Source organism: Trachypithecus francoisi, unplaced genomic scaffold (genome assembly GCF_009764315.1).
Source record: "Trachypithecus francoisi isolate TF-2019V2 unplaced genomic scaffold, Tfra_2.0 Lachesis_group5, whole genome shotgun sequence".
Classification (NCBI taxonomy): Eukaryota; Metazoa; Chordata; class Mammalia; order Primates; family Cercopithecidae; genus Trachypithecus; species Trachypithecus francoisi.
The window spans coordinates 18,690,564-18,834,742 of record NW_022681470.1 but is presented as its reverse complement, the minus strand read 5'-3'; positions in this window follow the sequence as shown (position 1 = coordinate 18,834,742).

Below are 144,179 nucleotides of genomic sequence, written 5' to 3'. Positions count from 1 at the left end.
GGTCTCAAATTCCTGACCTTAAGCAATTCTTCCACCTTGGCCTCCCAAAGTGCTGAGATTATAGGCGTGAGCCACTGTGCCTGGCCAAATAATGTTTTTTGTTTGTTTTTTGAGATGGAGTCTCACTCTTCACCCAGGGTGGAGTGCAGTGGTGCAATCTTGGCTCACTGCAACCTCCACCTACTGGGTTCAAGGGATTCTCGTGTCTCAGCCTCCCAAGTAGCTGGAATTACAGACGTGTGCCACCTAGATGCTTGTAGGCACACACTATGCTCTCTTATCTGGTCGTCTATTTCCTTAGACGCCTCAGGAGTTGGATCCTGATAGGGACCTGACACCTCCAGAATTCTCTCTCCAACAAAAGATTACTTTGAGGCCGGAACCCACTCCTGGCTGAAGACTGACTACAAGATTGAGTGTGATTAATTTATAACCTGGCAGGATCTGCAGTGGCACCAGCTCCTTCACCAAATGGAACAGTGACTCAAGATGAGCCACTGGAGCAAGTCACGCCACCTGGCATCTCCTCATACCACTCTTCCCTCTTCTACATTCTAAACCCCTCTTTAACAACCCCTATGTTCCCTCCACAAATGGATGAGTGAAATTGCTTTCTACTCTTCCCCTTCCTAGCATGGAAAATATAAAAATCTCACTCTCTTTGATCATAATGCATTATTCTTTTGACTTCTTTCCACAAGTGGAAAGCAGCCAGACCCTTTTGTTGGTTACAGGAACCCTCTCTAAACTCTGCTCTGGTCAGAAAGCTGACAGGTGGTAAGGTGGTGAGGTAATTATCCACCTGCACTCTGGGCTACTTAAAGGGCCAGCAGCTGTAGGGCAGAAGCCACAGCGCCCTCCAGTTCTGCCTTTAGGTCAAGGCCAGCAGGCTGCTGAGAGTCCCCACCTGAATCCCTCTCTGAGAATTTGGTTGAAGGAAGTGCCGAGGTATCAGGCTATGTCCCTTCTTTGGGGGCAGCCTCATTCAATGACTGGCCTGTGCTTGGTACAAAGACCCAGCCCCGGCCTAATTCTAGGACAACTTTGTGGGCTATCCCAGTTGCAGAGCCACTGTGAGGTTGAATGAGGCATTTGTTGCAACTGCATCACAGCTCAGTTTCCCCTTCTGTTCCCTCTCTTTCTTCCTTCTAGGTGCTATTCTTCAGAGCAACCTCCTGCAGACAATCTCCATCGCAGAGGCTGTCTCTCAGCAAAAAACCTAAGGGTCTACCCACCAGCACCCACATACAGGCCTGCCTCAAGCAAGGCTCGGTTCAGATGCATTACAGCGACAACACTGGCACTTCCTCCCACACCCTTCCATGAGGGGATGACTATCCACTTTCCTGACTTCTGTGTGTGTGTGTGTGTGTGTGTGTGTGTGTGTGTTTTAATTCATTCCGGAAGAACTGAGAACACAATGGGTGATGTCCTATATGTAGCTATGAGATTAGGTCAGGTTGGCTAATTAAGACTCATTCCGTTCCATCTCCTGAGATGAAAGCTATTGTGAGGCTGACATAGAAACAATTAACCCTACTAGAGTTCAAAAGCTTATGTGAGCTGAGAGCCCATTCCCCACTCTGGAGCCATTCATTAATTATTCTATCCTTTTTCCCCATCCTTTACTCCCATCCTAACTTCCTTTACTGGTGGCATCAATTGTCATTCTGTGCAATTCCCTGACTGACAGCACAAATGCAAATTTAGAGAGCATATCACAGGGAGAGGGCACGTTGTGCCTGGGGAGGCTAACATCTGTTTCTGCAGAGATGGTCCTTTTGCTTGGAAGCATATCACAGCCTAGCTAATGTGAGGAGCAGTCTTGAGAGATGCCAGCAAGAAACCCAGAGGCACGGAAAATCCTCACTAATATAAATGAGTGTGGTTTACATTTGGCAGGGTGAGGCGATGCATGTTTAAATGAGAAAACCTGCAGCATTGTAGGTGAAATGAGACGCCTCCCCTTGCAGGAGTGCATGTGTATCTCAGATCCAGGTGATGGATGGTCGAGGCTTGTAATTACCCGCATCAACAGCCCTTTTGATTGATCTGGTTATTTGCAAATAAGGTTGCTGACATTTTTATTTGCTCTGTTTCCAAAACAGCTGCACTACTTTCTCATAGTGCATTTTTTCCCCTTAATCTTTGTGGTTGCAATCTTGGATTTCTCTAATGTTACAACTGAGAGCAAAGAAATAAGTTGGTAGGCTAGTTCAGCTGAGTCATCCTAGGGATGATGCAGGATGATCCAAGACCAGCCTCTAGAGAGAGTAAATCACATTAACCAAGGCCCTGGAGACTGCAGTAGAACCCAGACCACTGATTTACACTAGGAAGTGAGGGATGATATGGGAGACAGAGAGCTAGGCATTTATATGGACAAAAACATTCTGATGCACTGTGCAAAACTTCCTAGCAAGTTATCTGAAAGAGTAATTGAGTGATTGAGCAGAGAATCAAAGCCAAGGGAGTTTTTTTGGGTAATTTCATCCAGTCTAGGGAAGACCATGGAAAGCTCTCTCAGTGCCAGTATAGATTTTGCTATTAAAGTAACTATAATTTCTTAACGCTTTTGAATTCAGAGTCTTCCCCTCCACTTTGGGAAGTGCTAGATAAACTGGGCAAACTGTTTGCTTCTGAACTCTCCCTTTTCCAGGTTCCCTGCAACAGTTGGCAGTTACCATAAAAATGTTGCAATTACCAAGATTACTACTTATCTGATAATAGTTAAAAAGCTGACTTTGAATGGTGACATTATCTGACCTTGATCTCTGATTTTAGGGATGCACTTATGTGGTGGTTCTCTATGCACTTGCTATACTCACGTTCTTTCCCTTCACTGTAACATGGAGACCCATATGGTAGCCTTTAGGATTCGAAAGTACTATTAAGACTTGAGTTGAGAACCTAAGACACAGAACGGGATGGCATAGTTAACAACAAGACAGAATAGGTGGAGGAAAGATGAATGAACAGATCAGTGAATTTGTTGTTGGGAAAATAAGCCAAGATTTACTCGCATGTACAAGGAATTTGAAAGACAGAATGTTCCATGAGTGACAAAATTCTTGGTGTATGGCAAAGGTATCCAAACTGCTAGTTGTGATTAGAAAGGCCAGGGTCCCAAACTCCAGAATGCTACCCACTATCTCAATAGATTCCTAAGGCTTTCTTTAAGAACAGTTCAGGCCAGGCACGGTGGCTCAAGCCTGTAATCCCAGCACTTTGGGAGGCCGAGACGGGCAGATCACGAGGTCAGGAGATCGAGACCATGCTGGTGAACACAGTAAAACCCCGTCTCTACTAAAAAAATACAAAAAACTAGCTTGGCGAGGTGGCGGGCGCCTGTAGTCCCAGCTACTTGGGAGGCTGAGACAGGAGAATGGCGTAAACCCGGCAGGCGGAGTTTGCAGTGAGCTGAGATCCGGCCACTGCACTCCAGCCTGGACGACAGAGCGAGACTCTGTCTCAAAAAAAAAAAAAAAAAAGAGAACAGTTCAGATCAGATCTACCTTTTAGTCCCAAATCCCTATCTTGTTTCCTGACTTACAGAACTGAGTTATGAAAACTCCTTCAATCCCTCTAGATTAAAGAACTAAATTTCTGGCTTTGAGTTTTTTTCTTTTATTTTCACATGGTTTTCTAAAGATGATGGGAAGAGAGGAAGAATTTCCTAAAGAGATCTCCCAAATTCTGCTTCTCCATAAAAGTAACTAGAATACCGACAAAATTTACCAAAATTGGTGTTTCAGAACTCTGGACATTAAAAGCTTTCAGAAATCCAAGAAATATTTATTTAAGAAAAACAGCTGAATATCAGTAAGAACAATACGTGTTACAGCATTTTAACTTGTCCTAATTTTATTCCCCTCCCCCCAGCTCCACAATAATCTTAAAAATAAGTAGCCTGCAACTACAATAGCAGCCCAACAGCCACTGGAGGGGGAAGAATGAGTTTGAAGCTCCCCAAAAGCCTTATCCCAAGATAATTGCCACTGTTTAAGTAGTCTGGAAGCTTATTAAGAAGCTCCATTCTCAGGACTTGTCTTTATTTAATTGGATTCAGATCTCACTCAGTGCAAGCAGCCCTATCTCCAAGACATTTGCCAAAAACTATGAGCAGCAATTGTTTAACGTTCCAGCTGCCTGAAGAAGCATTTCCAGTTGGGGATAACAAGAGGCTGATCAGAAAACTCAAAAGGAAAAACTTGGGAATGAGATATCTATAAGGGGATTTGAACATCTCTAACACAATCCTGGGAATCCAGAAGTCCACACATATGTGCAGGATGACATGCATTCCTAGAAAAGACGAGAGAAGGCCCTAATTTCTCCCATCTTGCTGGTCTTCAGGCTTTACCCAAGAAGTAATTGAAGACAAAGGGAGGTCATAAACTGCCTGCCAGTACCATTGATGGCATACCTCAACACTCACACAGAGTCACTTGACAAAGATTAGGAGATGTATTGGGTCAAGACATTTAAATAAATCTCTGTCCAGTCATTAGCTGACCACAACGTTAATCAAGCAGAGACCTCAATGACTGCATATAACAAAGAACATGGATCTTACAGGTTGAGTCCAGGCAGATCACTAAACAAACAGCAGGAACAACAACAGCAAAGATAAAACAACAAACCCTAGGGAGTTGGGGGAACCTGATTTCCACAGATTCTGCCAAAAAGAGTTGCCATATTATATTATTTTAAATGCTTAGTTTTCAATAAAAAATTACATGACATGCAAAGATACAAGAAAGTATAGCCATACATAAGAAAAATAAGCAGTCAATTTAAACTATCCCTGGGGAAGTCCAAATATTTGATTTACTAGAAAAAAGATCTTAAATGAGCTATTATGAATAAATATATTCAAAGAACTAAAGAAAATTATTTCTAAAATTTAAAAGAAATGATGAGAATGACGTTTCACCAGATACAGAATATCTGTAAAAACCTAGAATTGTTTTTTAAAAGAATCAAATAGAAATTCTTGAGTTGAAAAGTAAAAAGGTTGAGGCTGGGCATGGTGACTAACGCCTGTAATCCTAGCACTTTGGGAGGCTGAGGTGGGCAGATCACCTGAGGTCAGGAGTTCAAGACCAGCCTGGCAAACATGACACAACCCCATTCTACTAAAAAATATAAAAATTAGCCAGGCACAGTGGTGCGTGCATATCATCCTTGCTACTCAGGAGGCTGAGACAGAGAATCGCTTGAACCCAGGAGGTGGAGGTTGCAGTGAGCCAAGGTTGCACCACTGCACTCCAGCCTGGGCAACAGAGGGAGACTGTCTCAAAAATAAATAAATAAATAAATAAAATAAAACAAAAAAATAAAAAGGTTGAAATGAAAAACTCACTAAAGGGGCTCAATAGAAGATCTTAATTGGAAGAAGAACTAGCAAACTTGAAGACAGACCAATTGAAATCATCCTGTCTAAGGAACATAAAGAATCAAGGATGAAAAAAAATGAATAAGTACCTACGAGACACCATCAAACATGCTAACATACACATAATGAGAGAAAGAGGAAAAAGAATATTTGAAGAAATAATGGCCAAAGCCATCTCAAATTTGATGAAAAAATTTAATTGATCTGTACATCTAAGAAGTTCAATGAACTCCAAGTAGAGAAACTTAAGAGAGTCACATTTAGAGATATCATCATCAAAATGTTGAACGACAAAACAAAGAAAGAATTTTGAAAGGAGTAAAACAGAAGAAATTTATTCCATGCAAGCCATCCCTAATAAGATTAACATATGAATTCTTATTAGAAAACATGAGGCCAGAAGGTGGTAGTATGACATATTCAAAGTGCCTAAAGAAAAAGACTATCTCTCACCAAACTATCTACCAAGAATTCTAAAAGATTATCTCCCACCAAACTATCTACCAAGAATTCTATTTCCAACAAAACTATCCTTCAAAAAACAAAGGAGAAAGTAAGACATTTAAGAAACACTAAAGGGAGTCCTTTAGGCTGAAATGAAAGTACACTTGACAATAACTTGAATACACATGAAGAAATAAAGAAATAATAGTAGCTACATAGGTAAATAAGATAATTTGACTATCTTTTATTTGTAACTCTTTTCTCCTATCTGATTTAAAAGACAACAGCATAAAATAATAATTATAAAACTGTGTTGATGGGCTTATAATTACAAGGATATAAGTTGTATTACAATAATAGTACAAAGCACAGGGCACAAAGTTATATTGGAGGAAAATTCTTATATAATTAAATTAATTTTAAATTTGTATTAAAATTAATCTGTTTTTAATCTGAATTCTATTGTTTTGAGTTAAAATGTTAATTGTAATTCCCAGGAAAACTACTAAGAAAATAACTTAAAATATGGTTAAAGACACGCAAGGGAATTAGAATGATATGTTACAAAATATATAACTCAAAATAAATATATAACTCAAAATAAGGTAGTAATGGATAAATAGAAGAACAAAAATGATGTAAAATATGGTGTAAACAAATAGCAAAATTGTGGATGTAAGTTCTGCCTTATTAGCGCAAGTTGAGTATTTCTTATCTAAAATGCTTGGGACCAGAAATGTTCTGGATTTGGGATTTTTTCAGATTTTGGAAGAATATTTGCATTATACCTACTGGTCAAGCATCCCAAATCTGAAAGTCTGGAAGCTGAAATGCTCCAATGAGCATTTTCATTGAAGAGCCTCATGTTAGCAGTCAAAATGTTTTGGATTTTGGAGCATTTCAGACTTGGATTTTTGTATTTGGGATGCTCAACCTGTAACTACATTAAATGTAAATGGATGAAATATTCCAATCAAAAGACAGAGATTGCCAGCATGGATTAAAAAACCAAAAGTGACCAGGCATGGTGGCTCATGCCTGTAATCTCAACACTTCGGGAGGCCAAGATGGGATGATTACTTGAGCTCAGGAGTTTGAGACCAACCTGAGCAATATAGTGAGACTCCATCTCTACAAAAAAATTAGCTGAGCATGGTGCTTTAGCTTTGGAGGTCAAGGCTACAGTGAGCCACAATCGTGCCACTGCACTCCAGCTTGAGTGACAGAGTGAGATCCTGTCTTAATAAATAAAAATTTAAAAAGTGATCCTACTATAAGCTGTCTATTAGAGATACATTTTAGAGTCAATGACACAAGTAATAGATTGAAAGTAAAAGGATGAAAAAAGACATAACATAGAGATAATACCCAAAAGAGAGGTGGAGTAGCCATACTAATATCAGAGAAAATAGACTAGGTCAAAAATTGTTACTAAAGGCAAAGAAGGACATTTTATAATGATAAGAGGATCAATCCATAGGGAAGTTATGGCCATTACAGACATGTATGCATCTAATAAGAGAGCCTTGAAATACATGAAGAAAAATTGATCAAAATGAAAGGAGAAATAGACAATTTGACAATAATAGTTGAGACTTCACTATCCTACTTTCAATAATGGATAGAACAACCAGGCAGAAGATCAACAAAGAAAAAGAAAATGAGGAGATACTTCTTCCCTGGCAGGAAGACATTCTGGGCCTACTTTATGACCTATGTCCCATGAATGGGAAGAGAAAGCAGTCACCTAAAGCAGAAAAGCCATCTAGGATCACCAAAAAAATGGTATTCCCAAAAGAGTGCCCTTTTTTAAAGAAGCAAAATATTTACCCTTTTGTTTCTCCTGAGAAAGTCTGTCCACCCTTAGCAATTTACCCTGTTGCTGGCCCTTGCTCCATATCAGCACTTCTTGTTAGGAGAAGAGGTGAAATTAGGTGGAAGTGGAGTCTCTGACCTTCCCTTAGAAATTAAAGTGTGTTCCTGTCCCGACCTTTCTAAGCAAGATTGATTGCCTGTACTTTGGGAGAAATGGAGGCACAAGGGAGTGACATCAGCCTCCCAGCATTCCTGAAAATGTTATGGCAGGATAAGTTGTTCACCCGAGGAGGCAGGAAATATCAGGAAGTGGTTATCTGGCCACTTCTAGTTTAGAGCTTGTATTAGTCTGTTCTCACACTGCTAATAAAGACACACCCAAGACTAGGTAATTTATAAAGGAAGGAGGTTTAATTGACTCAAGTTCCACATGGCTCAGGAGGCCTCACAATCATGGCAGAAGGTGAAGGAGGAGCAAAGTCACATCTTACATGGCAGCAGGCAAAAAGAGTGTGTGCAGGGGAACCCCCCTTTATAAAACCATCAGATCTCATGAGACTTACTCATTATCATGAGAACAGCACAGGAAAAAGCTGCCTCCCTGATTTAGTTGCCTCCCACCAGGTCCCTCCCACTATGCATGGGACTTATGGGAGCTATAATTCAGGATGAGATTTGGGTGGGGACACAGCCAAAACATATCAGAGCTCTTGATATGATATATATGTTCAAACAAATGTGAAAAAGGGAGAGTATACCAAATTTAATCAAACATCAATAGAAGGAAAATCACTAAGGAATTTCTGCCTCATTGAGGAGGTCTATATTTTTTCCATACATAATTACCTGAGGAAAGTCTAGTGTTTTTTCTCCTCCAAAAGATTGCCAAACATTTTGCTGTGTCACTGGGCAAGCAAAGAGGGATCGATTTATGTTCAACACTCCATGGGGAATGCATTGCTGCGTACAGTAAAGTTGAGTTTCTGCTACCTTTGTATTTATTGACTAATTTCTTCGATCAAGTCCATTTAAGAGGTTTAGTAAGTTTCTAGTGTACTTTAATGACATTTTACTGATACCCCCCTAGAAGTACTTGTTAGCAGTCTTTAAACAACTTTATAAACTTTTATCAGTTAATTTTCACAATACTCCAATGAGGTTAGGTGAGAATTAATCCCATTTTTATGGAAAGCATAAAAATTCCATTTTTATGCAATTCTCATACATGAGTGGGCATCAAAATAATCTAGGTTACTTGTTAAAAGGGAAGATTCTTAGGTTCCGTCCTCTAGGAAGCTTTGATTCAATAGGTATAAATGAGACTTAAAACCCTGTACTTATTTATTTTTATCTTTAGAAACAAGGTGTCATTCTGTCACCCAAGCTGGAGTGCAGTGGTGTGGTCATAGTTCACTGCAGCCTTGAATTCCTGGACTCAAGCTATCCTACAAGTAGCTGGGACTACCTGTGTGTGCCACCATGTCCAGATAATTAAAAAAAAATTTTTTTTCTTTGGAGGTGAGATCTTGCTATGTTGCCTTTAGGCTAGTCTTGAACTCCTGTCCTCAAGCAATCCTCTCACTTCAGCCTCTCAAAAGCCCTGTACTTTAAATAATCATTCCTAGGCATGCTGACAGAGATAGTAGAGAACCACATTTTAAAAAACACTATAGTAATCCACGAATCTGTAGATAGAGAAATCTTTTGTTTTTAAAATATGGCAGACTATCTACCTTGACTTCAACTCTAAAAGATTACTTTTATGTTACATTGTAAAATATCTTCTGTGATGAATAAAACACAGCTTTTGAAATGTGCAATCAATATGGGGAGAAGGTAAGGGTGAGGGATGTCTAATAAAGTGTGAGCTAAGGAGGTAGATGAGGTGCTAGGCCAGCTTTCACCTTGAAAGCATTTGCTAGACAAGCGAATTTGAAAACTCTACTAAGATACCATTTCTCACCTATCAGATTAAAAAAAAAATCCTAAAAGCTTGAAAACATTGTATGTTTGGAAGTAGGCTCTCTCATGTATTACTGGCAGGAATGCAAAAAAGCACAATCCTTATAAGAGAAGTTGGCAACACTTAGCAAACATTACATAGACATTTTCCCTTTAATTCATTAATCCCAATTTTGGGAATTGGTTTCAAATATACAGTGACAAAAATACAAGAAGACACATGCAGAAGGTTATTCAACCAAGAAAAGGAGAATAAGAAAATACACATTTTCTTATATTTAAAAAAAGATGGAAGAATGGTTATCTATAAAAGAGGGGACTATGAGGTAGAGGAAACAGAAATTTGTCTATTTTGAATATATGCTATTTTGTATATTTAATTTTGTTATCATGTAAATATTATGAAAAATTCTAAAGTGAAGCTTTAAGTAAATGAAAAAAGCAATTATAGAAATGGAAAAGAAAGTGAAACAAATGAACCTGTTTTTAGATTGTACACAGTTTTCGAAAGCAAGTATTCCAAATGACTGTAAAACAGTAATTTGACTGTATATCCCTCATGAGGATATATGCAGAAGACACAAACAATACAAAAGCAAAAACAAATACAAAAAACTCACACCCAATTCTAAAATGTGAAACTCTCTTAGTAATCATATTGCTGATGGTAGCATTGATATTGTTATTTGGAAACTGTTGTGTTATAGTAAGAAAGGTAATTATATGGTGTTGATGAGAAATGAGATTTTTTGTATCCTTGAAAGGAAGGAAAAAATTCAGTGAGGTTCTACAAAAACTCTGTATTCCTGAATTTAAATAAGAAATCTCGACATGAACTCATGATACATTTTTTCTTCAACAAAACATATGTCTTAGCTTTGTCCACCAAAAATGCCCAGAAACAATGACCAACCCAATAGCAGTGAATAATCCTCTACCTTCTAGATTTTGTTCTCTAAATACTACTTATCACTAAAAGGGATCAGAGCTCTTTAGGGAAATGGTTGGTTCCACTTTTGGGGCACAAATGAGCATGGAAATTTTGTCAAACCAAAAAGGAAAGAAGCTATTAAATATTACTAGAATTATGTAAAAAGAATGGAAGAGCTAATCTGAGTAAATTCTCATTGACCAAAGATGAGACAATTTTAGCATCAATCAAGATAATAACATTTAAATCTGTAGGTTCATAATGATACAAAAAACCCCACCCACCTTGTTTAGTAATCTTGGAGGGTTTCAGAGAACCCCATCTCATTATTTTGAAAACAAGTAAAAGAAAAAGTCAGAAATCTATTTTGGTATTTTGGTTTTTCCATGTGATCTGTAATTTAGAGTAACCAAATAGTAGAAAAAAGAACATTTCTCTTTAAATACATTTAACTGATAAATGAAGACAAAATAGCAAACTTAGGATATCATTAAGCAATGACCCTCAATGACTGAGAATATCACAAGGAGAGAGACCATAAGATATCATGTACCACTTGATAAAGTCATCCTGCCAAAAAAGAAAACAATGAATCCAAATTTGATCAGATCTCTAGACATTACTGCTGACTTACAAGATACATAAGGGACAGAGAAACATTTTAAATAATACCACAGAGATATAATCAACAAAACCCAGACTGTGGAAGGCTTCAGTTTCCACAAATGTTTCAAACTTCACAGTTTCAAAGTTTCAAACTTCACAGTTTTAAAGTTCCAGACTTTACAGTTTCAAACAAATGAGACTGTTTCTTTAACAACAGCAACAAGAAATTTAACGGAAAAAAGAGAGATGGAACATAAACTGTAAGTTAAAAGCGATTTAGGAGGTATAATAAATAATTGAAATATGTGGATCTTATTTTGATTCTGATTTAAATAAGCTATAAACAAAATTATAATACAACCAGGGAAAAGTAAACACTAGATTTGATAATATTAGGGAATTATTAGCATTTTTAGATGTGATCATATTGTGATTGCGTATTTTTAAAAAATTCTCATCTTTTAGAGCAGAGGTTGGCAAACTATGGTCTGTGAGCCAAATCCAGCCCACAGCCTGTTATATGCAGTCCGACTGGAACAGCCCTCCCCATTTGTTGACGTGTTGTCTATAGCTGCTTTTGCACTACAACGGTAGATTTGAGTAGTTGCAACAGAGACCTTATCTGACTCTTTGCCACTCCCTTTTTTAGAGAAACTTAATGATATGTTTGCAGATGAAATGAGGTGATGCCTGGGTTTGCTTCCAAATATTCCAGAGGAGGAAAAATGAGTGACAATACAGATGAACCAGGATTGACCATGTATGTATTCATAGTTAACGAGATTTGAGTTCACAGTTTTAGTTCATTATACCATAATTCCTCTACTTCCATGTATTTTTGTAAAATTTCATGATACAATATGTATAAATAAGGTAAATGTGCATTTACTAACAAAATATTTTCATAATATAATTACTGATAAAAGAATAAAACAAGTTGTAAAGCAATATGGCCCAATCCCATTTGAGTAAAGAAGTATATTATACTATTTATGTGCACGGATAAAGTGTGTGAAACAACACAGACAAAACTGTTACGAGTAAAAGTGGCAATGGATGGGATGGAAATGGTGACTTTTTTTTCTTTTTTCTTTGTACAATTCTGTTCTGTTGATATTTTTCTTAAAAATTAATGTTTTCTTTCTTTTTTTTTTTTCAGAAAGCGGAAGTGGTCCTTCTGTTTAACTTTGATCTTAGTTTCATGGTTACACGTGCTATCTGTTATATAGGTAAATTGCCTGTCATAGGGGCTTGGTGTACAGATTATTTTGTTGCTCAGGTAATAAGCATAGTACCTGATAGGTAGTTTTTAGATTCTCACGCTCCTCCCACCCTCCACTTTCAAGCGGGCCACGGTATCTGTTGTTCCCTTTTTTGTGTCTGTGTATAGTCAATGTTTAGCTCCCAGCTATAAGTGTGAACCTGCTGTATTTGATTTTCTGTTCCTGCATTAGTTCACTTAGGACCTCCAGCTCTATCCATGTTGCTACAAAGGACATAATCTCATTCTTTTTTATGTCTGCATAGTATTCCATGTTGTATATGTGCCACATTTCTTTATCCAGTCTACCATTGACAGGCATTCAGGTTGATTCCATGTCTTTGCTATTGTGAATAGTGCTGTGATGAACATAGATGTGCATGTGTCTTTATGGTAGAATGATTTACATTCTTTTGGGTATATACCCCAAAATGAGATTGCTGGGTCAAATGGTATTTTCTGTTTTAAGTTCTTTGAGAAATCACCAAACTGCTTTCCAAAATGGCTGACCTAATTTACTTTCCCACCAACAGTGGAAAAGCATTCTCTTTTTCCTGAAATCTTGCCAGCATCTTTTATTTTTTGACTTCTTAATAATAGCTCGTCTGACTGGTGTGCAATGGTACCTTGTTCTGGCTTTGATTTACATTTCCCTAATGATTAGTGATGTTGAACATTTTTCATATGCTTGTTGGCTGTGTGCATGTTTCTTTTGAAAAGTGCCTGTTCATGTCTTTTGCTCACTTTTTAATGGGATTGTTTGTTTTTTACTTGTTAGTTTAAGTTCCTTGTAGATTCTGGATATTAGACCTTTGTTGGATGCATAGTTTGCAAATATTTTCTCCCATTCTGTAGGTTTTCTGTTTACTCTCTTGATAGTTTCTTTTGCTGTGCGGAAGCTCTTTAGTTTAATTAGGTCCCATCTGTCAATTTTTATTTTTGTTGCAATTGTTTTTGGTGTCTTCATCCTGAAATCTTTCCCAGGGCCTATGGCCAGATGGTATTTCCTAGGTTATCTTCCAGGGTTTCTATAGTTTTAGGTTTTACATTTAAATCTTTGATCTATCTTGAGTTGATTTTTGTATATGGTGTAAATAAGGTATATAGTTTCAATCTTCTGCATATGGCTAGTCAGTTATTCCTGCACCATCTATTGAATAGGAAATCCTTTCCCCATTGCTTGTTTTCATTGACTTATTAAAGATCCGGTGGTTGTAGGTCTAAGTTTATTTCTGGGCTCTCCATTCTGTTCCGTTGGTCTGTGTCTGTTTTTGTACCAATATCATCCCCTTTTTGTTACTGTAGCCTTTGTAGTATAGTTTGAAGTCAGGTGATGTGATGCCCCAGCTTTGTTCTTTTTGCTGAGGATTGCTTTGTCTATTTTGGCTCTTTTATGGTTCCATAGGAATGTTAAATACTTTTTCTAATTCTTTGGTAGTTTGATAGGAATAGCTTGAATCTGTGAATTGCTTTGGTCAGTATGGCCATTTTAACAGTATTTATCCTTGGTATCCATGAGCATAGAATATTTTTCCATTTGCTTGTGTCATCTGTAGTTTCTTTGAGCAGTGTTTTGTCATTTTCATTGTAGAGATCTTTTACTTCCCTGGTTAGCTGTATTCCTAGGTATTTTATTGTTTTTGTGGCTATTGTGAATAGGATTGCATTCTTTATTTGGCTTTCAGCTTGGATGTTGTTGATGTACAGGAATACTACTGATTTTTCTACATTGATTTTGTATCCTGAAACATTGCTGAATTTGTTTATCTGATCTAGGAGCTTTTGGGCAGAGACTATGGGGTTTTCTAGGTATAGAATCATATCATCTACAAACAGAGATAGTTAGACTTTCTCTATTCCTAGTTGGCTGCATTTTATTTCTTTCTCTTGCCTCATCACTCTGGCTAGGATTTCCAGCACTATGTTGAATAGGAATGGTGAGAGTGGGCATCCTTGTCTTATTTCAGTTCTCAAGGGGAATGTTTCCAGCTTTTGCCCACTTAGTAAGGTGTTGGCTATGGGTTTGTCGTAGATGGCTCTTATTATTTTGAGGTATGTTTTTTTCAATGCCTACTTCTCCCTTTTTTACATGAAGGGATGTTGAATTTTATTGAAATTTTTTCTGCATCTATTGAGATGATCATATGGTTTTTGTTTTTTGATTCTGTTAATGGGATGAATCACATGTATTGATTTGTATATGTTGAACCAACCTTGCATCCCAGGAGTAAAGCCTACTTAATCATGGTTGATTAGCTTTTTGATGTGCTGCTAGATTTGGTTTGCTAGTATTTTGTTGGAGATTTTTGCATTTATACTTATCAAGGATATTGGCCTGAAGTTTTCTTTTTGTGTGTGTGTGTGTCTCTACCAGGTTTTGGTATCAGAATGATGATGGCTTCATAGAATAAGTTATGGGGGAGTCTGTCCTCCTCAATTTTTTGAAATAGTTTCTATAGAAAAAAAAGCTCTTCTTTATATACCTGGAAGAATTTTGTTGTGAATCCATCTGGTCCTGGGATGGATGGTTAGTAGGATTTTTATTACTGATTCAATTTCAGAACTTGTTATTGGTCTGTTTAGAGTTTTAATTTCTTCCTGGTTCAATCTGAGAAGGTTGTATGTTTCTAGGAATTTATCCATTTCCTTTAGTTTTTCTAGTTTGTGTGCACAGAGGAGTTCATAATAGTCTCTGAAGGTTTTTGTATTGCTGTGTTTCATTTGTAATTTATGATTGTGTTTATTTGAATCTTTTCCTTTTTTTTCCCATTAGCTAGCAGTCTATCAATCTTATTTACTTTTCCAAAGAGCCAATTCCTGGATTTGTTGATATGGTTTTTCATGTCTCAACTTCATTCAGTTCAGCTCTGATTTTAGTTATTTCTTGTCTTTTGCTAGCTTTGGGGTTAGTTTCTTCTTGTTTTTCATTTTCTAGTTCCTGGAGGTATAATGTTAGGTTGCTAATTTGAGATCTTTCTAAATTTTTGATGTGGGCTTTAGCACTATAAACTTTTCTCTTAACACTGCTTTAGCTATTTCCCAGAGATTCTGGTATGTTGTATTTTTTTTTTTTTTTTTTGAGACAGAGTCTTGCTCTGTTGCCCAGGCTGGAGTATAGTGGCTGGATCTCAGCTCACTGCAAGCTGTGCCTCCTGGGTTTATGCCATTCTCCTGTCTCAGCCTCCCGAGTAGCTGGGACTATACGCACCCACCACCTTGCCCGGCTAGTTTTTTTTTTTTTTGTATTTTTTAGTAGAGACGGGGTTTCACCGTGTTCACCAGCATGGTCTCGATCTCCTGACCTCGTGATCCGCCTGTCTCGGCCTCCCAAAGTGCTGGGATTACAGGCTTGAGCCACCGCGCCCGACTATATTTTATCTTTGTTCTTACTAGTTTCAAATAATTTCCTGCTTTCTGCCTTAATTTCATCATTTGCTCAAAAGCCATTTAGGAGGAGGTTGTTTACTTGCCATGTGCTGTGGTCCAAGAGTGTGGTTGGTATGATTTTGGTGTTTTTGAATTTGCTGAGAATTGTCTTATGGCTAACTGTGTGGTCAGTTTTAGAGTATGTGATGTGCCATGTGCAGGTAAAAAGAATGTATATTCTGTTGTTTTGAGATGGAGAGTTCTGTAGATGTCTGTTAGGTCAATTTGCTCAAGTGTTCAGTTCAGGTCCTGACTACCTTTGTTAGTTTTCTGCCTCAGTTATCTGTCTAATAATGCCAGAGGGGTGCTGAATTCTCCCACTATTATTGTGGGGTTATCTAAGTCTCTTTGTAGGTCTCTAAGAATAATTTTATGAATCTGGGTTCTCCTGTGTTGGGTGTATATATATTTAAAAAATAATTAGGTTTTCTTGTTGAACTGAACGCTTTACTATTATATAATGCCCTTCTTTGTCTTTTTAAAATCATTGTTGGCTTAGGTTCTGTTTTTTTCCTGAAATTAGAATAGCAACCCTTGCTATTTTCTGTTTTTTATTTGTTTAGTAGATTTTTTTCCATCTATTTACTTTGAGCCTATGGGTGTCAATGAATGTGAGATGGGTCTCTTAAAGACAGCACACAATTGTGTCTTGCTTCTTTACCCAACTTGCCACTCTGTGCCTTTTAATTGGGGCATTTAGCCCACTAGCATTCAAGGTTAATATTGACATGTGCAGACTTGACCCTGCCATTGTGATGTTAGCTGGTTATTATGCAGACTTGATAGTGCTGCTTTATAGTTTCAATGGTCATTGTACATAAGTGTGTTTTTGTGGTGGCTAATAATGGTCTTTTCTTTCCATATTTAGCATGCCCTTAAGGACCTCTTGTAAGGCAAGTCTGGTGGCAACAAATTCCCTTAGCATTGACTTTTCTGAAAAGGATCTGATGTCTCCTTTGTTTATGAAGATTAGTTTAACTGGATATGAAATTCTTGGTTGGAATTTCTTTTCTTTAAGAATGTTGAATATAGGCCCTCAATCTTTTCTGGCTTGCAGGTTTTTTCCAAAAGCTCACTGTTAGCCTGATGGGATTCCCTTTGTAGGTGACCTACTCCTTCTCCCTAGCTGTCTTTTACATTTTTTTCCCTTCCATCTTGACCTTGAAGAATCTGATAAATATGTGTCTTGGGGATGGTCATCTTGTGTAGTATCTCACAGGGATTCTCTGTATTTCTTGCTTGAATGTGAATGTTGGCCTTCCTAAAATTTGGAGAAATTTTCATGGATGATATCCTTAAACATGTTTTCCAAGTTGCTTGATTTCTCTCCCTCTCTTTCAAAGACATCAATGTGTCATAAATTTGGTCTCTTTACATAAATCCATATTTATCAGAGGTTTTGTTCATTCTTTTTTGTTCTTTTTTCTTTACTTTTGTCTGACTGAGTTATTTTAGAGAACTGGTCTTTGAGCTCTGAGATTCTTTGCTCAGCTTGGTCTATTCTGTTGTAAATACTTGTGATAGTATTACAAAATTCTTAAAGTGAGTTTTTGAACTCTATCAGATCAGTTTGGTTCTTTCTTAAAATGGCCATTTCTTCTTTTAACTCTTGAATCATTTTATGGCATTCCATAGATTCCTTGTACTGGGTTTTGACTTTCTATTGAATCTTGATGATCTTTGTTCCTATCCATATTCTGAATTCTGTGTCCATTATTTCAGCCATTTCCCATTTCTGCATGGTTAAGAACCATTGCTGAGGAACTAGTGAAATCATTTGAAGGTAAGAAGACAGTCTGGCTTTGTGAGTTGCCAGCGTTCTTGCACTGATTCTTTCTCAACTGTGTGGGTTGATATTCCTTCAATCTTTGAGGTTACGGTTTTTTGTTTTTGTTTTGTTTTGTTTTGTTTTGTTTTCTTTTCTATGATTCTCTTGGGGATTTGACTGTGGATTCAGTGGACTGGCTTCATTTCTGAAGGATTTCAGGGGGCCAAGGCTCAGTTCAGCATTCGTGGGCTGTAGGATCTAACTCTTGGGGGCTAGTGCTGGGACCCTGGCTTTGTTCTCTGGCCCCTTGACATAAGAAACCTGCTGCACTGGAGGACAGAGGTGTTCTCAGTCCACTGGCCATAACCCTCCAATAGAGGGTGTCTGCCAAAGCACTGCCTTGGGGTGGTAGCAGCAGGATCCATGCTTACTTGCACATTCCAGCAGCTTCAGCAGTGAGGTGGGGTGCAGGACTGTCGGCTGGGGAGGGGCACTGGCTGGAACAGGGTGGTGGTGTTCCTTCATGTGCTTGCATGGAGGCAGCGGACTGTTTTCTTTTTATAGTAATTACTTTTTTAAAAAGTTAAAGTTTGAAATTACACCTTTATCTCACACCCTATATAAAAATCAACTCAAAATTAAAGGCTTAAATGTAAGACTTGAAAATATAAAACCACTAGAAGAAAACTTAAGGGAAAAACTTTACAACACTAGTCTGAGCAATGGTTTTTTTGGATATAACCCCCCCAAAATAGACAAATGAGATTATATAAAACTAAAAAGCTTTTGCCCAGCCAAAGAAACAACCAACAGAGTGAAGAAACAACCTACACAATGAAATAAATTTTCAAACTGTACATCTGGTAAGGGGTTAATATCCAAAATATGTAAGAAATTCATGTGGCTCAATAGTAAGAAAACACATAATCTTATGGAAAAAGAAGCAAAGGATCAGAATAAACATTTCTCAAAAGAAGGCATACTAATGACCACTAGAAACATATGAAAAAATGCTCAATATTGATAATCTTTAGAGAAAAGCAAATTAAAACCACAGTGAGGTATCATTTTGCACCTGTTAGAATGGCTATTATCAAAAAGATGAAAGATAGCAAGAATTGGTGAGGATGTGGAGAAAAGGAAATCCTTTCACTCTGTTCCTGGGAATTAATATAGCCATTATGGAAAACAGTACGGAGACACCTCAAAAACTTAAAAATGAGCCAGGCGCAGTGGCTTACACCTGTATTCCCAGCACTTTGGGAGGCTGAGGCGGACCTGAGGTCAGGAGTTTGAGACCAGCCTGGCCAACACGGTGAAACCCTGTTTCTACTAAAAATACAAAAATTATCTGGTGTAGTGGTGGGCACCTGTAATCCTAGCTACTCAGGAGGCTAAGGCAAGAGAATCGCTAGAACCCAGGAGGCAGAGGTTGCAGTAAGCCAAGACCGTGCCATTGCACTCCAGCCTGGGCGACAAGAGTGAAACTCTGTCTCAAAAAAAAAAAAGGCTCAAGCCTGTAATCCCAGCACTTTGGGAGGCCGAGACGGGCGGATCACGAGGTCAGGAGATCGAGACCATCCTGGCTAACATGGTGAAACCCCGTCTCTACTAAAAATACAAAAAAAAAAACTAGCCAGGCGACGTGGTGGGCGCCTGTAGTCCCAGCTACTCAGGAGGCTGAGGCAGGAGAATGGCGTGAACCCGGGAGGCGGAGCTTGCAGTGAGCTGAGATCTGGCCACTGCACTCCAGCCTGGGCGGCAGAGCGAGACTCCGTCTCAAAAAAAAAAAAAAAAAAATAGTGTTTTTTAACATTCCATAGGAATGTTAAATACTTTTTCTAATTCTTTGGTAGTTTGATAGGAATAGCTTGAATCTGTGAATTGCTTTGGTCAGTATGGCCATTTTAACAGTATTTATCCTTGGTATCCATGAGCATAGAATATTTTTCCATTTGCTTGTGTCATCTGTAGTTTCTTTGAGCAGAGTATTGACCTAAAATGTCCGGTAACTACTAATATGGACCCTGGCAGGGCAGACTCTTTGGTTGTCACAGGCATTGCTGAGAAAGCATGAATTTGGGCCCCCTGCGCAAAAGTTAACCGTGTGGCAAGACTCCTCAGCTCACCAGATTGTCTTTTTAAGTAGTTGAAGTTGTAGGCTTTAAGTCATTAGAAGACGATGCAAGTAAGTTATAGCATGGTAATTTAAATGCAGGCACAACTGTGATGTTTGAATTACAAAAAGTACGATTGCTTTATAGCAGGCGCTGCAATTTCCCAGCGGATGGGAGCGGCCTAGCTTGAGGCTGCCTGGCTGCCATTGATAAGAGCCAGCCATACCCAGATAGCAGGGAGAAGAGGCCTCTCTCCAGACAAGATATAGACCATGCCACTGTGCTGACAGAAGCTGGATCTGCTATTGGAGATGCTGACCCTCTCCTGACAAGATGGGGAGACCCTGCCAAGTGCCAGATCCGCACCAACCCCTGGTGCGGGTTGCCACCTGCAGAGGCTGTGCCCTACCTGGAGTGGCCCAATCTGTAACCTTTCATCTCCTCTGGCTAGAAATCAACTCTTTCCTCCCCACTGTGTCTAAGATGGCAGCAAAGGCCACTAAATTTGCTTTTATTTACTGGTGGGTCCATGTTCTCTCTACAAGGGCTCTCTCAACTAGAGGAAAATAACTCACTCTTAGTTTCACTTTCAGAAGACAGAAAATTTTGTCTTTGTCCTGACTGAGATGCTCATTATGTCTTCAGCACAAAGGGGAAGAGGAGCAGATATGATAGAGAAAGAGAGCCACCATAAAGCTGGGCATTTATTGAACGGTAACATGGTGCCAAGCACTGCAGTCAACATGTGAATTCAGGAAGGAATGAGACAGCTCCCTGAAGATTCTTATCATCCCGTGGTTTACTTCAGTTGAGAGATTAGGTGGATGTTTGTTCATGTCACACACACACAGATACACACACACATACACACACACACCCCAATGAATCATCACAGTGGAAGATATATAATAGTAGCACTGACCCTAGAGGTTGGAATGGGGAGATGCTGAGAGTTTCAGGAACAGTAGGATCCACAGAGACTGCTCTTACCTCACCAATTCTGCCATGGGCCGACAAACAGCAAAGATCTACCTTGAAGAGGGACAGTGACCTTGTGACCGGGAGGCAGCACTCTGGATTTTGCCAAAATGAATCATAAGTGACCCTTTGGCTTCTATTAATTGCATGATCTAGATTGGCTTTGTGGAGACCTGCACCCCACCTGCTAGGCTGGAGTTCTAAAGCCAGAATCTCCCTGAAGGGTTAGGGGGTCATTAGGTTCATCTACTTCTGACACTGGCATCCTCATTGTCACTTCTTGGCTAAATTGTTGACCTGGTTCTGGTCACTCAGGGCACAATGACAAGGCTTTGATTGTCAACCACTGTAGCTGGCTCCAGCTTTGCTTGGCTTTGACAGATGAAAAGACATTTTCCACATTGTAGGTCTGCTTCCTGTGGTTTCATCCAGTCCGGTGAGTATTCGACCCTGTGATTGACACAACCTCAGAATGTGTATGCACCCCCAGAAGACTGTCATCTGAAAGGAGGGGAATGTGAAATATCAACAGTTATAGAAACCAACAGGATGTAGACAGGCGTCTAAATAATTCTAATTTCTCATTTTTTGGAAGATGAGGTATTTCCCAGTGAGCAAACATCAGTAGGGAAAGGCAAACTCTCAGGGGCCTCAGAGGTAAGTTTCCCTCATACCAGCACTTGAGAGGACCTTGGAGGAAGTGTCCATATTTAGATTCAAGCAAAGAAAGTGATATTAAAGGTGGTCTTAGGAGCCAAAAGGTCATTACTAGTTAGTGAGTGATAGGAAAATGGAGTCATGGGGCTGGGAAAAAATTTAGCAGCTGTGTAACCCCAGGATCCTGACATTTCTGAACATCAGGGCTGCTACACATTATGTAGAAGTGTTGCTGACTGCTCAGGACAGTAGGAGTGGCCCTTGTCATGCTCCTGCTGATGCAAATTCTGGGTAGATAAGACCCCAGTCTGATTTGCTCTCCATTGCATTTCCAGAGCCAGGCCCGGTGCCTATCTCAGTGTCTGGCTGTCTTAGTTGAGGCTACTATAACAAAATACCACGGGCGGAGTGGCTTATCAACAGCAGAAATTTATTCCTCACAATTCTGGAGGCTGGAAGTTCAAGGTCAAGATGCCAGCACAGTCATGTTCTTGGGAGAGTGCTCTTCCAGGAGCAGACTGGCAACTTCTCATTCTATCCTTGAACGGCAGAAACAGAGCCAGTTGTAAGGGCACTCATCCGATTCATGATAGCTCCACCCTCATGACCTAACCACCTCCCGAAGTCCCCACCTCCTAATACTATCACGTTGGGGATTAGATTTTACATGTGAATTTGGGAGGAACATAGATATTCAATCCATAACACTGGCATAGAATGAGTCCCCAGCAAATATCTGTTGAATTAGTGAACGAATATTGGTTGAGGAAATAATATGATGCCAAGTGATCATAAATTCACTTAAAATTTTTAAAGGACTTGCATTGTAGTATATTACAATAGCATACATATTTAGATAAAATATTATTACATATATATGCTAAATAGATTACAGAGACTACTCTATTTACAAAAGGTTGGGTTCAGAAAAGCTATTTGCAGGACTTTTGTCCAAAAGGAGATTGTATAAACAATGTTAATGCCATCTAATAGTGGCAGTGGGGGTGATGTGTCTTCTGCTGTCCTTAAAGTGTATAAAGTCCTTAAAGCAACAACCTACTGAGTAAGATACTAATATAACTTTCATTTTATAGATGAGGAAACTGAAGGTCAGAGAAGTTAAGTGATGCGCCCTAGGTTACCTCAGTGCTGGTAAGTTGCAGGGTCAGAATTTGAATGGAGGCACGTTTACGTCAGTGTTTGGAGACACAACCACTACATTATGCTTTGATTGGAGGTATAAAGTTTCTAAATTGAAGTTGTAAGTAGAGTTTCTGTATTTATTTGGCTTATTAGCCGTGTTGGTGCTCATGTAATTAGCTTATCCTAGTTGAGGGCCCTGGCTGTAGGTACAGGTTAATTCTAGCTTAACCCCCAAATAAAGTTGAATTTCCGGGCCTCAGCTCCCTGAGGCTCTCTCAGCTTTCAATACTGGGCTCTGCCAAGTCCCTTGGTCACTGCTGACCAAGCAGCACCCGCGTCAGAGGGCTCAGACCCATCAGCAAATGTGGTCTGTAGTTAATTTTGCTGTTCAGTGAACATGGGGTGACTCATTGGACTGTAATCTCCCCAGCCTGGGTGAATGTCATGTCTGCGTGACAGGCTTTTGGGTCGAATTTCCTGATGAGTGCTAGTCCCTGCTGGGACTAGAACTCAGAACTGAAGTTACCATGACTGAGACCCAACATACCGTATCTTGTGCTTCTTAGTTTTTTCCCCTTTAGGTCTGTGATAGTCAGGGTAGACTAGATTTTTTAATAAATAGACTCCAAACGTGTAATTGTTCAAGCACATTAGAAGTTTACTTCTCCTTCATGTAAGTATACACCAGTGGCTGTCTCTGGTTGATAGGGAATTCTGCTCCATGCAGTGATTCAGGGATTCTGGCTCCTTTTAGCTTGTGGTTCCACTGTCACCTAGGCCTTCGTTGGTTTCTTTATCCAGCTGGAAGAAGGAGAGAAGGAGAAAGGAGGAGTCATTGTCACACCCTAAAAGCCACTCACATTCCCTGGCTAGAATTTTGTCACCCACGGCCATCTCAATTGCAAGGGAGGTAGGAAATGTAGGCTGGCTATATGTTCAGGTAAACAGGAAAAGCTTGGATTCTGGTGAACAGCTAGAATTCCAGGCAACTGGGACTGTATAAGCTAGGATTAGGCCAGGCTTCTTGTGGAAGAAGAACCCAGCTAATAGTAACTTGAGTAAGCTGGAGCTTCACTTTTCTTTCATATAAAAGAGGTGTGGATTTCAGCAGTCCAGGTCTGGTAAAGTGACTCCACAGCCTCCAGGGACCCAGACCCATACTGTGTGTGTCCTCTACTGTCTTTTCATCAATCTAGCATCTGTCCTCATGAGCCAAAGTGGCTGCTTGAACATCAGATGCCACCCTCCTATTCCAGTAGCTGGAAGAAGAAAAAGAGGAATATGAAGGGCACATCCCTTGTACCTTTTCTGGAGATTTTCTTGAAGCCCCTCACAGCACTTCTGTTTACATGTCATTGGCAAAGCTTAGTCAGAGGGCCATACTCCTTTATTCGGGGGCCAGTATGCTATACCAGCATTGGGATTTTACTGTGAAAATGGCATGGGAGATTGGGTATAGGAGGGCACCTGGTGCCTTTGGCGAACTGACTGCCTGAGGACCCTCCTTCCCCTGTGCTGTGTGCATGGGTTTCCTGGAGGAGCACTGTCCAATGGATGCATCCACCACCTCACTCTGAGGCTCGAATTGCTGCTCAGTCGAGATATTGCTCACAAAAAAAGATGAGTGTATGCCTTTGTCAAACCAGTAATGGTGGTTTGACTGTTTCCCTGGTGGTTTCCTGTTTCCTAACAGGAGAAACAAAAATCAAACGTGTAGTCAGCAGTGGGGAGAGTAGGAAACACACAGTGGTCTCAGCAGCTATCTTGCACTTGAGGTTCGTTGGCATTGTGCGGCCCTGCTGGATAGGATCCAGGGCCTCCTCTGTCGGCCTCTCCCACAGCCTACCTTCTGTTCTTAGGCACTGAATTTTGCCTTTTTGGGAGGTCTTCCTAGTCCTCTCTCTCCTGTGGCCCAAGGCTCTGCTTTGGGGTTTTAAACTGCACAGTCTGTTTCCAGTCAGGTTGGAATTTTTTTTTAGAATGACATTTCTCTGAAAAACTTGTAACCTTTTAGTTTATCTTCTTCCAGTCAGTTTCACATGCGAGAACGCAACCAAAGATCTTGTCTATGTAGTTTTCAGCCTTGCCTTTTACTTTTTGCTCTACCCTCCAACTTAATGTCTCTGTTTTGAGGCTGCCTGAAACAGAAGGCTTTGGCATGATGGTTAATGTTCTTGCCAGCAGGCTCATTACCTTTAAGTGGAATGCACCACCACAACTCCTCGAAAGGGCAGTTTTCTAGCTACCACCTATCATGCTTCCGTTGGGGGCACAGAAGCAGGGCTGCAGACTGACACCCCTTCCTCAGCATTGCTGTCTTCTTCCTCTCTCTGCTCCAGGCAGGATGGCTGTGGGCTGAGCTCAATCTCTCTCTCTCTCTTTTCCTCATAGGATTTTGTTAAAAGGTTAAAAGGGAAAGAAAACCATATCAGAGTTTAATCAGAGACACAGAAGCACTGGGCAGGACGAGCTATGTAATATGCTGGACCCAGGGAAAGTGAAAATGCAGAGCTCTCTGTTCCTATGCAACTGCATGGGTGGCATGCCTGGCAGAAGGAGGATCCAGTGGCAAGTGGAGCCATTTCCGACCCAGCTGCTGCTTCACTCCGAGGAGATGAGTCAGCTGATCCATGACGGTGATGAAGATGACGGTGATGAAGATGATGATGATGATGATGATGGTGTGTGTGTGTGAGCCACAAGCCAACTGCTGCTCTTGCTGCCTTGCAAATCTCCCAAGAATCTCTCTTGTGGCCCACCCCAATGGAAGCCTATTGGAAAGGACATTCTGGGGATAGACCTCTGGGTGGGCCAGTTGGTGTATTATGAAGCCACCACAGTCACCACCTGCCAACATTCTGACATCTTACCACCAATCCTTCTATGCCCAGATCTCAGCTTATGGTCTGTCTTCGAAGGAACAACAGGCAACAGTGTTGTCAATCTGTAATGCAGTTTGCTGCTGCATTACGAGGCCCTTATCCCCTTATCACCTGCCATCTGACCTCCTCCAATAATAGGCTCCGTGTCTTGCAGCATGACACTTCTGGGTACAAATTATTTATTTACTGGGTTGGATCAAACTGCATGTGACCTTGAACTCAGAATAACAGTGGTTTAAACAAGACTCAAGTTTTCTCTCACACCGAGAATCTAGAAATATGCAGTCTGGAGCTGAGAGGAGTCTCAAAGGTCTTCAGGGGACCCAGGCTCCCGCTATGTTGCTGTCTCCTGCTATCTTGGGTCTTCATGGTTAAGAACGACCAATGAACATTATACCTTGTCCCCTTTATGAAAGAAGTTTCCCAGAGTCCCAGACAGCACTTCTGCTCACATCTCTTTATCTAGAATTTGGTCACTTGGCTACATTTGGCTGCAAGGGGGCTGTGATAGATATTCCATCCTGTGCTGAGCTACATATGGGATTCTATTCCTGAAGAACAGACTAGATATTGAGAGGCAACTAGTGCTTAGTCTAGGGAGTAAGACCAGCCCCATATTCGATTCAACCCCTCTTCTCACAAGCACAGGTAGGGCCTCACCCTCAGCAGAAGGACCATCTAGGGCACAGGCTACTATGGACCTGGACCTGCATCTTGCCTGGGTCTGCAAACCCCTTCCACGGCTCTCCACTTCCTGGATCAAATCCCCCCTGGAAATCAACTTTGACTAAAGTCATATGAGGCTGCTGTCTGAAACAGTTGCTCTTAGAATAACAAATTGTTTGCTCTAGACAAATAGATGCTGCTGATGTGGACTGCAGCAAAGAGGTAGGCCAATGGTTTTCAAGCATTTTTAGCAGTGGGAGCATTTCCTTAATTGCATTCTGAACATGAAACCCAGTACAACGAAGGGTTGACATCGAACTGCCTCTGTGAAACATGGGGGTCAGGTGGGCCTGGAGCTCAGCCCTGCTCCCTCTCGTCTTCTGTGCAGGCTTCCACCTACCTCAGCAGAACTCCTTGGACTCTCTGGTGTCTCTTTTGAATGAGCGATTCTAGCCCAATTCCCTTGTTTTGCTGATAAGAATACGGAGGCTCAGGGAGGCATGATCTGGCCAGAGGCTGGAGGTGGGCCTGTTTCATCCTTGGCAGTGTGTATGGTGTTGAAGTTAATGGGGCTCACAGGGGCAGAGATCTGAGACGAGGGAGGCGCTAATGATCTGCTGACACAGCCTGTCAGTACATGGCCACACGCGACGGAGACCTTTCTGTGTATCACAGAAGGCCATCATTCTTTACTGATGGGGGCTGGGAGAGCTGAGATCACGCTGAATTGACCCTGACTATTTATTTAATTTTTTTTAAGTGAGAGGAGCAGATTTCTACTCCCTTCGAGAGTCTTGGAGATGTAGGGAAGGCTGTGCTTTAATTTGTAATAGGGTAGGAAAGAGGCATGTTAGCAGGAAGCATCAGAATCTGTCTTAGGGAGAGAGCCATGTTTAGGAAAAGGCGATGATAAGCCACTAGGGTGGAAGGTGAGCCAGAAGCTGGGGGTTGGCAACTGGGCTGCTCCCGGCTGCTCCAGAGCTTACCTGTGTCCCCTCTTCTTGGGGATCCAGGCACTCTCTTGGTACCTCTGCCTCTCTCTACCATCTGCTCCACTCTCCCCTCTCTGCATCCCTGCTTCCTCTGCTCAGTCTGAGTTTTATTCTTCTGTAACTCTGGCTCACTCGTGGCCCACTGTGACTGCCCACCCAAGCCTCTTTTGTGATTGTGACCTTCTGGTTTCTGTTCCCTCTGCCCTTTACTTCTCGTCCTAAGCATTTCTTAATTCAGATTTGATGGAATCAGTTTATCCTTTTTTTTTTTTCTCGTAGAATCTTGCTTTGTTACCCAGGCTGGAGTAGAGTAGTGTCATCATGGCCCATTGCAGCCTTGAACTCCTGGGCTCAAGTGATTCTCCCACCTCAGCCCTCTGAGTAGCTGGGACTATAGGCACACACCACTATGCCTGGCTCGCTTTAAAAAAACAAAACAAAACCCTTTTCTTTTGTAGAAATGAAGTCTCCCTATGTTGCCCAGACTGGTCTTGAACTCTTAGCCTCAAGCAATCTTCCTGCCTCAGCCACCTGAAGTGCCGGGATTACAAGCATGAGCCTTTATGCATGGCCCCAGCTTATTTTAAAAATCAGATCATGAGTAGATGGTTGGCCTAAAGAACTGCTGTCACTGGGGGGGTGCCCACTTGGTCTTTTCAGCAATGGTCCACAGAGTGAGAGGGAGCCGTGTAGGAAAACACAGTGACAGGCAGGACAAACATCCTGAAAGAGGATGAACGGTCCCCATGACTACTGTTTTTAGTATACGACCAAGCTGAAAGTAGTCTCCTATTGTCTTGGATTCAATTGTTTAAGAAATTGCTAGTTTGGCTGGGTGCAGTGGCTCATGCCTATAAATCCCAGTACTTTGGGAGGCCGAGGTGGGAAGATCACTTGAGCTCAGGAGTTCAAGACCAGCCTGGGCAACATGGCGAAACTCTGTCTCTGCAAAAAAATGCAAAAATTAGCCAGGCGTGGTAGCGTATGCCTGTGGTCCCAGCTACTCGGGAGGCTCAGGAGGATCGCCTGGGCCCGGGGAGGTGGAGGCTGCAGTGAGCAGTGATCACGCCACTGCATTTCAGCCTGGGCGATGGGGTGAGTCTCTGTCAAAAAAAAAAAAAATTGAGGAAAAGAAGGAAATTGCTAGTTTTCTTGTGTATAGCCGTATAGCAAGATCCTCCATGGCATTTTTTTCTGATATTGACTTCATCAGAAAATGCTTTCCAAGCACCTGCAAGTGGTGCTGGATAGTTGTTTTACAGAAAGAATTGAGGTCTTTCACTGTGTTTGAGTCCAGGCTGTTCTAAAAAGCGCTGATCAGAAGGGACTCCCTTCTCTTTGCCAGGCCCTAATTTCTTGGTCATTTTTAAAGCAGGGAGCCCAAAATTTAGAAATATATGAGAAGCATTAGGCAAACAAATTTTCCCAAGGTTCCTTTCATTTTCTGCTCAAGACAAGTTCGAGTAATAATCATACGTTAGCTATACTAGTTCCTTAGCTCTTTGCATGTGTTTTTTCTTTTTGACTGAAATGGCCAAATGGTGGAGACTCTCTTGTATGAAGGTGAACTCTCAATGACGTGGTCCAGGTTTCAGCTCTGTGTGCCTGCCATGACGGCTGCTTCGAGACCTGCTTCCTCCTTTACCACTGGGGTGGTTGTGCACCGTGACACATGGTGAACTATATTTCTGATCCCAACATTTCTCTGCCCCTTCCTGCAAGAGGTGCCTACATCCCTGTTTAGCAAACGAATTGTGAGCAGAGGCAACATGTGCCACTTTTGGGCACCACAGGGTTTGCCAAGTTCTCATTGTCTTGCCTTAGTGACTAGAAAGCACGTGTTGACTTAGTGACTAGAAAGCAGACACAGAGCCTCTGTCAGCCTCTGTTGCTGGGCTACTTCCAACAACATGACCTATTCTGTTATTTAAGCCACTGACATTTTTGTATGGTTTGTTACTGCAGCATAACCCAGCCTACCTTGACTAACACAATATCCAATTGCAATTTATCCTTTCTCACTGGGACGTTGAGAAGTGTCCAAACTATTTTCCCCTAGGTGCCTCATTTTGCATTCCCACTAGGAAAGCATGAGTGATCCCAGCTTCTCCACATCCTCACCAGCATTTGGTGTTATCACCATTTAAAAAAGCCATTCTAATAGGTATGGAGTGATAGTACACTGTGATTTAATTTGCATTTGCCATAGATGCTTATTTGCCATCTATCTGTCCTCTTTGGTGAAATATTTCTAGCTTTTTTTTTTGCCCATTTTCTTATTGATTTGTTTTTTCACTATTGAGTTTGAGAGTTTTAAAAAATATGGTCTAGACTCTAGTTATTCATCAGATGTGTGGTTTGCAAATTTTTCTTCCCCAGCCTATGGCTTGTCTTTTCATCCTCTTGACAGGGTCTTTCATAGAGCAGAAGATTTTTATTTTGATCAAGCCCAATTGATCAATTTTTCCTTTTATGGATCATGCTTTTGGTGTCGAACCAAAGAACATTTTGCCTAGCCCTAGATCCTAAAGGTTTTCTCCTATTTTTCTAAAAGTTTTATGTATTGAAGTCTGTGATTTATTTTGAGTTGACTTTGTATAAGATATGAGATTGAGATGGAGGTTCATGTTTTTAATTATGGATATCCATATGCTCCAGCACCATTTGCTGAAAAGGCTATCTTTCCTCGCTGAATTGCGTTTGCACCTTTGTCAAAATCATTGGACATACTTGTACAGGTCTATTTCTGGGTTCTGTGTTCTGCTCTGTTGATCTATAAGTCTACGCTTCTGCCAATACCACACAGTCTTGGTTACTGTAACTATAAGTGTGGAAATTGGGTAGGCTGATTCCTTCGCCTTTATTCTTCTTTTGCAAAATTGGGTTAGCTTTCCAAGTTTGTTTGCCTTTCTTATAAAGTTTAGAATACTGTTATCCATATTTACAAAAAATCTTGCAGAAATTTTAAAAGGAATTTTGACAAATCTGTGTATTTGAGGAGAACCGATGTCTTTACTACATTGATTCCTCCAAACTATGAACACAACAAATCTCTCCATTTTCTTAGATTTTAAAAATTTCTTTTCTCAGTCTTCTGTAGTTTTTAGCATATAAGTCCTGTAATATTTTGTTAGATATAGACCTGTTTCATTTAAAAAATTTTTTGGAAATTGTGATAAAATATACAAAACATAAAACATATCGTTTTAACCATTTTAAGTATGCAATTCATTGGCATAAAGTGCATTCACAACGTCGTGTAACTATTATCTTTACAAATTGCAAGAAGTTTTTCATCTTCCCAAACTGAGAATCTGTGCCAGTTAAACAGTAGTGCCCCATTTCCTCCTCTCTCCAGCCCTGGCAACCGCCATTGCACTTTCTGTCTTTATGAATTCTGTCTCTAGGTACCTCATATAAATGCAATCATATAATACTTGTACTTTTGTGACTGGCTTATTTAACTTAGCATAATGTCTTCTAAGTTTATCCATGTTGTGATATGTGTCAAAATTTCTTTCCTTCCTGGCCTGAATAATATTCCATTGTGTGTATATGTCACATTCGTTTACCTGTTTGTACATTGGTGAACACCTGGATTGCTTCCACCCTTTGGCTCTTTTGTATAATGCTGTTATGAACATAAGTGTGCAAATAACTGTTTGAGTCCCTGCTTTTACTTCTTTTGGGCATACACTCAGAGTGGAATTGCTGGATCAAACGGTAATTCTATGTTTAACTTTTTGAGAATCACCAAATTGTTTTCCATGGTGGCTGGACCATTTTACATTCCTATCAACAATGCACAAAAGTTCCAGTTTCTCCAGATCCTTGTCAACGCTTGTTATTTTATGATTTTTTTCTTAAATATTAGTAATTCTACTGGGAATGAAGTAGTATCTAATTGTGGTTTTGATTTTCATTTCCTTAATGATTAGTGGCATTGGGCATCTTCATGTGCCCAATGCTACTTCATATGCAATTATTTGCATATATTCTTTGAGGAAATGTCTATTCAAGACCTTTGCCCTTTTAAAAATCAGGTTGTTTGTTCTTTTGTTGTTGAGTTACAATAATTCTTTATATATCCTGGATATTTACTCCTTATGAAATATACAATTTGAAAGTATTTTGTCTCATTTATTGGATTGCCTTTTTGCTCTTTTGTGTTTTTTGAAGCACAAAAAAATTTTAATTTTGATGTAGTGCAATTTGTCTCCTTTTCCTTTGTTGACTTTTGGTATCATAACCAAGAAAAATCATTGCCAAAGCCAATGTCATAAAGCTTTTCCTCTATGTTTTCTTCTAAGAGTTTTATAGTTTTAGCTCTTTAGTTCAGACTTTTGGTTCATTTCATATTAATTTTTGTATATAGTGTAAGTGTGAGTATGACTTCATTCATTTGGACATGAATATTCAGTTTTCCCATATCACTTGTTGAAAAGGCTACCCTCCCTTTCCCCATTAAGTGGTCATAGATTATTTGACTATGTATGCAAGAATTTATTTCTGAGATCTCTGTTTCATTCCATTGTTCTATAAGTCAGTCTTTATGACATTACCACATTATTTTGATTACTGTAGCTTTGCTATAAGTCTTGAAATTAGGAAGTGTGAAACTTCCAACTCTGCTTTTCTTTTTCAACATTACTTTGGCTATTTGGGGTCCCTTAAGATTCCATATGAGTTTTAGGATGGATTTTTCTGTTTCTGCCAAAAAAGCTATTGGAATTTTGATAGGGATTGCATTTCATCTGTAGATTGCTTTGAGTAATATTGTCTTTCAATCCATGAACATTGAATATTTACATTTATTTGTATTTTCTTTAATTTATTGTAGCAACATTTTGTAGTTTCTAGTCTACAAGTCTTTTGCCTCCTTGGTTGAATTTCTATCTAAGTATTTTATTCTTTTTGATGCTATTGTAAATGGAATTGGTTTTTTTGCTATCCTGCTCAAATTGTTCATTGTTAGTGCATAGAAACAACGAATTTTGTGTGCTGATTTTGCATCTTGCTACTTTGTTTATTACTTCTAACAGTTTTTTTTTTTCTTTTGGAATCTTTAGGGTTGGCTACACATTAGATTATACCATCTGCAAGCAGAGATAATTTTACTTCTTTATTGCAAACTTAGATGCTTTTTATTTTTCTTGTCTAATTGCTCTGGAAGAAAATTATTTCCAGCTTATATAATATGTGGAGTGTCTTTCATGCTCTGCAGAAGTCTGTGGCTTCAAGATGCAACCTCTTGGGTTTTCACTGCCTCCCTCTTTCATGCCCAAGTACAGGGCTACATGGGCTCCTGCCAAATAGTGCTGCTGCTTTCAGAGTGATTCTCCTGAGACTTCCATCTCAGCCAGACATTAGGACCACAGCATGGGACTGACCCACTGCACAGTACGCAGCAAACTTTGTCTATCAAAGGCATTCATGTTGTAAAGAGGCATTCTGGTTGTATAATAGAAGTTCCTTTAACAGCTTTCCCTCATGTGTAAGGACAGTGTGTTACATCTCAGGCAGCATGGAAGCTTCCTGGTTCTCTGCCAGGTTGTTTGGTTTTAGTGTTCTCAGAAAATTGTTTTTCCTCAGCCTCTTGTCTCCTTAATCAGTTGGTTTCCAGGAATATTTCCTCAGGTGTATCTCCTGCAGATCCCCAAGACTGAAACTCACTTTACTCTTGCTTTGTTCTTTAATCTGGTCTTGGGATTGGGTGGAGAAATTCTCCCAGGGACCATCTTTCTCCGTATTTGTTTCCTATTTCAAGGTCCCGTCAGGGGAAAGCCTTCCTCAGCTCTGGCCCCAGGTTCATCATGCATGAGTCTCACTGAGGCTGGAGTTTGGGGAGAGGGGTCCCCTTGAATGAAAACTTGGGACTCCAGTAGGAGGATGGACCATACTAGACAGTCTCAACTGACCCCTTCCCCACCTTTAACTAAACTCCATGTATATGTTTGGCCTCTAGAATTTCTTGCTTAATTAACTTGGCTATTTGTTTACAATTTCAAAAAACTGAAGAAACCATTCATTATTATTAACTAAAATAAATATTAATATTGACCATTTATTAAATAGCTATTTGGACCAGACCCTGTGCTAAACACCTGATTTCTTTTTCATATTCACATATGTACTTCAGTTATTATTTCTACTATACTAATGAGAAAACAGGCTTATTCAAAGTTAAGTTTCTTATCTAAGGTGACAGTGCTGATTATAGATAAGATTCTCATTTGGCTGACTCCAAATTCCCAAGGATTCCCTTCAGTGCCTCTCCTCTATCTATTGCTCTGGTTTAACTTGGGGAGCAGGACGCAAGAGATACAACCAAGAGAATCCTGACTTGAGTAAGTCACACTTCCTCAGAACTCTAATGAAGTTCCCAATATTCCATTTTGGGGTGTGATGCAAAACATGCCTTTTTCATCCAGTCTGGTTGGCTGATTATGATATGTTACCCAAATATATTTTAAAACTTTTCCTCCTTTTTGAAATAAATACTTTTATATCTTACTTCACAGCATCGTTGTAATGATGAATTAAATTATGCTTGCTAAGAGCTTTGGATTTTTCAGTAGGGAAATCACTTTACAAATGCAAATTATTATGATTGTCATTCCCTCCTCTGCTCCTGACTATGACCTTGGCCAAGTCATGTCATATCTATTTGCTTCCAGTTCTTTATCTTGTAAAGTGGAGATAATAGAGACTGTTCATCCAGGTTGGGACTAAAATGAGAAGTAATAAATGGCTGTATGCACCTCAGAAGACCTAAATATTGTGATTTGACTACATCAGGATTAATATCAGTTATACACAATTTTAAGTTCCCTGTACACAAACCATGAACTTTATATCTTGGACAACTCTGGTTGTATTATTAGTACTTAGAAATATTGATAAGGCTAAAAAAGTACAGTTAAAACCTTGTATATACAGAGATCAAGAACAATATATTTATTTATTTATTCATTTTATTTTATTCTTTTTTAAAAATTTTACTCTAAGTTCTGGGATATATGTGCAGAATGTGTGGGTTTGTTACGTAGGTATACACGTGCCATGGTGGTTTGCTGCACCTATCAACCCATCATCTAGTTTTTAAGTCCTGCATGCATTAGGTATTTGTCCTAATGCTCTCCCTCCCCTTGCCCCTCACCATCCCCACCCAACAGGCCTCAGTGTGGGATAGAACAATATATTTAAAGGGTTAAGTTTAATTGTTTGAACTTTAATGAAGGCAAATACTAACAATAGATAGTATCTCTTATAATTACAGTCCACAGGGAAACACTGTAACCGTGCCCATTTTATAGAAGAAAACTCAGTCCCAGGGGACAGCAGCTACAGGAATCTTCCCAAGGCCATGAAACCTCTTTGGAAACATCTGCTGTTAATACTGCACAAGTGCTAGGAATATTATGTAAGGCAGAAAAAAAAGAGGACGTGATTTCTGTCTTCATGGAGTTCATGGTCTAGTAGGAAGAGGGACATTCATTAAAAATGTAGAACTACAACCAAGAATGGTTAACAATGGCAATTCAAGAAACTGGGAGAGCATAAAATGGGATAGTTGACCTTGAGCAAGAGATGAACAGTTGCCTTCCCCGAGGCAGTGGGGATTGACCTGAGCCCAGAGAAGAGTCACCTAGGCCAAGGGATGGCAGCTGGAGAAAGCCCTGTTCTAGGCAAGTGGGAAGGGCTGGGCCTGGTTAGAGACCAAAAGAAGCCCAGTTTGCTTGGAGTGCAGAGTGAGGGAGCATTGTGTGAAATGAGGACAGGTGGCAGGGCTGGGAGGTGGGGTGCTGTTCCCCTGAGGTCTGGGATCCCCAGGCCCAGTTAGGAATTTTCATCTTTATCCTAGGGGTATTAGGAAGCTATTGTTATTAGAATAAAGAAGGCTCTTAAGGGTGTGTATGCAAAATGTGATCAGACTTATGTTTTTAAAAGATGACTCTGGCTATGCGATCCACTGCAGAGAAGAGAGAAGCCCTGCTGGGTGCAGAAAGGCAAGTGAAGGACTCATTTATAACAGTCCAGGCAAGAAACCATTGCCACTTGGACCAAGGTGGTGACTGTGTGAGTGGAGAGAAGATGATTAAGTCAAGAGCTATTTATGTAACAAACTCAACAGGACTTGGTTATGGACTGAGCATGCTTTGCATTGAAAGAAAGGAAGGAGTCCAGGCCAAGTGTGGTGGATCACACCTGTAATCTCAGCACTTTGGGAAGCCGAGGTGGGCGGATCACTTGAGGTCAGGAGTTCGAGACCAGCCTGGCCAACATGGCGAAACCCTATCTCTATCAAAAATACAAAAATTAGCCAGGCGTGGTGGTGGGTGCCTGTAATCCCAGCTGCTCAAGATGCTGAGGCAGGAGAATCACTTGAACCCGGGAGGCGGAGGTTGCAGTGAGCCAAGACTGAGCCAATGTACTTCAGCCTGGGTGACAGAGTGAGAAAAAAGAAAAGAAAGGAAGGAAGGAAGGAAGGAAGGAAGGAAGGAAGGAAGGAAAGGAAGAAAAAGAAAGAAGGAAAGAAAGGAAGAAAATGAAAGAAAGAAAGAAAGAAAGAGGGCCGGGCGCGGTGGCTCAAGCCTGTAATCCCAGCACTCTGGGAGGCCGAGACGGGCGGATCACGAGATCAGGAGATCGAGACCATCCTGGCTAACACGGTGAAACCCCGTCTCTACTAAAAATACAAAAACTAGCCGGGCGAGGTGGCGGGCGCCTGTAGTCCCAGCTACTCGGGAGGCTGAGGCAGGAGAATGGCGTAAACCCAGGAGGCGGAGCTTGCAGTGAGCTGAGATCTGGCCACTGCACTCCAGTCCGGGCGATAGAGCGAGACTCCGCCTCAAACAAAAAAAAAAAAAAAAAAAGAAAGAAAGAAAGAAAGAGAGAGAGAGAAAGAAAGAAAGAAAATGCGGAGTCCAAAAGTACTTTCAGGTTCCTGGTCTGTACAGCAGGATGAATTGGGAATGGACACTGAGAAGGAGGATTGGGTTTTGGGTGAAAGAACATAATCATAACTCAAAGCACATTCACTTAGAGATCATGGCGGTGCCAAGCAGCAGCTGGAGAGACCGCTGTGAACTTAGAGGAGGGACCCGAGAGATAAACTCATAGAACTCCTGGTCAGTGGTGGTAACTGAAACCCTTAGTTGTGATATGGCTTTCAGCTAATTCTAGTGCTAGCTCCTGACTTTTGTGCATCTTTTTTGTTTATTTTTATTTTTAAAATAAAAAAATTATTTACTTATTTAAAAATTTTTGTTCAGGGGGTACATGTGCAGGTTTGTTACATGGATGTATTGCATAATCCTGGGGTTTGGGTTTCTATTCAACCCATCACCAAAGCAATGAATACTGTACCCAATAGGTAGTTTCTCAACCCTTGCCTCCCTCCCTCCATCTCCCCTTTGGAGACCCCAGTGCCTATTGTTACACATAACCATGTGTACCCATTATTTAGCTCTCACTTATAAGTGAGAACTTGAAGTATTTGATTTTCTGTTTCTGTGTTAATTGGCTTAGGATGATGGCCTCCAGCTGCACCCATGTTGCTGCAAAGGATGCGATTTCACTCTTTATGGATGCATAGTATTTCATGGTGTATATGGATTCTGTGGATTTTTTTCTTTTTGAAACAGGGTCTCACTGTGTCACTCAGGCTGGAGTGCAGTGGTACAATCACGGCTCACTGAAGACTTGAGCTCCTGGGCTTAAGTGATGCTCCTACCTCAGCCTCCTGAGTAGCTGGGACTACAGGTGCATGCCACCATGCCCAGCTAATTTTTGTATTTTTTTGTAGAGACGGGTTTCGCCATGTTGCCTAGGCTGCTGTTGAACTCTTGAGCTTAAGTGACCTGCCTGCCTTGGTTGCCCTAAGTGCTCGGATTATAGGCGTGAGCCACTGGCCCCAGCTGGATGATGATTTTTTTTTTTTTTAAGAGATAGGGTCTCCCTCTGTCACCCAGGCTGAAGTGCAGTGGAGCGATCACAGCTTACTGCAGCCTCAAACTCCTAGGCTCAAACAATCCTTCCACCTCAGCCTCCCTAGTAGTTAGAACTACAGGTGTGAGCCACCATGCCCGCTGTTCTGTGAGTACTTTTATTTAAAAGTACTCCATTTTTGTCTTATCACTTCTGCTCTGTGTGTGTGTCGGTGCATATGTGAGCATGTGCAGGATAGTCTCCAAAACTTCCATTCAGACTTGCAGATGGTTTGCAGTGAATTAATTACTCTTGCCATTGCTTAGACTTTGCAGGGGAAAAGGCAGGATGGGTTAAAGAGAGGGAGGGGAAGACACAGGTCGGAGAAAACGACTGAGGGAGGACCAAAGAAAGGGAATCTGATTCTCTTAAGGAAGGGACTACATCACGCTTGTTCTTTAACTCTAGTCACGCATAAAATTGCCTCTGCATCTTCTAACTTCCTTCCAAACGAAATGCTCAATACTCCTTAGTGTGTTTTCTGACAGTCCTAAGAAAGGTCTGCTCTCTGATCAGGTCTATAGGTGTTTTGAATGCCTGGGATGGCTTGGCCCATATTGGGGTCAGAGTATGCCTGGTGGGGCAGGTCTAAGTCCCAGGCAGGCATCTGGAGGGACAAGGTGGCCCAAGGACTAACCTGGGGATTAGTGTGGAAGGCAGGAGAAGGCTGGAGGGCAGGGGAACTTCACTGGAGCAGGACAAATGAAGTAAAATACAGACAAGGAGAAGAAATGGCCTGCAGAGTGGGGCAGGAAGAGCATATCATCAGAGGGAGGCAGGCCCCAGTGGGGGCAAGGCTGTGGGCAAGGACCAGGACCCACTGGAAAAGGACTGGTCTCGAGTAATGCTTGCCATTGAGCCCACCTGTTTAACAGGCACTCCCTGATCTTAGATGGGCAGGGTTGTTCTTGGGACTTGGGGAGGGGTGTCCCTAGCTCCATGGGACATTGGTGGCTTCTCCTTTGGTTCAGGGTTAAAGGGAAATACATCAAAATGCTAACCTTGTTATCTCTGAAACTGCGTAGTTTTTTTAAAGTCTCTCATTCAACAAATCTATAAGGGAGTATTAAAATCAGAAGCCCAGATAGTCTGAAAGATTAGGAGGCTGTTGGTAACTTTATTGCATTTTAATGTTTTAGCACAAGTTCATCCATTATCAACCTCCTTTTCTAGCTGTATTCCTCACATAGGCGATTTTAAAGAATTGGCTGCTTGCTATGTTTTTCTATTCTAAAATATTTATGTTTAAAACCAGAAAAAGCATTGAGATGATTATAGTCTTTAGCAGCAGAATGCAGTTGCTGAGAGTAGTTTGAAATGATCTAAAACAGTCCTCCTGGTAGATCATCATGTTTTAAATTTCATTTTAGGTTTTTCACATCATTCTGGCCGAGGAGCAGCCACAGGTGGTTAAGATGACCCCACTTAGAGCCTGGAGCGAGGATGCTAAGTTTGCATGTGTGTGTGATCTCCAGGGCTACTCATGAGGCTGTGAGAGACATGTCATTACCCTCATTTTATAGATGAGAAAATCAAAGCTCTGAGAAGCTCAGTGATCCAAGGCGTGTAAAGATTTAGCTATCAGGATTTGAACTTGAACACAGATCGTTTGACTTGGTGTCCTGTGCCCTTTTCTTTTGATTTATTTTCTCTCTCTCTTTCTTTTTTTTTTTTTTTTTTGTAGAGATGGGGTCTCGATCTGTTGTCCAGGCTGGTCTCAAACTCCTGAGCTCAAACAGTCCTCCTACCTTGGCCTCCCAAAATGCTGGGATTACAGGTGTGAGCCACTGTGCCCTGCCTATGCCCTTTTCATTCTATCTCCTTTTTTTCCTTGCTTATTAATATTTATCCCTGACCTTTTTCTTTTAAAAGGATTTTAAAAGGCTCAAAGGTAAATATGGCTATCATAAATTCAGTGAGATAGAGCTTCTTATTATTTTCTTCCCCTCAAATCAGGAAAAGGAAGAATGGGGTTCCTGTGAGCAGTGCCTCCCAGCAGCATGGCCTTTCACTCCTCTGTCTGCCTATGCATTCTCCATGCGCTTGTACCTCCTGATGGCTTCCTGCTTCTCCCCACCCCAGATTCAGATGCATGATGCATTTGTTAGTAACTCACTGACAGGCACTTGTGAGTGCCTTTACAATATCCTTCATCCAATCTGATGAAACTGGATTATGTGGGGGGAAACGTTTACTGAGATAATAGGAGTAGCATCCAGCATTAACTTCAGTCTCTCTCTCTCTTTTCAAAGGCATTACAACCCATGCGCATTTAACTTGAATTGTAGGGCAGGAGCAAATGGGCAATACAGTGGATATCTAGCTGTCCACCGTCCAGCGTGGTACACACTCCCTACACAGTGTGGAAGCAGTGCATCCACATTGGCCGAAGCCTTTGACCAGGATTGTTCCAGCTCTCCCTTCCATCCTCTGCTTGATCACTTCTGTTTAAATTTCAATTCTTTTAGTTTCCTTTTTCTTCCCCTTTACTCTCATCACACATTTAATTTCCATAGTTACATAATTTACATAACTTAAGATCAAATCTTTACAGGTTTTAACATTCTACATTTCAATGGAAGCCCAAGCCAGAATACAGAATTAAGTGGAATAAGACCCGTCCCTACCAAGGTGCTACATGGCCTTTTGATTAATTACCAGCATTTTCTTCTTAAAATACAGGTAATTTTCACATGTTCTTATAAGGTAAGTATTGCTGTCCTCACTTTACAGATGGGGAAAAATAAGAGATAGCTAATCCATCCAAGGAAAAAGTGAGCAGAATATCATTTCTTAAATTGTAGAGAAGGCTAGGCTTTGTGGAAATGCACATAATGTGTACACTATGGTTTAATGTCCACTAACATCCAGCCGGTTGCTGTTCTAGCTCCCAAAGTGTTGTTGTCCTAAAATGACCGGGTGAAACCCATTCCTTCTGTGGTTAACAGGTGAGCAAATGCAAAGAAGAATTCTGAGACTTTTTCCAAAGAAGACATTCAAGTGGCCAAGAAACATGAAAAAATGCTCAACATCACTAATCCTCAGAGAAATGCAAATTAAAACCACAGTGAAATACCATCTTACATTAGTTAGAATGGCTATTGGCCACTGCACTCCAGCATGGGCGACAGAGCGAGACTCCGTCTCAAAAAAAAAAAAAAAAAAAAAAAAAAAAAGTCTAAAAAACAACAGATGTTGGTGAGGATGTGGAGAAAAGGGAAGGCTTATAACATTGTTAGTGGGAATGCAAATTAATACGACCTTCATGCAAAACAGTATGGAGATTTCTCAAAGGACTGAAAACCATAACTACCATTAGATCTAGAAATTTCACTACTGCGTATCTCCCCAGAGGGAAAAAAATCATGACATCAAAAGGACACCCTGCACTCGTATGTTTATCATAGCACTATTCACAATAGCAAAGATACGGAATCAATTTAAGTGTCCATCAATGGAGAACTGGATAATAAAATGTGGTACATATACAATGTGGAATACTACTCAGCCAATAAAATAGGAAATCATGTATTTTTTTCAGTGACATGGATGGAACTGAAGGACATTATCTTAAGTGAAATAACTCAGAAAGTCAAATATTGCATGTGCTCACTTATGAGTAGAACTAAACGATGAGCATGTGTCGGCACAGAGAGTGGAATAGTAGACATGAGACCATGAAAGTTCGGAGGGTGGAAGGAGGTGAGGGTTGAAAAATTACCTATTGAGTACAACATACACTATTTGGGTGATGTGTGCACTAAAAGGCCAGACTTCACCACTACACAATATGTGCATGTAAGAAATCTGCACTTGTATCTTCTAAATTTGTAAAAAATTTTTAAAAGTGGCCCAGGTGCGATGGCTCACGCCTGTAATCCCAGCACTTTGGGAGGCCGAGGAAGGCAGATCACGAGGTCAGGAGATTGAGACCATCCTGGCTAACACAGTGAAACCCTGTCTCTACTAAAAATACAAAAAATTAGCGGGTTGTGGTGGTGGGTGCCTATAGTGCCAGCTACTCGGGAGGCTGAGGCAGGAGAGAGAATACAGTGAATCTAGGAGGTGGAGCTTGCAGTAAGCCAAGATTGTGTCACTGCACTCCAGCCAGAGCAACAGAATAAGACCCTGTCTCAAAAAAAAAAAATTAAAAAGTGAACAAAAGGAAAAAAGAGTTCTGCATTCACATGCTTTTAGGAAATTCTGGACTTCATGGAGTTAAATGTCATCTCCTTGCTACAGGACTTCTCAGAGCCTTAACATGCACAAATGCATTGCGAATCTGCATGGGGAGTTCTACCGATGCTGTATCTGTCCGTGAGCTACCTCTCACCCCACCACCCCACTGCCCTTTTCTGTCATCTGCAGAGTGTTCTGTGTAACACGTTTCAACATGCTTGGGGCATGTGCATCTATCAACACTTCTCCAAATCAAAAGTTTCTTATCATCATTAGTGCACAAAAGGAGGATTCTAAAAATTCTTAGCCTTGAAGAGAGATGGTTCCTGATCCTAGGGATAAGGTTTGGTGTAGCCATGCCCTGTGAGCTCTGCCTGATGTGCCATCAGGTAAGGGAGGAACGCAGTGGGGAGGGGCACTCCTCTGTTCTGAGATGGCTCTGAGCCCTTGCTTGCCAGCACTATTCTTCTTAGATGCATGGAGATAAACGAGGGAACTAAGGACAGTGAGCCAAGGAGGAGCTGCTGCTTCAGGCTTATCTGACACTGGTCAAGGACACGGAGCAAGTCTCTTTCTCAGGTATTGCCTGTGGAGCTTGGGAAGGAACTTGTGACCCTGGGCTCTCCTACATCATCCTGTGAACAGGGCCACCAGTGTTTGCAATGTTAAATCATGAAGTCCCCAGCCTACAGAGCAATCGCCAAAATAATGAGTGGTTATAACGCAGAAATCTGAGTTCTACGATGCAGGAGACAGCTGCAGTGTATCTGGCACGTCCATAGATACCAACTGGTCTATTTTTGAAAAGGAAGTCCTTGTCTAGCCCTCAGCAGGACCAGCCAATGGTCCTCTCCCATCTCACACTGACCTCCCAAGTGACCTCAAGGCAAGTTCTTCTGCATGGAGACTGGAAAATCCTGTCGTGCCCTAGCATTGCTTTAAGAATGTAAGAGTTTTCCAGTTTTTGCCCATTCAGTATGATATTAGCTGTGGGTTTGTCATAAATAGCTCTTATTATTTTGAGGTACGTTCCATCAATACCAAATTTATTGAGCGTTTTTAGCATAAAGGGCTGTTGAATTTTGTCAAAAGCCTTTTCTGCATCTATTGAGATAATTATGTGGTTCTTGTCTTTGGTTCTGTTTATATGCTGGATTACGTTTATTGATTTGCGAATGTTGAACCAGCCTTGCATCCCAGGGATGAAGCCCACTTGATCATGGTGGATAAGCTTTTTGATGTGCTGCTGAATCCGGTTTGCCAGTATTTTATTGAGGATTTTTGCATCGATGTTCATCAGGGATATTGGTCTAAAATTCTCTTTTTTTGTTGTGTCTCTGCCAGGCTTTGGTATCAGGATGATGTTGGCCTCATAAAAAGGAAAAATTCCCTTTGAAAACTGGCACAAGACAGGGATGCCCTCTCTCACCACTCCTATTCAACATAGTGTTGGAAGTTCTGGCTAGGGCAATCAGGCAAGAGAAAGAAATCAAGGGTATCCAGTTAGGAAAAGAAGAAGTCAAATTGTCCCTGTTTGCAGATGACATGATTGTATATTTAGAAAACCCCATCGTCTCAGCCCAAAATCTCCTTAAGCTGATAAGCAACTTCAGCAAAGTCTCAGGATACAAAATTAATGTGCAAAAATCACAAGCATTCTTATACACCAGTAACAGACAAGCAGAGAGCCAAATCAGGAATGAACTTCCATTCACAATTGCTTCAAAGAGAATCAAATACCTAGGAATCCAGCTTACAAGGGATGTAAAGGACCTCTTCAAGGAGAACTACAAACCACTGCTCAGTGAAATCAAAGAGGACACAAACAAATGGAAGAACATACCATGCTCATGGATAGGAAGAATCAATATCGTGAAAATGGCCATACTGCCCAAGGTGATTTATAGATTCAGTGCCATCCCCATCAAGCTACCAATGACTTTCTTCACAGAATTGGAAAAAACTGCTTTAAAGTTCATATGGAACCAAAAAAGAGCCCGCATTGCCAAGACAATCCTAAGTCAAAAGGACAAAGCTGGAGGCGTCACGCTACCTGACTTCAAACTATACTACAAGGCTACAGTAACCAAAACAGCATGGTACTGGTACCACAACAGAGATATAGACCAATGGAACAGAACAGAGTCCTCAGAAATAATACCACACATCTACAGCCATCTGATCTTTGACAAACCTGAGAGAAACAAGAAATGGGGAAAGGATTCCCTATTTAATAAATGGTGCTGGGAAAATTGGCTAGCCATAAGTAGAAAGCTGAAACTGGATCCTTTCCTTACCCCTTATACGAAAATTAATTCAAGATGGATTAGAGACTTAAATGTTAGACCTAATACCATAAAAACCCTAGAAGAAAATCTAGGTAGTACCATTCAGGACATAGGCATGGGCAAGGACTTCATGTCTAAAACACCAAAAGCAAAGGCAGCAAAAGCAAAAATTGACACATGGGATCTAATTAAATTAAAGAGCTTTTGCACAGCTAAAGAAACTACCATCAGAGTGAACAGGCAACCTACAGAATGGGAAAAAATTTTTGCAACCTACTCATCTGACAAAGGGCTAATATCCAGAATCTACAAAGAACTCAAACAAATATACAAGAAAAAAACAAACAACCCCATCAAAAAGTGGGGAAAGGATATGAACAGACATTTCTCAAAAGAAGACATCCATACAGCCAACAGACACATGAAAAAATGCTCATCATCACTCGCCATCAGAGAAATGCAAATCAAAACTACAATGAGATACCATCTCACACCAGTTAGAATGGCAATCATTAAGAAGTCAGGAAACAACAGGTGTTGGAGAGGATGTGGAGAAATAGGAACACTTTTACACTGTTGGTGGGATTGTAAACTAGTTCAACCATTATGGAAAACAGTATGGCGATTCCTCAAGGATCTAGAACTAGATGTACCATATGACCCAGCCATCCCACTACTGGGTATATACCCAAAGGATTATAAATTACTCTACTACAAAGACACATGCACACGTATGTTTATTGCGGCACTATTCACAATAGCAAAGACTTGGAATCAACCCAAATGTCCATCTGTGACAGACTGGATTAAGAAAATGTGGCACATATACACCATGGAATACTATGCAGCCATAAAAAAGGATGATTTGCATCCTTTGTAGGGACATGGATGCAGCTGGAAACCATCATTCTTAGCAAACTATCACAAGAAGAGAAAACCAAACACCGCATGTTCTCACTCATAGGTGGGAACTGAACAATGAGATCACTTGGACTCGGGAAGGGGAACATCACACACTGGGGCCTATCATGGGGAGGGGGGAGGAGGGAGGGATTGCATTGGGGAGTTATACATGATATAAACGTCATGCACATGTACCCTAGAACTTAAAGTATAATAAAAAAAAAAAAAGAAAAAAAAAAAAAAAAAAAGAATGTAAGAGTTTCTCAGATTGAAGTGCCTTTTATTTCTATGTGTTGTCATTGCAATTCAATATCATTTCAAAGAAAACTATTAATAATTGTGTAGAGTACAATATTTCCAAAATGCTTTGTGATGTATACACGGTTTCCTTCACCACACTCATTCCACCATCTAGACTAAACTACAAGGAATTCTCTAAGGAATGAAGGGGTTGGTACCACTTGTACCACTGAGGTCCCTAAGGTGGAGAAGAAGGAAGCCATGATGGAGAGTAAATCCCCAGTCCCACCAGAGAGTAAGGGGAAGGGGAAGTCCTTTTGGTTTGGAAAGAAGGGATAGTAATCAGTCAAGTGTGAGGATCCTGACTGTTTTTATTGAGGTAAGCAGCCAAGGGAGCCTATGGTATAGTATAGTTTGGATATTTGTCCCCTCCAAATCTCATGTCAAAATGTGATCTTCAATGTTGGGGATGGAGCCTAGAGGGAGGTGTTTGGGTCATGGGGCAGATCCCTGGATAAATGGCTTGGTGCTGTGCCTGCAGTAATGAGTGAGTTCTTGCTCTATCAGTTCACACAAGACCTGGTTGTTAAAAAGAGCCTGGCATGTCCTCCTCTTTTTCCTTCTCTCTCGCCATGTGATGCCGACTCCCCTTCCTCTTCTGTCATGATTGGAAGCTCCTTGAAGCTCTCCCCAGAAGCAGATGCCAGCACCATGCTTCTTGCACAGCCTACAGAATCAGAAACCAAATAAATCTCTTTTCTTTATAAATGACTCAGTCTCAGGTATTCCTCTATAGCAGTGCAAAATAAACTAATGCAAGGTTTAAGGGAGCTATCCTAGACAGGCCCAAAGGGGAAGCAACAGGAAGAGGGCTTTTTCCTCTGTCCTTTCTATGGGATGCTGGGAAGACTCCGTTTCAGAGAATGTGCCCTATGGCAACATGGGGCAGTCTTGGCAGCAAAGAAATTGTTCATGTGTTAAGGCAGTGCAAGCTGAGGGGCCTGCCCAAGAGCTGCCATGGCAAGGCATGGGGGAGCCCATAGCAGAGATTGTGGGGTGACGGCCTAAGCCAGGGCTAGCTAGACTATACAGCTGATATTTAGAGGTGGCAGAAATGGGGCTAGCTCAGCGAGAAGGGCCCACCAGGTGCAGACACTGAGAGGGGTTGACCACCACCTCCCCACGGGAGACCTGAGTAGCAGGTACCAATGGAGTGTCTGGTGGTAGAGCCCAAGGAAGGCTCCTGAGGAGGCCTGGAGGGCCCAGGACACACACGGCCGGCCTGTGGGCCCAGAGGTCCTCAACACCCTGCAGATGCATCCACTGACCCCAACAGACTCCCAGATGTCACTGGGCCAGTGAGAGGAGGAAACTCTAAAGGTGGAGTATTTACCTCAAAGAAATGGGGTTACCCTAAGAAACATGGCTTAAAACAACACCAGGCTGAGTTTCCTTTATTTGGTGGATTTATGTCCTCTTCTGTCTATCTTTGCCCCTCAGCAATCCCAATGCTGAACAGGAATGTGGGTGTCAGAGCAAATTCAAAGCAGTTAGAGAAAATTAAGAGTGCCAGTTCTTTTCCTGCATATCTGAGTTTGATGTGATACGTTCTCACTGCTGTCACATAATCTTCTGTAATTTGGGGCTCCAGCACAAAATAAAAATGGAAAGATAACAAGGAAGAAAGGGAACTGGGCGTGGTGTGCGCCTGTTAATCCCAGTGCCTTGGGAGGCCAAAGCGGGAGGATTGCTTGAACCCAGGAGTTCGAGGACGGCCTGGGCAACATAATGAGACCTTGTCTCAAAATTAAAACATAATAATAATAAAAAAGAAGTTAAAAAGAAGGAAGGAAGAAGGTAATTCCTCTTCTTAATGCTAGAGCAGAGGAGGGAAACATGATTCCAAATGGTGGGCTCAGAAGAAGCTGAGTCCCAGAGGCAGGCATGCGGGACAGCATGATTTTCCTTCCCAGACAAATGAAAGCCAGGGCTGTACTACCTGAAATGGCTGGGAAGGCCAGGTCAGGGCTGTTCTGTGCTCTGCCGTGGCTTTGAGAGTTGCATCCTGTCTTTGGAAGTCGGAGGGGCCGGAGTGGCCCGCGAGCCGGGGATGAGGAGAGAGAGTTGGTGCTCACTCTGCTCCAGCAGAGCTCCAGATTGGGCATCTCCTCCCTTTGTGTTTTGTTTTCATCACTGGCTCTCAGCAGCCCCTCTGCTGCCCCAGCCCCAAGCCCTGCATTGCCATAGTAACACTCTCCCACCTCTTGGTGTTCGAAGTGTGTTTTCCTTCCAGGGTCTCTGCTCTTCCCTGATGCATTTCACCTATTGTTTGCCACCCCTCTGACTGTTGGGCCCCAGTGTCTGCAGCTTTTATATCTGGCTCCAATTCCCAAGCCATTTTTTTGTTGCCTCCACTGCTGGGGCTGACAGAGCTGCCCTCACACCTCCTGGTAAAAACAAAACAAAACAGAACAAAAAAAACCCAGAAGCTAGACACCCATTTAGCTCAGTGTCTTCTCAACTGTGAATGAGGAGGAGAGGATGGAGTCGAGCTGTCTGGAGCAGGCTCTGCTCCAGATACACTGATGGACACCCCAGGGGCTGAGCTGCATGCCAGGTGGGAGGTGTTAGAGCCCCACTGCCATTTGGTCAGTGACAGTGGCAGATCGACTCACATTCACATCTCCAAAATGATGATTATTGCATGGGCTTGCATATCAGTTAGGACCCGATTTGACTATAGTTAAGTGAAAACTCAATGAATAGTGTATTTACACAAACAGGGCAGTTTCTTTTTCAGGGGGTAGACAGAGCCAGGCTAGCGTGGCAGGTCTTACCTGGACATCAGGTGCCTTCCACCTTTGGCCCTACCATCTCAGTGTGGAGCATCCCTTTTTAAGGTAATATGATGGCCCAGGTTGCCTGCTGGACTTCCAGCCATTTCATTTGCATTCCAAGGAGAAGGCAAGGTGATCGGGCAAAAGAGCTTTTCTCATCAGTCTGTCCCCCCTTCTAAGAAGCCTCCTCCGGAAGTCCTTCCCAACAAACTTCCATGTCTAATCTCCTAAAACTTAGTCCCATGCCACACCTGGTATGAAGGAGTCCTGGCAAAGACATGCTTTATAGCAGGTACCTTGCCAGCTCTGATGATGCAAGGATTTTGTAGGGGAGAATGGACGTTGACTAGAAACTGTCACACACTTCCCCATCAGCAGATGGGAAACGTGTGTGGGTGCTGTGGTCTGAATGTTTGTAACTGCCCCAAACTCATATGTTGAAATCCTTATCCCCACAGTGATGGTATTAGGAGGTGGGGCCTCTGGGAGGTGATTAGATCACCAAGGTAGAGCCTAATGAGTGGCATTAGTGCCTTCATAAAAGAGACCCAGGAAGGTGTTATCAATACACCGGGAAGAAAGCCCTCACCAGATACCAAATCTGCAGGTGCCTTGATCTTGGACTTCCCAGCCTCCAGAACTGTGAGAAATAAATTTCTGTTGTTTACAAGCCACCCAGCCCACAGTATTTGGTTATAGCAGCCCAAGAGAACTAAGACAGTAGTGGACTTCAGACTTCTTCCAACAGGCTGGAGCTCCCGGCAGTATTTGCACGCATTGCTTAAGCTTTTCCTGCTGGAGAGGGGCCACTCAACGTTTCTATCCAAAAACTGGGGAGTGGTGGAAGCCTCCAGGCTGCAAGTGCAGAGCACTGGGTGGCAGACAGGCATTGCAGATGATCCCTCTGCAAAGAACTTAACGCCATTCAGACAAACCTCTTACAGTAGCCTCCAGCAGTGAAAGTACTGTCTGTGGACAGCAGCAGCAAGGGCTGGGTCAGAGAGCAGTGACCTGGATGAAGGATTAACAGAATCTGCTGGAAGCAGTGGTGCATGCCTGTAGTCCAAGCTACTCTGGAGGCTGAGGTCAGAGGATCTCTTGAGTCTAGGAATTGGAGGCTGCAGTGTGCCATGCTTGCACCTGTGAAAAGCCACTGGACTCCAGGCTGGGCAACACAGTTAGACCTCAGCTCTAAAAATAATTAAAATAAGTCAATGAATTTAAAAACTAGAATCCACCCACAAGACCAGTATCCAAAGGCTTTTGTTTCACTTTTGTTTATTACGAAGATTTGTAAGTTTACAGCACATTAAAGGATGCAGAACCACCTGTCTGTAAGGGAATTCTACATGCCCCTTCTCCCTGCTTGCCTAGAGATGGTATACATGTCCCGTGAAGGAAGTGACGGTCCCACTGTAGAGGTTTGTCATCAAGAGAGCAGGTAGGAATGGAAAATAGCCCCTTAAGATTAGCAGACTCTGCCTGAACCTTCCATGAGCCCATGATGCAAGATGTTCAACCTGAAAGGAAACTGGAGATTACATGGCTTACTCCTTTCATCTTCAGATGAGAAGCCGAGGCCTTGCTAGGCTACCTGAATAGCCCATAGATGCTGGATTCTGGGCACTGGGAATGGGACTGCCAGGCCTTCCTGTCCTCCCCTGCTCGTCGATGGTCACCATGTTTGTGTATCTTTGGAGGCTGAACTCTGGAGTCCTGTTCTGCCTCTAACTTGAGGTGAATTCCACCTTGCCAGTCCTCATCAGCGCTGGCTTTATTATCAGCAACATGGCAATAATCTCTCTGGGAAGCAATCCCTGGCAGAAATAGAAAACGCATGTACTAATGACTTGGCCAGCACGACAGTGGTACCTAAATGCTAAGTATGAATTATTAATTTGATGTCTTTGGTGGCAGGCCATGCACTCTGTGAGGTGCCAGAATCATTGCTTCAAGAAGAGCTCTTAAACTGAGCTTGCAGCTGCGTGGAATCCGGCAGGCTCCATCTGGCAGCCCCCGGGGCCGCAGCCTTGTTGCCAGGCGGGATCTGTGTGTGCTGTGTGTTGCCTTGGCTCCCCTTCCTCCAGCAGGCACACTGACATGTGGTTTGCATGGCTGGACAAGCCACCAAGTGGCTCCCAGTGTCCCTCCTGGGCAGTCACAGCAACAAGTGGCTGCACACAGAGGAAGCTGAATTACTCCACCGGGACCTTGACTTGGCTGCCCCTGAGAATGTTTAGCTGCCTGTTGTCCAGGCTTTCTTTGTCTTGCCACATGGGTTTTTACTCATTCATGAAAAAAGAAATCCGAGTTTGCCCCCTGTATTTAAAGACTCAGTGCTAAAGAAAAAGACATCAGAAACTTCTGGACCCTTTATTTGTTCTTATGACTAAATCCCTCTATGCACATGAACCTGTCTCGCTCTGAATTTCTTTTACAAAATGGAGACTTGGCAGCTGACCTAGTTGGTAGGTGTTCTGGGAAGGTACATTTCGGAGCGACTCTTGCTGTGAGGATTCCCTGAATGTCTTTAGATATTTATTGGGTGCCTGACTCTAGGTCAAGAATCTGCCCTGAGACACTCATGCTCTAAAGGTGTGTGCTGAGTCAGGAGCCAGTAACTCCACACAGGCAAGGTGTGAGCACTGCTCAGAGATGGGAAGGGGGCTGATCCCACTCCAGATTGCAAGCAATGAGGAAGTGCCCCACAGAGAGATGACTGCGCTGTCCCTTACGACATGGATCAGAGTTTGACAAACAGGAGTGGCGGGAAGAGGGCATCCGAGAAAGAAGGAACCTGGAGAGTAAATCAGTCGGGGTTCCCTAGAGAAACTAACAATAGATAGTTTGCAAGCCAAGGTGGGTAGGTGAGATTTGTTTTAAGGAATTGGATCATGGAGGCTGGCAAGTTCCAAATTTCCAGAGCAGGCCAGAGGCTAGAGACCAAAAGAAGAGTTTTTTGCTTGAGTCTGAAAGTCATCAGCTGGCAGAATTCCCTTCCCTTGGGAGAGGTCTGTGGTTTTCTTAAGGCCTTCAACTGATTGGATAAGGCCCACCCACATGATGGAGGATAATCTGCTTTACTCAAAATCCACTGATTTAAATCTTATCTCATCTAAAAGACACCTTCACAACAAGATCTAGAATAACGTTTGTCTAAATGACTACGCACCACAGCCTAGTCAAGTTGACACATGAAATTAGCCATCACAGCTGGGTGCAGTGGCTCATCCCGGAGACTCAAGAGGCTAAGGCAGGAGGATTGCTTGAGGCCAGGAGTTCAAGAGCAGTCTGGCAGCATAGGGAGACCCTGTCCTGGCTGAAAGATGTGCTGGGAGCTTGCTTTTGGAAGAAGGCAGCAAGGATCCTTCGGCACCAACCATGGAATGAAGGCTGGGAAAACTGACTAGGTCAGTGTGGGCAGGTCCTCCTCCTCAGAGAGGGCGGGTAATCCAAACCAAGTCAAAGCTGGCATAGAAAATTCAAGTCTGATCCAGTGTTCAAGACCAACCTGAGCAACATAGAGAGACCCCTCAAAAAAGGTGAAAAAAAATTAGCCAGGTGCAGTTATGTGTGCCCGTTGTCTTAGCTACTTGAGAGGCTGAGGTGAGAGGATTGCTTGAGCATAGTTGAGCTATGATCGCACCCCTGCAATCATAGCTGTCGCAGCAGTTGGGTGACAGAGTTGAAACCCTGTCTCTAAAAAAATAAGATAAAATGAAATTAGCCATTGCAGAGAGTATGTGATGTTTTTGGGGAAGAGACATGTGATAGATCCATGCAGCGGGGTGGAGATGGGACAGGTGGGGGTGCTGGGCCCTCTAGAGGGATGAGTGTGGAGGGCATGCCTCCCGGGGCAAGTTTTCTGAAGGCAGAGGATGAGCATTGTGCTCTGAGTCAGGGACTGCTCTGGTGCTGGTGTGGGACAGAGTGAGGGAGGCCATGGGGTAGTCTAGGGAAGAAAGTCAGGAGCAGCAGTCATGGAAAGTGGTGGTGAAGGCGAGTGGCTACTTCAAGAACAAATCTACAGGTGAACTTTACCAAGCACCCCTCTGTCTTAGGTCACTCACCTACTCTGAGGGCATTGTGAGAAGCAGCCACATGATACTTTGGATTTTCCCCATGTTATCACAAGCTCTTTCTGAAACTTCACATGCATATATTCATTTCAGTTTTGGTAACGGGAATAACTGTGCTTCTCTTCGAGCAGCCGTTCGTATCTTTGAGACATTGTGACCAGTGCCACTGAGCATGCCTCCTTCCTTGTGTTGGCTGCTCAGCGTCTCAAAACCAAGCTTGGGGCATCATGACGTAGATTTGTTTGTATCATTTCCCTGGCTTTATCTTATTTTTCTTGCCCTTGTTTTCTCTCCCCTTTTCCTTGCCTAAGTGTTTTTAAGTCTTGTTATAATGTATGCATCTTTGCAAGTTACTTCAAGTCCTCTTTGAAAGCAAGTGGAGTAGACAGATTAGCAACCAACTGGACTTGGCAACTGATGGCATGGCAGGTATGACTTTGGAGACAAAACTGACTCCAAGTCTTCACTGGAGAAAGGAAAACCTGGAAGCAGGCTGATCTAGGGATGAGTCTGAAAATGAGTTCCATTTTAGGAGGGGAAGTTCTGCCAGACCTCGCCAATCCCAGCAGCCCAAACAATGTCTGCTCTCTGAAGCTTAATTCTTCCCCACCTTTGGAGAAATGAGAGTCAGATCTGGTGTCTTAGTCTATTTTCTGTTGCTTATAGCAGAATCCATGAAGCCAGGTAATTTATAAAGAAAAGGAATCTATTTCTTATATTTATGGAGGTTGAGAAGTGGAAAGTTGAGGAACTACATCTGGTGGGGGCTTTCTTGCTGGTGAGGACTCTCTACCAAAGCAGTATAGAATGTCACATGCTGAGAAGGCTGAGGATACTAGCTCATATCTTTCTTCTTCTTCTGATAAAGCCACTAGTCACACTCCTGTGATAACTCATAAATCCATTAACCTATTAATCTATGAATCCATGGATAGATGCATCCATTTATTTGGGGAGAACCTCATGACCCACTAATTTCTTAAAGGCCCCACCTCTCAGTACTGTCATATTGAGGATTAAATTTCAACATGAGTTTTGGAGGGAGGGAACCTTCAAATGATAGCACCTGGACTGGTGTCCATTTGAAGCCCACTCCTTTCTAGTGGCATCCAGGATTGAGCTGCTGTCCTTCCAGGGTCTGTGTGCCAGGCCCTTGGGCAAATGCAGACCTTCAGCCTCTTTAAATGCACCTGCTGCATACCTAAGAGCCTGGCTTTTCTGCCCTGGGTCTCCTTTGTGTCCTCTTGAAGAGTTCCTGTCAGTCCCTTTGCCTTCTGACCTGGACTTTGCTCCTGGCACCCTTCGCCTCATCTCAAATGATTCTGTCTGGGTTGTGAGCTGGATGAACCAATATTGATCCGCTATATCAGAGCTTCCTGGACTGTCAATCCCAGTCTGGATCAGACTTGAATTTTCTATGCCAGCTTTGACTTGGTTGGGATTACCTGCCCTTCCCTGAGGAGGAGGACCTGCCCATGCTTGCCTGGTCAGTTTTCCCAGCCTTCATTCCATGGTTGCTACAGAATGGTCTTTGCTGCCTTCTTTCAAAGACAAGCTCCCAGCACATCTTTCAGCTAGGATTAAGCTGAATGTCATAAGTTTGAGGTTCCAAAAACAATCTGGGTTGAGACATGTGCCAGGCAGTTAGGAAACAGGAAGCTATAGAGAATGAGGACATTGAATGATATTGATTTGGGAGATGGCCTCATGGAAGGAAGTAACTGTAGGCAGGGGCCCACATTAAATCACCCAAATACTTATATTGGGACACTAAGGAAAGGAGGACAAGAAGATAACCTTGGAGCAACAACTCTATTATGGGGACAGGAGAAGAATGGAGGTCAGTGAAGTATCAGAGATGGTAGGCTCTAGAAGATCAAGGAGAGCCCTTGGGGACAGGAGCCGCAGGGAGCTAGGAGAGGAGAGAGCTTCAGGAAGGAGAAGGCTGTGAGCAGTAGTCAATGCTGATAGAGTTCAGGAAGGAGGCTGTGGCACACCCCACTGGACGTGGTAAGCACAGGTCACAGTGAGTTTCATAGGAGAGGCAATTGAGTCCTGGGCAAAAGGCTGATTGAATATAATTAATACACAGGGATGTGGTGAGAAAATGGAGGATTTGTGAAAATCCTACTGTTTAAGAAATGCTTTGGAAGATAAAACAGAACTTGATCTAGGGAGAAAGTCACTCAAGAAAAGCAGTGCCACAAAGCCTTTTGTTATTGGTTTGTTTTATAGCAAGCTGAGCCTGCTCTGATCATGAAGCCTAAACTTTCATATTTCTCTTTTTGGGGAAAAACAAGCAAAGCAGTATTTCTCTTCTGAGTAAACCTACATGGATAGTTTTCACAAGAGTGCATGCCTTTCCAAAATCTCCTGACCAAAGGCATGACTGTCAATACCCTTGAATATCCCATAAGGACATCTAGGATAGAGTTTTGACTCACCATATAAAAGCAAGCCTTGAGTTCTCAGCAATGTCAGTTGATTGGGCCAGAGATGTAGTTCCTATTTTTCAAGAATTTGTACCTCAGGACCTGGATAGAATATCATCTAAGTATTTTCTATAACCCTGTGTTGAGCATATTTACGTGGACAATGGGGCAGGATGTTGAGGAAACCTGTGAAATATAATCATTAAAGTAGAGACCACATCCTGGAATTAGAAATGAGCAGTGTTTGAATGATTACACAAGAAGAGAATTTGACAATTTAAATTCTTATCCAAAAACATATGTAGTTTTATCCACTTGAGAGTAAATTACTTTTAGAGTGACAGGAGATTAGCTGTGGAAGTCTCATCTGAATACAAAACCTCATCTACCTCTGTTTAATACCTGGAGGTGCAAGTCATGGGGAAACTGGGTTTTGATGCCCAGAAATGGTCTCTTTCACATTCAGGGATTGAATTGCAAAGCTAACTTAATTCTGGAAGTACTAGCAATGCATTCACATTTAGGGGTTATGTCTTAAAAATACAGGTCTGGGATGAATTATTTAAAGCTGAGAATTCAAAAACGTATTTCTCTTTGCTGGCTTCCTATAGTTGTGTGCTTTGAATCCAAACTCTTGGCATTCAAGTCTCCTTCTTATCTGACCTTGCCTTCAACTTTATATTCCCCATGCTCTGTGGCCATGCACCTTACCTCAGTTGGGCCATTTTGTCCACTGTCAGGCCCAGCTTGGCTTCCATGTCTTTGTTCCTGTTGGGGACACTCCAGCTATCTACCTTCAAGTCCAAGACAAGCAGATTACACCCTAGTGATCAATCACGGTAAACAACTGTCCTTTTTAGGCTTATTTGAAGAGTATCACCACAATTTTATTCTTGTTTCCCTCTGGTTTTCTCTGGTCCCACTTTGGCTTATTTATAGTTTCTGTCCTATAAGAGTTACAGAAAGAAGAAAGAAACACAAAAAGCAGCTCAACAGTCAAAGATAGGTTTATTCTGGAGAATAAACCTGAGAGGGGCTTTCCGCCGATTTCGGTCAGAAACATTCTGCCTTACAGACTAAGGGTATTCAAGGGCTTAGGGAGAGAGAGAGCTTATCACAGGCTTGGAATGGTTCTGTGTGGAGGAGAGTTTTATTGTGGGGTTGGAATGTCTCTGGTTGGAGGGGAGGTTGCCTTGGGGCTGGCAAGTTTCTAGTCAGAGGGGAGGTTATCTCAGAGTTGTAATGTTTCTGGTCAGGGGTGTCACTTGTGTTTATGGTCATGCTGACATTAGCCATAAGGCTGATGCTTTTGGGCTGGATTTAGGCAGTTTTTAATCAATGGGAACTTAAAATGGCAGTGCTTGTCCAAGATGGCAATTCCCCTCTTCTCTCATGTCCCCCTTCCTGTTTTCACACGTTGGCCTTGTTAACTGACCCTGGCCTTCAACTGTATACTTTGGCATTCCTAGGTGGCTTAACTCTCTGGAGATTAACTCTGGCTTCTTTTCTCTGATTCTTTATAACAGAACATAACATCCTAACTAAGTCCCACTGAGCTCCAAACCACGTACTGGCTTGCTAGGCTAGTTACCTGCATTTCTGAGTGCAGGTGTGGTGTGTGTATGTAAGTGTTGATGTGTGCATGTGTGTGTGAGATGTGTGGGGTGTATATGTATGTGTGTGGTGTGCATGTGTGTGTGTGTGTGCGTGTGCATGTGTATGCGTGTGTAGTTGCAGTGCTCAGTTTTCCCCATTAGGAATGATTACCTTTTTCTCTCTGACCCTGCCATAATTTGTTATGGGAAAGTTAATTAACCTCTAGGAGCCTCAATATTCATTTCTCTATTCACTTCAAAATGCTGTTGTGAGGCCAGGTGTTGTGGCTCGTGCCTGTAGTTTCAGCTACTCAGGAGGCTGAGGTGGGAGGGTCACTTGAGCCCAAGAGTTAGAGGCTGCAGTGAACTACGATTGAGCCACTGCACTCCAGCCTGGGTAACAGAGCGAGGCCTCATCTCTAAAAAAAGACTGTGGTGGTATGGAATGGAGTAGAGAGCTCAGAAATAAGACCACATGCCTACAACCATCTGATCTTTGACAAACCTGACAAAACAAGCAATGGGGAAAAGATTATTTCTTTAATAAATGGTGCTGGGAGAACTGGCTGGCCATATGCAGAAAATTGAAACTGGACCCCTTCCTTATACCTTATATAAAAATTGACTCAAGATGGATTAAAGACTTAAATGTAAAACCCAAAACTATAAAAAGCTTAGAAGAAAATCTAGGCAATACCATTCAGGACATAGGCATAGGCAAAGATTTCATGAAGAAAACACCAAAAAACAATAGTAACAAAGGCAAAAATTGACAAATGATATCCAATTAAACTAAAGAGCTTCTGCACAGCAGAAGAAACTATCATCAGAGTAAACAGACAATCTACAGAATGGGAGAAAATTGTTGCAATCTATTCATCTGAGAAAGGTCTAATATCCAGAGTCTACAAGGAACTTAAACAAATTTACAAGGAAAAAACAAACAACCCCATTAAAAAGTGGGCAAAGGACATGAACAGACACTTCTTGAAAGAAGATATTCAGGTGGCCAACAAACATATGAAAAAAAGCTCAACATCACTGATCATTGGAGAAATGCAAATCAAAACCATGAGATACCATCTCACACCAGTCAGAATGGCAATTATTAAAAAGTGAAGAGACAACAGATGCTGGCAAGATTGTGGAGAAAAAGGAACACTTTTACACTGTTGGTGGGAGTATAAATTAGTTCAACCGTTGTAGAAGACAGTGTGGTGATTCCTCAAATACCTAGAGGCGGAAACATCATCTGACCCAGCAATCCCGTTACTGGATATTTACTCAAAGAAATGTAAACCGTTCTATTTTAAAGATGTATGCATGTGTATGTTCACTGCAGCACTATTCACAATAGCAAAGACATGGAATCAACTCAAATGCCCATCAATGATAGACTAGATAAAGAAAATGTGGTACATACACACCATGGAATACTATGTAGCCATAAAAAGGAATGAGATCATGTCCTTTGCGGGGATATGGATGGAGCTGGAAGCCGTTATTCTCAGCAAACTAACATAGGAACAGAAAACAAACACCGCATGTTCTCACTTAAAAGTGAGAGCTAAATGATGAGAACACATGGATACATGGAGGGAAATAACACACACTGGGGCCTGTTTGTGGGGCAGGAGGGGGAGAGCAGCAGGAAGATTAGCTAACGGATTCAGGGTTTAATACCTGGGTGATGGGTTGATCTGTGCAGCAGACCACCATGGCACATGTTTACCTGTGTAACAAATCTGCACATCCTGTACTTGTACCCAAGAAATAAAAACAAAGTTGAAGAAAAAAATGCTGTTGTATGAATTTAAATAGATAACAATGATCTGGCACCTGGCAGAGTCCCCCTTCCATGGCACATGCGAAGTGCTCAAGAAGCAGGTGCCCATCTCCAGTCCTCACACTCTCATGTGATCAGATTTCTCTAGCCAGATTTCTGGTGCTGTCTGCCTTTTCTGATATTCTGTAGCACTTAAATTGGAACCCCAAAATTGATAATTCACTCTCCTATTAACTTGTCTTATCCTCTTAATTTTGGTATCTTATATGAAACTGAGCAAGCAGTAGGTCCTCAATAAATATCTCATGACAATGGGGATGTAGAGAAGTATAGAAAATAAGAAAAACCAAGAGAGGCCTAGGAGAATGCATACTTTAATGATGCCTGCGTCTAAGCATACCACATAGATTTCCAAGTTGGAGCCCACTGAAGCCCACTCTCCCACCCTAAAGCACATAAAAAGAGCAGCAAATTCCCTCTGAAGACCTGATGTTCACCCTTCCACTCTAAACATATCAATTCCTCACATCTCTCCCCTTCTTCCCACCATAGGCACCAGATCTTAAGGTGCCAAAACAGAACGCAGTATTACCTAACAAATAAGTGGGCGACCCACACTCCAAAATGTTGCTAGTGCCTCGTAGATTGCTGTTGTTGTCATAGGGCTGAGGAAATGCAGCCACTCCTCTAGTCTTTCTATTAAGTGGATTCCAGCAAGCCTGTTCTTTTTCTTTACAAGAACACCCCTTCCCTTTTACTCGAACTAGTCAACGAGTTTCTGCTCAATGATGGGGACTCCTAAGAAGGCGAGTTGAGAAACCCAAAGCACTCTCTCGGGTGTTGAGAAGCTGTGTAAAAGCCTTGGGACGGTGCTGAGCTCCCCAAAACACAAGTCCCTTCAGAGAAGAAATTCATGCCCTTTCCTTCCGCCCGTATGGCATCATACATAGTATTTTGCAAGCAGTTACCCAAGGAAATGACAGCAGGAAGCCATTTGCAGAAAGCTTCGGTTAGTGGACTCACCTGCGTGGGGGCTCATTTTATCACAGAAGGAACTTCACATTAATGGGGTTCTGTGGCATTTGAAAGGCATGAGAATGGGCTCTTGATTGGCTTTGAAAGGAAGTCAAGTGAACTCTAAGTGCTGACTGGTCCTAATTCTACTCATGTGCCTAAGTTTCTTTCTTTTGGTCAATCTGACAATCAACATTATCAGATTAGTTAGGATAGCTTTTCCGAATACTTCCAGGATGGCTGCCATGTTTTTTAAGGAAAGCTGGAGGAATTGGGCTGAAGTCATTATTCCTGTAAGAGAAAAGCAGCATTTGCTCTCCCATCTCTTCTCTGCAGGAGTAGTGATTAGTTGCACCATTGAATTCTAAGCCTCCTCTTTCAGCAATTACAGAACCTTCTATTATGAGCTCGTTGAGAGTTGGTTAGAGTAAAATTTTGCCTATTTTCTTGCTCCACAGGAAAATCAAATTCTGTTCCTTTGCCCAAAGCAACTGTGCCTCTAAACCTGTTCAGGGCATCTGGCTATTGAGATCAATGGCAACACAAACACAATTGAACCACGTTTCTCTTACGAGCCAATCACTCCTTTTCACAAATCTCAGCAGTGTCAGATTAAGTGAGCCACAACTGCCCAGAGCCATCATCAAAACAAATCAGCCAACTCATAAATAAACTGCTGGGATGCCTCAAGGGATTTAGAAGAATTTATCCTTGTCTCATTCTTTTGTTCAACACGCAACTCCTGTAGCATGTAGAGCCATATGTGCTGCCCTAGCCGACCCCATTGGAACTGCAAGCAGTGACTTCCAGAGGAGCACACTGCTGGGAATAGTTTCCGAGGACAGCACAGGTGAGTGGACTTGGGGAAGAAATGATACTTTGCAGAGAAGAAATCTCTCAGGGGATTCTGTGTATGACAGCTATGGGAGCCATATTTCCTGTTCCAGTGATAAGGAAACATTGTTGTACAAAATTCAAGAGCACTGATGGGGACCCTGTTTGAAATCAGGCCTGCGCCTGGATGCATGGTTGCTACAGACGGTGTATAAACTGGCCTAGCATCTGGCCCAGTTCCCAGCTATAATCTAGGTCTTGTCTCTGATGTCTTGCCCTGTGAGGTTTGTGAGCTTGTGGAAATTCTTTTGTGACGATATTACATTTTCCCAGTAATTTGTTTTATTCACCTGTCAACAGTTTCAGAAAGGGAAACAATCATCTCCGTATTTCTGCACTGTATTCACTGATGTTTGTCTTCCTCACCTAGAGCATGTCTTATCCACGTTTGCGTGCTCAGGGCCTGACATTATACCTTCCAGGAAGTTGTCCAAGGGAAGAAAAAAAATACACACACACACACACACACACACACACACACACATATATATATGTTTTTTCAATATGGAGTTTCGCTCTGCCCTCCAGGCTAGAGTGCAATGGTGCAATCTTGGCTCACTGCAATCTCCACCTCCCAGGTTCAAGCGATTCTCCTGCCTCAGCCTCCCCGGTAGCTGGGATTAAAGGCACCTGCCACCATGCCCAGCTAATTTTTATATTTTTAGTAGAGACGGGGTTTCACCATGTTGGCCAGGCTGGTCTCAAACTCCTGATCTCAGGTGATCCACCAGCCTTGGACTCTTAAAGTGCTGGGATTACAGGCATGAGTCACTGCCCTCAGCCCAAGGAACATAATTGAGGTGACTCAAATAGAGGTCAAAGGCTTCATTCAGCTGATACAATTAAGGAGCCTCTGAAGCCCAGGTCATTTCCCAATCAAAGCAAGGCTGTAGTTGTATAGGGTGAGGAGGAGGCAGGCAGATGTGCCCTAGTGATTTGGGCCAGGAAAAGCTTTTGTCTTTGACTGCTGTGAAACTTGCAGTGGAGGTTGTCCTGGTTTTCACGCTTCTTGATCAGGATTGTGGTTCTGTCTCATCCTGATAACAGAACAGTACTTTCACGAATGGCTTTTGCAAGCCTTGCAGTTTGTTGGTTAGTCAAGGTTCACAGGGTGGGGAAGGCAAGGGGGAAAAGGGAAAGGAGGTAAGAGTTGAAGGCAATGGAGAAACAGAGGAGCCTCTGTCATGCCTGCTTGAGTGTTTTTTACAGAGTAAATGTTTATGAAACGTGTAAACATAAGACTGAAAGGTCTAGGATCCGTGTCAGAAATGCCTAGCATTATCCTCATTTAAATGTTACACTTATTAAAAGTGTAAAGTGAAATGGTCAGAGTGCCAGAGCTCAGAAATTTCCCACAGATCTGGGCTGAACAGGAGGAACGAACAGGAGCTCATAAAAACGGGAAATCTCAACTGGGCACGGTGGCTCATGCCTGTAATCCCAGCACTTTGGGAGGCTGAGATGGCTAGATTCCTTAAACTTGGGAGTTTGAGACTAGCCTGGGCAACGGGATGACACCCTGTCTCTGCAAAAATATAAAAATCAGCCAGGTGTGGTGGCTCATGTCTGTGATCCCAGCTACTTGGGAGGTGAGAATAGCTTGAGCCTGGGAGGCGGAGGTTGCAGTGAGCTGTGATTGTGCCACTGCACTCCAGCCTGGGCGACAGAGTGAGACTCTGCCTCGAAAGGAAGAAAGGAAGAAAGGAAGGAAGGAAGGGAACATCTCTCCAGCTGGATGAAATGGGCATTTAACACAGGGCATTTCATGAGATCTCAGAAGAGAGAAAGCAGAGTCTAGTTTCCCCAGTGGCAACCCCTTCCCCCCCAACTCCCATACTCTCAGACTTCAGAAAAGTGGGTAGAAAGCAATACCCACAACGGTAATTCTCAGGGGTGAAGTGGGGATAGGGAGAAGGAACCAACTGGTTCAAGGTAAGGTGAGATGTATATCAAGGAAAAGTTACTCTTAATGTATCAAAAGATTAGAAGTTTTGGACAGAACTGTCCATGTTAAGGATGAACAAGATGTAAAGAAACGGCTTGGCAACTCTGCAAACCTCCCCCACCACCTCAACACGCATGTGAGTAAAAGAAAGGAACACTACACTGCATTCAAAATAAAGAAGAAGAATCCAGTCTGGAAGAAAATATGATCCTTAGACCAGAATCATATTCCTCATGAGTATTTCACATTATAGGCAAACTTAGGAATATAAACTCATTTTTAAAAAGAGCAGAAAGAGGCCAGGCGCGGTGGCTCAAGCCTGTAATCCCAGCACTTTGGGAGGCCGAGACGGGCGGATCACGAGGTCAGGAGATCGAGACCATCCTGGCTAATATGGTGAAACCCCGTCTCTACTAAAAAATACAAAAAACTAGCCAGGCAATGAGGTGGGCGCCTGTAGTCCCAGCTACTCGGGAGGCTGAGGCAGGAGAATGGCGTAAACCCGGGAGGCGGAGCTTGCAGTGAGCTGAGAACCGGCCACTGCACTCCAGCCTGGGCGGCACAGCAAGACTCCGTCTCAAAAAAAAAAAAAAAAAAAAAAAAAGCAGAAAGAGGAAGTGGAGCAACACCCATTCAATTCTAAAAGAAAGAGTTACTCAAGAATAGTATCCCCAGCTGTCAGGAAAGTATAGAGACAACAAGCGGCCACTCACAAACATAAAAAAGTCTAAGTACATGAGCCTCATAAGCTTCTTGATTAAAAACTTCCCAGTGATAAAATTCAACTACTTGAGAGGTTAATAAACATTAAGAATTTAGGAATGGGGCCGGGCGAGGTGGCTCACTCGTGTAATCCCAGCACTCTGGGAGGCCAAGGCAGGTGGATCACCTGAGGTCAGGAGTTCAAGACCAGTCTGGCCAACACGGTAAAACCCTGTCTCTACTAAAAATGCACGAATTAGCCAGCCAGGCATAGTGGCATGCCCCTGTAATCCCAGCTATTCGGGAGGCTGAGGTGGGAGAATTGCTTGAACCCAGGAGGCAGAGGCTGCAGTGAGCTGAGATCATGCCACTGCACTGCACTCCAGCCTGGACAACAGAGTGAGACCCTGTCTAAAAAAAACAAAACAAAACAAAAAAAACAACCTCATCAAAAAGTGGGCAAAGGATATGAACAGACACTTCTCAAAAGAAGACATGCATACAGCCAACAGACACATGAAAAAATGCTCATCATCACTGGCCATCAGAGAAATGCAAATCAAAACCACAATGAGATACCATCTCACACCAGTTAGAATGGCAATCATTAAAAAATCAGGAAACAACAGGTGCTGGAAAGGATGTGGAGAAATAGGAACACTTTTACACTGTTGGTGGGACTGTAAACTAGTTCAACCATTGTGGAAAATAATGTGGTCATTCCTCAAGGATCTAGAACTAGAAATACCATTTGATCCAGCCATCCCATTACTGGGGATATACCCAAAGGATTATAAATCACGCTGCTATAAAGACACATGAACACATGTTTATTGCGGCACTATTCACAATAGCAAAGTCTTGGAGTCAACCCAAATGTCCATCAGTGGCAGACTGGATTAAGAAAATGTGGCACATATACACCATGGAATACTATGCAGCCATAAAAAAGGATGAGTTCGTGTCCTTTGTAGGGACACGGATGCAGCTGGAAACCATCATTGTCAGCAAACTATCGCAAGAACAGAAAACCAAATACCACATGTTCTCACTCATAGGTGGGAATCGAACAATGAGATCACTTGGACACAGGAAGGGGATCATCGCACACTGGGTCCTATTGTGGGGGGGGTGGGGGGAGGGATAGCATTAGGAGATATACGGAATGTAAATGACGAGTTAATGGGTGCAGCACACCAACATGGCACATGTGTATATATGTAACAAACCTGCACATTGTGCACATGTACCCTAGAACTTAAAGTATAATAATAATAAAAATATCCTCAAATTATTTCATTAGTATAGTCTTATAACTTATCTTATTTTTGAGCCATCAACATGATAAAATATGATGACAGATACTCTTATTTCTTAATTGTTTCATCGTAATTTAGTATTTTGTAATGTGAGCATTTAAAGCTTTGGGTTTTACATTGAGTGGTTTGGCTTGATAGCTTTCATATGTCCTAATGTGTAGTTGTTTTCTCATTATTGTTTTTTATGTATTTTGATGTCGTTTTTATTTTACTTTATACCTCAGCATTATTTAAAAGGAAAGTATGATTTATAGTGGATTTTGGCTTACTTATCTTATTACTAATATAATTATATTCAATCAAATAATATATTTTATTTATAATTTTAATGATCTTTCATCCCCTGTTGCTTTCCTTTCATGAACAGTCTAGACTTTACTTTTCTTCTCATTTTTGTAATAAAGAAGAATAACATTCCAATTTAAAAAAAAAAAAAGAATTTAGGAACGGAAAAGTTGAGCTGTGGTTACAAAACCAGCCCTGATACTGAATGTTGACTTTATTTAACTGCAGAACTAAGATTAAGCAACTGGTGAGTCAGAATCGCACAATAGGACATGAATATCTTGAACCCTTCGAATGTAATAATAATACACAGAACAAAACACTGGGAAGTCAGGACAAGGGGGTATTGAAGGAAGGCTCAGGAATACTAGGTATCTTTCAGAGCAGTGATCAATATCGTCAGAATAATGAAACTGAAACATGTAGTTAAAAAAATGACTTCAACTGTTTAGTGACTTTTGTAGTTCCTTCCTTCCCTTCCTTCCCTTCCTTCCCTTCCTTCCCTTCCTTCCCTTCCTTCCCTTCCTTCCCTTCCTTCCCTTCCTTCCCTTCCTTCCCTTCCTTCCCTTCCTTCCCTTCCTTCCCTCCTTCCCTTCCTTCCTCCTTTCCTCCTTTCCTCCTTTCCTTCCTTCCTTCCTTCCTTCCTTCCTTCCTTCCTTCCTTCCTCTCTTTCTCTCTCTCTTTCTCTCTCTCTTTCTCTCTCTCTTTCTCTCTTTCTCTCTTTCTCTCTTTCTCTCTTTCTCTCTTTCTTCTCTTTCTCTCTTTCTTTCTTTCTTTCTTTCTTTCTTTCTTTCTTTCTTTCTTTCTTTTCTGAGACAGACTCTCACTCTCACCCAGGCTGGAGTGCAGTGGTGCAATCTCAGCTCACTACAATCTCTGCATTTCTGCCTCTCAGGTTCAAGTGATTCTCCTGCCTCGGCCTCCTGAGTAGTTGGGATTACAGGTGCCCATCACCATGCCCAGCTAATTTTTTGTAGTTTTAGTAGAGACAGGGTTTCACCATGTTAGCCAGGCTGGTCTCGAACTCCTGACCTCAGGTCATCTGCCCGCCTCGGCCTCCCAAAATGCTGGGATTACAGGCTTGACCCACCGCCCCTGGCCTTGTGGTCTTATTTCTTAAATATGACGGGATATTTCAAGAACTAGCATCCTGGAAGCAGCATTTTCTAACAATTTTTTAATCCATCCATTTAAATGTTTTATATACGTAGGCAAAGAAAGATGTTTGGAGTGATGTCACCAAGTGTTAACGCTGATAGGATTTTGAATAATTTGTTATTTTCTTCTCTTCCTTATTGTTGGATTTTTAGTAGTGATTCAATGTTTATTTTATAAAAACAATAAAGATGCTATTTTGACCAAAAATGCCTGCCACTTCCACTTCATCAATCCATTGTTTTTTTCTGTTGGTCAAATTTTGGCCTCCGATAGCAATTTTTTAAAGTACATCTTCAATTTCCTGAGACACTAAGTCACAAGCAAGACTAGCCAAGGGATTTCAAATATCCTTCTTTTAAGCTGATGCAGTTTAATGATATTACCATTCAGGATAGGAAGTAGGGAAGAGTAGAGAAAGAGAGATGGATGGAAACAAAGAGATAAGCTGGAAACCTTGTTTTTCCCAGAGTCTGACATGAGTATGAGAATGCAGAAATGCTAAAAAGGCTCAATTCTGCTTATGAGGAGCAGGAAGAGCAAGACATAAGGCATACCTTGGAGTCATAGTCCCAGAGCTAGACTTTAAACATGTAACTTCGTAGATTTGGGTGTGACTCCACGCATGCCTGCATGCCTGCAGTCCTAGCTACTCAGGATGCTGAGGTGGGAGGATTGCTTGAGCCGGGAGTTCAAGGCTACAGTGAGCTATGATCATGCCACTGCACTCCAGCCTGGGCAACAGAGCAAGACCCTGTCTCTAAAACAACAGCAACAGCAACAAAACACAACCACATGGGAATAGGGAAGGATACAGAAAATGAGATGTAGGATGGAGTATTCCTAAAGGTGGAAATGAAGGCGGGGGAGATGTGTTAGGAGGATTGGGGGTTACAGGATTCGACGCAGACACCTGTCCTGCTCTGCCTGTGGCCACAGAAAGATGAAATGTGTGGGGGTGCTTGGAAAGACATCAAGATGGTTAACAAAATAGAAATCCCTCCACATCAAATGCATGCATACAACCATCTCTAAATACAGAATTACAATATATACACAGCTACAACCTGAGGCAACTCTGGGAAAATGAAACCCTTACATTTAATCAAAATAAGATCACCGGAAACCGGACTGAAACCTTTCAGGCCCCTCATATTATGAGGGGCAACTTGAGTGGGTGAGAAATGTATTTTATTCACCTTAGTTCAAATAATGTATGTAAAATCCAATTCTGGTCTATTCACCTGGGGAGGGGAACAGCTGTTCTAACAGCACCAGCAACCACAGCAACAAAAGCAACTCGGTGTCTAATCTTGGATTCACAGCTATAAAGAGGAACCAGAAGAGGAAAAAGCCGGAGAGAGACCTTAATCAATTGGAGTTTAACCTTTGGTTCGATACGTTTTGTCTTGTGGTCAGAACTGAAAAGGCTGAGGTGGCTTTATTTTAAAAGTTGTGTTGATGACTGATCAAAAGCAGTTATATCTGGGAGATCATTCAGGTGCAAGAACACTCCAAAGTAATTTCTGTTCTACTTAGCATTTATATAGCACCAGAGAGCTCCGCGGGGTTATTAATACACACCTCGCCCTTTCAGAGCAATTTACAGCCATTCTGGACGGTGCCCTTATCCGCGGAGCTGGAGGGGTGGGCGGGGGCCAAGAAGTCAGACGGCTTGAGCTGCTGCTTTGAAACCATCTATTTGCCTTTCCTGTCGAGAGCGGGTTCCTGGGCTCAGAAATCGGCTTCCTCAGCAGCCCTGTCCTGATCCGTGAAGGACAACCTTCCCCTCATTCCATGGAGCCTCTGTGGATGGGCCACTTTCTGTAGGTGAGACACACAGAAAAGATGAGGGACATGGAGAGATACCCACAGTGTGACCCTAGACAAAAAATATGGCTTTGACTGGGTGCGGTGGGCCACATCTGTAATCCTAGCACTTTGGGAAGCCTAGGCGGGCAGATCACCTGAGGTCGGGAGCTCGAGACCAGCCCGGCCAACCCCGTCTGTACTAAAAACACAAAAATTAGCCAGGCGTGGTGGCGGGCACCTGTAATCCCAGCTACTCGGGAGGCTGAGGCAGGAGACTCACTTGAACACCGGAGGTGGGGGTGGCAGAGAGCCAAGGTTGCGCCACTGCACTCCAGCCTGGACTACAGAGGCTCCATCTCAAAACAAACAAACAAACAAACACAGCAGTATGCTCCACTCCCCTCTGGCACCAACCTTCTTGTGGAGACAGCTGCCCGCACTTGCCCTGGGCAGGAACTCAGGGACTTCCTGCTCCCTGTTTTCTTCCCACAGTCCCTCCCTGGCCTTTCCTGCCAGAGGCAGCACTCCATCTCCCCAAGACTGCGGGCTGGGCCGTGTCCTCTTGTCCTGGAACTAGGGGCCAAATCTCTAGAGTGTCTCATACTCCCAAGAGAGCTGCCAGTGACTGCCAACAACCTGGGTGGGCACCTCTCTCAGGGCTTAATGGGACAGTAGCACTGGCTCTCCCTCATACCAACTTCTCCCCAGGTCTTTCTACAAGAAGAGACCAATGTGGGGCATCGACTTAGATACCCGTCAGAGGTGGGCTGGATAAAGGAAATGTGCTGCATATACACCATGGAATACTATACAGCCATGAAAAAGAATGAGCTCGTGTCCTTTGCAGCACATGGATGCAGCTGGAGGCTGTTTTTCTAAGTAAACTAATGCAGGAACAGAAAACCAAAGACTGCATGTTCTCACTCATAAGGGAGCTGGACACTGGGTAGTGATAAACAAAGACGGGAACAGTAGACAGCACTGTTCCCGTCTTTGTTTATACTAGAAAGGGGAGAGTGGGAGGGAGGCAAGGGCTATAAAACTACCTATTGGGAACTATGCTAACTACCTGGGTGACTGGATCAGTTGTACCCCAAAAATTAGCATCACGCAATATACCCATGTAACCTCCAATCTAAAATAAAAGTTGAAATAATTTTTTAAAAAAATAGAGTATGGACCCCCCACCTCAAAGAAAAAGACCAAGAGGAGAGCAGACAGGAGAGGGTCTCTGGGGCTGTGCTCCTGTGGAAAGTGCAGTGCTCGGTTTAAGAGGCAATTCTCTTCTTCCCATGAAACCAAGTAAGGGGGCTTTAACAGTTACTTCTCGAGGCTGGAGGTTCCTGCCAGAAGAGAAGAGGATAGCGTGGTGCCTAAAGGATATGCAAGCCCAGGGCAGCTCAGTCTGAGGAGATCATAGTAAAAGAAATGAGCACATCCCAAAGGGCAGTGCTTTGCACCATCTCCTGTTCTTAAGTGCAGGGCTAAAGGCCACCTCCCAGGAGGCCTTGGAGTGGCCAGCTGGACATTTGTGTAGGCAGTGAGTTTGTTGGTCGGCTTGATGGAGGAGAAGAGAGTTGGAAAAGAAAGACAGCAGAAGGAGAGAGGGCATGGCTGTGGGGCAGCCACCTTGCTCAGAGTCTGGTGTGGTCAGGATCTGTCACCCCCAGCTTGAGTGGAAACTGTAAAACATGGCAGAGCCCAGGCTCTTTTGCTATACTCTCAGCCAGAGGGCTGTTGGCTGGGGCGGGGGTACTCACCCGAAGAGACCAGAGGATAGATGGCCAGGAGCAGGCTCTTGGAAGGGTTGGAAAGCTCAGGCCAGTGCGGCTCTCCTTCCTGCGGGAGGAGGCCCAATGTTGCTTCAAGGAGCCCACATGGCTGGACATTGGAGCCCATGCAGAGGCTCCCAGGGCTGGTGTGAGCTCCAGCTGAAGGGGCCACCCCAGATGGTCGATCACAGCACCTGCCCAGACACTTACCTCCCCTTTATTTACTCTTCTCCATTATGCAACCAGTGAAATATCAGAAAGCGGATGAAAAACAATGCAAATCATGTCAACTTTTAACTTCTTTCACCTCCTCCTTCTAGATCTAAAGTTGAGTCATAGGAATATTGAGTTTGGACAGATTGTTTAGATTCTAATGTGACACCAAGTTTCTCATGTAAGTAAATTTTAGTATGTGTAAAATGCATACATTAAGATAATCTTATCTGGGGATTTAAAAAGTTAAGTTTGTTTTACAACTCAATGCAAAATAATACCAATTTTCTGTAGGAAATGTAGAAAGCGCAGATAAGTTTTTGAAAAGCTAAATCTGAATGGAAATCCCACACTGAGAAATAATGGTGATTAGACTTTGGAGCAGTTGCTTTCCCATGATGGTATGTATGTGTGTGCTGGCATGCACGCACGTGTGTGCATATCTGCACAGAGATGGGATCATATTGCGTATGCTTCATTGTAACCCACTTTTGAATCACAGCATTATATTACAAGCACTTTCCATGGAATTCTTATGCAGCATCACGTATTGGACCCGGGGTATTTTTCTGTTGGACATCTCAGATGGGGAAGCCCACTTGGAAAGTCCTCATTGTTTCTCCAATAGAGTGGCTGTTGGAGCTTAGCTTGTGGAAGGAGGCTTACTTTGGAGGCCTCAAATCATGACATCTTTCTAAACCTGAAATCACAGTTTCTCCCAGCCCTTCAATGAGCTCTGGACTGGTGGAGTTGGAGAGGCAGCAGTAACAGGTGAAAGTGGTTAGTGGGGCTGTGAAATCAAGGCAAGCCTGATGATGTGGTTTGGATGTGTGTCCCCTCCAAATCTCATGTTGAAATGCAATCCCCATTGCTGGAGGTGGGACCTGCTGGGAGGCACTTGGGCTGTGGCAGTGGATCCCTCTTGGCTCGGTGCTGTCCTTGCCATAGTGAGTGAGTTCTTGTGAGATCTGGTTGTTTAAAATGGTGTGGCACCTCCCTATCCTCTCTCTCTTGCTCCTGTTCTCACCATGTGATGTGCCTGCTCCCACTTTGCCTTCTGCCATGAGTAAAACTCCCTGAAGTCTCCTGAGAAGCTGGGCAGATGCCAGCCCCATGCTTGTACAGCCTGCAGAACCATGAGCCAATTACACCTGTTTACAGTTCTAGAAGTTGGAAGTCCAAAATTAAGTTACAGGAAGATTTGGTGTCTGGTGAGGTCCTGCTTCCTAGTTCATACATGGCTCCTTCTGGCTGAGTCTCCAATGCTGGAAGGGGGAGGAGCGCTCTGAGGCTTCTTTCATGAGGGCACCAGTCCCATTCATGAAGGCTCTACCCTCATGACCTAATCACCCCCAACGGCCCCAGCTCCTAACACCATCACATTGGGGGTTAGGATTCAGCATGGGAATTCGGGTAGACAAAAACATTCACTCCATGGCAGATGGGCACACATGGGGTTGCAGTTGGGCTAATGAAAGTGTACACTGCTCTGGTGATGGGTGCACCAAAATCTCACAGATCACCACTAAAGAACTTACTCAGCTAACCAAACGCCATTTGTTCCTCCCAATAACCTACAGAAAAAAAATTTTTTTTAAAAGAGAGAAAGCTGAACTGTTCAGCTGTCTTATGTGCGAGCTCTGTGACATTAATTTTCTTCTCTGAGCTTTCCTTGCCCATCTGTAAAAACAGGAGCAAGACTCCATCTCAAAAAAACAAAAACAAAAGCAAAAAACAAACAGCAACAACAAAAAACAACAAAACAAAACAAAACAAAACAACAAGGGTCTTCTCTAACTCTGGGCTGTGCTTGGGGTCAAATGAGAAAACCGGAGGAAAAACACCTACCACGCTGGAGGCCCAGGAGCCTGGACTTCATCCTACCTCCTCGAAAACCGAACTCTCATGGAAGACACTGTCTGCTGCGTGTCGAGCTGGAAGTGCCCATGCTCCATGTCCTGAAGGCAAGGTTACTTCTCTGCCACCAACTGAGCCTGTGAAGGCTGAATCGGGATGAGTGTGGATGGTCTGGAACATGAAACCTCACTGTTGTTTACATCCAGGGCCAGGCTTGTTCTGCAAAGCTGCCCAACACAGTCTCATGAGGTCAGGACACAAGGTACAGCTTCACATGCCTCCTAACCTGGCAGGAAAGAATTAGCAGATGAGCTCCAGTCCATGAATCCACCAGATTGGTGGCCGCCATCATTGTGCACTTGGCAGCCATTATCAGAGTTCACTTGTCCCCCGTCAGAGTGTTTTGGGCTGCAGTGCGTCCCCCTTGCTCCCTTCCCTAAATTCACATGTTGAAGTCTTAACCCCCAGGACCTCAGAATGTGGCTGTATTTGAAGACAGGCCTTCAGAGAGGTGACTGAGTTAAAATGAGGTCGTAAGGGTGAGGCCTAATCCAAAGGACTGCTCTCCTTATAAGAAGAGGAGATGAGGGCACAGACACACACAGAAGGAAGACCATGTGGGGACACAGGGAGAAGACAGCCACCTGCAAGCCAAGGAGAGAGGCCTCAGGAGAAACCACCCCTGCCAACATTTTGATCTCAGATGTCCAGCCTCCAGAACCATGAGGAAATAAATTTCCATGTAAGCCTCTTGGTCTGCGATGCTTCGTGGTGGCAGCCTGAGCAGACTCAGACACAGAGGCTGACAACCTTCCCCCTTCCTGTCTATTATTCTTGCCACCAAACATCAAACCAAGCATATTCTGCCAGTGCCCTTGCAGCTGTGGTGCATCTGCGGCATTGTTTCTCCTTCTCACTCAAATCCTCGTGAGTGGAACTTTCCATGGCCGCTCCAGCCCCCGCTCTCCCTTCCCCGAGCCCTATCATTTGTGGACCTCGGTGTTCTCTCATCACTTCATGAAAATGTACCTGTGGTCTCAATTATAGTAGAAGCCCTTAGGCTGCCAACTTCTTGACTGTGTCACCTGGAGCAAGTTCTGGAACCTTTAGTTTCCTGATGTGTAAGAACAGCTGTAAGCCGACCACACTGGATGAACAACCAGCTCTGCCTGACTCTGGAATCCCAGATGCCTCTCTTGGCCCATGGTGGGATATCCTGCTCTTCCACCTCTCAGTGCCACCATCGCTACCATGCACAGCCTGCCTGACCCTATGGCCTTGCCTCTGCTGGCCACAGCAGGTGCACAACCTACTGTAGACTGTGGTTCAGCTCCAACATTCCTAGGCTGTGCCTTCATGCAGCACACAATTATCTGGCTTATGTTCAGCCACCACGTCCCATGAGAGGACAAGGACGGATAAGGCCTTCATTTTGTCTGCCTGGACTCCTTGTGCTGCAATAGGTAATAGCTCCCTGCAGCTGATGACTCAGACTTCCTCCTTTCACAAACCTTTTTTTTTTGGCAGGACCACTTTGCCTCTGTGACATTCAAGAAGCGCTTACCACTGAGACCTGCCTGCAAGCTGCAAAAACCATAAGGGGAAAAACTTTGCTTGGAGAGTGCTCTTGAACACTAAACCATATTGCTTTGCCAAATAGGAATATGGGGATGAAAGAGGGGTCATTGTCAGAGGTAGGTGCAATTTTACAATGGAAGCCAACAGGCTTGAAATATAGTGAAAGCAGTTTTGGTTAAAAAATAAACTCTGCAAGTTTGCAAAAGGGTCAGTTGTCATTACTTTTATTTGGGCTCAAAAATCTTTCCCAACCACAGATTAATCTTTTCTTAAACAATCTGTGACAACCTCCAGCTACAGGAAGCTAAAAGAGCCACTGTGTCATGCCTGATTAATGAATATTATCAAGATGTCTGTATATCTAGGGAGAATAGCTCCCCCAGAGTCAGTCACCTGAATTGACTTTACCTGCGAGCACCCACCAGCTAGGAGGCTGGACTTTTGGTGACACAACTTTTTTCTCTCTCTCAACCTTTTTCTCTGTCATAACTTGTTATTGAACTCAGAAGCAGGAACAATGCCCCAGTCCCTCTGGGAGATATGATGTTGTGGCAGTTTGGGCTCTTTTTAAATGCATGTGTCATTTGTCCTTACAACTGGTTCTGAATCACAAGGAAAATCTATAAAAAGCCAGAACCTAAATAAATGTTAGCGGCATTGTTTGGTGAAAGCCCTGTAACCATCCAATGGGTTCATCTTGCCAGCTGCCCAGATAAAGCTGATTTATCAAGACAGGGGAGTTGCAATAGAGAAATAGTTTATATACAAAGAGCTGGCTAAATGGGAGACCAGAATTTTATTACTACTGAGATCATCCTCCCAGAATGTTTGGAGGCAAGAGTTTTCAAAGATAGTTTGGCCTGCAGGGGGCTGGGGAATGGGTGCTGCTGATTGGTTGGGGAGGCAATCATAGGGGTGTGGAAACCGCTTCTTGTGTGCTGAGTCCACTTCTGGGTGGGGACCACAGGACTGGTTGAGTCAAGAGTCGTGGGTCCAGGTGGAGCCATCGGTCATCAGAAATGCAAAAACCTGAAAAGACACCTCAAAAGGCCAGTCTTAGGTTCCGTAATAGTGGTGTTATTTACAGAAGTAGGAAGGTTGCAAATCTTGTGACCTCCAAAATTATGGCTTGTTATCATTTAATTACATCTACATCTTAGCAGAATTCAGGTTCCTCTCATTCTCCTAACCTGGGGGTCTTTCATTAGTTTTACTAATGTGGTTTAGTTTTGGGAAAGGGCTATTATCATTTAAATTATGAACTAAGTTTCTCCCTAAGTTAGTTCGGTCCACTCAGGAGTGATCAGGGCAGTTTGGAGGTTACAGGCAAGATGGAGGTGGTTAGATCAGATCTTCTCCACTGTCATAATTTTCTCATTGCTATAATTTTTGCAAAGGTGTTTTTAGCCCTTTATTAAAGTACAAAGATTGCCACGTGGATGAGCAGGGTTTTAATACCTTGCGTCTTTGAGAGGACCTCCCCATGCCCTGCCAGCTCCTGTGGGCCTCATGGTCCCTCACTATTGGGTAAAGAATATGACTCCAGTTCCTCTATGAAGTGCCATCCACCACCTCAGCTTATCTGGTTTTCTGCACATTCACTCCCTTACTTAGCAAGCTTGGGAATCGTTTTGTGTATCTCCAATTAAGTGCTTGGAGGGAGGAGGGGGAAAAGTTGCATTTGCTCTGTCTCAGGCCTCTGGTAGCATCAGTCCCTGGTTTTGGGGGCATGAAGCAGATACAATTATGGGACCATCCTTCAGAAAAAGAACAAAAGTGATTTTACTTTGGCAAAATTTAGCAAAGCATATGACACATTGCAGGAGCCTATCCCTAAGCCTTGTGGCAACTCAAAAAATTGTGAGATTTGGCTGGGCGTGGTGGCTCATGCCTGTAATCCCAACACTTTGGGAGGCCCAGGAGGGTGGATCACTTGAGGTCAGGAGTTTGAGACCAGCCTGGCTAACATGGCGAAGGCTCGTCACTACTGAAAATACAAAAATTAGTGGGGCGTGCTGGTGCATGCCTGTAATCCCAGCAACTCAGGAGGTTGAGGCAGGAGAATAGCTCGAAACCAGGAGGTGGAGGTTGCAGTGAGTAAAGATCACTGCACTTCAGCCTGGGTTACAGAATGAGACTCCACGTCAAAAAAAAAAAAAAAAAAAGTGAGATTCATACATTTAGAGAGGAGAGCTTTATTTCTTATAAAGAACTGTGGCCTGCAGGCTGGCCACCCTGCACACTAACAAGTGGAACCTCTGGCAGACACAGAAAGCAGGCATTTTAAGGGAGGGAAGAATGGAACAGAAATTTATGCCAAATGGGTTGCCTAAACTTATATATTTAATAGCTTTTAGGAGGAGCTATGCATATTCATGAGGGGAAGTTGCACACATGCATGGTAAGCAAGCATGTCTATTACATACACCCCATGATCACTTTGGGGTGGAGACTTAACATTTAAATGCATTAAAGTTAGGCTCTATATGTCAAAGGGGCAGCAAAGCACACAGAAGCATCTCGTGTGCAGCCTCTGCAAACCAGTCAGAGCCAGCCCACGGTCGCTGGCTATTTACGAGGGGAATGTGTTATGAAACTGATAAGCTGCCGTGTCGAGACTGCAAGAAGGGAGGGGAGTCTGGCTGGAGCATCTGGTGATTGCCTAAAGTCAGCGATGGAGCAAACCTTCTGTTCTTTGTTTTTCCAGGGCTAGCTTCTGTTTAACTCTTAAGAAATAATCCAGTAAGAGTTAGCAAGGAAGGAAGTGTACTGAGGTGTCACTGACCTCCCATCTTATCATGGAATTTAATTCTCCAAGTTTTTTCTGGGGCGTCCGTGGCGAAGCAGTGTTCATGCACTCTGTTGGTGGGGCTCAAGATTTTATTTTTATTTCACATTCAGAAAGGGCCTGAGACTTAGGATTCACCATCTCCTCAGGAAATCTGCCTGTGCTCTGTGGGATGTGGTGGCATTTCTATGGGGATGCTTCTCGGCCATTTGTGGCCCTTAGTTCTTGGGTCTTGAGTCCCCTCAACCATCCCCACCTGCCCAAGTCTCTCATAACTTCATTCTTCCTCTTCTTATCAAGTAGCAAGATAAGTTCTGCTGTTTACTCTTGGCCTCAGTGTCCTCTTCTGTAAAGGGGAGATTTAGGATGTTGTCTTTTAGAAAATATCTGAAATATACTTGGCTCTCAAAGAATGCTATCCTGTGCCTATTTCTCAAACCATAAGCCCAGATTCCTGACCAATCAGTTGCTCATATTTCTATGTCTGGTTCCAGAACAAAATTTTATCCCAGCTAAGAATTATAAAATGTGTACCCTTCAGCCTATAGTGTAAAAATCACTGCCAGAAGAGGACATGGGCCATGCAGAACAGATTAGAATGCTTTATTGAAGACATGTTTATTGCAGTAAATGACCCAAACCAACTTAAATCTTAAATGTCCAGCCAGAAGAGATGAGTAAACCTAAGGTAACGTTATACAATGAAATACACGACAACTACCAAACTCATTTTAAATATTAATAGATTTCATAATATATTGCCAACTGAATAATACAGATAACAGAACTGTATTTATAGTCTTATTTCATTTTTGTAAAATAAATACTTTACACACGCACACACACCCCGCACAGTGTTGTAGGGAGCCTATGCACCAGATGTTACCTGTGGTTATCAGAAGGATGAGGCAAGGAGCCATTTTCTGGTCTTGCTGACCTGCATTTCCTATAAGGTTACAGTGAAGGAGGCCCCTCAGGGCGCCACACCCGGTCCTCTCCTTTCCTCTGCCCAACTCCACTTCAAGCTTATAATCAAATTCTAATCAGCAAGTAGGTACCCAATTGCCTAATGTTTTTGGGCTCATGCTTGTCAATTTAAAAACAGCAGACATTTCTAGCCAATTATCACAGTGACTCTAGAAGAATGATTACTTTCTCCATCTTGCGGCTCTGATGATTCTTCAGGAAATTGAGCTGAGAGTTTAATGTCAAGTGGCTTTGTGAACAGCATTTTTATTGGAAGTTGAGCCTTTGATTTCTGAGTTGTGAAGCAACTCTGTCCTATTTGATAGAATGTTTTCTTGGACCATGGAAAATATCAAATTTGGTTCAAACAAGAGGACCTTGTGTGGGGACTACATACACAGATGATCCTAAAGTATCAGCTTGACCCTAATCACAGTGTTTACATGTTTAGGTAGCTCCAAAATGTTTGAAGCAGCTTCCTAATGAGCAGCTGGTTTTGTTGTGAAATTGTATTTCTAAACAGCAACCTCCCAGAGCAGCTGAGAAATAATTGTAAAATAGTTATTATTAATAATTATATGTTAATAATGATTAATTAATCATTAATTATTGAGAAATAATTATTAAGAATAACTGAAATGATTCCTAATGTTTTTATTCTGTTTTACTACTACTAAGTAAAGATTTGACTTTTGTGTTTTTTATTTTATAGTTTGCAAACTACTTTTTAAAAACAGCTTTATTGAGATATAATTTTCATACCATACAATTCACTTCCTTTTTTTGGGGGATGGGGTTTTGCTCTGTCGCCCAGGCTTATGGTAGCATGATCATGGCTCACTGCAGCTTCAATCTCCTGAGCCCAAATGATCCTCCCATCTCAGCCTTCCCAGAAGCTGGGACTACAGGTGTGTGCCACCATGCCTGGATAATTTTAAAATTTTTGTAGAGATGGAATCTCCCTATGTTGCCCAGGTTGGCCTCAAACTGCTGGGCTCAAGTGATCCTCCTTTGTCAGCCTCCCAAAGTACTGAGATTACAGGTATGAGCCACTGCACCCAGCTAATTTGCCCATTTAAAGTGTACAATTTAATGGTTTTGAGTATATTTGCAGAGTTGTGCAACCATCACCACAATCTAACTTTAGAACAAGTTTTTCACCTCAAGAAGAAATTCTGCCTATTTGCAGTCACTTCCTGTTCTCCATCCCAACCCTCATTCCTAGTCCTATGAAATTTAGGGGATAAGAGAAAACTTCCCCTTCACCCTTTGAAGGTTCTCTAACAAAAGGCAGAATAATAGGAGAAAAGGTACACACAATTATTAACGTGTATGGTGGGGCTGGGATGTGGGCGGGGGAGTAGTGGATCACAGGGGGATTGCTCACCAATCCAGTGTGGCACAGATGCTTTACGGGGAAGGGAGGAGCTGGAGAATGTAGGCAATGCTTTCGTTAGGGAGAATTGAATGGACCCACCAGTGGGAGGCGGACATTACAGGAAGAAGAGATGTGGAGCTGCACAGGAACAAAGGTTGTCTTTTTATGCAAAAAAAAAAAAAAAAAAAAAAAAGTCTCCCAGGTAATCTCCTAGGGGATTAGAATAGATAAAAGTTTGTCTGGGCATAGGGTAACTCCCAGTCTCTTCTCTTCTCCAATGGTTGACAGTTCCCAGTTATTTGGTGAGATCCCTAGGGAGGGGGTTTAAGACAATTATGTTTCTTTTGGAAAGAAGCTTTCTTGGTCAGAGAAGGAAATTCCAAAAAGAGTCCCTCCCTGCACTTGGTGGGTGGGGGTAGAACAAAACAGAGTTAGAGGCAGCTTGATTATGAGGCAGCCTCTAAGGTCTCTCAGCATGTCAAAGCATCGGCTTTTGGGGTGTCATTTTCTAAGCCCCAAAGGCAACCACTAATCTACTTCCTGTGTCTATAGATTTATAGATTTGTCTCTTCTGGACGTTTCATATAAATGGAATCATACAATATGTGGCCTTTTGAACTTACTTCTTTCACTTATGTACATAATGTTTTTGAGGTTCATGTATGTTGTAGCATGTATCAGTACTTCATTCTTTTTTACTGTCAAGTAAAATTCCACTGAATGAATATAACACATTTTATGTATTCATTCATCGGTGGAATATTTGAATTGTTTCCACCTTTTTTTGGCTTGTTAAAGTATGCTCCTGGCTGACAGACAAAATGGACTCCCTATGACTAAGTGAGGTTCTCAAAGTAACACAGAACCAGGTGTCCATGACTGGTGAAGGAGGGGCCACATATTCTGTGTTCTCAGAAAGATGTAAAAATGTCACAGGACCCACCCTTCTACAAGTCAAACTAGTTCCCATTGTCAGCGCCCAGACAGACTGCAGCTGGAAACACCTCAACTTGTAAGTGCTCAACGAGTTCTCCCTGCCCACTGCCCAAATAGTGCCAATTTATCAAGACAGAGGAATTGTAAGAGAGAAAGAGTTCGATGCACATAGAACCTGTTAAACAGGAGGCCAGAGTTTCATTATTACTTGAATCGCCTCCCTGAAAGTTCAGAGGTTAGGCTTTTTAAAACATATTTTGTGGGCAGGAGGTTGAGGGGAAGGAATGCTGATTGGTGGGGTTAGGGATGAAATCATAAGGACCTGAAGCTGTCGTCTTGCACTGAGTCAGTTCAATGTCTGATGAAGAAAAATTATAGCAACAGAGCACAGAAAAGTTGGTGGAGAGAAATGATCAAAGTCACAATATGAAAGAAATGTTGAGTTGAGGATCACAAGCCTTCAAATTGAAAGGGGCACAGAGTGGCCACAGTAGTGAATGTTTTAAAAAGTGTCACATTGTTATTACTTTATCTCACCAGTGGTAAAGACTGTCTCTCTCTCTTTCTCTGTCTCTCTTTTTCTTACTTGAGATAGGGTCTCACTATGTTGGCCAGGCTGGTCTCAAACCCTTAGGCTCAGGCAATCTCCAGCCTCAGCCTCCTGAATAGCACAGATTACAGGCACATGTGACTGTGCCCAGTTAGTGAAAATTTTGATAAGTTTCTGGGTGTGGCAGGTGTGTGTGTGTGTGTGTGTGTGTGTGTGAGAGAGAGAGAGAGAGAGAGAGAGAGAGAGAGAGAGAGAGAAATGATTGGAATTCAGAATAGCATTGAATTTTTTAGTAGCAAAACTGAAAGAAGATAATGATACAATGCCTTCAATATTCTGAGGCACAATGACTTTCAACCAGAGTTCTACCCTTAGGCAAACTATTAATCAAGAGTAAGGATAAGAGAAAGACATTTTCAGAAAACCGAAGACTCTTTTTTTTCACCTCTTATACACTTTCCTTAGGCAGATATGCCTCAGCAAAAAAAGAAAATTAATCAAAGAAGGGGAAGATGAAACGGCACCCAGGTAACAGATGATTCAACACAAGGAATGACTGAGGGACATCTCAGGCATTAGTATTCAGCCTCCAGACTGGGGTTGGAGGTCTTTAGGAGGCAATTTGCTGGCAGAAATAAAAAATAGAACTGCTGTATTTGATTACATTAAAAAAAGATTGATTTTGAATTATTTGGGGTGGGGGTAAGTAAGCATTGTAACATAGAAAATCCAATAAATAAAAAAACAAAGTAAGTATTAACCCTAGGAAGAAAAGAAAGTGTTGTAGAAGACAGATGTCATCATAATGGACATTTTGGCTCATGAGTGAATCATATTTCATAGTCATAGTGATGTAAACGCTGCTTATTGAGAATAAAAATTGTTATATAAATATGTAGGGAAAGCTGTAAGGAATGCGGGTAGAAGAATGGAGCAGGATTGCTAAATCCTCAGCTCTCATGGTAGGTGTCATCAGACAACGTCTAAAATTGACAAATTAGAATTTAGCAATGTAAGCCTGTTATTTAGAAACAAAGAGGTTAAAGACAAGGGAAAAAGTTTTAAGATCTCAAGAATGGCTTGCAGGAGTGATGCAGGGAAGAGAGAGATGGAGCTTTTTATTATTAGCTTTTTGATATTATTTGACTTTTAAAACCATGGCACAATGGCTCACACTTGTAATCCCAACACTTTGGGAAGCTAAGGCGGGAGGATCACTTAAAGCCAGGAGTTTGAGGCCAGCCTGGGGAACATAGAGAGAACTTGTCTCTACAAAAACAAAAAATTAGCAAGATGTGGTGGTGCTTGCCTCTAGTACCAGCTACTTGGGAGGCTGAGGTGGGAGTACTGCTTCGAGGCAGTGAGCATGATCATGTCACCGCTCTCCAGCCTGGGTGACTGAGTGAGACTGTCTGAAAAAGAAAGAAGAAGGAAAGAAAAAGAAGGAAAGGGAAAGGAAGGAAGGAACAGAGAGAGAGAAAAGAAGGAATTGATTCTTGGTCCCACCTCTTTCCATAAATTACAAGACTGAACTGGAGCACCCTCTGATGAGCAACTTTGTAAATTCTCTGTATCAAGTTTTCCAGAGAACTGTTACTTCCCCTCCACCAGCCACCCCTTCTGCAAGCCACAGAAAACTCTAGAAATCTCTACTCTCCTTCCCTCAAATCCTCAGATGCTGCAGGGAGCCCAGTTCTAGTTCGGGATTTCATAGTCCTCAGGGGCAAACCCAACGGCAGTATCGAGCCTGACTTGGGCTTGGCTTGGTGCTTTCTTAGAAGGAGTTTAGTTTCCAGTTGAGCACAGGGTACACACCTATAGTCCCAGCTAATAAAGGATCTTTTGAGGTCAGGAGTTTGAGTCCAACCTGGGCAACATAGCGATACCCTATCTCAAATAAATAAATACATACATACATACATACATACATACATACTTTTTTATTTAAAAATAAGGAGTTTTATTTAAAAATAAGGAGACATCCTAATAATGAGGATGTCTAGCATCCACTTTGGCTGTATTTGGAGAGCAGAGCTATGGACTGAAAGTCTGAAATCAATGTTCTACCCTCTGTCCCTCCCTATCCTTTGTTTCTCTGTTTTCACAGCCATGGAGAGAGGAGAGTTTTGTGGAAAGTTGCTCTGTTGAGACAGACATACTCACTGCCCTGGTCTGATCATTTTATAATGTAGACATGAATTGGAACATCACGCTGTACCTCATAAGCATGTACAATTATCATGTGTCAATTATAAACAAAACAAAAAATTAAATTAAAAAATAAAAATAAAATGTCGTTCTGTTGAGCTGAAGAGCTGGACACCTGGGCTCAGGGTCCGGTGAGCTGGCCACACCTTGGAGTCTGCTCTGATCTCCATGTAGTGGCACAGGCTGTGTGGAGGAACCGTGGCTGGCCTTAGAGGCTCATGAAGTGTCTAGTTTACTGACCTGTGGGAAAGCTGGACTGGACTCAAGGATCAGTCTGGTGGGTTGGGTTGGCCCAGCTTGCTCTCCTCTATAACCAGAGGACTGGGCTGACCCACAGTGGCCACAGAATCCACCGACTCCCACAGAGCTGCTCTGTATTGGGTCAAGCCATCCCTCCCTACCCTGGTTAGTGCTACATTTGATGGCTGCCACCTGGGACTTGTGGAAAAGCAAGTTGCTTTTGGTTGCTTTCTCCACAGTTGCTTCGTGAAGATGTCACTGACTTCTTTGGATGGTCACCTGTGGGGTCTCAGCTTCCCTCTCTGTTGTATGGAAATAACCTAGCACCTTCCTCCCAGAGAGTCTGAATAAGAGATAGTTTCACCACGTGTTAGATGGGGGTTTCACCATGTTGGCCAGGCTGGTCTCGAACTCTTGACCTCAGGTGATCCATCCGCCTCGGCCTCCCAAAGTGCCGGGATTACAGGCATGAGCCACCGCGCCCGGTCAGGAAACATCTTTACTTTTGTATACCACTGTCTTTTTAAATGTATTCAGTGGTAGAAGTTCTTCTCCTGGATAAAAACTTGGAGTGTCCCATAAATTTTCTGCTAATTATTGGGTTAAAAAAAGTCATGTTGTCTCATTTTTATCTACAGACACAGTCTCAATTCAGAAATTGTAGTAATGAAAGGTTCCAAATTCAGTCAAAGTTATAGCTCCTCCCTCTCTCCTCCACCTGGGTCCTGCAACAGCCTGGCAGCTTAGAGTGAGAAAGGGGCTGTGAGGGCTTTTTTGCATGGCAGGGTGGGGAGGGGGCCAAGAGGTCTCACCTGTCTAAGTGACAGTGACTGTCGTAGGATATCCTCACACTCAGGCAGGCACGTGTTTCAGTGGACATTTTCTCCCTTGGTGTTTTCTTGGCTTCTTCAGAGGCCCTGACGGGGAATGTTTGACTCTCCTGTGAAGGAAGTAAGAGATTTTTTCTTTTTTTTTCCTGTCTGGCACTTCCCTTGTCAAACTCTGTTTTTCTCTGGCCTTCTCCACTGTGGGAGACCTCTTTTGTGGGGGCCAACCAGTCCTCTTGGGCCTGCAGTGACTTGCTCCCTCTGTCCTGGCCCATGTCTGTAGCGCTTGACACCCCTCAAACTTGCATGGTGCCAGCTGTTCCCAGCTAAGGAACAAATGCCCTTTATTTTTCTGCAACTGGCTGACCTGGTTCCACCCTCGGCACCTCCCAGGTGGAGGTGGACTCCAGGCCCCGTTGTCCCGCTAACTCTGTTCCTTTTAAATTCCTACTATGCTTTAGAACTTGAGAAAAACCAACCAAATCCACTGTCCTTAGGAGAGAGAGGATGTCTAAAAACGCCATTTTCTACCTTTTTATAATGATAAAATGTGGTTATGAGTGTGGACCACAGTCCTCTAATAGATATTCACTACCTTACTTTTCAAATGTGCAATTTCCACTGGGCCTCAGAATTCACTTTATCATCTGATACCTATTGGATCTAGGTGCCTCAAGTGAAACTTGTCACTTAACAAGGGCCCAATCAGCCTTTTATTTCTAGGGTTTCTAAAAATTAGCCTTCCTCTGCTATTTCCTCATCTAAAGAGGGGAAGAAAGTTGGGCTAGATTCTCTGATCATCCTAGGGTCTAGGCTATTCAACACAAAGCGGGTAAATAAAGAAGTAGAAGGTACCTGCGTGCGAGGGGGTCACTTCCAGCAAGCTCACCCCCCCCAGAACAGGGCTAGTTCCTCTCCCATGTGATCCTTCCCCCATGGTTGTCCTTAAAGCCTCTTGTTTTCTTTCTAAAGGCCTGAATCCAGAATCCAGCTGTGCAGGAAGAGTAATCTGCTAAGTCATGGAATCAGTGTGTGGAAAGAGATTGCAGGACTGGATTGAGTATCCCATGAGCATGGACTTGTCAAACCCAAAATAATTGAAAGGATCAGAATTTAGTTCTAAGGAGTATTCAAATGCAAGCCTTCGGGTAAACATAGACTAGCCACCGGATAACATAGATTCCAAAGGAATGGGTCAATGCTCTGAAGCTGAAAAGCTAAGGTCTCACTTATATAGGCAGAAAACAAATAAATTTAACAGAATTGAAACATTTTCCATAGAAGGTTGGTTTTTGAGTTACGGTAATTAGTTACAGCTTGCTTTACTTTCCTTTCCCAATGATATAATATAATTGATCTATGATGAAAATCAACAGTGAAGAGGAAAGGGATCTTCTCTGGAACCTTTTTGGTCTATTATAATATTTTACAAAACAATGCAGACAAAGGACTAATCTATGACAGAGAAACAAAAGCTACAGCTGCCTGGGTTATAGCTACCTGTGATGTGACTCAGGTCCCATCACCGCATCCTTTAAGACTCAAAATGATTTAAAGTTCCAACAGCTTTGATTTTGAATTGCTTATTTTCACAGGTTTGAATTCTGTATCTGCTCTCACCAGGGTGTAACTTTCAAGGAATTCCTGCCTGTTCTCTCTCAGCCTGGTTTTCACTTGTGTATAATAAGGTCATTAATAGCACCAGTTTCAGGATTCTAGTGAGGATGGCACAAGGCCTGATACATAGTGAGAGCCTAGTAAGTGGTGGTAGCCTTCGTAACTTACGTATGACTCTCACGTTCCACCACCTTGTGATTCTCAAAGAAATAGTGCTTTTAAAGTGGCCGTGTCCCAATTAGAGTAATGGCTTGTGTGCATGATGACATGATAAATCCAGCTCTCTTGGAATTTGCCGCCTTTTCCCATGGATTGGTTCCAGGGTCCTGGGGTCTTCTGAAAGGCTCAGCTGACAAGGTTCCGGCTGGGCTCCGCCTCATTAAGTTAGCTGCCTGAAGACGTTAGCAAAGTGTTTCCAGAATGTTCATTATAGCCCCCTCTCCCTCCATACGCTTGACACCCCTCTATTTTCTTAGCATCTTGCAGCAGCAATGATAGCACCTGCTGGTGACCTTGCTGGGGGCCTCTGAGCCATTTCTGGATCCTTCTCTTTCTAAATGCTCCAGGCTTTGAATATGTGCACGTTATGTTTCTGCCTCTGTAGGGCCACTCTCTGAGCATGCTGTCCCATTCCTTAACATACCATTTCTTCAGAACATTCCAATAGTGTCTTGGGAAGAGATAATAAACACCATTGCAGAGAAGGATCCTAGTTAGGTGTACTGTCAGCGTGGTGGGTTCTTAGGGGTGGGGCAGGAATTGGAAGGAACAAAATGGAAAGACTATCAGTGGACAAAGAAGGTGCGGTGGTGAGGAAGATCCCTCTCCACTCCCTCCATCCCCCCTTCCACCCAAGACTCCTCCTAAAAGAAGGAGTTTAGCTTCCTAATAATGAGCGGTTGCACAGGCAGAGGTGGTGGCTGGAAGCAGTTCCTTCTCTCCTCTTCCCACTCTGGTAAAACACACACTTTCTGCACACTGTCACCCAGAGCAGTTTTGATACCAGATATGTGGGTTTTTTCTGCACCCCGACCCAATTCTCCAACACCAGCTGGGTGTCCTGACACATGCATATTAAACAACCAGGTATGTTACATACAACCCATGTTCACTTTGGGGTGGAGACTTAACATTGTAAACTAAAAATAAAATTCTAAGACCCCCTAACCATCTAAATGAACTTCCTCCTCAGCCAGGGCACTCTTAAATGTTAACCTGAAAGACTGGTTCAGGCCATGATGGGAAGTGGGGATTGGACTTGCCTCATTATACCTCTCCAGCGTTAACATCAACACAGACCTTAAGTCTGATAAGAAATATTTTACAACCTATTTTCTCTAAAGCCTACTACCTAACGGCTTCCTCTGCAAAGAAAGACCACCTTCATGAATACTCATGGTTTCTCCTGTAACCTGCTGAACACGTATGTTTGACCAACCTGTTTCGCTTAAATTCCTGTCTTACCTCTCCCTCCTTTGAGGTGCCTGTCTCTGGTCTTTGCTGGAGGCTACACTTTCCAGCCTGTAAGACGGCCACATTGCAGGGTGTACCCTTTATAAGAAATAAAGGCTCCTTTCCAAAATTACAATTCTGTGATTTTTCAGTTAACACACTTTCCTTACATTTACAGATTTACTGTAAAAGATATTGTTGGGGCTCAGAAATCGATATCCCCCAAAACTGGCACTTTGACATACTGAGCAGTTTTAAAAGCTGCCCTAGAATAAAAGTGCCTCTAACCATGTCTTGTTTCCCATCTCCACCTCCAGGTGTAAGGAAGGGACTTTGTTTTGAATTTCCTTATCTGACCAAGAGAGCTTCTTTCTAAAAGAAACTCTCTTCCTAGGAATCTCTTTTTTAACTTAACTTTTATTTTAAGTTCAGGGATACCTGTGCAAGTTTGTTATAGAGGTAAACTTGTGACATGGGGGTTTGTTGTACAGATTATTTTGTCAACCTGTTATTCCACTGAATAACTAGGAACTATCAACCACTGGAGAAGAGAAGACTGGGAGTCATCACCATGCCCAGACAAATTTTTATCTATTCTTCTGAGTGCAACTTGAAGAAATTACCTGGGAACTTTATCTGCAAAATCAGACAACCTTTGTCTCTGTGCAGCTCCACCCCCACCTTCCTCTGTGGTTTGCCTACTGCCAGCCCTAATGATTTACTGCCCTGCAAAGGAATTGTCTACCTATCCTATCTCCTCCTCCCTGTGCAAAAGGGTATACAAGCTTCTGTACCACGCCAGGTTCTTGGGCAATCATTGTCCTGTGCTATGCACATTAAAGTAAAATTGTGTATGCCTTTTCTCTTGTTCATCTGCTTTTTCCCAGTTGATTTTTCAGTGAACCTTCAGAAGGTAAAGGAGAAGTTTTCCTCTGGCTTCTACAACATTACGTCTATAAGAGAGGTTCAGAAGGGTCCCAAACACAGGAGCTTCTGTTGTTGTGGAATTGGGGTGCACCATCCTCCTGACATGGATGCTTCACCAGTCAGGAAGTTCATCAAACCTCGGTGTTCAAGAGTTTTTGTAGAGCTCAACCTCCCCTCAAGTCCCCACTCTACCACCAGCCTTCCCAGAGGTCAGAAGGTAGGGTTGAAAGTTCCAGCTCTCTAATTACCTGGTCTTTCTGGTGACTAGCCCCATCCTGAGGCTTTCTAGGGACCCCTTCCTAAGTCCCCTCACTAGCATAAACTCAGATGTGATATGAAAGGGGCTCCTACCCTCAGGAAATTCCAAGGGTTTTAGGAGCTCTGTGCCAGGAGCCAGGGACAAAACCCAAATATGCTTCTTATTGCACCACACCTCTATCAGCCAGGCTTGCTTTTTCTGGTGACAAAAGCAACTTCTAGCTGACCTTATTGCTCACTGTATACTAATTATAATACATTTACATGAAGTACTCCCACCAGCACCATGACAGTTAACAATTCTGTCACAATGATCTGAAAGTTACCTTACATGGTTTCGAGAGCTCCCCGCCCATTTTCCAGAAAGTTTGTGAATAACGCACCCCTTATTTAGCATACAAATAAGAGTGGGTATAAATACAGCTAGCCAGTAATCCATTAGTGCCATTCTGGGCCACTGTGCCTGTGGGACAGCCCTGTTCTTTCTATAGAGCTGTCATTTTGCTGTATATTATTTCTCTAATAAATTCATTTTCTTCACTGTCAGCTCACTCTTGAATTCTTTCCTGAGTGAAGCCAAGAACCCTCCTGGGCTAAGCCCCAATTTGGGAGTTTGTTTGCATCAATTCCCACCCTTGAAATTTTCCTCACTAGCTCAGCTACAATGCTACTGTCTTTATGAACAGAGTGGATGTTGCTATTATTGCTTATGAGTCATCATGAACGTAGTAATAATGACTTCCCCTCTCCAGGCGTCCAAAAGAGAAATCCAGGAAATAGTCTGAACGAGATAATAGATGTAAAAGTGTTTTGTAAGCTATAAATCAGTATATATATTTATTGTGTGTGTGTATATATATAAACTATATATATAATCTATATCTTTATATATCTCAAGGGTTATTATAGTGTGAAAGTTGTCAGAATCAAAATGGGGTCACTAATATTTAAAAAAATACTGACAAATAGAGCCAGGGAAGGCTATACAGAGAGGATTCTCACACTTGTATAACTAACAACAAAAACTGTCACAAAAAGTTTGCCAAAACCATAACTTTGTATAAAGGTCATCACAGCCTTATACAAAAGAATACTTCTGTAAGGACATCTGCCAAGCAACTGCTTGTCCAACCTCAATTGGTACCACCCTTGTTATTAATCTTTGTAGCCAAGGATAATTATTTCAGAATAATTATGTAATCTCACTTTTTTCCTTTAAAAACCTTTGTCTCCCTTTACCTCCCTGACTACATACATGGTTTACTATGGCACACGTGTTCCCATTGCAATGCCCTGTTCCTGAATAAACATCCTTTTCTTTGAGAGAGCCTCTCTCTGTTTGTTATTTAGGTTGACAGTAGCAAAGGATATTCTTTATCTTTTCTTGTTTACCTCTTCTTTCTGGGCTTCTCTCTGAATAGAAATGAGTTTCTATTCAGTAGTGCTGTGGATAGTCTAAAAGCTTTACAGATGCAACTCACCTCATTGAGAAGTTGGCAAGGTAGGAAATGAAGGTGCGATATAGACCATCCATGGTGCACAATAGCTACTCAGTGAATATTTGTTGAATGAATAAGTAGAGAAGAACAGAAACGTGTTTCATGGGAGGCACAGATATGGGCTTGAAAGCTTTAACATTCCAGTGCTTGCCAGGCAGATGCCTCCAAGACAAGCCTCGCTGAGCAGAAGATGCTGCAGACAAAGCTCTCCACTCAGTGGCACTGGGGTCAGAGCAGTACTTCAATTTGAAGTGTGGACATTCGGCCCAAGCTGATTGGGCAAAAAGCACTCTAACTATAAGCAAAATTTGATTGAAATTCCAGCTTAAATTTAAAAATACAACAAAAAAGAGAATTCCATTAGTGTTGTGTGTATGTGTATGTTTTTAACAAATACCCCTATTTGGTACTTACTATATTCGCTAGCTCTGATGCACGCTCCCCCTCTGCCCCTGGGTTTATGGGTAAGGACTAAGTTTCCTAGGTAAATGATTTCAATGTAGATCTTCAAAATCTCATTGAGATAGCTGGCTTTAGAAACAACTAACCCTTAAAAGAAAATTTGAAAAACTTAAAGAAAATTATAGCATTATTATTATAGGCTAACATGTACTGAGCTCTTGCAATGAGCATGCACTTGGATTAAGTGCATCACATCGATTGTTTCATTAATCTTCCCAACACCTTCAAAGATTTGAGTATTATTTATACTTTTATCACTATGTATAACTATTTTAAAGATAAGCAAACTGAGGCTTGGAAAGATGAAGTGTCTTACCCAAGGTCCCACAGCTACTGAAGGACAGAGCCCAGGATGAACTTGGGCCTGACTCTAGTGCCCAAGCCATTGGCCTTAGGCACAATTCTTGTTACATTGTACCTGGGACAATATCAGCTCTGGGTTTCTTATTTTAAGAAAATTTTAATTAAGTAGAGTGAATTCATAGGCTATGGCAAGGGAGAACCAAACAATGTCATCTATGTAACTGTAAAGCATCTCGGGATGTTTTACCTGGAACAGGGTCTCTCGAAACTGGCATGTTGACATTTGAGGCTGGGTTGTTTTTTGTCAATGAAAGCCCTGTCCTGTGCATTTTAGGATGTTTAGCAACACTCCTGGGCTCTAACCACTCGATGCCAGCAGCGTACTCTCCCATAGTTGTGACAACCACAAATATCTCCTACATTACCAAATGTCCTTCGCGTGGGCAAAGTACCCACCCAACCTTCATTTGAGAACCACTAACTTAGAGCAGTGAAGGCTCAGGAGAACATACTGTCATCATATATTTAAAAGGCTGTTTCAAGATGCATGATCTTGATGAGGACTGTGAGAAGACACTTTGATTCAGAAGCATTGGGTCTTCCTCTGAAATTTGGTGCATGGGTAAGAGTTAGCTAGAAGAGGGAAGCCTGGAAAGAGAAATGCCCCAAACAGAAGTGGGCCTGGCCAGAGAGCCAGAGTGGAGTCATCAGACCACAGCAGCAGGAGCCATGGGATCCCATTCTTTGAACATTTTGTGTAAGGTTTAGGTTATCAGACAATGAGGAGGTGCAAAGTTTGGTCCTTTTTCCCCCTCTGGATAGTTGGATGGGTTTAGATAAATTTATTTTCTTATTTCTTGTACTTATTCAATGCATATTTATTTGCTGCTTACTATGTATATCATTATATTGAATGGAATTATCTCTTTCCACCCCCAGGGCCTGGCACATGATAGATGTTCAGTAAGTGCTTGTCGAACATGCTCTTGAATTGATTAAGAAGGAAAATTGCCTGTGAAAATAAGGCCTTCTTGGAAATGATTTTTTTTTTATTGCTTTTCATCCTACTAAGATGTTACTTATCAGTGGGTGGGCTGTCTTCTGATGGCACTTGATGGTCTAGTCATATAAGTACTCTGAATCTATGATGAAAATGCAAGGAATTTCTGTTGACCAACCTATTTAACTCCCTAAATGTCTAACATCCTCCTGTGTTCCTTGGTGTGGCAGAATTTCGTGGAAATAGAATCTGAGGAAGTTTTGCCAATTGGTAGTATGGATGGGGTTGGGGATGGGGATGGGAATGAATATAGTACAATATCATGCTTCCTCTGAGGTCAGAGGCAGTTCTGTAGATGGAGCATGACTCAGAAATGGGCATTCACTTGAGACAGCGGAGATAGGGGCTCAGGAAAGAAGCCAGAAGCTCATACACTAGAGACAAAATCATGTCAGCAGGCCTACGCAAGGAACAAATAAGAAACATTTATATTTGTATTGGCTTTTCATAAGAAAATAATGTTACATTTTGTTCTGGCTATAAAAAGTGTTGAATGATTATTGTAGGAAAAAAGTAGAGCATAAAGTAGAAAACAAGAATCAACTCTTACTCCATTGCCCCAGAGATAACAGCTGTTAACATCCTAATGCATTTCTTTGCAACTTTTTTTGTACACATATGACCTCTTAGTGTATTATGAACACTTTCCCATGTCATGAAAAGTGAAATCAAGTGGCTGGAAAATATTTTATTTGGTATTTCACTATTGCTTCTTTAACCTTGTGCTTGTTTTCCAATTTTCTGTTATAAATGTTACAATATGGAAAATTTTTGTCTTCAGAAAGTCAACATGGGGTTAGGGAGATGCTGGCTCTAAATAGCACACACTCATAGGATTTGAGGGGAAGGGGGATATGAAGAGCATCATCCAGCTGCAGAAAATTACCCTACTCTAAGAGTGTTGTTGCTGAGGCTAAGGTGTCTTTGGACATTTGGAGGGTCTTCGTGTGCCACAGGGAGCAATCTTTGTGTTTATTGCATGCTATAGGCTCTTGGGAGATGTACAACATTAGCCTTGCTTCCAAGCTTCCATTGTGGAGATTTACTAAATCTCATCAACATTAGGATGTGCAATATGGTAACCGAGTAAGAGAAGAGTCAAAGAGCAATAAATGTGAATGCTCCTTCAGTGCAGTGTTAGCAGAGGATGACCTTAGCAGATCTTTTCCTATAGTGTTGCAGGTGTGTAGTATAATAAAAAATATGTTTGGTCTTTGTCCATAGTTCTTGACACAAAGCTCTTAAAACCCTTAGAATTTCCCTAATGATAGGAGTATGTTTTGTTATTCACAATGAGTCCCTTTGACCACGCATGAGTTTATGCTAATAAGGTGACTCTTGGTGGGCTCCTTGACAGCTTCAGGGTGAGGGCAGGTGGCCAGGGGAATTCATCATGTGATTTGAGGGTGGGAACTTTCAGCTCCACTCCTTGACCTCTCAGGAGGAGGTGATTGGTTATGTTCAGTCCTGTGGCCTGTGATTTAATTGATGTAATAAAACTTTGATAGAAACAGTGAAACAACGAGGCTAAGAGAGCTCTGTGTTGGTGAACACATAGATGTGCTAGGAGGTGGTATATGCCCAGATTCCACAAGCAGAGGGTATGGAAACTCTGTACCCTTACCCTCATCCACCTTGTGCCTTGTGCATCTCTTCCATTTGGCTCTTTCTGAGATGTATTCTTTTAAATAGAATCCTGAGTTCAGCGTTTCATTCTAACAAATTATCAAATGTGAAGTGGGGTTGTAGGAACTTCCAATTTCATAATCCGTTGGGCAGAAGTGTGGGTGGTTCATGGGATTTTCTATAGGCATAAAAAGTGAAAGCTTGGTGGGACTGAGACCTTCACCTGTGGGGTCTGCACTAACTCCAGGGAGTTAGTGCCAGAACTGAACTGAATTGTAGGGCAGCCAGTTGGTGTTGGAGAACTGGTTGTTGTTGGAGCTACACAGGGTGCATCAGGCCACTTAGCTTCTCACTTGCGATCAGACTGCTTCCTCTGCTTTCCTCTGATTCTATTCTTTCCAACCTATGAACTCTGAAAGAGTCAATCTTTCAGAAAGGATCATGACTATCTAACTGGGCCTAAATTCAAAATGAGGCCAAGGTGCCATTTACTGTCTAGCGGTCAGACACATACTCTGTGTTCTGGAAAAAACACATGCTCACATAACTTTGAGACTCTCATATCTGTCTGTTACTGTTTATGCTGCCTGAATCAATGACTGCCAGCACTTGGACCTAACCAATAGACTGTGACCTATGGTCAATCTTTTTTATTTATTTAAACAAATTGAGACAGGGTTTCACTATGTTATGCAGGCTGGATTTGAACTCCTGGACTCAAGCAATTCTCTTGCCTCAGTCGCCAAAGTAGCTGGAACTGAAAGAAATCAGGCACATTCCTCAGTCCTGGGCCCAGTACAAACAACATATATCTCTCAATTTCCTGGGCCCAGTACAAACACCATATATCTCTCATATCTCTCAACTTCCTGAGCCCAGTACAAACACATCCCACCATATAGCTCAACTTTAGAAAAACACCACCTGGAAAAATCCCTGATAACGACACAGCTGTTTGTAGTTTTACTGAAAGCACGGGAACCAATAGATCACCGCTAAATGTATAACTTAATATGTTAACCAATTGTAATGCTGTAACCTAAAGAATTCCCTTGTTCCTCTGTAACCTTACAAGTCCTATTTACATCGGGCTATAAAAAGCGAGTGCACGCATTGTTCGGGGCCCTCTTGTATGTTGTGGAACGGAGGGACCAAGTTCGAACTTGCAGTAAAGATCCTTGCCGCTTGGCTTTGACTCTGGACTCTGGTGGTCTTCTTCGGGGAATAAACGATCTGGGCATAACAGAACTACAGGCATATGCCAGTGTGCCTGGCTGTCTAGCGATGATTTTAACATCAACCAATGAGAATTAGGCAAGCTTGCATCCTTCATTTGCATGGAAGACTGGAAGGCTGGAGTGGGAACTTGGGGAGAAGCTTTTTTTTTTTTTTTTTAGTAAAGGACAACCCCTCTCTTTGTTCTAACAGAGTGCACCTTTGTTTTGTATAGAAGGTTGCATCTCCCCAATTTGCAAGCTGCTCATGGAAATAAAGTCTTTCTTAACCTAATATTTCTTTCTCAGTAGTTTTGTTAACATTTCTTGGTGTCAGAAGAGGGATCTGAAGCAATCCTTGAACCTCCTATCGATGCCATTCTGAACCCATGCATTGGTACCTGTAAGAGCCCCTTGAACTCAGTTGTCTTCCTGGTGGCACCAGGAGGTCTCAGATAAGTCCTCTTGAATCCAGACCTCCCATGCCTTCTGGTTGAGGTCTTGGGGACTTTATCTCACTTTAGGGAGGGAACCCTTTTATTTGGTTTATAAACCCAACCCATAATGTTTTGTGAGGACACTCACACTTAAGTTGCACCAGAAGAGATGCCTTCAATAGGTATGTGCCATGACTAACTCATGTTCTGTCTTCCTCTGATGATCAACCACCTCTGGCATTCCAGCTGGTTTCATAAGCAAAAATTATGGTCCAGAAAGTTGGACCAAATTGGCTGAGCCTCTGGACAAAAGCCACCCAAGATGGTCTTAAACTTTGCTGGCCAAAGTGGGGCTCCTTCAAAATTTTAAAATGTATCTATCTGCACACACAATTGGAACAAAAACACATAACCTGCCAGAGACAATGGGAGGCCTTCTTTAATTGGTACTTTGAAAGTTCTACATGAAATCGAGAGGCTACTATTGCCTTTCTTAGATAAGACAATTCCAAATTAAGATCCATTTAATAAATTAGAAAAGTTAGAATAAATTTAATAAATTAGAAAAAGATTAATAAATAAAAAATAAATAAAATTAACAAATTAGAAAAAAGACTAGTGTACTCAAAACTGAAACTAAACTTGCTTAAAACACACTGTAAGATTCTTTTTCCTCTCACCCTTGTGTCTATGAGATCAAAACCAAAGCCATTAAAACACCTCTGGAAGACTCTTTTTCCACTAGCGTCCTCTTGCCTGCCACCCTGCCTGCCTTCCACACTTTCCACTACCTCCACTTTGTTCTTCACTCCTCCTTTCTTCTTGTACTCTTTCTGAACTCCCCTTTTTCTCCTCCCTTGATATTCCCACTTCCTCCAATACAGCTGACTTTTCCAGCCCTTCTTTGATAGCCTCCTTTAAGATTCCAACAATGGGAAATGGAAACCAACAAAATGCATGCATACACCAATTGGGCTAAGTCAGAATTTTTGGCCCTGCTCAGAGACTCCCTAATGCTAAAACCAACTCTTTTGAATTCAAACATTTCAGTCTAATCATCAGAACTTATTAACCTGGATTTTCCAACTCATCTGTTGGAAACCTGGATTTTATCAACTCACCCATGTACTTGTTGGAAATGTTTTGACTGGAGAATAGGTGCTAGCTGTTGAATGGGATAACCCCCAGAGGAGTTTAAAGTGGCTTGTGTTCAAGGATTTTAAAAGGCACAGAAACAGCTTGCCAAATTACTAAAAGCCATTCTCCTGATTTTTTCCCACCAAGTATACTGGAAAGCCATATAGCACCTTACACAGTACATAGAAAAAGGACAAACCTGTCTTTGATTATTTGTTAAATTTGAACAAACTTTCCGACAAAATGTAGAGATCACAGACTTAAATAATGAAATGCTCAATTTATTTAATTCCATTTTTTGGTGGCCAATCTTTCTGAAGCCCTCCATACCCTGGTAAAACAGCATGACTTTAATTGAGGTGCAAAACAACCCCATGAAATAGCCTGTTTGGCCAATCAAGTATCCAAAACTTTAGAAAAGGACAAAGACTCTACAGCCACTTGAGCCTTAGATTGTCAAGAAAAGACTACCAAGTTAATGGCCCTTCAGCTATAACAATTAGGGATTCCCCCAAAATGTCCACTCCTCATAATCAAAATAAAAAACCCTGCTTTTTCTACAACGCACTAAACATTTTAAGAAGGATTGCACCAAATGTAAATAATGGTTATAGGTAAATGCTGATAAAGCTACTTGGGCCTGCTTTGGGAACATTCAGGGGATATTTCCCATACTTAAAAGTAACCAACAAGAAGGAGTAGATATTAAAATTGAGGATAAAGTAGTCAGGGTTCTGGTTGACAGTGGGGCTACTCTGTTCTACTCTGTTTGTCCTTAACCCTGACATGCTTTCAATGACCCCTCCCCAGAGTTCTGAATTCATCCAAATGGTCAAGGTAGCCAACCAACCTATGACAGCTCCTAAATCTCTACCAATTTTCCATTTCAATTAGCACCCCTCACTATCAGTTATTGCTTTTTGCTTGTCCCATCAGCTCCCATACACCTCCTGGGAAGGGATTTCTTAGAAGCCTGCCAGAGCCGTGTTTTATTCTCCCAAAAGGAGGAAATAATGCTTGAACTATCTTCACCAGGAGATTTTGCCACAGGAGCAGCTCTTACCCAAATACTCATCTGTTCACTTAACCTCACCATTACCCACCTTGCCTTCCAAGAGCTACCTGAGAGCCTTTGGCACAATCCAACACTGATGTTGGTCACATCCATTCAGCACCTCCAATTAAAATCCAGGTTAACCATAATAAACCCCTTCCCAGTGTCAAACAATATCCCCTAGATCCTGAGGCCCTGGCTGGCAGACAACCCATAATGGATGACTGAATACAAAAAAAAATCTGTCCCTGCACCAGTCCTTGCAATGCCCCCATCCTACTCATCCACAAGCCCAACAGTAGAGGATGGCAGTGTGTTCAGGATCTCCAGGCTATCAATAACATAGTCAATCCCCAACACCCGTGGTTCTCAATCCTGATGCCCTTTTTTCTAGTGCTTCCCCTGAAATTTCCAGCTAGCAATCTTTGTAGTGCCCTTTCCAGTATACCTGTAGCTCCTGACAGCCAATACCCTTTTGCCTTAACTTGAGAATACCAACAATATACTTTGGCTGTTCTTCTCGTTCTTCTCCAAGGGTACGCAGCAAGCCCAACCTACTTCTCCCAGATCCACAGGGCCAATTTAGCCACCATCTATTTTTGGTGAGGGTCCACTTTACTCCAATATGTCAATGATTTGTTCTTTTTTTCAATACGTTGATGATTTGTTCTTATGTTCCCCTTCCTAAGAGGTTTACCTCCTTGGCAGCTGCTACCTACTTACTACACAATCTATCCTCTAAGGGACACAAAGTCTCCAAAGAACACTAATTTTGTCAGGCCTCTGTCAAATTCCTGGGATATCTCCTAAGCCCCTCTTAGAGGTTAGGAGGTATCCCAGGAATTCAATAGAGGTAGACCCCTTGTGCCTACAATGTATATTGGCCTTTCCCCTTTGCCAAACAAAGAGACAATTTTCTGGATTCTTGGAACTTGTAGGCCATTGCTGAAATGGGATTCTCAATTTTTCCTTCATGTCTCAGTTTCTCCATAATCTCCTAAAAATTTCTCTCCCAATTCCATCCAGTGGAACTTTGATGCCCAGAAGTCCTTTGAGAATATAAAAACTCAACTTACTTTGGCCCCAACCTTAGGACACACTAATTATACACTCTTTTAATCTGTTCACTCATGAATGCAAAGGGAATGCTCTGGGGGTTTTTACTCAACCTTGTGGAGGATAAAATAGACTCATAGGATGCTATAGGCAACAGATTCTGTTCCTCAAGGACTTCCTTCTCACCTCAAAATGGCTTCTGCTGTTTTTATCCTTGTAAAAGCCACAGGAAAGATAGTGATGGGGTTTCTTCTTATTGTCCATGTTCCTTACTCTCTCAGTGCTCTTCTCAATTCTCATCACACTCAACACCTCCCTGCTGGCCTCCCCACTTTACCTGATGTAATTTTCTGGATCCTTCCACTTTATTTCTCCTTCCAAAAGATGACATTCCCTATGACTGTGCTACCTGAACAGATCAACTTCTCAACCCTCGGCTAGATCTCTGGGAGCCTCACTTACCCAATACAGACAATAACTGGTTTACTGATGGGTCATAAATGAGGGGACCCAGTGGCAAATACCAAACTAGAAACTTCTTGTCTCTCTTAACCAGATTATAGAGTCTGGTCCCTTTCCTGATGCCATATCTGTCCAACAAGTCGGACTACATGTTTTCACTAGGGCATGTCTTCTAGCTAAAGATAAAACAGTCAATATTTATGTAAACAGTAGGCATGCCTTTAGAGAGCAGCTCATGATTCTGGCATGCTTTGGAAATAAAGAGGCTTCCTTACTTCATCTGGAAAGTAAATAAAAAACAAAGACCATGTCTTGGCACTCCTCGATGCCATTCACGCTCCAAGAGCTTTAGCTATGATTAAAGTTCAGGGACATTCCTCTGCCCAAAGTAAAGAAACATTTGGAAACAAAATGGTTGATACTGCTGTCAAGTCATCCATGTCCCAAAATATAACATAAATTCTATTAATCAAAAGCTTGCCCATTTCTTTTACTTTTTCTTTTTTTTTTTAATTTTACTTTAAGTTCCAGGATACAAGTACAGAACGTGTAGGTTTGTTAACTAGGTATACATGTGCCATGGTGGTTTGCTGCATGTATTAACTCACCATGTAGGTTTTAAGTCCCACATGCCTTAGGTATTTGTCCTAATGCTCTCCCTCCCCTCATCCCCACCCCCTACAGGCCCCGGTGTGTGTTGTTCCCCTTCCTGTGCCCATGTGTTCTCATTGTTCAACTCCCACTTATGATGAGAACATGAAGCTTGCCCATTTCTGCCCTATTCCAGTTCCCCAATTACACCAAATGCTGGCTAAATCTCAGGCTCTCTCAATGAAGGACAAAAGTGGGAAATTGCTTGAAGAAGGTAGTTCTTTTGACTTTTTGCAGCCCTCTGGGTGGGTTCCAATTGCCACCCTGTTCTCCCTAATGGCCTCTAAAAGAACATTTTAACTTTCCTTCATGACCTAACCCATTGGAACATGGAAAAAATTGTCTAATGAGGAAAATAATAGTACTGGGGTCCCTCTCCCACTATTGTCCACCTTGCCTTTCTGGAAGTGACCAGATACTCTTTTTTGTTGTTGTTTTTTGAGACCTAAATGGGCTGGGCTTTTTTTTTGTTGTTGCTTTGTTTTGTTTTGTTTTGTTTTGAGATGGAGTCTCACTGTCACTCAGGCTGGAGTGCGGTGGCGCAATCTCGACTCACTGCAAGCTCCGCCTCCCGGGTTCCACGCCATTCTCCTGCCTCAGCCTCTGGAGTAGGTGGGACTATACGTGCCTGCCACCACACCTGGCTTTTTTTTTTTTTGTATTTTTCGTAGAGACGGGGTTTCACTGTGTTAGCTAGGATGGTCTCGATCTCCTGACCTTGTGATCCACCCGCCTCAGCCTCCCAAAGTATTGGGATTACAGGCGTGAGTCAATGCACCCGGCCTGGGCTTTTTTTTTTTTTTTTTTTTTGAGGGTCTTGCTCTGTCATCCAGGCTGCTGGAGTGCAGTGGCATCATCTCACCTCACTGCAACCTCCGTCTCCCAGATTCAAGCGACTCTGCTGCCTCAGCCTCCCGAGTAGCTGGGATTACAGTTAACTCAACTGGGCAAAATCTGTCCATGGTACAATCCTGGAAAATGATTACATGCCCCCATGGACCACTTTTCACTACCAAATGTCCCTTTAAGGTATGGCAACAACACTCAGTTCAACTCCCTGCCTCACAAGGGTACCAGTATGTGTTGGCTATGGTTTGAATGTTTTCACATTAGCCTGAAGCTTTCCCCTGTCAGCAGACCACAGCCACTGCAGTAGCTAAGGCCCTAGTAGAAAAAAAATTATACTAACCTGAGGAGTCCCACAAGAACTTCACAATGACTGAGGAGCTTGTTTTACAGGACAAATTATTAACAATGTTTCTAAAATTTGGTCTATCAACATTTCTGTGCTTACCATCCCCAGCCCTCCAGAGCAGTAGAATGAGCCAATGGAATAATAAAAATCCAATAGGGAAAAATCTGTGCAGTCTTTAACCTGCCATGTCCCAACGCTCTTCCTTTAGTCATCCTCAACTTTCATTCCACTTCTACAGATAAACATAAATTATCTTCTTTGGAAATTATTAACAACCACCCTATGTGCCTAGATAAAATACTTCACCAGCCAGTACTCATCAAAGGAGGCCTCCCACATTAGTACAAGGAGCTCATTAATGTCTACAGCATAGTATTAACTTCGTCAAATATTCCTTTAATGGTGTGCTCCCAGGAGATGAAGAACGTCCTTGTAACTTCAGACCTGGAGACTGTGTGTATTGGAAAAGACATCAGCTTAAGAATTCCCTCCAGCCTTTCTGGAAGGGACCAGGTACTCTTTTTTTTTTGAGGGTCTTGCTCTGTCAGCCAGGCTGGAGTGCAGTGGCACCATCTCACCTCACTGCAACCTCCATCTCCCAGGTTCAAGCGACTCTCTTGCCTCAGCCTCCCGAGTAGCTGGGATTATAAGTGCCTGCCATCATGCCTAGCTAATTGTATTTTTAGTAAAGATGAGGTTTTAGCATGTTGGCCAGCCTGGTCTGGAACTCCTGACCTCAAGTGATCTGCCCACCTCAGCCTCTCAGCGTGCTGGGATTACTGGTGTGAGCCACCGTGCCTGGCCTCTATCAGATACTCTTAACTGACTCGTGTGCTGCTAAATTATGAAGCATTGAGTCATGGATTATTATTTATCATTTTAAAAAGTCTTCTGTCCTCCTCCTAGGTGAACCTCCCAACCTGTCACTGATAGCTAACTGAAGTTGATCGAAGCAGAGCCAGCAGGACAAGAAGACCACATCTGATGGAGTCTACTTTCTCAGACCTAGCCCATTAGCTTCTGCAAACTGTGGGACTTCTTGCCTGATGAACTTCTCATAAACCTTTTACATAACGTTATACTTTCTCCTTCTCCTTTCTTTACTACCCTTGCCATTTCTTCCTACTCATGGAAAGATAATTCCTTAATACAACTATCCCAATCCTTTGCCTCTGCTGGCAACCTAACTGAATGTTGGTTATGCCACCTTTCCCCAGCCAGACCATTTGGAGGAACCAATGACCCTCTAATCATCTCAGCTACCAACCTCACTCACGGGCCCAACTGCTCAGCACCCCTGTTTGACCCACAGACTGTAACCTATTGGATGCTTACCTGTGCTCCTGAAGTTCTCCCTGCTTTTTCCTCACTGAGGTATCCCATACAAGTCATTGTTTCTCTGCCTGGCATTTCCTCCACTTGCAATGAATACTCACTGCCCCTCCGTTCTGCATACCTCACAGAATCCCATAAAAATGAAATGTTTAGTGGAACCCCCCTCTGAAGATTATATGAAAGAAACCATGGAGTTTCCCCCATGACTTCCCAGGTCTTCCAGTTAAACCGTACCTCTCTGTCTTTACCTAAGACCAGCTCTTGGTTTGGTCAAACACCCGCTTTTTTGTCTGTAAACGGTTCCTTGGATTTTTAGAACCTCTTGGGACAATTATGCTTCCCTCCAGGCTGTGTTTTTGGCTGCAGGTATCTTGGCTGAGATTTTGCCTATCATTGTCTCAGGTCCTAGGAAAATGCAGGCATTTGCTTTCTGGGTTGAGTTTTTCTCCTATCACCATTATCTCCCTACCTCTGAGACTATAAAGTCTGTATTCCAGGGTCAGGGTCAAAAAATTCCTATAAATAATCGATGAATACCCTGGTGACAACCCCTCAGACTATGAAGATGACAGTTGTGAACACTGCCAAAGATGCAGTTTACCCAGAGGTGTGAACCCAAGTAGAGGGGCTAGATTAGGAAGGATTCTGGGGTCATGGTTTTGACTGAGCCATGCTTAGGACAAATATATGTTGAGACACCTTTCCCACACTGTTAAGAGAATGGCCCGCCCCGCCACTCAAGCCATCATGGCACCACAGATGTCCCCACTTTCCCTTGCTTATGTCGTCCTGGACAACTGCATTGCATCAGACTATTTCCTCGGGTGGAGATAGTCTGCGTGGTCAGTTTGTGTGGTCACTAACACTTCTCGTTGCACCTGGGTAAATACTGCCAGTTGGGTTGAAATAGAAACCCCCAAGATCCTAACACTAGCCGAATCTCTGAAAGGGACACCTTCAGAAAGCCCTTGACTGGATCTACTACAACTTCTCTCTGGTATAGGATCCCTTTTGTGTTCCCCCCTACAACGCTTACTTAATAATCCTCCTCATACTTGAACTAAGCATTTGGCTCCTCTTGAAAGTCATTCTTGCCTATTTTAACAGAAGTCTGCAAGAGACTCCCACCAGAATCATGCTGACCCAATACCTTAAGACTTTAAGCTCACTCCATCCAGAAACACCAGAAATGAACCAACTTAACCCAAGATACTTTAATTCAATTTTAACAGGTACCTGAGTGCCTCTTGTAGGTAAACGGCTCTAGTTGCTCAATTAACCACTGCTCTGCCATGAGGATCCCAGCGTGAGACTAGATGGGCCCAGAGAAGGAAGCCAACCACTCTGGCACCATGATGAGACATAACCTATCACCAATCACCGGAGCTGTCTGCTGACAAGTTTTGATCAAAAAGGGGAACTGTGTACTCTGAAAAATCCAGTTCTTCAAGATTGATCGTGAATGATTAACTGAGCCTAAATTCAAATGGAGCCAAGCAGCCATTTTCTGACTGAAGGTTAAACATGTAACCTGTACTCCTGGAAAAACTACACACTCCATAACTTTGGAACTCTCATATCTGTCTGTTTCTGTTTATGCTGCCCGAATCAGTGGCTGCCAACACCTGGACCCAACCAATAATCTATAACCTCTGGTCAATCTTAACATCAACCAATAAGAACTAAGCAAGTTTGCATCCCTCATTTGCGTAGCATACTGGAGTGGGAGCCTGGGAAAAAAGTTTTTCTATAAAGTTCAACCACTTTCTTTGCTCCAGTGGAGTGTACCTTTGTTGTATTGGAGGCTGCATCTCCCTGGTTTGCAAACTGCTCACAGAAATAAAGTCTCTGTTAATCTAACACTTCTTTCTCAATAGTTGTGTTAACAAATCAAACTTCCTGGTAATTTGGTTTCAGACTTTTCTGTGGTAGAAAGACTGAGTTGACTATCAACACACTTTGGGAATTATATTTCTCAGCACAGAGTAAATAGAATGAGGCAATGGGTTCCTAGTCTCTCTTGCTAGGGTATAGTATTACCACCACATGGGATTCCCAGCCCCTGGTTTGCTGAAGAAAACTTTTCTAATTTTAAACCCCAAAATCCTATGCCTTGAGAAGTGACTCATTGCTGGGAAGACTGAGACTGCTGGTCACCCTACCACCAGGATAAGAGCCTTCTGAGAATCAAAGCTGAGCAACAGAGTCTTGATCTTTGGGGACAATTATCCAGTCCCACTGACACACGTTTATTCTGTCCCCATGAGAAGCCACAGATGTCACCAGGCATTGGGTGAGGCTCACCACTTAACTGAAGCACATTTAACCTGTAAATATCTAGAAAGCAGATCCAAGGCCCCAAGGCTGTCATTGTAACTCCCTGTAAAGAAAGCCATTACTAAAAGCAGAGAAGTCCAGTAATGGAACAGGTCCAGGGCCAAGGAGTAGGTTTCCTGACAGTGTTCCTAGACAGGCCAATTGCTGTTGCTCTCAAAGATCATCCCTAGACCAGCATGGCAACATTTAGTGAGTGAGCTGTTAAAAGTTGCAGATTCCTGAGTGATTGTCCCCTATATTCTGCTGTAGTATATCCAGGGGTAAAGCCAAGAATTCTGCATTTTTAAGTTTCACCATTCATGCTGGTGATCTATAGACCACACTTTGAGAACCGCAGCCTTAAATAAATGGGAACACTAAATGTTTTCATACTCTTAATATATGTATTAATCATATATATTATCTTCTAGAATCTAATCAATTTTGTTTCATCTAATTTAAATATAGTTGTAGCCATTAAACTTTTAAGTGTGCAGCCAGGCATGGTGGCTCACCTCTGTAATCCCAGCACTTTGGGAGGCTGAGGCGGGCGGATCACTTGAACCCAGAAGTTCGAGATCAGCCTGGGAAACATGGTGAAGCCCCCATCTCTACGAAAATACAAAAAATTAGTTGGGCATGGTGGCATGTGCCTGTAGTCCTAGCTACTCATGAGGCTGAGGTGGGGGAATCATTTGAGCCCAGGAGGTTGAGGCTGTAGTGAGCTGTGATCATGCCACTGCATTCCAGCCTGAGTGACAGAGCAAGACCTTATCTCAAAAAACAGAAACAAAACACAAAAACCAAAAATCATTTAAGTGTGCTTTAATTTCTGTTCCTTGGCATTTTTTTCACATAAACAAATTTATTTATTTATTTATTTATTTATTTTGAGATGGAGTTTCACTGTTGTCGCCCAGGCTGGAGTGCAGTGGTGCAATCTCGGCTCACTGCACTCTGCCTCCCAGGTTCAAGTGATTCTCCTGCCTCAGCCTCTTGAGTAGCTGGGACTACAGGTGCCTGCCACCATGCCCAGCTAATTTTAATTTTTTGTATTTTTAGTAGAGACAGGGTTTCACCATGTTGTCCAGGCTGATCTTGAACCCCTGACCTCAGGTGATCCACCCGCCTTGGTCTCCCGAAGTGTTGAGATTACAGGGGTGAGCCACCGCCCAGCCCATATAAACAAATTTATAAGTTGGGTAACATTCTTTACCAGACTGTTCGTTCTTTTTATTTTAATTGGAGGAAAAAACGAGTGAACTCATAGACAATAGGAGGAGTTCAGGGTCTGTGTCTATGTTGCAAATAGAGTTTTCTGCCAGCTGCCCCAGATCTCAGGAACTAAAAAAATCACTTTATTGGATCCACCTTGCTGGGCCTCTCCCTCCCTGTTCAGGGCAGCTAATGAGGGGTCTGGAGAGTAGCTCTATTAAACAAAATGCAGAGTGCGCTGGGTGTCGGTATCTCACCTTAACAGTACAAAGCCTTCTATCTGTTTGTTTTGCATACAGAATTCATTTACATGGCATCAGCTGTCTCTGATTTCTTTTTCCCCAAGAGGGAGACCATTAGAAGCAGGTGAAGACAGAATTATAACGAGCCCAAATCAGATTGCTTTTGGGATTTTATGCAGAGGAGCTTTTGTTTTCCTCTTCAAGTCTCCTTGAATTTCTCCCAGCTACTTCAGGCTTCTGCCTCTGCTCCACTGGCTCCCTGAAGCAGGCACCAAATGCTGCGGTTGCCTGTTATCAGAGCAAAACAAACACCTTCTGCCTCCAACCCCGTTGTTCCAGTGAATATAGAAAGTTTGTGAGGCTGACTGGGTTTCCGGGAGATGTATTTGGCTGCCTCTCCTCAGGCATTTCTTTTGTGTTCTATTAATCAAATGACTTGTTTTTATTTTTTTTCCCAAGGGCCCTTAAGATTCCGGGCCTGGTGGCGGGCGCCTGTAGTCCAGCTACTCGGGAGGCTGAGGCAGGAGAATGGCGTGAACCCGGGAGGCGCAGCTTGCAGAGATTGCGCCACTGCACTCCGGCCTGGGCGACAGAGCGAGACAACGTCTCAAAAAATAAATAAATAAATAAGTAAAATTTAAAAAGATTGCTAATTGGTTACCTTAGGTCAGTTGGGGGCAATTTTCTCCATTTTATAGAAAATGACAGAGCAGCATCCCTCCTCTGAAGAAATAAGAATAACCCAGGCTTGTATCACTGGTTAAGGTCAAATGAGGAGTCTTTTCTCTGTGGAGCAAATACTGGAGGAATAGCCACTCCATGCAAGAGACTAGGTGCTGCAGTGATTACAAAATGAGTTTGCAGCACGCAGAGAGTTCCTGGTCCTCAAGAATCCCATCCATCTCCTTTCCTCCTCCTCTCCCCTAGAGAGGAGCTCAGGGTTTGACTTTCCTCTCTTTCTCCCTTTGCTGTGTTACCATTTCCATGAGCCCTCCTGGAGTTCTCTCTCCTTGAGGGTCCTCTGGGTGCCATCTCTATACTCACCCCCAGACAGAGTGATGAATGGCGTCTTCTCAATGTGTTCTTTTACAAGTAGAATCGCAGCGATGATACCTGGAAAAAATCTATCAACACTGCATGGCGGCTTGGTTTTGGGATTGGACAATGATTCATGCCTTTAATTTAGGGAGCTGGTTTCCCTTGTTTTATCTTTCAGGGGACAAGCCCAGCTCATTTAGGCTGTCAGTGAGTGGCAGTACCATCGACAGTCTAAACATTCTCTAGAACTTAATATTATTCTCACGTTAAATTCAGTTTAGCCTAAAGCTGCCTCCTTACCTATTTAAAGTTCAGCCTAAAGGTTTCTCCATACATAGGTAACCCAACTGGATGTGTAAAGAGACCATAACCTACTCTTGGAACCAGTAACCGAGTCTCAGCCAATCACAAAAGCTGCACTTCAACCAATCACAGGCAGCCAACTGATCAAACTATTCAAACAAGGCAAACACTGAGCTGCAGCCAATCGGGCTGCTTCTGTGCCTCACTTCTGCTTTCTGTACGTCGCTTTCTCCTTTCTGTCCATAAATCCTCTCCCACCACGTGGCAGAGCCGGAGTCTCTGAATCTGCTCTGGTTCAGGGGGTGCCTGATTTGTGAAACGTTCTTTGCTCGATTAAACTCTGTTAAATTTAATTTATCCAAAGCTTTTCTTTTAATACTCAGGTGGCCCGAACAGAGCCAAGAAGAAGATAAGAAACTTAGGGAAGTGGGAATTGGAGGTGAAGAGACTAGGGGATCCCAAATAAGAGAGAAGATGGCAAGGATAGGGAGGAAAAAATAGAAACTAACTCCAGGAAAGAGAGACCCTGAGTGAGAACCTGAACAAAGAATTCCAAATTAAGTTCTATTTCTTATACCCTAAGTATAGAAAACACATTGTGCAGACAGTCCTTGTTTTGCATGCAAGAATTTCAGTTTTTACAGCTGAGTTAAAACTGTACTAGTGATCCAAGTATATACCGGCAGTCTTCCTGTGTACACCAGTCCCTCAGAAACATGGTTCAGCTTTCAGTTACCACAATATATTAATTCTTTCCAACTAATTCCTAAGTAAATAACAGATGCATGTTATGATCAGTGGCCAACCATGCCACTTCTTTCAAAGTCTGTTGCATCTGTTATCCAGGACTCCAATTTTTACATAGATGGCAAAGTGTGTGATCATGTCACCTCCTTGTCTTCCAGTGACAACTCATGTGTTATTTTACAAAAATGGATAATCGGCCGGGCAAGGTGGCTCATGCCTGTAATCCCAGCACTTTGGGAGGCCGAGGCAGGTGGATCACCTGAGGTCAGGAGTTCGAGACCAGCCTGGCCAACATGGTGAAACCCCCATCTCTACTAAAAATACAAAAATTAGCTGGGCGTGTGGTGGGCACCTGTGATCCCAGCTACTCAGTAGGCTGAGGCGGGAGAATCACTTGAACCTGGGAGGCAGAGGTTGCAGTGAGCTGAGATCATGCCATTGCACTCCAGCCTAGGCGACAAGAGTGAAACTTCATCTTAAAAAATATATATATATAATCAAAAGAAGGAATTGGACATCAAAGATGAAAGTACAGCAAACAAAGTGAAGTTCATCTGCTGGAAGTGAAATTGAACATGATTAGATGATTTGAAAATGACAACAAGAAAGCAAAGTTAGGAGAGACCAAGCTCTCATGAAACTACCGTATATAAACTGTATATTAAAAGTCCAGAGAATAGAAAAACCAAGAAAGTGGCATCAGCAAAAAATTTGATGTTAATGGAACTCTCTGAGATATTCCACGACATTGAAAGCACTGGGGATAAAATATCGGAAACAGATCCAGACTTATAAAGGAGTAGGATGCTTTGCCAAGGCATAGAAAAGAGAATCATTCGGTATTGTAAGTTTTATGATAAGAAGAAGGCAGCCACTGTTCAAACACCTCTTAGTATTTTTTTTACAACGAAATAAAGCACTTTAATTTTGAATGTTTCTAATGTTTAAATTACAGTGTACTAAATAACTATTCGTTTTACTAGCTTTTAATTTCCCTGTCTATTTATTACTGACAGCAGGGGAGTTTTTAAAAGTCATCAGACAGTAATAATTTTTCCCATTGATTATTGAGATGATGGCTTTGCACGGTTTCAGCAACTTGCATGGCTATTTTTCTAGTTCAGCACTACCAGGCAAAGTATATACTTGGATCACAGGGTATTTGTGCATAGGTGAAGCAAGACTAATCACCACAATTTGTAAATTATATCATTTATAAGTAATACAGTCCTTTTTTTTTTTTTTAAGAGGGTTTCTGGCTCTGCATGCATGTGCGTATGCGTGTACGAGCATGTGCATGTGTGTGTAATTTGAAGTTGGCAACCGGCCTTTCTGTCTGCTGAACACTGAATGAAATTCCCATGAGGCCCTAATCTCTTTTTGAGATCTCCTCTGATTTCCAGGGTGCAGGCTGGTGCAGAGTCTTACATCTTTCTAAACTCCTTTGCTTCTGCGGTTCCATCTTCCTCAAGGGCTGCCTCAACCACTGCTTATGATATGGACTCAGTCCCTTCTTTTATTTCCACAACATGGAAATCACTTACACCAGGCTTTCTTGAGCTCAACAAACTTTACTGAGGATTGCAGGAGTGTGTGTAGGGGCAGGGCATGAAGAAGTCACATAATGAAGTGCATAGCTTTGTGCCATTCCACTCCTTCCCCTCTCTGTTTTCCCTTCCCTCTCCCTCGCACCTCTGGAAACAATGAATTCCTTTCCCTGGATATTTACAGGCGCTTCCCCCATTGATTCTCAGATGTGGGGGTAATTTGGGACTCTCTCAACTTTTATCTACTGCAAATATTTATCTAAGCATCTTTCCAACCAAAGTCAGGTATCTTCTGAAGAGCAATTTTGGTGCCAGCTATTATGTTAATAAAGTTTTATATATAGACATATACATACACATATAGAGAGAGTACACACATAAGAAAGAAGAGAATTACATACATGAAAATGTTAATGCTCAGTGGGTATCACTGGGTGGTCAGGATTATAGATGATTGTTATTTTCTTCCTTTTACTTTTCTACAATAAACATATTTTATAAAATGTGCACAATGCACATATGTTAAATTTTAATAAGAAAAAATATTAAAATAGTCTGTGAGAAAGCCTTGACAAAGGCAAGGCCACGAGCGGCACAGAGGAGAAGGTCTGAGTCGGCCTGGGAGAGGGAGGGAACACCAGAATAGGGGACTTGGGGAGGAAACAAAGAAATGGGAAAGGAACCAGATCATCACTTTAAGGTAACATAATTTGGCTCCATTGTGTTCCTGCTTTAGAAGGTTGACTAACAATTACCATGATAATTATAACAATTTCAGGTTCCTCTTCTGTGCACTGTAGTTTCATTATCCTCCAAGGCATTGTGCTTGTTCCTAACATCCTGCTACTACAAAAGAAGAAGTCTAATACATGCATCCTTAATTTTAGCGAAAGCCTATGCTTGGCTCCGATACAATACCATTTTCAAGTTGCCTGCGTGTGTTAAAATGAGAATTTTATTGTCCCATCCCACCGCAACACATTCCATCCTACAGTAGTTTTTAGAAAGATCAATCATTTGGGACCAGAAAGAGCAATGCGTGTTCCCAAGGATACGATGTGCCCACCTTCCTTCTGTCCGGTACTCCATCACACCTCGTCTTACTCTCAGGCTTTTGTTTTCCTTGCAACTGAGAACTATAGTTCTCTCAATTTTTACTCAACTTGGGGGTTGCTGTCACCGGTGTTGGCATGACTCCAGCATTGGAATTTAGAAAGGGCAGGGAGCTGTTGAAGGGGAGGGGGCTGGTAATGGGATTTGGGGATTGTAGAGGACAGGAACAGGCTCAGCAGCATCTCTCCAGCCCCACAACCCCACAAGAATTAAAGGGCAGTGAGCAAGGCGGCATGCAGTCATGATGGAGGGCAGGTGTTGGAGGGGATCACTGAAGCCCCTAGTGGCTGTGTTCATAGTTATTTTACTCTTGACTCTCTCAAGTCTTCCCATTTAACACAAACAGAGGCAATTACGACAAAGTCAAAAAATAACAGATGCTGGTGAGGAAACAGAAAAGAGAATGCTTGTGCACTACTGGTGGGAAGGTAAGTCAGTACAACCTCTATGGAAAATAGTATGGAGATTTTTCAAAGAACTAAAAATAGAACTACCATTGAATCCAGGAATCCTACTACTGGGGATCTGCCCAAAGGGAAAGAAATCATTATATCAAAGAGATACCTGCACTTATATGTTTATTGCAGCATTATTCACAATAGCAAAAATATGGAATCAACCTAAGTGTCCATCAACGGATGATTGGATAAAGAAAATGGGATGAGTGTGTGTGTGTGTGTGTGTGTGTGTGTGTGTGTGATGGGATAGCATTCAGCCATAAAAAAGAATGACATCGAGTCTTTTGCAGCAAAGTAAATTGAACTGGGGGCCATCATCTTAAGTGAAATAACTCAGAAACAGAGTCAAATACCGTATGTTCTCACTTGTAAGTGGGAGCTAAATGCGTATTCATATGTGTACACGTGCATATAGAGTATGGAATACTAGACATGGGAGACTTGGCAGGGTGGGAGGGTGGCAGGGGTGAGGGATGAGAAAGGACCTAATGAGTACAGTGTACACTGTTGGGTGAGGGTTACAGTGAAAGCCCAGACTTCACCACTACCCAATATATCTATGTAACAAAGCTGCACTTGTACCCCCAAATCTATTTTCTAAAACTTAATTTAAAACACAATAAATCCTTCCTTCTTTAGTATTCTGACTCTTTCCATAGCCCTCTTTCCGTATTACATTTCTTATATAATTCCTGGCTGGGTGTGGTGGCTTATGCTTGTAATACCAGCACTTTGGGAGGCCAAGGTGGGCAGATCGCTTGAGCCCAGGAGTTTGAGACCAGCCTGGGTAACGCAGTGAAACCCCATCTCTACTAAAAAAAAAAAAAAAAAATCTCTCTCTCTCTCTCTCTCTTTCTATGTGTGTGTGTGTGTGTATATATATATACACACACACATAAATTAGCCAGGCATGGTGGCGCACGCCTGTAACCCCAGCTACTCAGGAGGCTGAGGCAGGAGAATCACTTGAGCCTGGGAGGTGGAGGTTTCAGTGAGCCGAGATTGTGCCACTGCACTCCAGTCTGGGCCACAGAGTGAGACTCTGTCTCAAAAAAAAAAAAAGAAAAGAAAGAAATTCATATACAATTCCTTATTAAATTATTTCCTTGTTAACTTTCTTAAAAGGGAGATCCACACTTACTGACTCATTCCTTGCCTCCGGTTCACTCCTCAAACAAGTCCCAGCTAGATTTGGCACCCATGGCTCTATGCACTGATGAAATGAGTTTCACTGAAGGCAGGGCTAATGTCCTGTTTTCTAGCCCTCATCCGGTTTCAGCTCCTTGTAGTAGCTGATATCACTTTTACTTCTCCCTTCACACGTTCTTCTTTCCCAGATTTCCCCACTTTTTGATTAGTGGCTCTGCTGCCAATCTCCAGTTGTCTGAGCTATAATCCTTGGCAATATCCTCAACTTCTTCTTTGCCAATATTAGTAATATCTATATAATCCATCCTCTTTTTTTTTCTTCTATTCCTAGTGCTACTTTCTTAGTTTAACTTGGCACATTCTTCATCTGAATTGTCCACCCTCTGGTCAAGCCACCATTTTTAGCTATGTATTATTATTATTGATTTCTAAGGTAATTGCACTGTGGTCAGAAACCATGGTTTGGATGATAATTCTTTGAAATTTGTTCTTTGTGTTTTATTGTTCTATGTGATCAATTTTTATGAAAGTTCCATATACACATGGAAAAGCATTTGTATTCTTGAATTGTTGGGTGCTATGTTTCACATGTCTCCAACAGATCAAGCTTGTTCAAATGTTCTATACCCTTATTGGTTTTCTGTCTCCTGAGAGAGGTATGTTAAAGAATCTCACTGTGATAGTGTATTTGTCAACCTTTCTTTGTAGTTTTGTCCATTTTTTACTCTACGCACTTTTCTTTCCCTTAGATCCAGGGACAGACGGGATACTCTATATATTTTGAAGTTATGTTATAAAGGGCATAGAAGTTTGGAACTATTGTTATTATTATTATTTTTGAGACAGAGTCTCACTGTGTCACCTAGGCTGGAGTGCAATGGTGCGATCTGGGCTCACTGCAGCTTCCACCTCCCAGGTTCAAATGATTCTCCTGCCTCAGCCTCCTGAGTAGCTGGGATTACAGGCACCCGCCACATTGCCCGGCTAATTTCTGAATTTTTAGTAGAGATGGGGTTTTACCATTTCAGCCAGGCTGGTCTCGAACTCCTGACATCAAGTGATCTGCCCACCTTGGCCTCCCAAAGTACTGGGATTACGGGTTTGAGCCACCGCGCCGGGCTCAGATGTCTGGAATCATTAAATCTTCTTGTGACCTGTATTTTTAATCTCTTCATTGCTGATAATGCTATTCTCCTTAAAGTCTGATACAAATGTCATGATGCCAGCTTTCTTTTGCTTAATATTACCTGGTATATCTTTCAGTTATTTCATTTTCATCCTTCCTGGGGTTAAGAGGTGGTGTAATACAAAGGCTAAATGTATGGGCTCTAGGAGGGGCCTTCCTGGATTCAAACCACACTCTCATTCGTTATTTAATCTCAGGCAAATTATTTCACTTCCTTATGATTAGTTTTTTTTTTTTTTTTTTTTTTTGAGACAGGGTTGCCAACACTCTGTTGCCCAGGCTGCAGTGTAGCTGCATGGTCACGGCTCTCTGAAGCCTCAACTTCCCAAGCTCAGGCAATTCTGCCAACTCAGCCTCCCAAGTAGCCGGGACTATAGGCACATGCCACCGCGCCTGGCTAATTTTTGTATTTTTTTGTAGACATGGGGTTTTGCCATGTTGTCCAGGCTGGTCTTGAACTTCTGGACTCAAGCAATCTGCCTGCTGTGGCCTCCCAAAGTGTCCTTATGATCAACTTTTCTTATCCGATTTTATGAAACTGTCATTCCTTTTGTTGATAATCTGCTTTTCTTTCCATTGACTTTTAGTGTCTGTGGTGTGGAGGGAAGGCATTGCCGGAGGTAAGTCTCCAAATGTTTCCTGGCCAACCCAGCTCTCTCTCCTCTTGCTTGCAACTCTCAGAGAGAAGGTACTGAGAATGCAACAGCCTGAGATAAGGAGGAACCGTCTGAAACAGGCTGGGATTTATCCATCCAGGACATACTCCTAGAATAGGATGGCCTGCAAAGCTTGGGTTCAGCAAACCATGTTGCCCCTGGGGTATAAAAACCAAAGCCCAGTGCTCAGGGTCTCTCAGCTGGGATGTGAAGTGAGGCATGTGTAGACAAGACTCCATCTGCCCTGGGCAGCTTTCCTGAACCCGAGGGACTGGTTTGCCATGGATCCTCGGCTTCTGTTTATCTTTGCTTCTCACCTGTGAGTTATAAATCTACTTTGCTTGACTTGTGTGGCAGTTCCATCTCACCAGACTCACTCTGACAGCCGGGCTAGCGCAAAACCTCCTGCCAGACCTGGAAGTCTGCCATATCTAGGAATCTTAGCAGAAAATGCAAAGATTTTTGAGTGTTCCCCTAGGATTAGCAACAGGTACACATTGTTCCCCTTATAGGGATTGATACCAATGCATGTTATTCTGCTTCACAGGCATTGTTTAGAGTTTTGAAGCCTGAGTGTTCATTCCTTATTGTTTATTGTTCTTGAGTTTCCTTGGTGTTGCTGAATCTAAGGATTCGTGTCTTTCATCAGTTCTAGACATTTTTTGGTCATTATTTTTACAAAGTGTGGCTTTTCACTGCTGTTTCTACTATGTTCCTCTGATATTCTAGGAACTTATATTTTGGGTCTTCCTTCTTGGTCATTTGTTTCCATTGATACCTCTTTTTCATGTTTTCTGTCTGTCTGTCTCATTTTGTGTGCTATTTCTCAATATTTACTTTCCAGTTCACCAATTTTCTCTTTGAGTCTGACATGTTACTTAAGTCATTCATTGAGTTCCTAATATCAATTTTATTTTTCCTTTTTAGAAGTTTTGTTTGGTACTTTTAGGATCTACCTAGTGATTTTATAGTCTTTTGTTCTTCAGTTAGATATTTTTCTGAAATTCCCTGTTATTTATTTAAATGCAGTAATAGATTTATTTTTTCTGTATCTGATGATTGCCACACCTGTTGTTTTTGCAGTACTTATTTTGTAGTTTGTGGCTTCTGCTGAATATCTCATGGTGACTTACCTCCTCATGTATTTAGTGACTTTTGACTGTGAGCTCAAGTCTCTTGGACTTCTTAGAGGTGTGTTTTGCAGAGATAATTGACACTTTCCTTTGCCAAGATCTGGGGAAGCACCAACTTGGGATTACTTTATGTAGATATTTGTTTTAGAAGTTTTGAGGCCATTCATCGAGTGGGAATTCAGACTCCACATCTGCATGAGTGTGGGTGAGTGGCTAGGAAGCTTCAGAAGGTATGTGATTGATTGACTGATTGATTGCTATTTCAGAACCAAGGCAAAAACAGGCAGTTAATCCCTCTGCCTCCCTCTGCAGGATGGGCTGTGCCCCAGTTCACCTACGGGGATGTGTTACCTTGCAGGAATGATGACTTTCTTGAAGGATCTCTGACATGATCTCCCACCCTGACCAGAAACCTGGCTACTTCTAAACTCTCATCACCCCATCATCTACTGAACCTGATCTCAGCCCCCAGGGATCAGCATGGAGTCTCAGAAAAAACACTCATTTCTAATGCTCTCAGGATTGTGCTTATTGCTGTCATCTTGGTCAGGTGTTCAAAAGAATGTTTAAGATGTCTCCCCCATCAGGTTTAGGTGTTTGTACTGAAAGACACTATCAGAAATGAAAGTTTTCAAATACAGCCTATGTGGTAGGCTCTGTTCTAGGCTTTGGCAATCCAGTAAACAAAAGAGACCACAATCTCTGCTCTCATGGAGCCTTAATGGGGGAAGACAAGACATTAAAAATATAAACGACTAAAGATATAGTAATAGACAGTGATTAGTGTTCGAGAGAAAAATAAGGCAGGTGAGTGGGTAGAAGATGCCAGGGGCCAGGAATGAGGATTGATTTTAAAGAATTGATGACCGGAGGCCTTGCTGAGCGAACACCTGAGAAGGTGGGGGCCTGGTGTGTTTATGGCAGCGAAGGCTGCCCCAGGCAGAGGGAGCACAACAATCCCCTTGTCTCCAAGAGACAGTTAAAACTGCATAGTATGTGCCTCCACTTGAAGACAGAGGAAGGCTTTTCTAAGGAAAGATGGTCTAGATGCTACGGAAATACCAGGCGGCCACATTCTAAGCACTATGGCTACCTCTGCTTCGGGAGCTTTTCCCAGGGCACCAGGCTCCCTGCACGGTGCATTCTCTCTGTGCCAGTCACCAAATGCCAATGAATGCTTAACGGCCTGGTGTCACCCCTCCTTTTTCTGCCCTGTTATTTTTATCCTCCTCACAGGGCTATTTTCTTTCCTCATACAGTTTTTTTCCACTGTGTTATTCAGAGCCTTGTGGTGTTTGTTTAAATAAACAAACTCGTCGTGAATATGACATAAAGGAAGCTTTGGCCCCTCATGCTGGCTGATGACAAATGTGCAGAGTTTCCCAAGGTGCTTAATTTTTCTTTTTCTCTTTTTGAGACAGAGTCTTGCTGTGTCGCCCAGGCTGCAGTGCAATGGCACAATCTCGGTTCACTGCAACCTCTGCCTCACAGGTTCAAGTGATTCTCCTGCTTCAGCCTGCTGAGTAGCTGAGATTACAGGTGTCCACCACTACGCCCAGCTAATTTTTGTATTTTTAGTAGAGACGGGTTTTCGTCATGTTGGTCAAGCTGGTCTCGAACTCCTGACCTCAGGCGATCTGCCCTCCTGGGCCTCCGAAAGTGCTGGGATTACAGACATGAGCCACCATACCCAGTCCCAAGGTACTTAATTTAAAACATACAACCTCACTGCCTTGCATGGAACATGCTAGTTTCCCTTAAAAGTTTTTTCAGAGTAAGCTAAATTATTTGGTCCTCCGCTTATTTCACCCCCAGTGCCCCTCAGGAATTCTATGTGGGGATGGAGAAAGGGTTTCTGTTACAGGTCCCAGGGTTCAGGAGCAGCAGAATGGGACCAAGGCAAATCTGTTGGGGAACATCCTTGGCCTCCTACAGGGATGGGACGAGGACATGCAGGCTTGGGTAGAGTCACTGCTCTGTTTCTTTCTGGCAGCCTCATGGCAGGGGTATCCTTCGAGAGCATCCCTTTGCCCTGTTGAGTGCTGCTTTGACAGTGCAAAGCAGCGTCAAATCTGTTGCAGTAATGCTTTAGAAAAGGGATAGGAGAGACTTCCTTCGCCCACCTTTCTAGTCTTCTTGAACAAAAAGGAAGGTTCAATGAGGCATGGCCTTCCATTTCTTAGAGCGGCAGTGGTGGTGTTCCGATGTTGAATGGTAAAGTGCAGCGCTTCTCCAAATTCTCCGTCTAAGTTGTCCTAACCAAACATCTCTGCCGCAGCCTGGCACCTGGGGGTTCAGCATACAGTGACCTACCATGTGGCCAAAATGCATTTGTAGAAATTTGTGTCACTGGAAAATGTACGGAATTTTTCATTCTACTCAGTGAGAGATTGCTGTGTGTTTTGCACAGTGTGACCCTAAAACACATCAAGTAGAATTGTTGATCCAGAAGTTGCGGCACATGCGGTGCATGGCTCTGCGTGGGCTGGATTCACCACCAGGTGCCTCCTGGGAATGGGTGTCCCATCTGAGAAGTGCAGGCAGTGGAAAGAATCCGGGCCTGGGAGTCAGGAGGTCTGCATTCTAGCCCTGGCTCTGCACACTTGCTGAAGGACCTCAGACAGTGATTTCAAGTCTCTGGGCTTTAGTTTGCTCATCTGTAAAATGGGAGCATTGGGCACGGTGATCTCTTTGATTCTTTCCAGCTTGATCATCCTGAAATGCGCCACTCTAGGTATGCCCCTTGGTTGCATTTTATTAATTTGGAAAGGGTTTTTTCATCAGAGTCAAACACTTTCTGCTTGTTTTTAGCCCAGTAGTGGTACTTTTAGTGAAGTCACTGGAAAACAGCTTTAGTTACTTCTAAACAGTAACAGGGAAAAATAATATTCTTTTCCTATTTTAAAAGTCTCAGGTTCTGAAACCCCACCATAAGTCTGAGTAATACAACTCCAGGCCTACTAGCGTGCTTGAGATCTAAGGTAATGAGGCCACAAGCTAGGTCCTAATTCCCTTCCTCCAAGGAGTATCCAGTAAATTCCTCATGCTTCACTAGCCTCTTGCCCCATGGGAAATGGGGAGGGAGATTCAACTATTTGTTTTTGGAGGCACAAAGTGGAAAAGGCTTGCCAAGGTTTGAATCAAGCCTGTCTTAGAGTCAAAGGTAGAAGCAAGAGGGTCTCTTGACTTTGTTTGAAACTCTTTGACTTGGCACAGGAATGAAAGTCGTATCATTGAAGTACTCTTGGTATAATGAGGTCATGTAGGTGGAAGCTCTTATACATGGTTAGGTACTCTATAAACATTAAGCACAAATGTCAGTAGACTTTCATGTGCGCAATGAGGAGTCTGCATTGCTGTCTTGATAAACAATAAAATACTTCCCTCCTTCTCCCAGAATCTATTCATGTTCGTTCTATTTGCATTGGTGTGCGAATTAGTCTCTTCCCCTTCAAACAAGTCGGTTTAGCTAGAAGCATTAAACATAATTAAGTAGACAGTCATAAGCAACTTGCTGGTAGAAAAAACAAAAAAAAAATCAAGGCAATTTGTTGGAAATACTGCCCCTAGAGGACACAGGGCCACTTATGGCTGCAGTGGAATGGCGGTATGGGACAGCTTCAAGGGACCTCAGGGATTGTTTAGCTCTTGAGCACCAGGGGAAATGTGGCTTCCTTGGCCTGAGGTGTTGGTCTAAGATATTTCACTAAAAAAAAATTTTGCGTCTTCGATAGACGATGTGAACAAATGGGATGAATTGGCCTTCCCACTTAGCCCCCACCAGCTTACTGCAAATGACTGTCGCTAGGTGTCACCTTAGCAGGACTGAACCATCAATCACGGCAAATGGAGCTGTAGGTAATTAAGTACATAATTTTAAGCCATTCAAGTGAAATTCCATAGAAAGTACATCACGAAACTGGGAATTATGTAGAATTACTGGCAAAAGGAAACCAAGTGTGAATACAGTCTTTCACTAACACATGATTCACGTCCAACATTGCCATACAGAATAAGTTTCTTTCTTTTTTATTTTTTGAGACAGGTCTTGCTCTGTCACCCAGGCTGAAGTGCAGTGGTGAGTCATAGTGATCACAGCATTAAAGCTCTTGGGCTCAAGTGATCCTCCCAGCTCAGCCTCTGGGGTAGGTGGGACTACACGTGCATGCCAGCATGCCTGGCTACATTTTTAAACTTTTTTTGTAGAGATGGAGTCTTGCTTTACTGCCCAGGCTGGTCTCAAACTCTTGCCTTCAAGTGACCTTCCCAAAGTGCTGGAGTGACAGGTACCCACCACCACGACAAGCTAATTTTTAAAAATATTTTTTGTAGAGATGGGGTCTCGCTATGTTGCCCAGGCTGGTCTCAAATTTGTGGCCTTGAGTGACCCTCCTGCTTTGGCCTCCCAAAGTGCTGGGATCACAGCAGTGAGTCACTGCACCTGGCCGGAGAGTGTTAAGTTTCTATGTGACCCAGGATTTGTGATCTTCACAAGTATGTTGTCTGATGGGGTATGTTTTTGGTTAGAACTGGAATCTGGGATCCTCCAGAAGGAAGAACAGTAGGACTCAGCAGAGGAGCAGGAGGGCAGAAAGCAGTGACCAAAGGGCTGGAGGGACATGGGGACTCCAAAGGATGCCCTTGTCCTCTGTCCCAGGGCAGTGGGACACAGCAGGGCCAGGCAGACCCATCAACAATGGTCCAGGTAAGCCTGGTGCCAGGGCACCCTACAGAGGGTGAAGCAGGTGGCAATGAGAAATCCCTGTCCTCCATGCCCTTCAGGCCCCATGAGACTGTAGAGGTTCTGGGGCTCAGTGCCCAGTGGCGCAGCTGGAGGACGGGCCCACAGGCAAGTGTCAGCAGAGGGGAGTAGTCTGGCTGGAGCAACAGAACAGGAGTGAGAGAACAGAGGGGCTTTACCAAATGTTAAGGATAGGAAGAGACTCCTGTGGCCGAGAGAGAGGCCACCTGATTGAAGCTTCTCCAAGGGGCCTGCAGCCTTGGGCCTGGGTGGAGGGGAAGCCCTTAGGGACACTGAGCCTCTTTGGACACCTTCACAGGGAGGCCAGAGCCTCAGAGGAGTCCAGAGCCCTGTGGATTCCCAGAAAGACTCACACTGGTGCCCAGGGGACTGGGATGCAGGAGCTGATCTTCAGGAGGGTTGCAGAGCTGGGCATGACACCCAGCTCCCGCCCCAGACCCAACTGGGGGTTCAGGATTGGAGCAGGGCTTCCAGACAGAGCAACTGGAAAGCTAGGAAGGCCGCATCCAGCAAGTGAAGCTCAGGGAGTACCGCCAGACAGTCTTCCTCCCAGCACCCAGGTCTCTCTCTTATGCCTGGTTATGGGACCCCAGGGCCCTAAACTGAAGTACATTTTATGTCCCCAGTAGCCTGCAGTCTCCCGATCTTCGCCTTAGGTCGTCAGGGTGATTCATGCCACCTCTGGCTCTGGCCTGGATTGTGGTAAAGCTCCTCCGTCTCCCAAGTTCACCATTGGCTCCGAGGTCCATTCTTCAGATCAAGGCCAGGGGGCCTCGGTAAACAGTTAACCTAATCACACCACTCATCTGCTGGAAACTCTTCTGTCACTGGGATAATTCCAGACACCTGATCGAGCGGAACCATCCAGCCCCTGTATCCCTCCCAGGATCCCCTCCTGGCCTCGGAGCCTTCACCAGGGTGCCTCTCCACACCAGGGGCTTTTCTGGCATCTTTCTCTAGGAAACACCTCTTTTCTACCTTGGCACAAGTGTTCCTCCCTCAAGGCTACCCTCCCTGGCCCTCAGGCGCCCATTCCCTCTGGGCCTGCATTTTTCCGTAGCACTTACTGTGGCTGTCATGGAACAAGGAGCCACGTGCAGAGCTGCTTCACGTCTGACTTCCCCAGAGGGTGTCAGGCAGCCGGACAAAGCAGGGCTGCTGTGCCAGTCATCTGCGCGGTGCTGACCTCACCCCTTACGCGAAGAGAACTCACCAGGCAGGACTGGTGGGCCAAAGAGGGGTCGTCGGTACAGGCAAAGCTACTCTGTTGAAGAAAGGGGAACCGACTTCTGACACACAGCGACAGGGGTGAATCTCAAAATGATCAGCCTGAGTGAAAGCCAGACACAGGAATACCTCTGATGTGGTTCCCTTTGTAGAACATTCTAGAAATTTCAAATGAAATTGTCGTGACAGGAAGCCGGTTAGTGGTTGCCTGAGCCAGGAGAGGAGAGGGAGGTAAAGTTTGTGGATCAGGAGGGAATTTTTGGGGGTGATTCTGCACAGTCTGTGTCTTTGCCAGTACAGTGATATCAAAGCTCATCAAACTGTATACTTTATTATTATATTTTTCCTTTTTGAGGAAAAAAAAATTTTTTTTGAGATAGGGTCTTGCAATTTATCCAGGCTGGTCTTGAACTCATGGCCTCAAGAATCCTCCTACACGGTGCCTCAGAGTGCTGGGATTATAGGCCCGAGCCACTGTGCCCAGCCCAAATTGTGTGCTTAAAATGAATGCAGCTTACTGTACATAAATTATACGTAAATAAAGTTGACTTTTTTTTTTTAATTTAAAAAGTCACCAAATGGCATAATGCATGCTGATGACACACTCACTGCCTCTGTCATGACTAGACCCAGAGCTGTACTAAGGCTGGTCCAGTGATAATCCCCCATCCCCACCCCATTGAGTGCCATGCACCCTGCCTGGTGCTTTATATTATTTCAATCAATGCATTTGACAGTCCTCTGAAGTGCTGTTCCAGATGCTCTGAGCACTGCCCCTGCCAGCCCTCATCCACTCTTCCTGTGTGTAGGTCATGCTTAGCTTGTGGCCAGAGCCCATTGGACCAGGGTACGCCCAAGTGGGGCCAACCAGACTCTTTTCTTTGGTCATTTGCCCCAAGAGACTGAGAGCTCAGGTCCTATCATGTGTGCCTCAGAGCATCGTAGCAGGGTAAACGGAGGCCTCTGGAAGCTGGAACACAGAGAAGGGCTTGTGGAGGTGTCGAGAGTTATAGGCACTGGGTCTGGGGGCCGTCTCTCTCCCCCACGGCCCCTACTAGCTCTGCTTTGGGCCCCAGGAACTTCCCATGTAACCCACATTCGTCTCCAAGTGAGTGTCTGTTTCTGAGAACCCAATGAGTCCTCATAAAGTAGATATTCATATCCGCATTCCACAGGGGGAGGAAATGGAGGTTTAGGGAGGTTAAAAGACTTGTTCAAGGTCATGTAGCTAATTCATATTTGATGTTTGTCAAGCTCCAGAGCTGTGTTCTTTACAGGTGGGCTCTGGTACCACCATAGTCCAAAGGAATAAAGTCAAGGTGGACCTGTGATTCCCAAGCACCCTTCTCTGAGGTGGTAGCTGCCTCAGCAGAGGAGGCCTAGGAGGTTGCAAAAACTGGCAAAGTGCTGACCTCATGAGTTCTCACTTCCTAAGTTGCTCTTCTGGTCCAGTATGATGAAATAATGTATGTAAAGGGCCCGACATCCCATAAATGCCCATTAAACACATATGGAGGGAAAATACAAAAAGACAGAGAGCATGAACCATGCAGCTGAGGTTTAGATGCAGAGCACAAGAGGAAAATGATGCTCTGCAGGGGCAGGGCTAGCAGGAATTGATGTAATTTAGTAGTAAAAGTAGCTCTGCCTTGATGTGAAAGCAAAAATGGTTCTAATTGTTTGTCGAAAGGATACTCCATTTATTTAAAGAAAGGAACACTCTCCTGTCATTAACTCTAAAAGGGATGTGCTGTTAAGGCCCCTTTATAGTGACTCTGAACAACATAATGGACAGTGTATTCAAAAGTGGTGTCAAAAAGATTCAGAAGCTGTCATATGTCCATTTCTTATAGCAAATCTGGATAAAAGTTTAAGATCCATGGGGAGCTATTCTTTTCTTAGAAGGATATAAGTACAAATTAATAATAACCATTCAGAAATAGTCTATGTAGAGCAGGTGTACTGCCCACCACCTCCCCCTGCAACACTGAGGGTCTCCTCAGGGGCCGCCAGCAGGATGTCCATAGCTCTGGCCTTAGGATCTCAATGCCAGTTGCTACCGCCTGGGAAACTGACTTCTAGCAAAGGCCGTTGAATAGTCTGCTACTCACTCCCCTGGAGAGGAGCGGTCTGGCTTTCCCCACTCACCCAAGGGGGCCTGGTGAGAGGCGTTTTAGCTGATGGGGGTTAGTTCTCAGCACCAGGGAGTAGCACCCAGCTGTGAAGTCTCAATGGCTCCCTGCAAGGTGGCTCTTCCCATTCAGAGGCAGACCTGGGGCTGCGCCCCTCACGCTGACTTCTCACACTCCCCCTGCAGTTGTCAGGGAGGATTACCCCGAGGAGCTGGGAAACAACTGTGATCCAGGGCCCAGTTCCTAGGGGTTCTGATGGGATTGGTCTGAGGAGGAAATCTGGGATCAGGACATTTCAATGTGTAGCCTTAGGAGAGAACCACTGCCAAAGATGAAGTTCTCACCTTCACCCCCATCCTTGAGGAGCTGACTGTCCCTAACAAAAATGCAGCAGCAGTACTAGGGATTTTTGTAAATAAGTAGATTTTAGCTGATCTGATCAGAAAAAAAAAAGGAACTATGTGAGATGACAGATGTGATCATCTGTTTCACCATGGTAACCATTGTCCAGTCTGCTTGTTTCTATATGTTTCTGTGTGTCTATATCATCCTGTAATATCATGTTATAAATCTCAGAGATACACAATAAAATTCATTTTAAAAATAAAAATTGAGCATGCATTACTTTTAAAATAAAAGAAAAAATGCAGGTGTGGAACAGGGGAGAAGAAATTTTGCAAAGTTAGACTTGATTTTTCATCTCCCATGAGAAAAGTGAATAATTGTGCCAGTGGTCACAAGTTCTTTTTTTCATCAAAAAGCAAAAAGGATAATATATTTTCAGCATCCACCCACCCATCCATCCATCTGCTCACTTTTCCCTCCCTCCTTCCTTCCCTCCCTCGCTTCCTTTTTCCTGTCCTTCTGTCAGTTCTTTACCTCCATCCATCCATCCATCCATCCTTCCATCTATCAATTCTTCTACCCATTTATTTATCTATCCATCCTTCCTGCCATCCTTTGTTTCACCCTTCCTTTCTTTTTTCTTTCTTCCTTCCATCCTTCCATTTGTCTTTCCATTCTTCCATCCTTCTATCTCACCCATATACACTGTATTTGCAGCTGTGCTGGAGGTAGAGAAAGAAGGCTGGGCAGAACATGGGGCAGGAGTCTGAAGGTCTTGTTTTTCTCCTGGTTCTGCATCTCTTAGTCCGTTGGCTTTGGGCAGGTCCCTTAATAAAGCTGGGTCACAAGTTATCTGAGAAATGGGGGCATTGGACTAAAAATCTCAAATAATCTGTATTTCTAGATGTCTACGGATTCAGAAGACATGCACTCTGCCATCAAAAAGTTTGCAACATAGTTAAAGATACAAGACACATAAACATATCAAAAATATTTTGAGAGCATAAGTATCTCACTTAAGACAGATTTAGGGAAGAATCCCCACTGGCATGGCAACTGCTTTCCTCCAAGTTCTAGGGATATTTTATGTGCAAAGATGCCTGTCCCTGTGGAGCAGCCACAGCCAAGTGTGTAGGACTTGAGAGGCTTTTGCAGGGGTGTTATAAGCTTGTGCTGTTGACCAGAAGAATCCAAAATCTGGAAATAAAGCCAAGGGGATGAAAGAATGTGTTTCCAGAGTCATACAGGAGCTTTGCTTCATAGGCTTTTGCTTCACAGGCTTTCCCAAGGATTGTCTACTTTCTGGGAGGATGGGCCATTGTTTGATTGACATTTCCTGTTGAGGACTCAGATTCTATGGCCTTCCATGTTAAATTGTAGATGTTTGTTCAGTAGAGATGCAAATGATTCCCATCCAGTGAAAAGATAATCCACTGATTTATTGCCCTGTAGGACATGAACCGGATTTGTCACAAACATTGAAAAATCGATTTCAGTGTGCTTTTCCCAATGGGCTACACAAATCCCAAAGCATCCAGTGCCATTTGAACTAGCATTACCGACTCTCTGGCTCTCTTCTTCATTGATGAGCTGAATAAAATCAAGAGCTTGCGTTTGAAGGAAATCAAAATATTGCTCTCTAAAATACTGGGAATTTTAGTTAAAGTTAAAACACAGGAATATTCTCTGCCCTCCTGTCTTTATCAGCTCAGAAAGAGAGCTCAGAGACAGCAGTGCCAGAGGACCCAGGAATAGACTTCGCTCTTCCCCTTAGTTTATCTTCCCACATTTTCCCATCTTTTGGAAGCCGGAAGATACTCCCTTTCTTGTCTTGTCACTACATAGGGTTTTTGGTTCTTTAGTATTATTTAAGCAAGACCCCTAAGCCACTGCCTTGACAGGGAAATCCTTTTCAACTAAGGCCTCTCCCGTGTGATGGGTACAGCAAGGTTAGTAAACTTCTGCTTTTTTCTTTTGTTAATCTGACTTTCGTTTTCAGGACAGTGTCTCCACTAAGAATCTAAAATGGCAAAGAAATTATGTTTTTCCCCTATATGTTCATTCTATTTTGCTTGCAAGCCATGGTTTTAATTTTCTTCAAAATTTCTCTTGGACATCACTGGGCCACTGGTCCTGCCAGTTCCCTCTGGACATGAGCGTGTGGGAGAAGGCACAGCTGCGGGGAGGAGGGGCCTTGCAAGGCCCACAGCTGCTCAGCAGCCCAGGCTCTCACAGTAGAGCCACCAGCCCCTCCCCATAGCCCAGATTCAGTGCTCAAAAGGGCCCTGCTGGTGCATGAAACTGGGAAGGAAGGTGCCTCCGACTCAGAAGCTCGGTTTAGCACTGAAAATCCAGCAGAGACCTGGGACCTGGAAGAGCCAGCTGTATCAGACTGTCTGGCATGAGTTAGGCGTTTTCCTTATTCCCCAACCTGAGCAGCCCCATGGTGGTTTTGTGATAGAATAAGAAATATAGGCCGGGCATGGTGGTTCACGCCTGTAATCCCAGCACTTTGGGAGGCTGAGGTGGGTGGATCTTCTGAAGTCAGGAGTTTGAGACCAGCCTGACTAACACAGTGAAACCCTGTCTCTACTAAAAATACAAAAATTAGCCAGGCGTGGTGGTGGCGCCTGTAATCTCAGTTACTCAGGAGGCTGAGGCAGTAGAATTGCTTGAACCCAGGAGGTGGAGGTTGCAGTGAGCCAAGATCGTGCCACTGCACTCCAGCATGGGCGACAGAGTAAGACTCTGTCTCAGAAAAAGAAAAAGAAAAAAGAAAAAAATATATATACAGGTTGAGTATCTCTCATCCAAAATGCTTAGGACAAGCACTGTTTCAGATTTCAGATTTCAGATTTTTTTTCTTCAGATTTTGGAATGTCTGTATTATACTTACCAGTTAAAGATTTCTAATCTCAAAATCCAAAATCTGAAATTTTCCAATAAGCATTCCCTTTGAGTGTCATGTTGACACTCAAAAAGTTTAGAGTTTTGGAACATTTGGATTTCAGACTTTTGGACTAGGGATACTCAGCCTGTATTTCCTCTGCTGGACACCATGAAAGCCTCCATTAAAAACCCCAATGGACATTGTGCTGACAGCTTCTGGGTTGGTGAGCACAGTGGGGTGTAGGGAGGGTGGTGCACCCTGGGGAGACATGGGGGCTCTGAGCCTCTTCCTCCAGCCCTTACCCTGGGCATCCCTTCCATTTGGCTGTTCCTGAGTTGTATTCTTTGTAATAAGCATGTAATCTAGAAAATAAACTGTTTTCCTGAGTTCTGTGAGCCCCTCTAGGAAAGGATCAAACCCGAGAGAGAGGTTGTGGGAACCTCTGGCTGTAGTCAAGTTAGACGAATGTCGTGGGCAACCTGGAGACCTTCTCCTTGTGGTCAGAGTCTGAAGTTAGGGACAGTCTTATGGGACTGAGTCCTTAACATGTGGGCTCTGCGCTGACTTCAGGTGGTGTCAGCATTAAATTGAATTGTAAGACACCCTGTTGGGGAACTGGTCAGTGGGAAAAAAACAAAACCCACATAGATGAGTCACTGAAGTTTTCTGTGTTGACTATGGTGTCAGAATTGAAGTGCTCTGGAAGTGTGGAGAGTGGAGAAAACAGTTTGTGCTTTCCTATTACACGCCCACTCTGGAGGTTCTTAGGGTTTGCAGACCAGGAAGCAGGGGAAACCCTTCACAGGGAAACCATTCCTGTCCATCTCTGGCTCCTGGGTGGTGGGAAGAGCCATCGCTAATGGGACCAGGGTGGGCATTTTGAGTTCATTTAACTTAGCCCTTAATGGAATCTTACCCAGACAGTCCTAAGCCCAGGGGCAAGGCAATAAAAGTTGTCCCCATCCCTATCGAATAACTCATAGCGTATTAATTTTGCCACAAGGTAACTTAAGTGATAGCAGAGACGGTGGGCATAAAATTGATGAAGTCCCCCAGGGACAACAATCTGATAGTTTGAGGCAGGAGGCTCTACCATATTTATGTACCTGTCCCAGCAATTCTACTTTGAGGAAGCTATTCTAGGGGAACTACCAGAGATGAAGGGAAATAATTTAGTAGTCATTGGAGTGTTAATTATTATAAACACTGGAAAAAGCCAAAATGATCCACAATAGGGGATTAATTTAAAAATGGACCCTGAGGCATAGAGCAGAATGACATATAGCAATTCAAACTTTAAAAACAAGAATTTTTAGTAAAAAGAGAAATATTCCCTCTTAAAAAGCCCATTGGATGGGCGCAGCAGCTCACACCTGTAATTCCAGCACTTTGGGAGGCTGAGGTAGGAGGATCGCTTGAGCCCAAGAATTTGAGATGAGCTGGGGCAACACAGTGAGACCCTGTCTCTATAAAAAAAAAAATTAGAAAAATTAGCCGATGCTCACCTGTAGTCCCATCTACTTGGGAGGCTGAGGTGGGAGGATTGCTTGAGCCCACGAATTCAAGATTACAGGGAGCTACGATCACACCACTGCTCTCCAGCCTGGGCAACAGGGCAAAAACTGTCTTTTAAAAAAGCCCATCATGAGGTGCAGTAAACTACCATGGCACATTCTGCACATGTATCTCAGAACTTAAAGTATAATAATAAATTTTAAAAGCCCGTCATAAAAATCTGTTTATATAAGACGATCCCAATCTCCCCAAACAGAGTTTCAATGTGCATGAAAGAGATGAATAGGAAGGAGCTATGAAGAAGTCGTATCTAGAAGGTGAGACAGCAGGGGGTCTTTCTGTCCTCAGATACTTTTCTCATCTCTAACGTGAGCACACATTCGATTTATAACAAAAATAAACACTGTAGAAAGGTCTTTGTTTTAAAGTCTGAAATATCAAAAGTATCCTTGTTTTTGAAATGTCACCCGCAGCAGGTCCTTCCTCCGCATCTGGTGCCTCTTTCATCTGCGTGTGGCTGTCAGAAGCAGGCCTTGTTTGAGGAATTCTTACAGAGCCAGCCTGGGGGTGTCCAACCACCCAGGCCCTTTGCTGCACTGGCCACTGATGGTGAATTAAGTCCTCAGACTTGTGTTACTGGTGACAAATGATGATGTCACGTGTACAAGGACACAATTTTAAGACGGATCAGGCCTAGCACTCCCTTTTACCTTCCTCCAGCCCTTAGTGCCTCATGGGTGTCCTCAGCGGCAGTGGTACTGTCCCCAAGCTCCAGGCCATCTCTTGCTGCCTTTTCTGTTTGCTGTGCTTCTAGCTCTTTCTTCTGGCACCTTCTGGTCCACATATCTCCCCTGTGCTGTCCTCCTCTGACCACACAGGCTCAAGACAGAACTATACAGAGAAAGAGCTCTGAAGTCACCAAGCCCAACCATTTGTATTACAAAGATAAAAGCAAAACAACTTACTTGGTTTCTGAGTCTAAAATATCTATATTTAGATCAATGGTTACTTTACAGCTTTCTCCAGGAACAGTGGTGTGGGAGCCTTACTTGTTCAGGTTATTTTCTAGAATAAAGGAAGCATCAACATCTAATACTCACTTAAGTCTCTGTAACACTGACAAGCCAAGGTCAAAGAGAATGTCGTAACAATAACCACTTCTGAAGCAGTTCCTCAGTATCAGGTTAGATATTTCATAAAATTATCTCATTTTATCTTGTAATAAAGGAGCATCACCTCCGTTTTCCAGGTGAGCCAACCAAGGTTCTGGTGGTTAAGAAATTTGCCCCAGGTTATCAACTAGCCAATGGTAGAGGCAGGATTTTAACCCAAGGCCATCTGCCCTCAACCTCGATCTTCTGCTGATGCCTCCTTACAATACTTAGCAGGATATTAGGGGATGATTGAAAAGCTTCTAGCCATGGCAACCACCAGAGACTTCTCTTCCCTGCCCTGCCTCTGAGAGCCTCCAAGGATTAAGGAGAGGCCTCCCTTCATCACCTAGAAGGTCCCAGGACATTGGAGCCCTTCCAAGTCTAGTAGCAGCCATGGAGCTCCAAAAGTGGGGGAAGGTTTCCCCTTGCCCCACTCATCCCATGTCTCAGCCTGGCACCTGGAAAGCAGAGCCTGGGACTAAATCTCATCAGAGTACAAGCTGTGATCCCAGGGAACAGAGCCAGAGAGCGAGCCTGACTGGGAAGAAGAGAAGGAGAGAAAGCCATACAGGGACACAGTCTCCAGCTGCCACAGCTATGGGCGGCTGAGGCTGCGTTCCCGCAGGAGGCTGACACTGACCAGGGGTTGGAACGCCCTGTGCTTCTGTGCGTGTGTGCGTGCGCGCGCGCGCGCTTAGAGGAGGTTCCCTGGGTCGCTCCACTTCTCACCTCAAAGCAGGCCTGGGCAAGATAGGCCATGTGGGCTACCTATTTACACCTGCTGGAAGCCAGATGAAGCTTGCACAGTAGTGGCTGGGGGAAGAGTGGGTCGGGAAGATTTAGAATGGTGCACAGAGCTGCTGGCCGCAGCCTCCCAGGTCCTGCCATAGAATCGTCTTTCTCCAGCACTGATTCAGCCTGGGTATCGGGCTAGATATTTCATAAAATTATCTAATTTTATCATGTAAGAAAGATATATCATCTCCATTTTCCAGATGAGCCAACTGAGGTTCCAGGGGTTAAGAAATTTGCCCAAGGTTATAAACTAGCCAATGGTAGAGGCAGGAGTTTAGCCTAGGGGCCTCTGCCTTCAACCCTGATCTTATGCTGATGTCTCCTTACAGTATTTACCAGAAGATTAAGGGATGTGCTCTTGCATTGGAGAAAGCATTGACTCTGTCTCCAGCGGGCTGGTCACTTCTTCATCAGCCAAAGCCTCGGCTGTTTTGTCTTAGATAACTCCATATATAGACCATCAGGGCAGTCTGGGATGATCAGCTCAGCTGGGGTCACTCCAGGCCCCCAGCTTTGGTTTCTGATTTGTTGGAGCAGCTGTTTGTGAAGGAACATTTTAATCTCCACCCAAACATACAGTTGAAACTCTTTTTTACCAAATCAGCAAGGGCCACAGAATGACAACCCCACTTCCTCACCCCTCCACACCTGCTTCCCCAGATGCTCGGCTTCTGACTTCTGGTTAATGGTCACTTGTTCATGTAGGGTGGGTTTCTTAGAACAAAGGCACTATCAGCTCCTAAAGAGTGATTTGAGCCTCTACCTCTCAACCGCTTGCAGCATTAAGAAGCTTCTGCCGGCTTCATCTCAGTTTAAATGATCTTTGGTGTTTTACCCCGGCTTCCTACATGGTTATAGTGTAGAACACTTTCTTCTGGATTTAGTGATAGGACACGGCAACGAGGTCATGATTTGCCAAATCTCAATGTTTACATTTATGTGATTAGATCTGAGGCTGTCATTATGCTGGTGCCATGAATATGGCCCAGCTTTGTGCCATGAACAGTCATTTTTGAGTTCAGTTCCTCCTCCCCTGTGGCAGGCAAGGAGGAGTGGGAGGTGGAAGGGGAGCAGGTTGTCACAAGCCTGTGAAGTTCCAAAGACTAATGGGGCAGGGAGCAGAGATAATTCTTCCTCTGTCTTTCCCTCCCAGGTAAGGCAGGCTCCAGAGGCTCCCCTTGGGAAAGGGGTATGTGGGGTGCAGTGGACCCTCCTGTGCATATAAAGGTCCCACCAGTTACACAGAAAGTGCCCCAGCAGACTCTCTGGGCTGACTTTGGAAGGGCAAATCAAATCTTGCCAGCAGCTGCATTAAGCTGTTTGCACGGTCCACTTTATTTTTCATGTAAGCTTCCTTCTTTCTTTTTACGTGTAAAATACCAGTAGCTAAGACTTATTGAGTTGCTTATGCATGCCGTAGGCTGTGAGATGTCTTGTGTGTTAGCTCATTCAAACCTCACCATCTCTGAGATGTCATTATCAGCACCCCCAGTGTAACGGGGAGAAAGCCGAGGCCTGCTGAGGAAGGGCAGGGCAGGGACTCCAGCTCAGGCAAACCCACCCTGAGCTCATTTCCCTCCCACCGCCAAAAACTGCCCGGACACAGCCTGCTTATTCTCTGAGTCTTCTCATCTAAAACAAGACAGTCAGTGTTGAAGGGGTCAGCTTCTCATGGCTAAGCTGGCCGAAGCAGGCAAAGGCAGAGTGGGAAGGGAACCATTTTAAAGCCTCTTTTTTTCTTAACCATTTTATCAATTTACCATTTTAACCATTTTTAACAGTCTAGTGACACTAAGTACTTTCTCGTTGTTACACAGCCTTCCCCACATCTATCTTCCAGAACTCTGTCATTGTCCCAAACTGAAACTCTGTACTCCTTAAACACGAACTTAACATTCTCCCTCCCACAACCCTGGCAGCCACAATTCCACCTTCTGTCTCTATGAATTTGACTCTCTGGGTACCTCATATAAGTGAAATCATACTGTTACTTGTTCTTATGTGACTTATTTCATTGAGCGTGATGTCCCGAGGTTTCATCCATGTTGCAGGATGTGTCAGAATCTCCTTTTTCTTTTTCTTTTTTTTTTTTTTGAGACAGAGTCTCACTCTGTCACCCAGGCTGGAGTGCAATGGCACGATCTTAGCTCACTGCAGCCTCTGCCTCCCACGTTGAAGTGATTCTCCTGCCTCAGCCTCCCGAGTAGCTGGGACTACAAGTGTGTGCCACCACGCCCAGCTAATTTTTGTATTTTTAGTAGAGACAGGGTTTCGCCATGTTGGCCAGGCTGATCTGGAACTCCTGACCTCAGGAGATCTGCCTGCCACGGCCTCCCAAAGTGCTGGGATTACAGGCCATGAGACACTGCACCCAGCCAGATCTCCTTCTTTTTAAGGCTGAATAATGTTCCATTTTATGTGGAGAAAATATTGTTTGTTTTTTCTCTCATCAGTGGACATGTAGGTTACTCCTTCCTTTCAGCTGTTGTAAATAGTGCTGCTGTGAACATGGGTGCACAAGTATCTCTTTGACATCCTGCTCTCAGTTCTTTCAGGTGTATCCTCCGAAGTGGGATATTGTCACATGGCAATTCTATTCTTAATTTTTTGAGAAACCACCGTGCGATTTTCCACAATGGCTGCACCATTTTGCATTCCCGCCAACAGGGTACAAAGGTTCCAGTTTCTCCATATCCTGGCCAACACTTGTTGTTCTCTATTTTGTTTTGTTTATTATAATAGCCATCCTAATGGGCGTAAGGGTGGATCCCATCACTTTTGAGTCCCATGTGGCCCACTAGCGCAGTACGGGGCTTACATCTGTAAAAATTTCTGTTTTTCAAATTAAAAATTAATAACCTACCATTTTCACTGATTTATATGTAAAGTCATGGAAGGATGTGATTGTCACATCACAGATGAGGAAACTGAGGCTCAGAGAAATGAGGCAACTTCACCGCCTCTTAGACGTCCAAGATGAAAGAATGTCTAAGAGGCAGTGGCGGGTCCAGCACCGGGACACTAGGGCCACCCTGGCAGGGCATGTCACTACCTACGTGCCAGGCAGGGGCCAGCCGTTTACCTAGCTCTCCTATCGATTCCGCACAGCAGCCTGGGAGAGTAGGCGTTCATGCCCTCACTTTACAGGCTAGAAACAGAAAGGGAGGTTAGGAGGAGGTCAGCATCTCCCACAGGGAGGGCAGGGCCGGCTGGCTCCTCCAGCCCTGGTCCTGGGAGCACTTCCAAGGCTTCCTTCCCAGCTGAGATCTAGCTGCACACTGAAAGTCAAGCAAGATAAAGAAAATCAAGTGTTACTCACTGAACAGCAGTGAGAAGCATAAGGGACAGAGGAAGGCCACTGCGTCGGGAATATCCACTGCTGTCAGCCAGGTCTCAGTGCTCTGTCCCAGAGGGAAGAAATGTAACCTCTGAGTCTCATTGTCTTGGTGTTCAAGCCAAGGATGCCAATTGCCCACCTTGCAGGTGGTCCAGAGGATTGAATGTAAATTGCCCAGTACTGGGCCCGGCCCAGGCAAACATGACTTCCTTCTCCTTCCCCTTAACAGGGGCTGAGGGGATCCTGGCCATGCCTGCCCAACCCCAGAGAGAAGCAGCATCCCAGCCTGGCAAGGGAGGAGAAGGGCCACAGAGTGTGGACTCATGAGAGGATGATTTAGGGCCAGCAGCAGTGTTCTCGGTGTCACTTGGCATGCCACCATTAGTCAGCTTCCACCAAGTGCCAGGCCCCTATAAATAGCTGCAAGGGTGACATTGGCTAAGGCTTCTGCCTTAGAAACTCTCTGCAAAGGACCCTGGATCACCCAGGAAAGTGTATTTGTATTCTAGGCAGGAATAGAAGTTATGCCACTGAAAATAAAGATTTTATGTATTTGTACATATCTATCCTATAAATAAAATTTATATCCACCTTCTGGGGGGCCAGTCCCACCAGCTCAGTCCTCATTTAAACTGTATGGTGGTTATTAACAGTGTCTGGGAACCAACTGCGGGCCTTTCTGAAATATCATCCCTGTCAGTCTCAGGCCTTTCGAGCTGAGCAAGATCTCCTTACTGTGGAATTACGGCGTTCATATTAGCACGCCTGCTAAGAAATTCTTATGCTGGCGATACGCACTTCCCTGAAGTGTTTCATGGAAATTAGATTTCGGGAGAACAAAATCACAGAGGGCTCCGAGGCTGCAGGAGGCGGGGATCCCTCTTTGTTACTGGTTTGTCCAGTAATTAATTTCTTCCCCAGCTCAACTTGAAGGAAAAGATTGTGCTCATTAATTTATCGTCCACCTGTTCCTGAGGATTATTTTGATTGCATTTTAACAAGAGACTTTGTATTCAGTAGGGAGATTTAATATCATCCCAAGAGCTGGCATCTGAGTGCAGCGAGCCTTGTTATTCTGAATGATTTCCACCCAAACAGAAACAAGTGCACTCAGTGACTTTCACAGCAAGGCCCTGAGTCATTCGAACCCGCTGTGCAGAATCTCAGGGGCATCTCCCTTAGTGCACTCTGCCCTACCTCGCAGATATGTTGGGGTATCTCGTTGATCCCAGATCCCCTGTTTCCCCCACTCCTCTTTTGTACCAAAGACACATGAGTCATAAACATCTAGAATATTTTGTAAAAGAACCAGACCAGGCTGGGCATGGTGGCTCATGCCTGTAATCTCAGCATTTTAGGGGGCTGAGGTGGGCAGATCACTTGAGGCTAGGAGTTCGAGGCCAGACTGGGCAATATAGTGAGAACTGTCCCTCAAAAAAAAAAAAAAAAGGCCAGTTGTGGTGGTACATTCCTGTAGTCCCAGCTACTTGGGAGACTGAGGCAGAAGGATCACTTGCCCACAAGTTCAAGGCTGCAGTGAGCTTTAATTGTGTCTGTCTCAAAAAAAGAAAGACCCGATCTCAAAAAAAAAGAAAAAAAAGTGGAACAATATTAAACACAAGTAAAGAAAGCATACAAATACTTTCTGTGGCAAATCTGATTATCCCTAGCAAATTCAGAGGGCTTCAAACCACCAAATGAGATCTCACTCATCACCTCATTTTAAACTGCTGGTTATTTTTATTTAGACACAGGAATTATAGCTTGATAGCATTCAGAAAATTATATTTAACCCTCATTTAGATTCAATCTGAATCAATTTAATGAAATGTGAATACTTTTCTAGATTTACAGAGAGAATAAAAAGAAATTTAGACCAGAAAGAAAAACATTTGATGTCTTTTCTGTACCCAGGAGATACAATACCAGGCTCTTTTGCTAGGGCTATTTTCCTCAATGGTAATGGAGGAGAAAAGCCTAGAATCCCAGGGAAACAGATTGGGATTCAGGAGAGGCATGGATCCTGCCATCCGGTCATTTCCCCCACATACATCAATGGCCTTGGTGCTGTGCCAGCCCTGGAAGAACCAGCAGCAAGCAGACCTTATTCCTTCCTCCTGCAGCTTCTAGTCTAGTGAGAGGCTGATGTTAGCTGAGTTATCACAACAGATATGAAACTACAATGTACTATAGGCTGTGAGGGAATTTTGCCCTAACCTAAGAAAGTAGGGAAAGCTTCAGCAGCAGAAACCAGAAAGACAAATGGTGGACTAGAAGAAAGTGGGTGGGGATGACTGCCTCAAGCAGAGAACAGCATGTGCAAAGGCACTGTGGCCAGCCAGAGGGGATGTGGCACAAAGGTCAATGTGGCTAAGATGGAAGGGGGTTTGGGTTCAGTCTGTCAAATACCTGGAGAGGTGAGTGGGGCTGGACTGTGTGGGATTTTGATTAGGCCAAGTGGTTAATTTGATTTTAACCTTGAACATCTTGTAATCTGGAGCTGGGCTTCCTGGGCATGAACCCTGGATATGCCAGGCCCTTTCAACCCCTCTGGGCCTCAGGGCCCTCAAATGTGAAGTAGGGGCAATAATACCCCCTCTTCTGATGGTTGGTGTGAGGATTAAATATGGAAAGAGTTTAGAACAGTCCATGGAATATACTATACATTATTATTTTCTTTTGTTATTATCTTTAACACAAGCAGTTCTCACCAAGTCACCTCTAAGTGCTTTTTGGCTCTGATGTTTTAGATTTCTAAGAACCTTTTTTGACATATTCATAGTACAGTTGACCTTTGAGCAACGTGGGTTTGAACTGCCCAGGTCCACTTACATAGGAATTATTTTTCCACCTCTGCTACCCCTGAGACAGCAAGACCAGTCCGTCCTCTCCTTCCTCCTCCTCAGCCTATTCAACATGAACACAGTGAGGATGAAGACCTTTACAATGCTCCACTGCCACTTAATACAAAATGTGTTTTCTCTTCCTTATGATTTTCTTAATATTATTTTCTTTTCTCTAGATTACTTTATTATAAGAATACAGTATATGATGCACAAAACATATAAAATACATGTTAATTTACTGTTTATGTTATCAGTAAGGCTTCTGGTCAACAGTACCCCATTAGTAGTTAAGCTTTTGGGGAGTTAAAATTTATACATGGATTTTTTTACTGCACAGGGTCGGCATTGTACGAGGGTCAACAGTAACTCTCATCCTGGAGAAACGCAAAGGAGACGATGTCACTCATTGTGTAAAGCGCACAGTGAAGCCATGGGCTGGGATGAAGGGGCCCAGGGGAAGTACATGGAGTAGGAGGAGGGGGAGGTGGAGGGAGCCCCTCAGAATGACCCAAACTGAGGGAGCAGAAAGGACAGAAACCGGTAGCAGAGATAGGGAAGAATCAACCCAACGTTATTGGATACTTGTAACTCAGGAGGATGTAGTGTTGAGAGGGGTAGACGCTGGTGACAACTCCCATGGGATGACGACAGAGGGTGGGGCCATGGCTCTGGGCATCTGGAGTTCACTCTGCCTGAGGCCTTCCAACAACTTCATACAAACTAGAAAGAGACACCTTCCTCAGAAGCCTCGTGTTCCACTTGTGGAGAATCATTATAATTCAGTGATGTAATTGGAACTGGACCCCCTACAGCCATCTGCCTGGCCACTGGTGTGGTAAATATATACACCTGCACAGCTCTACTGGGACCATCATCCCTTAGCCTTGGTGCTCCCAGCTGGGGGCGACCACCCCACAGGCAAACTCTGAGAAAACAGCTTTGGAACCAATCCGACTCAGGGAGATCACAAAGGGAGGTGAGGACGCAGAGGAGAGGTGAATTCAGATCATGCTGTCAAAAACTCAGGCAGAGAAGAAAGAAAGCAGCTAAGTGCTGGTTTGAGGCTGAAGCTGGACTGAGGCTGTAGAAATTGTAGGCATATTTGTAGACTGAACAACAGGAGCCTGTGGAAAGGTGGAGAAAGAGAGAATTGAGAGCCAGAGAAGAATGTTCAATGGTAAGGACTGCAGCCCACAGAGAGGTTCCCAGCTGTGGGACCTCTGCCACCCAGAGAGCTGCAAGACAGCTGTGCAGAGGGGAGGGGCCTCCGCAGAACACATTCTCATTATTTGCTTTCAGTACGTCTGCCTCGAAATGAAACTCCAAGGATCTGACTGAGAAATGGAAAAAGGGCTCTGGGCAAGCAAGTTGAAAAGGAAATCAGAGAGGGTGTGGTCCTCATAAATCTGTCCATCAGCAAACGCTTATTCAGTACTTGGGATGCTCTTTTCAAAGTGAGATCCTGAACCATTTGCATGAAAGTCTCTTGGACTACCAGGGCAGATTCACATTTCTGGGCCCCACCAGGAACTTTGTGAAGGCAACATTTCCCCCATCTCCCTGGATGATTCTCAATCAACCTGCAATTTAGGATTCACTGATTAGGTAAGGCCGGACACTGCATGGCAGAGGCACAGAAGACCTGGCTCCTGACAGAGAAAATAGTGATTGATACGAAAAGGAAACTTGTGACTGTGTATACTAGAAAATTCAGGAGGGATTCTCAGAGATGGCACTGTTTTCACTAGGTGCCCAGGCTAGTCGACAGAGGGCATCTGGAGGTTAGGGAGACAGCAGTCAGGCAGGAGACCCAGAGAACCCAGGGGGTGGGGAGCACACAAGCTTGAGTTTTGAGACCTGGGAGGAATTCAGGGAACAGAACGGGAGGGTGAACAAAGGGGCAGAGGTGGAAATTAGAGGGTTCTTTTCAAGGAATACTAAAGAGCTCCGCTTGGCATGACAGTTTGTAATGAAAATGGGAGACAAGGTGGAAAAGGGAGTTCATGCTAAATCATGACAGGCTTTGAAGACCAATTGAAGGAGTGGCTTGATGTATCTTGGCAGGCCATTTTGAGTGCCCTCTCTGGGCTGGCACAGGGCTGGCTGTTGTCCAGTAGTGGAGACAGTTGTATACACAGGTAATCGTTATTCTTTTTTTTTTTTTTTTTGAGACAGGGTCTCGCTCTGTCGCCCAGTCTGGAGTGCGGTGGCCGGATCTCAGCTCACTGCAAGCTCCGCCTCCCGGGTTTACGCCATTCTCCTGCCTCAGCCTCCCGAGTAGCTGGGACTACAGATGCCTGCCACCTCACTCAGCTAGTTTTTATAGTTTTTTAGTAGAGACGGGGTTTCACCGTGTTAGCCAGGAGGTAGTTGGTATTCTAAGCATGAGCGAAGGAATATACAGGCCGAGGTGGAAGAAGGAGTCATGGACCGTCTGTGGGCTTGGGGCAGCTTCCACACATACCACACATACACACAACACACATACCAGACACACAACACACATGTACACATACCACGCATACACACAACACAAATAACACAAACACAAGCAACATACATATACACAAACACAAAACACATAACACAAACACACAACACACATGAACACATACCACACATACACACAATGCACATATACACAAACACACACAACACACATGAACACATACCACACATACACACAACGCACATATACACAAACACGCACAACACACATGAACACATACCACACATACACACAACGCACATATACATAAACACGCACAACACACATGAACACATACCACACATACACACAACACACATATACACAAACACACACAACACACATGAACACATACCACACATACAATGCACATATACACAGACACGCACAACACACATGAACACATACCACACATACACACAACACATATACACAAACACACACAACACACATGAACACATACCACACATACACACAACACACATAACACAAATATGCACAACACACATGAACACATACACATGCACGCACATATATAACACATAACATACACAGTCCTCCCAAACACACACACACACATCCCACATGCACAGTTTCCCTGTAGGGCTACGTGTGGAGTTTGTAGAGAGGAAGGATGCCAACCGAGTGAGTGATGGTGGGTTTCTCATAGCAGCTCTTCCACTATCTTGTGCCCTTCTTGGGCACTCTGGACAGCCCTGGGCCTCCCCTCCTGGGAGAATATGTTAGAGCTCACCCCAGTGGTGTAGATGGCACAGCCCTTGCCAGTTCTACTTCTGAGTCAGTGTGTCTATGCGAAGAGAGAAACACGATCCACTGCCAGCCATCTGCCGAGGCTTTGCCTAAAAGTTTGCTCAAACCTGGCTTACTGGTTTCACGCCTCTGGTGCACCTACTCCCCCAGTGCTGTGATGGACAAAGGCTGGCCTGTCCCTGCCCAGATATGGGAGGCACGTGACTTCTTTAAAGGGCAGGTTCTCCCCAGGGCACAACACCTTAGTTGGACCAAAGATTCAGCTGAAAGTCACAGGTAATTTCTTGGCAGCAAGAGATAGTGGCAGAGTGGGAATTCTTCCTGGGTTGGAGCAGGGCCATTCCTCAATGGGCACCATGAAACAGGAAGAGGGAGCACTCTTGTGTCGGCGTCACACAGGAAACATCCCCGGGTAGTTGGAGGGGAGTTCTGGCTTGACAGTCAGCATCCTCTCCCGTGCTATCTGGAGGTTCCAGCTCTCCATATTAATTCAGCCAACAGGTGTGCTATGCTAGCTACTCCCTTCTGTAAATATTTACCAGCAACCCCTGGGAGCTGTCCCCATCCATGTATTTCCCACCCATTACTGTGGCAACTGTTCTCTGTGTGGCATCATAGAATGCTGTGGTAGGATGTCTTCTTGTAGGATGGATGTATAATGCTAAATGGTTTCAGTGAAGAGGACTTTATGAGAAAACACGGGAGGGAGAGTGTTGTCTGAGCAAATTCATTTGTCACTTTACCTGGAGGAGGAATGCTTTGCTCAAAGGAGCCTATGAGACAGCTCTGCAGTCCTTCATCTTTGTCCCTCACCACCTTAGCAGATATGTCACAAATGCTCTTGCTGCTTTGAAAGAACCAATTTCATTTACTCCTTTCTCTCATTCTTTAAACAAAGCATTCAAGATGTAGGGCATGCATCAGCCTGGTCTCTGCTCATGGAGCTCAATCTAGTGAAGCGGGTCGGTGTCATAAGGGAATGAGCAAGTTGCTTTAGGAGTAAATATGTAGAGGTGGTCATCCCTGGAGAAGGTGGGCTTGGATCCAGGCATAGAAGCAGGGAGACATTCTGCCTGGGACTCTCCGAGGAAGGTGGAACGCAGCCTCCCTGTGGGACAGGTTGAGGTGAGCTGAAGTTGAAGTTCCGGTGGTAGGAGAGATACCATGTCTCACCTTTAGAGGATGGGGACTGCGCAGAAACTCTTCCTCCTGGGAGAGTAGAGCAGGCTGAGCCCAAGCAAGAAGTGACCTGTGCAGAGTTATTGCCAGGGCCCCACCACCTGCGTTCTACCCATGGCATGGTCTCATCTGCCTCAAGCATCCTGAGAACCTGCGCCATCTGTCTCAGCTCTTCTTGCCATCCAAATCCATGACCATGAAGGAGCTGAGAAATGTGTGCTCACTAAGGTGTGGGCGAGCAATCGCCCCTTCACTGATCACCTCCAGAGAGTTTGCTCTTCTGTGGTTGCAGAGAGCCCATGAGAATACCTAGGCAGCAGGGCAGGGGCTGTAGGGCACTCCTAGTGCCCAGGGTGGCTATCTGTGAACTGTCCTGATCCAAATCACCGTGACAACTCAGCCACAGAAAGCTCCAGGTCTCTTCCCAAGTGACCAAGGGAAAGGACAGGAGAAACTAACATTTTTTGAGGATTTGCTATGAATTTGGTTCCTTAATAAACATTTCCTCATCATCATTCATTCTTCAATTTATTCTTTTACTTATTCATTTATTTATTCACTCATTCATTTAGCACATTTTTTTACTGAGCAGTTACTTTGTGTGCTGGGCACTGATCCAGGCAGTCACCTTCCCTTGAGGTTCCCCAGTGGAAGGTTGATATTATTTGGATCTGTGTCCCCGCCTAAATCTCAAGTTGAATTGTAATTCCCAATGCTGAAGGTGGGGTCTGATGGCAGGGGTTTGGGTAATGGGGGCAGATCCCGGTCTTGGTGCTGTGTTTGTGATACTGGATTCTCATGAGATCTGGTCATTTAGAAGTGTGAGGCACCTCCCCGACCCCCATTCTCTCAATTGGTCCTGCTTTCACTATGTGACCTGCAAGATCCCGCTTGGCCTTCTACCATCAGTAAAAGCTTCCTGAGGCCTCCCCAGAAGCCAGGTTTCCCATACAGCCTGCAGAACCATAAACCAATTCAGCTTCTTTTCTTTATAAATTAGTCTCAGGTATTTCTTTATAGCAATGCAAGAATGGACCAATACAAAGGTCATCCCCATTCTGTGCCTGCAACATCTGCTCAGCATCCAAAGGCCCCCTGGCTTCAGGTGGTCACCACTTACACAGAGTGTTGAATAACCAGACAAAACTTTCTGCCCTCGCCAAACTTATGCTCCACAGGAGAGAGAGAGACAGTAAATCCTCAAGGAAGAAACACTTACAGAATGTCAGTAGTGGTAAGTGTTAGCAGGAAAATAAGCAAGGAACGATCCTGTGAGATGTGGGTGTGATGGGGAATTTTAGATCGGGTGGCCAAAAGGTGAATTTTGGGAAAAGATGGAAAGTGATGAGAGAGACAGCCATGGGGCCAGCTGGTGGGAGAGCAACTGGGGCGGAGCTAATAGCAGGTGCACAGACCTGAGGCAGAGAGCACCTGGCATGTGCCTGGAGGAAGCCAGGGTGCCTGGAGTGGAATGAAGGTACTGGGGATGGGAATGAGTTCAAAGAAGCAATCGGGGTGAGGGGCACAGAGTCAAAGGGGATTGATTTCATAAGGAATTTGAGGCCATTATAAGTGCAGGCATTTTCTCTCTGAATGAGATGGAGACTCACTGCATAAGGAATTTGAGGTCATTATAAGTGCAGGCATTTTCTTTCTAAGTGAGATGGAGACCCAGTGCAGTGATTACACCCCAGCAGAATCCCTCTCCTGTGGGGTCGTGATAGGCTGGGTGTTGTGGGGGCCGCCTGATGAGAAGGGCAGAAGTGGGGAGACCACTTAGAGAGTTCTTGCAATGATCCAAGAGGCTTGCTTCCGGATGGTGGTAGTGGTCAAATTCTGCATATATTCTAAAGGTGGAGTTCTCAGGCCATACAGATGGACCAGATGTGAGGAATGACTCAAAGAGAAGTATTAAGAATGGCTCCACAGGTTTTGCTGAGTCACTGGAAGAGCTGAGTTCACAGAGAACAGAAAGGCTGCCCAAGTGCTCATTTGAGAAGGGAATATCAGGATCTTAGTTTGGACCGTGTGAAGTTTGAGGTGACCGATCGCCATCCAAGGGGAGCAGGGAAGCAGGCAGTTTGGGCAATGGGTGGGAGGTCAGGGAAAGGTCTGTGCAGGAGATAACACATTTGGAAGCCATGAGCATAGAGATCGTTTTGGAAATCATGATTCGGCAAGAGATTATTTAGTGAGTGAGGCTGGACCAAAAGGAGGAAGGGCGCAAGGTCTGAGTTGAGGGCTCGGCAACACCTGGGTTTTGGGGAGACAAGACTGAAACAGCAAGACAGGCTGAGAAGGAATGGCCAGAAAAATGGGAGGGGAGCCCAGCCAGGTACATCCCTGAGGCCCAGCAATGGGCCCCACATGCTGCTGAGCACCCAGGGGAAGGTGTTCTGAGGAGCGCAGAGGGTGTGAGTCACCAGTGACCTTGGGGTGGTTAGGACAAAGTCCCGATTGAGTGAGTTCTCGAGAAAGCAGGAGGAGATAAGCAGAGACAGCAGGCATTGCCTCCTCTTTTCAGTAGTTCTGCTGTAAAGGGAGAGGAAAAATGGGGGCAGGAGCTCGAGAGGAAGTGGGGTCAGGAATAGGTCCTTAAGACCGAGAGAAATCACATCAGGTTGGTGTCACAGCCACATGGCAGAGATGCAACGGTGCAGCTGCTTGTGACAAGGAAGGGTTCAGAGGATGTACATGTGGATCAGGGTCTCATGTCTACAAGTGGGGAGCTGAGGCCTGAACCAGCACTGCGCTGCATTTTTAAAGAATCTTGCTACAACCTGGAAGCCACGGAGTTTTGTTGAAAAAGAGCCTGACCTTCCGGCCTAAGTGACCCCTCTCTTCTAATTCTGTTGAAAGTTCTCCTCCTCTAGGAAGTCCCTCCTGACCAACGTGGCTTGGTGTCAGGCACTGACATATGGAAGCCCTGCAGAGCTGCCATGAGTACCAGCCCAGTGGTGTGCATGTGACTTGCACTGAAGTCATCTTCTCTGCAGCTGAGTCTTGATGCGGAGCACCTAGAAGGCAGGGAATATGCTGGCTACTTTGATGTTTTCTTTATATCTCCTGGAGCTATCTACCCCTGGTCTCCTTCCCTTCTCCCACATACACACACACGCACACATGAGATGTTTAAAGAGTTATTGGACATTAAAACAGAAATCAGCATTCAGAACTTCTGCTTTCATGAGGAAAGGCCTTGAGGGCAGTGGAGGAGGAGGCTGGACTCTAGATCCTTACTTGGGATGGGCAGAGTAGGTTCCTGGTTATATTGGCTCTTCTTTTCATCATCCAGTTCCTGCAACACAAAGCCTGGAGAGGCACGAGGAAGCCCTTTGCTAACATAAGCTTTATGTGTTTTCTAGTTCAAGAAGAGATTGGTCATTGATCTTGCCTTTTGTTTTATTCATTTTACTTTTCTTCTTTAAGTAATTACTTATGAGTTGTTTGCCCTGAAAGCAATTTCTTATGTGTTCATTTATCAAAACAACAATAACAATTTACCCAAGGTCAGAACAGCATAAACCACAAACTGCAAACGAGGGCATATTCCCATTTCACAGATGGCAAAACTGAGGACTGTGAAAGGTGACATGCTCTTGTTGAGTGATGGGCCCCAGTGTCAAGCAATAAACTAGATCTGAGATGGAAAGCCAGGATAACAGGGTTCTTAGACATCTGCTGGATGGGTTCAAAAGCTCCAGGCCAGCCTACATTAAGTGAGGAAAGTTGAGATCCGTAGAGATTGATTCCTGCTCTTTTTCCCCAAGTTCCAATTTCTTCTCCAGGGCTTCTAGTTCCCTTTTGTAATTCTTTCTATATACCTGTGATTGACTTTTTTTTTCTCAATTGAATATATCAGCTGAAATAAGGAGGAACACCGTTTGGCTTGATTTTAAAAGGCTCCATGTAGGTGTGCCCCTGTCTGGAAAGTACTTATAACATGGAATTAAGGACAAGACTCCAGCTTTAAGGCAACTGTTAAAGGAACAAGTAATGGAAAGTTGCCTTTCACATCTCACTCATTTTAGACACATTCTAGTTAACTCTGCCGGAAAAATAATTGGCTTAGATTGGGTCGATCCAATTGAGGATCTAAATAACCTCGCTTGAGTGGTATTTATATTTCAGCTTCTGGTTTTGGGTGAAGTTATTATGTGGCTTGAATGCTAACTGCACACTAAGTGAGGACAAAAATAATACCAAGGCCCATCAAATGATATCACTTGCTCTTAATCTCCTTGTAAATAAGTGCGTGGGGAGTTTTTCAAAAGTTCATTTTGCACAGGTGGTTTATCAAAAGTTCATTTTAAGCTGTTTGTTGGGAACTTGCCTTCTTTCCCTAAAGAAATAGTGTTCTGCTTAGTGGTAAACTCCACTGGTCAGAGTCATAATAAAAGTCCAATTCACCTAAGCTCTAATGTAGCTTGGCAAAAGTATTTACAGAACCAGCCAGAGTCCTGGGTCCTGGGTGGCAGATGCTATTTAGGTTAAGAAAAAGAAAGATGAGGAGGAAGAGGATGCCCTACTCCCACCCCTTTCCTGGGACACAGACCCCCTCCATGTCAGTGTCCAGAGAGAGGTCAGGCTGAGAGTGGTGCCCAGGACAGGGCCTTCACTGGACAGGCTGGTTGGGGCAGAAGCAGAATGGCCCTTAGCTCCACAAAGATGGCTAACAGGTGCAGTTGACTCCCAGAGTTGCTGGGAGTTGAGAGGAGTAAACAGAATGACCGAGCGGAAGTCCTGGTATGAAGGTGCACTGATTCACACCTGTAATCCCAGCACTTTGGGAGGCTGAGGTGGGCTGATCACCTGAGGTCAAGAGTTCAACACCTTGGTCAACTAGCTTGACCAATATGATGAAACCTCTTCTCTCCTAAAAAAAACATACAAAAATTAGCTGGGCTGTGGTGCCGTGTGCCTGTAATCCCAGCTACCCAGGAGGCTGAGGCGGGAGAATCACTTGAACCTGGGAGGCAGCGGTTGTAGTGAGCTGAGATTGCGCCACTGCAGTCCAGTCTGGGCAACAGAGGGAGACCCTGTCTCAAAAAAAAAAAAAAAAAAGAAAGAAAAAGAAAAAGAAAAAAAAAGACTGGTAGTATAATTAGCATCTGAGAGTCAGCGTAGAAACTGGGGCAAATTCTGAAACTGAGTCTAGTAACTAAAAGAGAGTGAAAAACACATGGGGGGCAGGAGGCAGCCACATAGAAAGTGGCTTTCAAACTAGGAGGGTCAGAGTAGGAGAGGATAGGGCTGAGGGAAGCATTTGGGGTGCACAAGGGAGAGGGAACCCAGGCTGGAGTCCGTGGGTCAAGACAGTTTAGTTACAACCGTTTTTTTCCATGTGAAGTCTTTTCCTTTCCTATTCCTTAAGGCAACCACATTTGCAGCAGCATTTTCACATCAGTGAGTTTGTCTCTGGCCTCTGCACCCTCTCCCACTTCCTGGTGCCCATCCTCCACTCCTCCGTGACCCTCATCTGAGCCACCCTTAGGCTCTTGCTGCAACTTCTCCCCCATGTCTGTCTGTGCTCCTGCTGGGACTCCTTCCCCTGCTCTCTCTGCCCTGCTTGTCAAGCTCCAGGCAGTCCTGCAGATGAGCTGAACATTCTCAAGAAGGAAAGGACCTCTATTATGTAGAAATGATCAGTCACCCTGGTTCTTCTTCCAGGAGGGTTTGCATTCTGAGAGGACACTTGTCAGCCAAGAGAAATCTATAACTGGTGAATCTGAAGTCACACTACATGAAAGCAGTGAAGTGGAGTGGGAGGGAGAGAGGAGAGAAAAGGGAGATTTTTAGGCAGCAAGGTGAACATTGGGCAGATTGATGCTGCCCAAGAATCTTCCCTGAGGTGCAGCTCTCAGAATTGGGGCTCCTTGCCCAAGCTACAGGTTTTCTAAAAGCTGTAGATTTTCACTGCATTTCCCACTGCTGTAGTAGGAACTAGCATACTGGGGACTGGGGCACAGGAAAAATGCTAGTAAGATCAGCTAAAATCTACTGAGTACTCCCTGGGTGCCAAGGATTGCTCTAAGTATTTTAACGCACACCATCTTTTAAGCTTCACAGCAATCCT